Below are 144,179 nucleotides of genomic sequence, written 5' to 3'. Positions count from 1 at the left end.
AAAGTTCTGGACCTTCAGTCACTGAAAATGGAAAAACTTATCTACTCGTCATGGCCTGAGACCACAATCTTTTCCTTCTTTCCGGTATCTCCCTGCTGTGGACTATGAAATTCCACCAAACATATATATACATAATAATAGCTCTTAGCAGACTCATCATGCAACAAATTAAATTAAACCCACAAACAGAAAGGACTTGCATGGGACACGGTTGCTCGTCTAACAACAGTATAAAAACCCAATTGATGGGAATGAGCAGTTTCTAGGGACGGAATGTACCCGTTTTAATGCGACTCATTTTTAATTCATAAATTCAGTCCCTGTCAAGCTTCTATTCCCTAAAATGTTATTTATTCCTTAAAAAAAACAACGAGAAAGAAGGCTGACAATGGATCAGAAACTACGGACCAATCTCAAAAGTGGTTTATAAATAAAAGACTAAAACAGGGAGAGTAAATCGTCATAAATATTAAAAGTCAGAGCTTCGGTTGAAGTGAACGTGACAGAATTCATCGCAGTGTTTGCAGCAACATTTCATGATTAGAGATAATTTGCTCATCACTAATCGCCTGATTTCACCTCAACCTTTGAAAACACCAGGTTTTTATCTTTAGATGGAAAAAGTTTATTTTCCTGTGTGTGTGTGTGTATGTGTGTGTGTGTGTGTATGTGTGATCTCTCTCTCTCTGTGTGTGATTAATCCAGTCTTGCAGGTGTGGAGCTGAGGTGTCAATAATCTGAGGTGCAGCCTAATTAAAACAACAGTGCAGCTGCTGATCTCCACTCTGCACCAAGTCAGTCTTTTAACTTGACCACATTTGTCTTTATTTACTTGATGCATAACATGTTTTTGTGATTTCTGTTGTTGTTTTTTTCTGCCTCTGGTTGAGCAGAAACGGGTTGAACTATAACTATACTAACTATTGTCGTACTGGTACCACATATAACCCTCCCAATTGTGGTAGATTTACGAAAAACATACAATTACATTACTCCAAGGTAGATTCTTCAGCATTTCAGGCCTTCCTGACTTCACCCAGCGTCTGCGTCTTTCTTCATACTGGCCCCGGCTATGAACACGCGTTCGTCAGTGAACATCAGTGTTTACCATTACAAAAGAGCTGCACTCATATCAACACTCAGGTAAACACCGGACGGTTCACGTTCGTCACGACAAGTGTCTTTTTCATGTGACACAAAATGCACATTTGCATTTTGGTAACGCATTCGCACTCACGTCCTTTGTTGCATGGGTTCAGATATGATATAACATTCTCACTTACGTCACATGGCCACATGTCGGACATGTGAGCATAATTAAGCGCGAATGCTAGGGGCCAAAAAAACGGCTTTGTTCGAGAAACCTATTGTTATCCTTCAGATTATGATTATTATTCCGTGTCTTTGTGGTCATTTAACTCTTGCACGGAGTTCAGGTGTGGCGAAAATGCGATATCGGCATATGGCTCGGACACCAGGGCTCTATAGCACCCCCCTAAGGCGAAACATGGATGGAGCAAGCCGAGATTAAAGTTGCACCGAATTTCACGAAACTTGGTGGGAACTTGTTACAGCCCAAGACGAACAAAAAAGTCAATTGGGACCACGGCCTGAACTCAACAGGAAGTCGGCCATTTTGAATTTGGCGTCCATTTTGGCGATTTGCACGCTTTTTAAATGAACAAACTCATCTAAGCGCATTTATTGTATTGACATAACTGTAATCTGAACATATCCAAAGGCTTTTCTCTGTGCCCCGAATCTTTAAAATCTTTATAGAAACTTTATTTCCAAAATTGCCACAGACTGTGTCATTTTATCCATTTAGAAATCTAAAAAAATAGCCAAGTGTTGCCTCTACCATCAAGAAAAAGCTTGGTTTCGTGTTTAACTCAATCAAGAGTTATTGAATCTGGTCCCTAAAACTACAATTTTGTCAACAAGGCTGAAGTTCTTGATGTCTGCCATTACAAACAGTGATTGTAGCCCATAAACAGCAGTGCTATAAAGAAACTGTACGTCCTGGTCCATTGTGAACTTTCCGATCGTCTCATAATAATAAAAAGGACACGCTGTACTTTAGACCTAATTATTTTTTTATAAAGGTCTGCACATTTCTGAGGTTGTGTTGAGTGATGTTACCCTTTTGTCATCATTACAGAGTTTATTCCTTTAAAATTAAATCATTCTCTGCTCACATCAGCAGATTTATGAAGGAGGTAACTGGAAACAACCTGTACGAGTTCACTTAATGCACTTTGCATCAACAGTAGTTACGCAACGGTTTGTGCTATCGGAAAAATTCCTTTTTTTTTTATGCCTGTTTTTAGACATTGAGACAAAAAGTCGAACAAATGTTATTTTAAACATGTTTGATAGTGTTCAAATTTCACATTTAACACAGCAAAAACTGGCGGTTATGTACAACTACAGTGTTTTTCTTCAATTTAAATTGTTAAAACAGTATTTTATCATTCAGTAAATTGTAAATAACTGCCACATATTGAAGTTTATTCTGGAAAAATTGACAAAAGCACTTATTTACTGGAAATTTTCTGGCACTTTTATGATTAAAATAATAATAATAATAATAAAAATAATAAAAAATAAAGGTCCAGAGCTTTTTTATCTGGCTACTGATAAACTAACAAACATTCCAAGACAGTGTGTTAATCCCAGGCAACCCTTGACTTCACAGAAGACCTCTTTTGTTATCTTGTCAAATTTGTACTTTTCCTACTTATTATGCATTCTTGAGAGCTCAGGTCAACTCCAACCTGCATGAATTTTAAACTTCTCTCTCACTATATTAAGCAAAAAACCCCACCTCAAACTGACTTAAAATGGTTTTATTCAGTTTATTCTGAGCCAATCTGGTCCTATTTTTGTGGACAGGGATCCAGAATCCATGTGTCCTTGTTAATCTGGAGCGAGTGGCTGCACCTGTGCTGCTCTGCCACAGCTGAGGACAATCAGCCGGTGGCCGATATAAAGGCAGGCGGAGGTGGATCTGCTCAGTTGGTGTCTTGTCTCTGGGGGAAGTTGCATTGTGTTGTTTTGTGTAGGGGAAGCTGAATTGATATGATGGTTCATCAGTGGGGGTAGCTTAGTCATTTATTCTCAACACCACCACCACCTTTTTTACAAACCCAAGTGTTTGCCAATGTGCTTTACAACAGAACAACAGAAGCCTGAATGAACTCTCAACAACGTGTACGATTAAAAATGCCAACTCAATGGAATGAGCCAAACTCCCAAAGCTCCAAAAAACCTCCGAGTGAATTTGACAGGATGAAAATCCATCCTCTACTTCTGAAAAGCCTCATCCCAGCTGATTAAAGCCCAGTTCATCCATCGAGTGATCTGGTGTTTTCCTCTCCTCCATAAATGAAACCCACATACTGTATGATTGCAAGTGGTAAATACAGCTGCAACTTTAATATCCACTCATCCATGGATGTTTTCTGACCAGGATAATGAGCTCTTTTGCAAGCTAAGATATCATTATACAAGAGGGCGGTCATGCTGGGGATTTCCCTTCTGGGGTTTAGTTGTCCTCGGGTTTATCGGGTTCACTGAGGACGGGGAGACGGAATGTGAATCTGAACACAAACCGCAAAAGCGGCGTTGCGTTCCCACTATTTATTTCGCGTTTTTAGATGAGCTTCTTTGGGTGGAAATCTGCATGCACACGGTGACGCAAAAGTGTGTGAAATTTGATGTAGTATGCATGCCAGGTGGCTAGGTGGCACTGTGGAGCACTTGACATACAACGACATCGGGGGCGCAGGAGAGTTGAAACTTCCTTCTACTTCTCTCTAGTAGCAGCTAATGCTACTTGAATGGCTGTAATGCAAATGGATCTGACGTCAAAGCAGCTCAGAGCACACTTTAGCGTTTTCAACCCTTTAGACGGGAATGCAGACGGTGGAGCGTTTTTAAGATCTCCACTCTAGAGCGTGGGTTCATTTTTTTTTTTTTACGTTTTTAAGCCACAAAAACCGTCGTCGCCGTCTCAACGAAAGGCAAATCTGATGAAATATTTTGTCCGTTTAACCCAGGAGCGTTGTCGTGCAAAGCAGTCCTCAGCTTGGCGTTACGTCGCCGTTCATTTTGTTTACGCCACTTCCTCTACTCCAATTAACGTGGGATTTAAGGCAACAGTGAGAGTCACATCCACGTGAGGAAAAGGTGGACAAATATCTGCTCTTTAGTGAGAGTTATTCAAACGAAATGTGCCATTAGCGGTCAAGGTTCAATCCTTGACTCGCACGATGCTCACGCTGTTCTTTTATTCACATTGTTCGCGTCGCCGAGAAGGTGACAGTCTAATTGCAGCCATACGTGGCATCGAGTGAGAGAATACTTTACAGTCCCCCCCCCCCACCCCTCTCTTCTGTTTCTAAGCATATATTTAGTCTCGCTGCACACCGTGCTGAAATGAGGTGGAAAGAATCCTCCTGCATATCCAGCCGCAGCACGCTTTGATGCTAGAGTCGTCGACGTCATCAGCAGCGTCGAGCCTAACGTATTATAGAAAATAGGGGTGAGGGGAAAAAATCGATTCACATAGGAATCGAGATTCTAATCGTCCACAATTTTGAATCGATTCATAAACTTCAAAAATCGATTTTTGGATCAATTTCAAAAATTAATTAAAATTATTCCTTATGAGGTTTGCAAATATTTTCAACAGATCCTTGCTCAGGGTGATGCTGACTATTATGATGGTAAATTTAAAGTCATTCTGAGATACTTTTTGTTTTTTTGAAAAAACTCAGCTCACTGTCAAAGTGCATCAGGGCAAATGGATCATTTCATGAATTTCAAAAATTCACGAAAATTATTCCTTAAGAGATATACAAATATTTTCAACTGATCCTTGTTCAGGGCGATGCCGACTATTATGATGGTACATTTCAAGTAATTCCAAGATACTTTTTGTTTTTGAGAAGAAAGTCAGTTCACTGTCAAAGTGCATCAGGGCAAATGGATAATATCCTGAATTTCAAAAATGAATCTATTTTGAATCGAATCTTTTCCCTAAGAATTGAATCGTGAGCCACCCAAAGATTCACATCCCTAATAGAAAAACACTTTATTTTCTATTGCTGACTCAGTTTACATGTGCAAATAAATGTACAAGTTTCCAGTGCTGCAGCGATGATTTACATTTTTTTTCAAACACAAGTGACAAACAGGTTGTCCTGCACTCTTTTTCTGGGAGTTTGTGCCAGATATTTGGGTCATTAAAACTGAAACGAGCTTCCTCCATTCATTTATTTGCATTATTACATACATAAAACACACAACAGAATACAAAAGTGAAGTAGTTAAATGAGTAAAACGAGTAAAGTGCAGCAGTAAATGGGCGTCAGTATCTGTAATAAGTTGTACCTATGGGAAGCATCCTACATTTTTACCCTTACCTATTTTACAAATATTCAATAATAGAATAACCCAGAATGGAATAATAACTTAATATAAGTTAATTGGCCACTTCCCTCGCTTTTTATCATATGATGTCATACTTTAATCTGTATTATCCTGCACACTTTCTACATTTCTTAGTACGTTCTGTCCCTTCAATAATAATCCCGCTTCATTCTTAACGATCTATTAATACGCAAGTCTGACGTCTTTTTCATAATCGAAAAACCGTATTCGTTTCCATCCGTCTGATGGAGGAGAAAGTAATCGTCCTCCATTAGGTCTAATGTGCCATGTGAGTCACACGACTTCCAAAATCTGTCTGAATGTGTTGGTTCAAGTGTTTTTGAAGAGGTCACCAAAACTAGAAAAGTGCTCCGTAAATGCACTTCTGTTTGTTCCTTTTCTTTAAAGTTCACTTTCGTCACTGCTTTAAATGCCTTTCGTTGCATTCTTCAGTCCAACGCAGCTCCAGTAGAGATGAGTGATATTGGCTTACAAATCAACCCTGCTTAAATCTATGTCTGTAATTACGTCCGTCAGCCACTGGGGGGGTGTTCTGAGGCGGAAATTTTAAATTTGAACCTTTAGTTTAAATTTGGCAAGATGGTTAAAGTCAGAAGAGCTGTTTCTCAACATGAATATGCTCCATTTCGAATTTTAAAAGTCCCAGCCCCCTTTTCTTCATTCAGACTTCCCTCCGAAGCTCCGCCTCCGTAGCACAGGAACCAGCAACAAACATTAGCGCTGCATCGCTAACTTTCGGTACTTTTCGGTGACACTTGAAACTCTGCACAGAGGTCGGGTCTGGCGAAAAAATTCGATATTGGCATCTTTCCCAGACCCGTGTGTTGCTCAAGGGCTCTATAGCGCCCCCTAAAGTGAAATTGGAGGCAAAATTTGTTCCACCAAATTTCCCGAAACTTGGTGGGAAGATGTCGGAGCCCAAGAGGAACAAAAAAGTCGATTGGATCCATGGCCTCAACGCGACAGGAAGTCGGCCATTTTGAATTTTGCCGTCGTTTTTTTTTGGGCAATTTCCACCCTACGTAAATGAGCTAACTCGTCTGAGCGTGTTTGTTGTACTGGCATAAAAAAATAAGTCCATTTGTACGAGACGCATCAAAGATTAAAAGTTGTTTGAAAGGTTTTGCGGCTTCAAAATGGCGTGGCCATGGCAACCCTGGGAGTTTTGGCGAATTTTGGCCATTTGTCACGAAACATGAAGTGCCCTATGACTTTGGCATACATCAAGTTTCACCGAATTTTCCGAAACTTGGTGGGAAGATGTTACAGATCCTGATGAACAAAAAAGTCGATTGGAACCATGGTCTCAACTTAACAGGAAGTCGGCCATTTTGAATTTTAGTGTAAATGTCTGGCAATTTGCGCCCTACAGGGGAACTGTAATAATCCTTACTGTATTCATTTTCTTGTTCTTAAAAAAAGTTTTACTGATTTTCTTTCCAATTTAAAAACATCAACATACGTGAACATGCTTTATATGTTTTGTGGTTCTGTTGGGGCCGTAGACGAGTGCAGAGAGTTTCATCTCTGCAGTGACGTTACACTGACAAAGGGTTCAGATTAACAGATGTTCCTGTGAGAGCCGGCACAGTTTTACACATGGCTTTTATCTACATTTCAAATGCTTCGATTTTTGGGGATTAAATCTGACCTTTTTGCATAAATCCCATCCTGTCTCTGGCACTAATCCACTGTGTGGAAGCATAGCTCCTGTGGGAATTGAGCAATTATCATTACAATGGCACGCGGAGGAGGGAGGAGGTGAGCGAGCGCTCACTCTTCTGAAATCGTCAATTAAGGGAGGTGTCGCTCTGCATACTGTATGGTCTGTGATTCTTAATCAGAGGGAATGATTTCACACGAGTGCAATAAAAATGTTAACACTGTTCTTGTGCTAACATCCACTTATAATGAAGCAGTGGTTTTTATACCACGTACCACCATCATAACCAAGGTTAACACCTAAGCCTCAAAATGTCCTGAGGCTTTTTTTTGCTTATTTTAAACATAAAAGGTCCAGAAAATGTGTACTTTCCAGAATATTTGTCACCATCTTGTAGTTATTTGCATTTCACTGCATGTGAAGATAGATTAGACTATCTTCACATGCAGATAGATTGCATGTGAAGATAGATTACATGCAATCAAAGGTGCCATATGTAAGAATGTGGCCAATAACGGTTACTACATTAAAATTCAAAATACCGAGGCCTTTTAGGTTTCGTTTTCTGACGTAACTGGCAACCAGTGGTTGCTCGGCAGCTGAGACTCTACTGACTGCAATGATTGGTAGACGGCGGTAGGTGGCGCCACATGCCAAAACATGATTTCTAAACATGATTTGCAGTCTGCATAATATATTTTTTAATGCAAATATTTTGTCTGTACTGTTGTTGTTGGTGAGTTCAGTTTGTTATATGAACATTATTCCTGAGTCGGCCATTTTGAATTTGGCGTCCATTTTGGCAGCGTTTTATTGAGGAAAAACACTGCAAATGAATGTAAACACCAAATTTTGTGTGTTAAATTTGAACAGTATCAAACATTTAAAATTTTTCAACATTTTTTTGAGTTTTTTCCTCAGTCCAAAAAAAATTGCAGTTTTTTTCCATGACGGTGCTTTCAGAAGGATACAGTTCTGGTTCTGGAGCCTCAGAACCTTGGTGCTTTCTGGTGAAAACCAGCCCCCGTTGACAAGTTAAAGAGGAACCAAAGTGGGAGGATGTTACTCAGACGGAAGTAAACGCAACACCGGCAAAATATCCATACATCTTGTACTATTCCGGCACGACGTCAAAGGGCCATGTTGTTGGTCGTCCTTAAACCTCCGATTCTCTTAGATTGTTTTCACGGGCTAAAAAATATCTGCCGCTGCCTGGGACGGCTCAGAATTGTACGGTGTATAAATGAGCTGTTCAGAAAAACCAGAGCAAAAACGGATTTGGACACGTTTTTCACCTCCAGTTACGACGGCACACGGCGAGAGCGGGCTGTCACTGTCACTGTTACTGTCACTCACTCAGGTTTCATTTTTTTCAATCAGTCAAATTTGCCCGTCACAATGATCGTCTCCGAGGACCAAGCTGCTGCCTGTCAACTTGACTGAAAGCCGTCAGAGGCGGCGACGCGTGCGTCTGCCACTCAATTTGGCGGCGACAGTGAGTGGGTGACCCTCCCCCACCCCGCCGCCGCCGCCGCCCCCCAAACGCCACGGCCTCCGAGCTCATCATAAGTCAAACGGATTGAACATGAGCTGAAAGGAGTAGTCATCACTTGAGTGATAATGAGCTCCTCGGGAGAGCGTGCTGAATAATGCGGCGGCGGTTATGTCCGGGCGCTGCTGCAGACTCGATTCTCGGGAGGCGCGACGCGTTTGACGGACGTGCGTCGTCTTTTATCGTCCGTGTATGATTTCTCAAACCAAACCGACATTAGTGTCAGTTACTTTACATTACTGCACACAGTTCATCTTTCCTTTTCTTTTTTTCCCCCGTTGTTGCAAGAGGGGTGACGTCCACAGTGGCAGGTGCTCATGAGTGGGGTTACCTCCGTGGCATTATGTCGAACTAAAGAGGGATCAGAAAGCTGCCTGGTGGCTTTGAATTAATTAGTCTAATGAGTCTTTCTGGGTTTCCAGGGTTGAGAGTCTTTGATGGGCTCAGCACCTACAGAGCCGTGGCCTTTGACTCCACTTCAGTCTACACTGGCAGGTACAATTAGTCCCCAAAGCTACCGCAGCCCGGCTTATCCGCCGCTGTCCGCTAATGAGACGACTAATGGGTTTGCAACAAAGCAATATTTAGACTTTAAAGCGGAACCTAGACCGGAAGTTCCAATTATCGCTGTTTTTTTAGTGTGTATCTGCGTCATTACCTTGTTTACGAAGCCCTGAAGGTTCCAAACAAACAGTTCAGCCACTGCTGAGAACGCTGTGTTTTATTGTAATTTCGGGCTCAGCGGAAAACCCGGTCCGGTTACGTAAACACCGGTTCTCCTGAACAGCAGATCGTCCTGCTCCGGGCACATCCGGTTGCGTACATTGAACCGCAGAAGAAGAATAACGTCCGTTGTGGAGGTGTTTCACAAGCGACGTTGTCTTCTGACTCCGGGTCAAAGTCATAAAAGGGTCATTAAAATGATTCGTTCAAAAGATTTGTTCACCGATTTGTTCAGTGCTTAGCAGGAGCCCAGTGCCCTGCTACGTGACTCACTTCCTCCCTGAGTGCAGTACGTTCGTGCCACGGGTCATAGAGTGAGTGACGGCGCGGACGAGATTCATGTCCTCAGCCACAGTTCACTGTGTGTCGGTTCATTCCTCAGCCACAGTTCACCAGCTCTCTGTGTGTCAGTTCGTTCACAAGATTCACGTCCACAGCCACAGTTCACCAGTTCTGTGTGTCAGTTCGTTCACAAGATTCACGTCCACAGCCACAGTTCACCAGTTCTGTGTGTCAGTTCGTTCACCAGATTCACGTCCACAGCCACAGTTCACCAGCTCTCTGTGTGTCAGTTCGTTCACAAGATTCACGTCCACAGCCACAGTTCACCAGCTCTCTGTGTGTCAGTTCATTCACAAGATTCACGTCCACAGCCACAGTTCACCAGTTCTGTGTGTCAGTTCGTTCACCAGATTCACGTCCACAGCCACAGTTCACCAGCTCTCTGTGTGTCAGTTCGTTCACAAGATTCACGTCCACAGCCACAGTTCACCAGTTCTGTGTGTCCGTTCGTTCACAAGATTCACGTCCACAGCCACAGTTCACCAGTTCTGTGTCCGTTCGTTCACAAGATTCACGTCCACAGCCACAGTTCACCAGTTCTCTGTGTGTCAGTTCGTTCACAAGATTCACGTCCACAGCCACAGTTCACCAGTTCTCTGTGTGTCAGTTCGTTCACAAGATTCACGTCCACAGCCACAGTTCACCAGTTCTGTGTGTCAGTTCGTCCGTTCGCGAATCATGACTGAGTCAGTGACTGACAGCGCGAACGAATCGCAGCAGCACGGCAGACACAGTTCTTCTTACTAGTCACTCCCTTTCCGCTCGGCGTGCGTTGGCTGGCGTCGTTTGCCGAAGATTCACGAGTGAGTGACGGCGTCGGCGAACGACTTCACGAGTGTTTCACAGAACGCGGCAGTTCCACTCCCGGCCGCCGCCACGCTCGCTGCTGAGCTCAACTGAACTAAGAAAGGAACGAATCGGTCCATGAAGTGATCCCAGTCAGTTCGTTCACTCGAATGATTCGTACTTTCGAACGAATCACTCCTGACCGACACAACACTAGAACAATCGCCGCGGAGCCACGCCGAGAAACACTGAGGTTGTGTGGAGTTGACGGGATTAATCAGCACTGTGTGTGAACTCGTCTGACAATGGCTTGAAACTTGGGTGTCCTGGTTTGATGACTCATGAGCCTCATCAGTGTGAGTCAACCGTGATTATTTGTAATTACGTGCGGTTTCGATTTGAAAAGGCAAAAAAAAAAAAAAAGGGGGGGGCGGAGTAGCAGCGAAACTTCTCGATCCATCAAACGTTCTCCAGCTGTGCCCGGGGACCGTGAGGTGTTCTCACATCTGACAACAGTGCGACAAATATAGTTCCTCCCTGGTGTTTTTTCGATAAGGAGCAGCGGTGTCACTTGGTGTTAATTTCAAAAAATACATTCAAAGACTTTTCACCCATGACGGCAAGAAAATTATGGAGATGATAAAAACACCGCTGTGAAAATTCAGGGGACCGGAGTCTCTCAAACCACATTTAGATGTGATCTTGAGACGCATGTGGATTTTTTTTTTTTTCGTCCTCTCTGGTCATGTGCTGTTCTCTGACCTGCTGCAGTTACAGATGCTTGAGTAGTGTATTAATTATCTTGCTTTACCCATAACACCTGACCCCCAAAATGGATGTTTTTTTGGCTTAATTTGACCATGAGAACCAGAAAATGTCATGTAACCAAGTGCTTTTGCCCAAATGGCGCAGGTGAAATTTACCAAAAATAACCAATTTCACTCGTGCGTGATGCGTATACAACGATAAATTGCGATCTAGTGGCGGGATGCCGTCACTTTGCGGGTAACGCAATCGCCGTGCATTGTGGGAAATGTAGTTTATGGTCAAACGCACGCCTTAAAGCAGCATAGACCTATTTTAACACGGGTTTGACACGTGTGCTTTATACAGTCCGACTGGTTAGAAACACAGAAATGATATACGTGTACTTTACATGCACTCGTGTTGACGTTGGAGACTCCTCCAGGTTTGTACTTATCTATGAATACATTCATCGGCCCTTTTTGTGCAGTCGCTCTACATTTATTGTACATTTTTGTTATTATACTATGAAAAACTACTAAAAGAAACTCGAACCTCTACACTGGAAACTAAAGACACACACGTGGCTGTTTTTACCATCCAAAAACAAGTCCATCCTTTCTGAGACGATGTGATGTTTGCCAAGTGACGGCGTCTGACATTCTACGGTGGTGATTTTTGTTATGAAAGTGCGAAAATACTCATTCTCGGCTCCGACCGTCGGTGTGAAGAAGTCAGAAGTGCGATAACGCGTTTACCACAGCCATTGTTCTAAAAGGAAGGAGGGGGGGAAGAGCCGAGCCGAGTCATTTTCGTCACATCTCTGAAGCTAGAAAACGGTGTGTGTGTGAATATGTGGAGTTGATAGTGAACGAAATGCGTATTGCTTATGGGCTTTCTGCTGCAGCGTGCCACGGTGGTAAACAGGCGGAAACATGCCCGGGATGAAATGTCACGCCTTTTTCACAGAGTTGTCAATCAGAGCTCTGTCTCTCTTCTCTGTGCTGCCTCTTCGTATTTAGGTTCCCGATCGCTGCAGTCTGTGCGTCCCACAAACACAAATGCACCATCGTCCAACTTTGGGGATAAGAGGGGTCATCCATAAATCGATGGCAACAGGATTTTTTCAAATCCGTGGTTGGCGTAAGAACGACGACATGTACGGGGTCACAAAGTTACTTCGGGTCAGCAGAGGTTTGTCTCGGCGTTGAGCTCCATTAGCGTTAAACAAACGAGACAAATCACATTTGCCTCATTATGTGCAGCAGCAGCAGCAGCAGCTCGTGTAATCTGAAGGGAAACAGACAGTGGGAAATGATTTAAACGTAGACGATATCAGCAACCGATCAATGAATCGAGAAGCATGTCGTCTCTTTTCAGAGGCAGAGATGCTAACTTAGTAGATTTATTGTCAACTGTTTGTCGAATCCTCTGGAGATGATGATGATGATGATGATGCATATCTGCAGCCACGTTTTGCAGCCAATAAAACACTCGATGAGATGTGGGCCTCGTTTTTGACCCGGACCTTTTAGCAAAAGTCAGCTGTCGGGTAAATCAATATTATTATGAGTCTGTGGTTCAAATATCGCATGCTTTTACGCGCAGTGAGGCATAAAGAGCAGCTGGTTAAGGCCGGGAGAACATCATCACTTCAGGTTCAGGTGACTTCATTGTACGTGGATGTAATTGCCTCCATCAAGGAGGTTACGTTTTGTTCGTCTGTCCGTTAACAACAGAACTCCATCATCAGAGGCGATTCTAGAGTCTGTAGGGGACCTAAGCAAAAATTCCCGGGGGCCCTTCCTTCCAACCAGTGTTCATCACCATTATGTTATAAATAATCTGATAATCTAAAATGTATGAGTTAGGGAGGGCGTATTTTGTAGGCACCGAGCTGCCTTGGCAGAGGTCTGCGCTCTCCGAGTGCTTTTCTAGTTCGATTTGCAGCAGAAGAACTTGACAAAACCACAGACGAGAAGACTGACGTTGGACAGAGGCTTAGAACTCGAAGGCGAAAAGGAGTTATTGTCGAGGAAAAACTAATGTGGCTAAAAAGAGGCGATTTTAATGTTCTGACTCGACATGTTCCTGTCCCTCAAAGGCAGATTTCTGAACCACGGGACAAATTCGGATAAAGGATAAACCAGAAATCTACTGCTTTTCCTCTCGCCGCAAGAAATCCTTAATACAGAAAGTGCTGATGTGCTGGAGCTAATTCCATCCGACGTAAGGCGGTGTGGTGTGCACACCCTCGATGGTCCATCTCAGGCCATTCACACTCTCTTATTAACCTTGTCCCCAATCTGCATGTACAGTATGTGGCCACACAAACTCCACGTGTTCCCCATACTGAAGAGACCATATTGATATAACTTTAACATTTCCTATGGTTTGCACAAATAAATCTACAATCCAGAACTGGAGTGCTTTTCCAATTTGTCCACCCAAAACTGCCTTTGACTCCCATGTCTGACCTCTTGCTGTGGGGGACGTGCAGGAGACATTTTAAGATGTGTTTAAAAATAATAATGTTTTTTTTTTGTTTGTTTTTTCCTCCCCTCTACAGAAGAGGATGCCATCTGTCATAAAACTGAATCCCGTCCTGGAGGCATCAAGCAGTGAGAGTGTCTGCTACTTCAACCGCCTGAACAGCATGTTTTTGTTTCTTCATAAAGATTTTGAAAGCGGGTACAAAGTGTTCTAATGTGGAAACCACACAGGGACGTGGGTCTTTCATACATCACTGCAGATGACGGTCAAAGACAACGGTCGCCCCTCACAGCCAAATGGGAATAAGACGGCGTTACAACATTGCTGTACAGTGCTTTAATTATGGCTGAATCCGTGGCCGGTGTGGAGGCATTTTTAATTCGATGGACGTCCCTTTTTATTTACTGCGGTCGGGCTACGAGGACAAAGGCGTCCACTTCGTCTTCCTTACAACAAGCGCTCAAGCCACGAGAGTTGAAGGACAAGTCGTGCTTCGGCGACGTTGCCAGACTCGCACAACAGTCATCATTTTGGTGCTTTTCCACTCACTATATACAGTTCTAGCACGGCCAGTGGTGATGGAACCTTGACAGAGTACCAGGTACTGAAGGTGGATTTCCACTGGACGCGTTACAGCCGAGCGGTTCTGCATCGACCTCTGCCCAGCGGCAATCCCCACCGGGCGCGTTACAGCAGCGGTGTGGTGCCTTGGGAGCCAGCCGTATTCACTGAAGATCCCGCGATAATCTCGAATGGACGCGAGATCCCACGATAATCTCGAACTGACGCGAGTTCGCGAGATTCCACGATAATCTCAAACTGACGCGAGTTCGCACGATAATCTCGAACGGACGCGAGATCCTGCGATAATCTCGAACGGACGCGAGTTCGCAAGATCCCACGATAATCTCGAACGGACGCGAGTTCGGGAGGTCCCGCGATAATCTTGAACGGAGGCGAGTTTGCACGATAATCTTGAACGGTCGCGAGTTCGGGAGGTCCCACGATAATCTTGAACGGAGGCGAGTTCGCACGATAATCTCGAACGGACGCGAGTTCGCGAGATCCCGCTATAATCTCGAACGGACGCGAGTTCGCGCGATTATCTCGAATGGACGCGAGTTTGCGCGATTATCTCGAACGGACGCGAGTTTGCGCGATAATCTCGAACGGACGCGAGTTTGCGCGATAATCTCGAACGGACGCGAGTTTGCGCGATAATCTCGAACGGACGCGAGTTTGCGCGATAATCTCGAACGGACGCGAGTTCGGGAGGTCCCGCGATAATCTTGAACGGAGGCGAGTTTGCACGATAATCTTGAACGGTCGCGAGTTCGGGAGGTCCCACGATAATCTTGAACGGAGGCGAGTTCGCACGATAATCTCGAACGGACGCGAGTTTGCGAGATCCCGCTATAATCTCGAACGGACGCGAGTTCGCGCGATTATCTCGAACGGACGCGAGTTTGCGCGATAATCTCGAACGGACGCGAGTTTGCGCGATAATCTCGAACGGACGCGAGTTTGCGCGATAATCTCGAACGGACGCGAGTTTGCGCGATAATCTCGAACGGACGCGAGTTTGCGCGATAATCTCGAACGGACGCGAGTTCGCGCGATTATCTCCAACCGGCGCGAGTCCGCACGATAATCTCAAACGGACGCGAGTTCGCGAGATAATCTCGAACGGACGCGAGTTCTGGAGATTATCTCGAACGGACGCGAGTTCGCGAGATCCCGCGATAGACTGTGTGTATAAAGGAAACAACAACACAGCTTCTTTCATTCTCCGACATGGAAGAACTGTTGATCTGGTGTCATAAATGATTTCATGTTTCTCCACATCAACGATCAGTCTCTCGTCGTACATCATGACTCTCCGAGACACTCTGATTAATTGACTGTTGACCTGGCAGCACCGGTCACGACGTAATGTTGATGAATGATGAAGTTGTGACAGGCTGTATGACCTGCGTATTGCGTCTTATTTTGAAAGGGGGGCGGAAGTGTTTTACTTTGAGTCTGTGTCGGACTTCCTGTTCTGTGAGAACCGCTACCTATCGAAAGCGCTTTGCCACGGCGAGACGCTGCTGAGACGTTGGGCATCGCGTCTGGTGGAAATGCTCTCCTTGATTAGAATCTGCGCCTGACGTGCTGCAGTAACGCGTCCAGTGGAAATCCGTCTTAAGCGAGCTGAGGGGATACTCGTGACGTCAACAGCTGACTCGTCAGAGAGTCATGAGCGCGATGTCCGACGTAGGGATAAAGCCCAACAATGCCAAACTGCAGATCATGCATCGTGCGTTTAATCTCCCAACATTTGGCAAGGAAATCCCAATATTTATAACAGAGGAGTCTGTCGTACCATCGTGAGTCAGATAACCCTCTACAGACGCCGTCCTGTGTCTCGGACGTATAAAGAAAATGGCCGACTAATTGACTTTGAATAATTGACGTCGTCCCCCGCGGCTACTTGGTTATTGTCATGGAGGTCGAGTGAATGTTCAGGAGGAGCGCGATAAGGAGGACGGCGCCGTTTCATCACTGCTCGGTCTGAGGAAGTAGCCCGACGCTGATTATGATGACTTATGTCAACAATGCTCCAGAGTCTTTAGCAGCTTGGGGAGAAAAAAGAAATGTGGAAAGAAAATGAAGTAGAAAACGAGGCTGTAATTGTTGTATCCACTGTAATCCACTTTTTTGTAAAACTGAAAAGTGGATTTTCAGTAGGAGTGCTGGACGTCATCGAAATAGTCTTTTGTCATTTCTGTCGCTGAGTCAACAAGTAAGTGAGAGTGAGCACGTCAGCGATCCGCAACACCACCTAAAGCCATCTGGTAATGCCTCATGTAGCAGCACAGCACACAAACTTGACACAGAGTGGATTGGAAAGTTGAGAAGTGAAGTTTAAAACGTAGCTGTCAAAATATCCTAAAAAGCTTCGATGGAAAAAAAAAAAGAGTGTCGTACGCGGCAGGATGCAGCTTTTTAATAAAGGATATGACGTGGGCAAAGCACTTAAGGGTGAAAGCGAAAGAATGTCGTGTTTTTTCTGTGGTCAGACGGTTCGTAAGGTGTCGAACGTCCTAGGTCAAAATATCAAGCCGACTTTGCTAAGTGGTGGAAAAAATATATTCGGAGCCTTGACTCGACTCAAAGGAGCAGAATCAGGATTTTATGAAAGGATGCGTTTTGTTGACAAATGTTTTTCATAGCGTCTGAACACTGACGCCCTGAATGTCCTTTGACTTGAAGAATAGTCAACTTGGTTTGAAGGGAAGTTTATGGGCTAAATGAGTCCAATTCCAACTTCATTTACAGCGTCAAACATTTCCCTTAATGGTGTCAAACGCTAGTTTTAGGTCTTTACCGTAGGACGTGGTGATTATTTTGTAAATTTGTGTTCCCATTTTTGAGAGAAACTCAAACTATACTATGTCGTCGACCTAAATGTCATACTACACTATTTCGTCCAAAATCTGACCATTTTTTTTGAAAAAAAAATTGGGTCCAAAATTTGACAAAAATGTCATACTATACTATGTCGTCCAAAATCGGACATTTTTAAAAAGATTTTTTTTGGCCCAAAATGTGACCACTGTGATCGACAGCTGCAGATATTGTCTTATCGGATATCAGCAAACAGTTGGCTAAATAGGACGCTACGTCATTGACTTCCATACTGGTTCCCATGTTTATTTCACTTTGGAAGAGACTAAAGGATTTTGGTATCGGCCCAAACACTTCCCCAAAATTTGGTGGCAAAATGGTTGTGGCCAAATAGCCGTTACAGCTATTTGGTTGTGGGCAAATAGCATTGGAACTAGACCCACTGATCCTCTCACCCACCTGTACCGTACCAATGGAACGGTTGGGGCCAGTTGGGGCCGGTTATTTAGGTTCTTTTCCTAATGGAAACCCGTAAAAAATACTTGCAGGACTGTTCCACTCGGTGGAAACACGCCATTAAAGTCCGCGATCCTTCCTTAGGATCCTTCCAAGTCAGGTCCCACAGAGATGAGGCAAATCTCCTCCCTGGTATAGACAAGATGGAAGGTTCAGAAGGTTCAGATTCAGCCTCAGCCGTTCAATTCAATAAAATCGTAGGCCCAAACTTGACCAGTACCACAGACATTAGATTCTGCATTCTGACTCTACTGGTCCTGACGAGGTTGGTGTTTATGACGCATAGAAAAAAACAAAAATAAAGCCAAACGCTGCTGTGTGAGTGAGTCACTGCTGACCACATGGACCTCCGTGAAACCTTCACGTCGACATGGAGTGCGTTTTAAAAAAAAAACTGGATTGTGCTACATCGCAATTACCACAGTTAAGTGGAACACTAGATTAATTCATTCAAAGTGGCGTGAAGAGTGTCGGATCAACTCTGCCCTGAGAGAAGGAGCCCGCCACACACACACACACACACAAACCAAAGTGTTGCTTTCATTGCTGTTGCACATAATCGAATAATATTTCTTTATCCTGTCACATTTCGTCCGTCCTAAGCGGCGTTTGTTCTCCAAATCTGTCATTTCACACAGCGATGGCCGCTCGCGATTGATTCGACAGTGGCTCCTGGTCGTGGATCTGGACGTCTCGAGATAACCCAGCTGTTATTCACGCTATGTGTGTGTGACTAATGTGATATTTTCGAAGTAGACCCTGAGGTCGATCCCAGATTAACTGATGCAGAACTGGGTAAGATGTGTGCTAACTCCTAATGGAAACACTTTCTTTCATTCGTCTGCTACTTCTTTATCCTCCACATGAGGGTTACCCTGGGGGGGGGGGGGTGCTGGCACCAATCCCACCTGAAATGGGGCAAAAGGCGGGGGTTGCACCCTGGACAGGTTGCCAGTCCATCACAGGGCCAGATAGAGACTAAAGCCCAATTTATACTCCTGCGTAAAAGTGCTCTGCGTCGGTTACGCAGAGCCCGTCGGAGAGCCTCTGCGTCGTCTCCGACTGCACGAATATTTTTTAAGTGTCCGTCACTCTGTCAGGGGACAACGGAGACGGCAAGAGCTGCGATTGGTCCTCAGGACAGGCCGACCTAAGCTGCTCTGTGCCGGCTCACAGTGCGCACCGAGCTGATCACCGCCGACAACGTCGCTGCCAAACTATAAATACGTCACATCTCTATACACAAACCACATGTTTGGACTCCAAATGGCCAATATCTCGCCTCAAATTATCTTAAAACTGCGTTCCGTGACACAGAAAAGTGAGCAAAGGCCACTGTTTCAACAACAACAGTCTTTCTCTCTCGGACGCCATTGCTCACTGTAGCCAAAAGCACAACAACCTTGCGCAGCGACCCCTACTGATCAGGCGGGAAATTGCAAAAGGCAAAGAGCGCGAGGTGAAACCCTTGAGGTCGTGTTGAGCTGACCTGACCTCCACCCTGCTGTTTGATCACCTGCTGCTTCTGTCACAGCCTCTGTTCCTCCACATTGATTCCCACTGATGAGCGCGTTAACACTGCGGGAATTACTCCTGCGTGTGTATTCAGCTCACGTGACGCTGTAAATGAAGCCGTTGTTGCCGTATTGATTCCGTTTCTCTGATATTGTGCACACGCCCAGTCATGACCCAGCTCGTAGTGAGGGTAATTGACCGGTCAACAGTGTACACACTCTTTGCTGGTCCCAGTGGAAGACCTACTTTTTCATCTCATTTCACAGATGCTCAGTCAGGTGATAGCCCTTTTCTGTGAGTGTATTGATCCACTCATGTGTGTGTGTTGTTACATACTCATTTAGGGGAACTGCTCTTTTATGGCATGCGACCACTGGCTGTGACAGCTGTTGCCTCCCAAATACAGCCGAGACTGGTGTTTAGATATGAAAACACTCATCACAAAATCACCTGCAGTGTGCATGGAATAGAACAGAATTTGAAAGTTGAATATATTTAGATATTAAGCTTAGATTAATACTTTAGGGACCTTGCGGCCCCCAAGCAAGTGTAGCAGTTCCCTGACCTCCACTCCTAAGTCTTCACTGTTATTCGTTAAGCCACGGAATAATAAAAATAGTGTTTACATGTTCAGGGTCAGTCTAATGTGTCGTGTATGATGTTTCAAGGCTGTCGGTCAATGTATAGTGATGTTATAGGGAACTTCCTGTGATTACTTTTTTTAATGGTGGCACGATAAACGTGCTTGGGCGAGTTTACGTAGGGTGCAAATTGCCAAAATTCAAAAATGGCCGACTTCCTGTTGCGTTGAGGCCATGGTTTCAATTGACTTTTTTGTCCGTCTTGGGCTATAACACATTCCCACCAAGTTTGGGTGATTTCGGTGGAACTCAATTTTGGCTTTCCGGGTCCGGTCACTATGCCAATATTTCATTTTTCGCCAGACCTGACCTCCATGCAAAATTTTGGGTGTTTTCTTATGAAAGTTAACCCCCTAAAAACAACTTGAATATATTCCATATGTTGACTATCAACAGAGGAAGACATTTGTCTTCTCCTCTGGTCAAGACGTTTTTGAGAGTGTTGCTGAGACTTTTTAAATCCATTCATGACCATTGTTATGAGTGAAAACAGTATTTTAATTCAACATTTCCTGCATCTCAGATGACACACCGTGGTTATACTGTATCCGAATATAATCCATTTCTTGCATATTATTTATTTGAACACAAAACGTAATTTTGGTCCATTTCTTCAATCCACTCAAGAGCAAGTGAAGTACTTACAGGTGCCACTTAAAGATAGCAGCCGCCACTTGGAAAGACACGTTTGGCTGCTCATTTCCAACTGCACTGGGAAAGTGATGGAGGTCATGTTGAACAATTATTGAAGGCAACATCGCGCTTATTATCCTTCCATCAATTTTAGCGGTGGGTAATCGCAGCTGATATTAATCACAGATTTAATTAAGAGATTGGAGTGGCTGACGTGAGCACATATCACACCACGGAGTGCAGTATATCACAAATAGTCATTAAAAGTTTTTTTTATCCATCTCTTCATTACAGTTTGAGATTATTACTGATGTATTTTTTGTTTTGAATAATTTTGACTGGTTGTTTTTCATGTATTTGTCCAATTGTCCATTTCCCCCCCTTTACTCTTCCTGTAAACTGGGAGTGTTTTAACTTTGCTATGGGCATTAAGTTGAGGAAAATGTGGACACAATTATTACTAAAATGAATAGTTGTTGTCCTGAGGAGTGAGTAAATAGTGTCCCAACATATACTAAAGAGTTTCAAAGTGATTTATGATAAAAAACAGAAGCCGTTAAAGAGCACGGAGAATAAAACTAACAAAGAGCAATAAAAGCTAACGACGCTACAAAACACAAATAGTATAAAAAGTAGGTGAAACGACATTAAAGTCAAATGACCGGAAAGCATCGTGTTTATAAGATGGGAGAGCTTTTTTTTCCTGCTCCAGTCTCCTCAAGACGAGTCAAAAGATTTATCGTTCAAAAAAGTTTTGTAAAACAAAGTGCCGTAAATTGAAATATTTCAACGTATGCGTCAAACGCGCGTTGTCACAATATCACTTTGCATCACGTGCTGAAGATGCGACGTGTCTTCGTTTGTTCGGTGCCTCTTTGCCGAGTGGCTTTTTAGAAGATGAATAACTGCATGTGCTTTTAAATTCTTCAATACGGCTGAGAGGATCGTCACAAGTGGCACTTGAACTGATTGAAATTGATTTTGTTGCTAGAATTGACCGTTGTTTTGGTTAGCCATGTACGGACAGTAAATTGCTAGCATATGCTAGGTTCAAAGACGGCATGAGACGGTAAATCTCAAAATTGAAATGACGTACAGTAATTATCGCTAGTTAAACATTTCTTGTTGTTCTATTCTCCGCAATATCGCATACATTTGTGTCTTAAATGAGTCTAATTTAAATACAACGTCCACATTAGCACCAGGCGATGATTGTTAGCTTAAAGTTGTTGTTTTTTTTGTCTCTGACTGAGGACGTTTTTATAAGCAAGCAACAGTCAGATTTTATCTTATTTTTTCCGAAGGTGAATTATGTAATAAATCTAAAGCAACTGGCCATAAAATCCTCCTAATATGTCACAGAGACTCAGGAATAATGTTCATATAACAAACTGAACTCACCAACAACAACAGTACAGACAAAATATTTGCATTAAAAACATTTTTTTGCAGACTGCAAATCATGCTTATGTTTTGAAATCATGTTTTGGCATGTGGCGCCACCTACCGCCGTCTACCAATTATTGCAGTCAGTAGAGTCTCAGCTGCCGAGCAACCACGGGTTGCCAGTTACGTCAGAAAACGAAACCTAAAAGACCTCGGTATTTTGAATTTGAATGTAGTAACCGTTTTTGGCCACATTCTAACATATGGCGCCTTTTAAACAATACATTTAAAACACCAAAGAATAAAGTGCTGTTGTGAAACTGATGCATTTGATTTGTACTTTGTGCTCAGCCAAACTTTTAATTACTATATTGGTCCTCATGCAATTAGCATGGCGACGACGGCGCCACCAATCACACTAGTGTCTACTCATTATGTGTCATACCTTTTTTTTTTTTTTTTTATCGTCTATTTTCTTCTAAACGGAAAAATAATTTACAGAATTAACGACACGCTCTATTGCAATTAAGACTTTCTCTCGCTCTCGGGAGAACGTTTACTGACGTTTTTATATCAAGTGGGAAGTCATTTTTATTTTTTCTCATAGACTTAAGATGTGTTTATGCAGCTGTCAAAGTTGCCCCTTAAGTGTTGTTTCAATATGTTATTTCCCAGTTGGCTTCAGGAGGACACCGCACTCTGATTTGGACAAAAACTGTCTCAAAACCGGGAACTCCTTCTTTGAATGTGGTCCAGACAGCAGGTGAAGGCGGGTGCACTTTGTCATCAAATGGCCACCTTTTATCTAGTTTGGCATTGAACGCATCTGGAATAGGTCGGGTTGGGACGGATCCAAGGGGTGGAGGCTCCTCTGTTGCTCCGAGTTGGAAGGACACATTTGTCAGCTGCACTTGGAAGATCCCCAAGTCACAGAGCGGTGATATAATCATCCTTCAAGGCCTGAGTGAAGAGAATTGGCTGAATGACTGATGTGCCTTAAGTCTCTCATGTCAGTTTTTTAAACGGAGAGTATCTTCAATAGCAGCTGTTACCAAAGAGAATTTAAAAAAAAACAAACCGAGCCAGAAATCAGAATTTTAATTAGTGACCAGTCTCACCTACTGTGATTGTTATGCCTCATAAAGAATAACACACATGAGATATTCCCCCAGGAAATTACAGAGCAGACACTGAGAAGTCAGCAGGAGGCAGGCTTTCAAAAGCAGCCGCAGTTTTATTTGAAACGGAAGATCACGGTCGGTGCATTTCTACGGCGATTTACCGTTCATTCCCGCAGAACTCAACGTGGCGTCTGAAAACTGTGGGGAGGGGAAATGGCACATCAACAACCAGGAGTTGACTTTTGTAACGGCTCTAGCGCTCGTCTCTCCCCCCCCCTCGGCACACAGCTTGCGGCCTTTGTGTCTCGTGCGGCTTCTAACCGCACGCATTTCTACGCGGATAATGAGGTCTCCATCCCAACAATGGCGACATCACCACTGAGGCTGAAAGCAGCATTACTGATGTGGGCATCTGCATGAGAGACGCATCTTGGCCCCTTTTTTTCCCCTTCACAAACACGAGCTCACTTTTGTGTTCAACCCGCCCCAAAAAAAGAAAAAAATCTTCACAAAAAAAAAAAGAAGCTAATTAGTGTCGTCTTAATGCACCTGCGGGGGAGCAGGGTAACCTCGTTTTATTGTCACGGTAAAAGAGACGAGCACCAGGAACACAATGATATTACACAGCATTTTTAATATCATCAGATATTCTCAGAAGACCTGAAAGAGTCTGCTATTAGCGCCATGGGTGTCCCTTTTTTTCACTTGCCGTCCTCCTGGATGTCAAACTGCCTGTTGGGTTTGGTCGACTCCAGCATGAGTTCGTACAGTTGTCCTATCTGTTCCCCCTGGAAGTCCTTGAGACTCCCGTCTGACAGGTTGGCTCCAAACTTCATTGAGCTGAGTCTCTCGCCTACTGACTCCAGAACCTGGGTCTGCAGGGTGTCCTTGTATCTCTGCAGGGGGTGCAAAGACAGAAATAGCAGTTAGCAGCAGTTAGCACCTGGTAAACCCCTCTTATCTATCCCTCGTATTAGGGTGAATTCCAATTCCTTGCTTAACCCTCAATCTTAACCCTCAATCTCAAAAATGTGCGCTCCCTCTAGTGCAAGTGCTGTCCCGATTCTCAGAAAAATTAAGTTGAGGGCCAAGTTTAAGGGCTGTATCGCCCTCAATATTGAGATTTTCCGAGACCACCCTTGTGAGCAAGGGCTACCCAGAATGCATTGGGTGTTTTGACATAACAAAGATGGCGCCGAAAGCAGCGAAACGAGTACGCTACAAATGAAGTATTTTCTTTGTTAATAGAGATATAAAAATGATGAAAACCATTGTATTATCTTAGTTTAGGCCCATATTATGGATTACTGACGTCATTGTTGCGTAACATTTATTTTTATTTTACGATCTTTTGTCAATAGCCAGCTGGTGCGGACAATCGATGGTTTGCTATGGTTTACTTTTCAATAAGCGGTGGTGTGTGGTAACTGTCAGCTGAATATGTCCGTGGTTGTGGTATTTGTATGAGTATCATCTTATAACTAACTGACAACCTAATAACTTGACTGACAAACGGATCGTAATAAATAATCGTAAATGTCTTCTTCTTATTCTTTTTTGGAGTTGACAGACTGGACGCAGCTTTCGCGTTATTCTGCCCCCTACAGTCTGAAGACGTTACTGCATTTAAGGGGTGTCCCATTTCTAAGTGACAAAATAACCCTCAACACTTGGTTTTGAGGGACAGTTAAGATTAAGGGTTGAGCTTGAGGGTTAAGATAGGAATTGGAATTGGCCCTTAGACTTCTAAAAATAGAACCAGGAATTATTTATAAAAGATTAAAATGAGGTAAAATTTTCACCAAATTACATTACCTAAATTCCTATGGGCAAATGAAAGTCATTCCTGAAAAAAGTTAATAACATCAAAAATATTAGAGAAAGTGCGAGTAATGCAGAGTGTTGAGCTGTGAAAGGGGAGCAGCTAACGAGATGCATTCAATGACCTCAGTAAGACTCTTTTTGGTCCACAGGGTGTTCTGGTGGTTAAGATGCATTCAAGAAACTTCAGAAATGTTATCACGTTGCAAACACACATGCTGTCCTTGAACCAAATGGCTGCTATGTTTAATTGTACTTTCAGCTGTATAAAATACGTATTTCACGTCAGGATCTGCCAGGGTCAAGAAAGTTGTCTTTTGCCACAAATCTTATGCTCACGTTGTCTATTGCACTAATAGAAAAACATTGTCAGCTAAATTTCAGCCTTGTGTGATGAGTCAAAACCCGAGCGTCTCCAAAGGCACTTAAATACATTACTCTTCCCTCCGTCCAGGGCACACAGTCGGCAGTCTGGTGTTCTCCCATTCACCGAGCATCTAGAGTTTTTGGACCGCTCCTACTCTAAGCACTAACAAGTCATTTATCCGAGAGGCTTTTTCCTGCACATAATGTGATTACAGTGAACATTTGCCAAGAAGGAAACATCCTGCATAAAGTACGAGGTTACAAATCAAAGGAATACTCCAGTTTGTTTGCTTTGTATTTTACTTGTACTTAGAAATGCATACGAGTGGAATAAGTGTGTGTTCTCTGGATTCATAACTTGAACAATTTGTGCAGCGCCTGCGGGGCCAAAATGCTACATAGCATAATTATTGAGATTGTTTTCCTTTGTCCATAAACCAAAATCATTCCATTTTAATGATTTCTTTGTTTTTACGGAGCAAAGAAAACCAGGAAATATTCACAAAGTTTGATTTACTTAATTAAAGAAACGGTCAAACCGATGAATCGGTTCTCACAATAGCTGACGACTTTAATTTAGTAATCGATTAATAGGACGGTCGTTGCAGCTCTAATAATGTCACAGTATAGTGTATTATTCTTTGAATGTCAAGAAGTCCACCTCCATGTTCTGATGTAGAATGCAGTGGATGCACATCGATCTGTATTACATAAACTTGACTTGACCGAGCTGATGTATAATCACGTCACGACTGTTCACACCTGGAATTAAAATGCAGCCTGGATGCATCTCTGGTGACCATATAATTGGACGTGGGCTTCTGTGCCCTTAATTAAAATACATACCGACATTATGACTGTGTTTGCAAGAACAAAATTATGTTTTTAAACGAGTCTGAATCGTACAGATGAGTCTGTAATCGGCGCGTTTGCTCTCCTACTCTGCTACAAAAACTTTTTTTAAACCATTCTATTTAAAAGAAATCATAAACTGATCAGTGTTAATATCGTGGCAAATAAAATAGTCTACATGTGTTGATGGGAGTAAAAAATAAAGGCTGAAAAAAAGGCCTCTTAAAGCCAGGATTGATTGATCCTACTATGTCTTTGAGGATTTTCATACCAATACTGGTTCTGGTGCTGCTTGATGATAGTGATACTTATTTATACTACTGCTAAGTTACTTCCACGTGCCATTATTATTATTTTTTTGTACTTTCATGTTTCAAAGGCAAATCTAAAATTCCAAATGGGAAAAGAGCATACTACTACTCCTACTACTACTACTACTACTACTACTACGTCATGTGGATTAAATGGTGGACCCATGGAAATGGCTCAGGCACCAAAACGAAACTCTAAAATTTGTAGACTGTACAGGAACTGGTGCCACAGTTTAGGTTGAAAACGATTTTTAATACCGACAACACACAAATAAAAACTGCTGTAGGAGTCAAGACTAGATTGTTCGTCCTAACTTCAAGGGCATTCCCCTTGAGCTATTATGCAACATCACAGATGTAGTACATTTTAAGTAGACGGTATCAGCTAAGGTACCACTAAAAATGGTTTCATACCAAGCTATATCAAAGACAAGTCTGGCTTTTTGTTATTTCGCTTTGGCCAGATGACACAGAAGCAGACAGACAGACAGACGGAGCTTATTGTTTGGATTCTGGACGTGAAACACCTCTGTTGTTTTGGCCAAAATTAGTTTTCCTTCTAAAAATGCTTTCATTTGAAGTCCAGCCAAAGCAGCCACAGGAGCCACGCGTAACCTGGTTGGGACTCAGATGGACTCTGGGTTTCGATAACCGTGGCGTGCATAGTCCATTTAGTGAGGCGTAATGACATGTAATGGAAAAGACTGCACTCTCCCTCCCTCCGCTGGCGGCTCCGTAGCCACTGCAATGACAGCAAAGACTCCTCTCAGGATTTCAGCTGCAATCACCATCTACTTCATTATAGAAATTACCTGCAAATGGGTGATTTACCATCCCCCAGAAGTGTTTCATTGGGCTGGAAAACACTGGATTTCCCCCAATAGTGTGAAATTAAAAAAACAACTGATACATTTATGTTTTATTTTGGTATCTACAGAACAAGTTTCGAGTATACTGACTCTCCAATAGGGCATAAATGACAATACATGTATACTGACATTTTCAGGCTACGACCTGTCCAGGGTGTGACCCCGCCGATCGCCCTATGTCAGCTGAGATTGGCATATCTAATAAAAGCGATGAATTTTCAGGCTATATTTTGTATCTGCTGAGAATGAAGATCAAAGCAATTACTCGTATTCATCAGAATTATCTGATCTTATTCCTCTTCCTTTGCAGTGAAATTTGTCAAAAACACCCATAATTCTAAATATCAAATGTGCATTTTGACCTAAAATAGTGGCCTAGGGCTATCCTGTGCTGCAACTGATCAATTTTGATTGACCCCCAACCACATCGCGACAGTCCCAAACCCAAGATAAACGCGAGGGTTGCATCAGGAAAGGGTACACGGCTCCAAAAAACATCTGCCAAATCAAATATGTAGACCACTGAAGCTGAAGGCAATGCTCATTTAATCCAGATACTTCAGAGAATATCTCTGACACTCACTCACTCACTCGCTGGCTTCAACTGTGGCAAATGAGATGTTTTCTAACTTCCTGTACACATCAGGACAGATTACGAGCACCGTTAGATCTTTTGGTCAAACCGAATGCTACAGAAATGCTACGTATCAAAAGAGAAAGTTTGGTCGATGCCACAGAGGAACTGAAGTGGGATACCCGGCCCGAGTAGCAGACCTTACTTTTAACAAGTGCTAAATATTTATTTACAATTAAAAGATCGAGTGAACCAGAGGTTGGTAACCAGCGTAACATTGTCACTGAGATCCAATTGAGTCGTTGAGTCTTCTTCCTCCAATTTGTTCCCGGTCTTTTTGTGACATAACAGGAAAGAACAGCTAACAATATACCTGCTATTGTGAGATCTATTTGAGCACCCCCTCCTCCCCCCCTTTGCAGAAACAGGTTCAAAGTAATAGGAACGGGCCTGTGATCAACACTAAGCACGTGGAGATGGCTAGCAAAAGGTGTTTGGAGATGGAGGAACTCATAAACAGCTTTGCCGCGTGTCTCCGTAGGCAAAGGACGATGACGGCCTCCACACCTGGGTCCTGCTCAAGCAGCATGTACTTGAACATCTTGCCATACTTCCCCTGAAGCTCGTTAACAACATTGTCAGCCAAGGACTTGGCCTTGTCGATGTGCGGAACGTGTCCCTCGACGGTGAGCACTTTCATCGTTTCGGCAACCAGACGGGAGATGTGGATGGCTGTGTCCTGGTACGAGAGCTCCCCGACTGCGCTAGTGCTCTGAAAGACGTGAAAGACCGCCTTGGCGAGGAACAGTCTGGATTGCCTGGTTTTAGCCATCAAATCGCTTTCCGGAAAAATGTCTTGGTGAAATACTCCGATGAGAGGAAAGAGAAGATGACAAACTTGGTCGTGTAGGAACTTTCTATCTCCAGTAGATGGCAGTATCCTGGACGCAAGCTACCGCCTCTGAACCCCCACAAAAGGAACAAAGATAAAAGGATCACTGTGTGACATCACACCCAACTGCAGGGCAGGCGATGTGCACAAAGCGCGCTTTAGAATTGTAGAAGCTGGAAAGTTTTCAGTCCCAAATTTCCGCCGTACGTCAGCCGAGAATGGCACCAGCGACCCTCACGAGCAGAATAAAGCGTTTAAAAGATGATTGAGTGAGTGAGACTAAGGCCCACTTTACATTTCCCGCTGTCGGCGCTTACAACTTTCCTCTTTACTTGCTCATCTGTACGATCGTAGCCGGCCTCCCGCGTCCGCTGTTGCATTTTTACGTAGGCCATCTTGTTCCTGGATGACTCCAGCTTCTGCTGGATCTCGTCCTCCGACCAGATACTGATCAGGCACTGATCAAGTCCTGCGATATATGCTAATTAGCGCATGCTATATGCTAATCGTCTTAACCCTGGCCTGACGCGTTCTCTTTATACGCACTTTGAAGTTGTTGGGTGACCACTTCGCAGTTGTCGGGAGAAAATTTGAAGACACCGTGACTAAGACGGCGGGAATTGTCTTTGCGCGGGGTTCCCGCTGTCGCCAGTCCCACTGTCGCAAAAAACGTAATGTAAAGTGGGCTTAATATAAGTATCAATAGATAATCAAGATGTTGGATATTGGTACTGGACACGGAAAAGTGTTATCGAGCCATCACAACTCGGATTACCACCTTACTTGAACGAGAGTGCGCCACAACTCGAGCAAAACTCTTTTAAAATGTTATTGCCAATTGGGGAAAGTTTGTCTGCTGCAGCTATGAAATAAATCATTTAAAAATCACTAGATAATAGACGTTTTTCATGTGATGAACCTGGTTAACGCAGGTGTTCCTGATCACACTGATGATGAGACTGTTCTATAGCGGGTTGTTAGAGTCATTAGCGACACCTGTGTTTACCCGTTATTTCATGTCAAAATGACAGCGGTGGAAAAATATCTTCAAGTACTCACAGTCAATCGTTGGATAAAGCACTGTTACTGCATATATCGTCTTCTTCTTCTTGCCCTATGCCTTGTGTCCTCTTCTCTGGCTTTCAAGCCCACGTGTTAAATATGTAGTTTTGTTCATGTTCTTGCAGGAAAAGCACGTTTTACTGACCCAGGCTCAGTGCTGCCCCCTAAACCCTCACGTTCTGAACCCTCATGGATTTTGACGACATCACCTACTTAATGTAAGTGTGTGAGTGACTAACTAGTGACGGCCAAACAGGGCTTTGTGAAGCTCTGAACCCTTTTGGACCATTGCATCACTCCTCCAAGCTTCATTCATTGAGCACATGGGTGACATCTACTGGCACAGTGGTTGTTGTACAGCCTTGGAAAGGCACCTCTAAGTTTTGACAAAAGTAATGTTAGGGGAACCTTCTGGGAACCAAAAGAGAACGTTCTATAAAGGTTGAATGAGAGTTATGACAAAAGCAATGTTAGGGGAACGTTCTAGGAACCAAAAGAGAACGTTCTATAAAGGTTGAATGAAGGTAATGTTAGGGGAACATTCTGGGAACCAAAAGAGAAAGTTCTATAAATGTTGAATGGAGGTTATGACAAAAATAATGTTAGGGGAACGTTCTGGGAACCAAAAGAGAACGTTCCATAAAGGTTGATTGAAGATAGTGTTTGGAGAACATATGGGGACCAAAAGATAACGTTCTATAAATGTTGAATGGGGATTTTGATGAAAGGAATGTTAGGGGAAATGTTCTGGGAATCAAAAGAGAACATTCTATGAAGGTTATGGCAAAAGTAATGTTAGGGAAACACACTGGGAACCAAAAGAGAACGTTCTATAACGTTCTATGACGGTCATGGCAAAAGTAATGTCAGGAAAACTTACTGGGAACCAAAAGAGAACTTCTACGAAGGTCATGGCAAAAGTAATGTCAGGGAAACACACTGAGAACCAAAAGAGAACGTTCTATGAAGGTTTTGGAAAAAGTAATGTTATGAAAACGTTCTATAAAGGTTTGCATGAAGGTTATGACATAAGTAATGTTCTGGGAACCAAGAGAGAACGTTCTATAAAGGTTGAATGAAGGTTATTATGACAGAAGTAACGTTTAGGGGCACGTTCTGAGAACAGAATATGCAACCAAAGGCTAATGTTAGGAGAATGTTAGGAGAACGTTAGGGAAATGTTCCATAGCAACCATAGGACAATCTAGGGCAAACCTTCAGAGAACGTTCTAACCAGAAGTTGTTGACACTGTGACCAATGTTTGTTTTTTTTTACCTCCCACTCGGTCATGAAGCTCTTCACCTCCTCGGACGCTGCTCCTTTGTGTCTCCTGAACTCGTCTTTCACGTACTGGTCACCGAGGGCCCTTAAATCCAGCGGCAGGAACCGGTGAAGGACCAGGATCCTCTTGTACAAAGAGCGGACTTTGGAGACATGAGTCGAAGCCGCCATGAGGGAACAACAACAACAACAACAACAACAACAAATAAATATTAACGGAAAAAAGCAGCGACAAAACAAAACGGCATTTAAAGCTGTGACAGGACAGACGTGACGAGGACAGTTATTCAACGCATGTTCGTAATGTTTACACCGGAAGTTGCTCTTCTCCTCCTTCACGAGAGGCAAAAGAAGCGCATTACCGCCACCTACTGTACCGGAGCAGTATGACATCAGAAATGCCATCATAATCTCAGTGAATTTGCAGGATTTAAGAATGAAATCAGCAAATTAAGGAAGTAAAAACATTATACACAAACACAATAATGCTAAATAATAATAATAATATTTATTCATTCATATTTCTCCACTACATTCCCTATAACTATCTTTGATAGTCGTTACTACCAAATTAGACAAAAGACACTGGAGTTGTTCCCACCGTACTTGTTCTGGTTGCTTTTTCCAGTGTAGTAATATTTATAATATAAGTAATATTATATATGTATATGTATATATATATATAAAAAAAAAAGTGACTTCAACTTCTACCAAAGTCATTTTCTGGTAAGATACTTTTATTTTATACAAGACTGAAAGAAAAAAAGACTCAAAGGTGTATCTTTTACAGGCAGTGGTGCACAGTAGAGCTCTGACCAGTAGGGGGAGCTAAGTTTGTGTGCAATTTTGTTTTCTCTCATCTACAATCAAGGCCATGTCCTCATTTATCCTCATTAAAGTACTTTGCCCTGCTCAACCCCACAAACGTTTCATGCCAAGTTCAACCTGAGAAAATATTCAAGGGCATATTAGGAGGATTTTATGGCCACTTGCTTTAGATTTATTACATAATGCACCTTTAAATGCAGCTGTTGTATACATTTAAAGCTGATTATTCTATTTGAAAGCATTTAAGGTTCACACCAAGAAATAATCAAAGGAAAAAATGATTTATTTTCATTTTTTGTACTATTTTACTTATGATAACAATAACAACAATCAATATATATATATATATATATATATATATATATATATATATATATATATATATATATATATATATATATATATATAAATATATATATATAAATATATATATATATATATATATATATATATATATATATATATATATATATATATATATATATATATATATATATATATAAATATATATATATATATATATATATATATATATATATATATATATATATAAATATATATATATATATATATATATATATATATATAAATATATATATATATATATATTAATTAGACCCTACAGTATTTCAGATACAGGCCTCTACCAAACGGTTGAGACGTCTGTTCATAATACACCTGGTTTGCATAATTCATAAAGTACAACATTCAGAACAAGTCACATTAAGTGTTAGTGAGTTCAGCTTGATGCATTTTTCAATGAGATATAGTGACTTAAAGTGTGCTCGACCAAATGGTTGAGTAGTACCTTAAAGGGTTATTGTGTCTGTAGATGGGCTTTTAAAGTTGACCCCAGAGCTATTTTATCACTCTTTTAATTAACAACACAACCTGGACCCGTTTTACATTTGTGCGATGTTAATAAATGACATGCAGATGATTTGTTTTGTGCTTTTGTTGACTCTATTTTTATTGAATTTCATTCTCGAATTGTTGTACATAATGTTAAAAAAAAATGCAAATGCAGGAGAGTTCAACAGAGTGGAGTAGGGCATGGCAACAGACACATGAGGAATAAGGGCGGTGCTCACTGTAATTACAGCCTTGTCATTCCAGGGTTAGGAAGCACCTGTTTGCAAGAGAAGAGCCCGTTGACTTTCAAACAAAAGAAGCAGAAGTCGCTCTTCTCAATACTCGATCAGGTAATGATGGCAATTATGAATTCATCAGCATAAAAGAAAAGATTTCCTCTTGCACCTGGAGGAGCAGAATCAGTCGTCGTCCAACGCGTCCGACTTCCACAGGTCAACCATGCGCGGGGAGAAAACCTTTAATTTTTACTTTGCCGCCGGACTGATGGTTGGATTCCTGTCCGTTCAACTCCTGCTGTACACGAACGGTTCAGCAAAACAGTCCATTCAGTATCTGACTCACCTGAAGCCGTACGTCAGGGAAGAAGCTGGAATATCTCACGCAGGTAAGGCGCTCTGCTTCATTCTCCCATTTCAAACTAACATTAAAAGCTGCCAAGAGTAAACACTGGCAGCTATGAGTGGATACTGCACATTTATAGTTGTCTGAAGTCTAATCTAATCTAATCTAATCTGTTTTCTCAGTGTCATCCTGTAGTTCGCTGAGTCTTGGGACTTAAATCTCAAAGAATCTTTTGCAGGATTACTTACTACTTCATATATGCCTGAAATGGATATAATTACTCTATATCATTTATTTTTGTAATATTTGGTTTCTTTCTTACTAAAGTAACTGTATATATTCATTTCTGTTGAACCAGGTAGAACCCACTGAGATTGAAACCTCGTTCAGGAGATTAGAAAACGTCGGCGGCAAACGCCAAAGTCAATATTAGAGATGAAGGAAAGACGCCTTTACAAACAGTAAAGTCGTGTTTGTGTCAGTTGTGGTCGCAGCACCGTTTACTGGTTCCTCTTGTTTGTCTGATGATGAGCTGATTCAGATCTGCCATGGAGCAACAGTGACACCACACCATTGTTTCGTGGATTAAAAAACTTATTTTTGATCCTCAAACTCATTTGATTTTAGAGACTGTTGACGCTCCTGCCGTGCCCAAAGAAGAAATTCCTCTTGCGTATGATTTAATTACCCATGACGTTTTTGAAACTATTCACTTTGTTCAATTTTTAGATTCCTGCCATTGTGCACATTTGAATGACGCTGACAAGCCCTTGTCACACAGGTTTAGCCACAACCGTCTGCCTTCTTTCTTTTTTTTATACCACCGCCAACTTCAGAAATGCATCCGATTGCAAGGTTGCTGTCTTCATCATTCTGAGCCTGCATTACCGACACGGGAAGAGACGCCACGCATCAGAGTTGCAGTCCATATAACTTCATTTTGTTTAGTTTGCAGTGAACAGAAACGGTGCAACATTTGCACCCTTCATCTGACAACGGGCTCTGTCACCGTCACACATGACGGATGTAAAACAGACCACGTCTGTGTGTGCAGTGCAAAAAAATCTTGACGGGCAATCCTGTGATATCATCACGGATACCCAGAGAGGGTTGAAGTAAACTTCTGGGAATGAATCATACAGCGATTTCACATTTCATCACTGAAAATCTTTGTCCTATTTGCTCTCTAGACATTGTTAGACCTTGTTGGAAAGCATATAGAAATCATATTATCAGAATCTGTACGGGAGACTTGTTCCAGGTGTTTCCTAGGACTCCGTAACCTGAGGTTCATTTGTCACGCGGGGTCGTACCTATGTTCCCCGGGTCTTATGTTCCCCGATCGGGGAGCATCTGACCTTTTTTTAAAAAAGCCTGGGTGTGGAGCTCCAGGGTAAAGGGTTAGGGTTAGGGTAGGGGTAGGGTTAGGGTTAGGGTTAGGGTTAGGGTAAGGGTTAGGGTAAGGGTCCTTTTGGGTGAACAGCAGGAACATAGAACCCTTTTTTAGAGAAAGGGTCCTATCTTCCCCGGTCTCATACAAAGCGGAGAACATAGGACCCTTTGGGTGAACAGCGGGGAACATAGAACCCTTTTTTAGAGAAAGGGTCCTATGTTCCCCGGTCACATACAAAGCGGGGAACATAGGACCCGGGGAAAATAGATACGTTCCCTGTCACGCAAACCCTGTTGATATCCTGTGCTTGTTATACTTTCAGATGAGAAGAAAAACACATTGTCCGCTTCTCCGCGGTCCATCCGCATCTTGTGTTGGATCATGACGGGACCCCAGAATCTGAAAAGCAAAGCCATACACGTCAAAGCTACCTGGACCCGGCACTGTGACAAAGTGCTGTTCATGAGCTCCGTCGAGACGAACTTCCCCACCGTGGGGCTGAACGTGAGCGAGGGCAGGCAGAACCTCTACTGGAAAACCATCCGGGCTTTTCAGTACATCCACCGGCACCACTTTGACGACGCGGACTGGTTTGTGAAGGCGGACGATGACACGTTCATGGTCATAGAGAATCTCCGCTTCGCTTTGTCCAAGTATAACACAGAGGAGCCTCATTACCTGGGCAGAAGGTTTGCCCCTTTCGTCAAACAAGGCTACATGGCCGGAGGAGCGGGTTATGTCCTCAGCAAGGAATCGCTGAGAAGGTTTATTAAAGGTTTCGAGACCGGCAAGTGCACCCACTTCTCTGACATTGAAGACATGGCTCTGGGACAGTGTATGGAGACGATGAACGTGTCCACGGGAGACAGTAGGGACGAAAAGTTGAGACAGACGTTTTTCGTTTACTCACCAGATTACCATCTCGTCAGGCAACCTCCAAGACCTCTACCGTGGTTCCTGGTGTACGATCATTACCCTGTATCAGAGGTAAGTGACGCTGTGAACCTATCAGTCCGAATTTGACGTAATCTTTGATGGTTTCATGAAACGAAAGCGCAACAATGTCTTCATTATTAATGCTGGTTTGTAAATACTTCAATTTGTGGACACAGTTGATGTTTGTCAAAGTCAAGGATCCTACGTTATGCAGTGTCTCCATCATGGTACAGTTGCATTGCATTTCGACTGAGAACAGTACCTTTACTTGGTAGGTGCCCGTGCCCGATGGTCACATAGCATGACTTTGTACCGCTGCACCAACAACGGACAACAATGGAGGGCATCCAGTAGCTTATAGACTGCAGGAGTTGAAGAAACACCGGTGACTGTGATATCATGTCTAGCTCCACCTGAACCGTAGCATACCATTTTACTCTGGCACCCCAAGGGAAGGGTACCGAAAAATGGAACGGTTGAGCAATTTTGATCCTCTTCCTAATGGAAACACTAAAAAAATATGTACCGTACCGCAGCAAACGGTTCCACAAGTGTGTGGGTTAGGGTTCTACCAACAGTATACTTTTTCCAATTTTCATAACACAACATTAATTCCCTTAAATTCTGGGCCTGAGGAAGAAGAAGAAGTCTGAGTCTGGACAATTAGATTTGTTGATTTAGCAATCATATAAATATGTAGCGTCCAAAATGTTTTGGTATGCTAAGATTGCCCTTCACTGGAGATAAGGGGCCTAGCCCCCAATTCAAAAATGATCAATATTGTACATTGCCTTTCAGCAGTTTTTTTAAAAAAAAAACAGACCTTTATGGATGTCACCTGAGACTATAGGCGCCTATTGGACGAAATGTCGTTCATTTTTCTCTCGACTTCTCTCCCTCTCTCCAGGGTCCAGCTTGCTGCTCAGACTTCACCATCTCCTTCCATTACCTTACTCCGGACATGCAGTACATCTTGTACTATCTGACCTACAATCTGCGGCCGTACGGATACCAATACAGGTTCAATCCCGGTCAAAAAAACGTAGAGTGAAGAGCCACCGAGGTACGTGGAGGAGGGAGGTGGCTTTGCCTGCATGTTACAGAGCCAAGAGCAATAAAGTGTAGACACTGAATATGTTACCAATAATCGAAGATTTGTGGACGCTGTCCCCATCTTTCTTCAAGTACTCCTGTCAAGGTCAACTGTGTCGATGAAGCTGTTGTTTTTGTAAGAAATGAAGAATCATTTATATGATGCATATCCTGGGTCATTTCTTATCGGTCTTATGACTCGCGCACACTGTATTTTACTTCTTTTGGTTTTTTTTGTCCTTACAATGCGATGTGTTGAAGCTAAATCGCCAAAAAGCTCTGTAGACTTTTGATGAAACTCCTACACTCTGTTCTTATTGAACAGATTTTACACTTTGTGCTACTCTACAAGCATTGTTAAGCTAAGCGTACAACGTTGTTGTCAAGGCAAAGCAATGCAGATCTGTTGGTTATGTTTTAAAGGTGCATTATGTAATAAATCTAAAGCAACTGGCCATAAAATCCTCCTAATATGTCACAGAGACTCAGGAATAATGTTCATATAACAAACTGAACTCACCAACAACAACAACAGTACAGACAAAATATTTACATTATCATGTTTATGTTTTGAAATCATGTTTTGGCATGTGGCGCCACCTACCGCCGTCTACCAATCAGTGCAGTCAGTAGAGTCTCAGCTGCCGAGCAACCACGGGTTGACAGTTACGTCAGAAAACGAAACCTAAAAGACCTCTGTATTTTGAATTTGAATGTAGTAACCATTTTTGGCCACATTCTTACATATGGTGCCTTTAATTGACATAATTCAACTCATGTTTATGAACTATTGAAAGGGTCAAAGAGTGTTTTTAAAGAGTATTAATGGGGTTTTTGTGTGTATGTGTATGTGTGTGTGTGGTGTGTGTGTGTGGGGGGGGGGGGTTTCCTACTTGTTTTGTAAAAGTATGTGACGTTGTACAGACGTCTATGTTGTGTTGTTGTCATGCAATAAATAAAGTTTATTGTGGTTAAAAAAAAGAGAAGAAAAAATGGCTTCACAGATTGGAATCAGCTTCCCGGAAGGTCACACGGCGGATTAGTGGTTAGATCTGTTGCCTTGCAGCAAAAACTTAACATAATCTTGCTCCTCTTTGACTCTGGTTTTGTGCTTTATTTTTAAATTTTTTTTAAATTTTTTTTTAATGAATCCTAACAATTGGTTGATTTCTGATTTCCCTTTCCACAGGGGAGTTTGGAAAGGGCATCACATCATCAGGGTGTGTTTGTTTTAACTCCGCCCGACTCAATATGCTGAGTTATAATCAGAGATGTATAGGAAACACCTGTGTGCAAGAGAGGAGACCTTTTGCCTCTCTTGCACACAGGTGAGAAGGAATCCCTTGATCAGCATTTTAAAGTGAAGCTTCCTTAAGGCCTGTGCAGCAGAACGGTCACGTTCCCAAAACGTGGTCTGGAGAGACTGAACTGTTGACTTCCGCAGGTCAGTCATGCGCGGAGAGAAAACCATTAAATTCCAGTTCTCTGCTGGACTGATACTCGGATTCCTCTCCCTCCGCTTCCTGTTGCTGTACGTGAACGACTCGGCTCGCTCGTGCCCCGCGACTCGCCCGGGGCGTCGCGTCCAACGAGAAGCCGAAGGATATCGTCGTTATCGTTACAGAGGTAATGAAGTCGTTCCGTCGCCGCCCTTGTGTTTGAAACAGCTGCTGTGAGCGAGTTTAAATTCTGTGTCAACATTCACAGCCGTCGGTGTTTGCTCAGCGTTGATGAATCAGCTTTCGACATCCGGTACAAAGTGAACAATGGTGATCTGTTCTGGTCTAAGGTCAGCAATGGGTGGTAAATAAGGACTTTAAATATTTGAAGTCCTCTAAACAAATACACTTGAGTGTATGGGGAAACATGTTAGACACTGTTCAGCACGGATGGCTGATATTTTCTTAAGCCTTTTAACACAGAGCGTATCGCAGACGACACGGTCGCGCAATTACCGTGATTGCGCCAAAAAAAATGATTTTGGACATTGAGACAAAGACCCAAACTATAGTTATTTTAAATATGCAAAATCTGGTGTTTGTGTCCGACTACAGTGTTTTGTTTAGTATAAATCTGACTTTTTCTTAACTTTTTAACATGCAGTAAATTGTAAACAAATTGAGTTATTCCGGTAAAATTGGACCCTTTCTGGCCCTTTTATGGTTAAAAATGGACATTTTGAGACTCGGGTGTTTAAAGGGTTAAAATTGTATCACAATATTCCAATAATGATATGGGTGACCATATTTCACAAAAAAAAAACAAAAAACAAAACATATTTAGGTGGGGTTATCGTCCAGCTGCATCACAGATGTCATATGTCAGGTTTTAGTGTGTCTGTCGTACTAATCCATGGGTGTATAATATGAACTGGATAGAGCTCCGCCCCCCCTCTGCCTTGAAGACAATGTTTACATGGTGGCCACTGTGGGTACTGCAACAGAAAACCCCATGGAGCCCAAAAGCAACTTTCCCATTGACCGCAATAGTAAAAGAGACGCCTGTAAAAGTGTCCACAGGACACCTCGAGACATGGACACAGGCTTTTATAGATGTTTATATGGTAGTGACACTACTGCGCATGCTCTATGGGCCCCATAACCTGGAAATAAACTTAAAATAAAACTTTTTTGGCATATGCAATGGGTGAGCAGCTTCATAAGAATGAACGGAAGCAAGGGGGCGGTGCTCTATCCAGATCATATAATACATCCATGTACTAAACATACAAAATACTATAGCATACTATATTATGTAGCGTACTAAATTTTTAGCATGTATGGAACTTTGATGACATTTTTGGTTACTAGGACTCCGTAGTGAGTGATAGAACCTGAGGTTCATTTGATATCTTGTTATTCTTTCAGATGAGAAGAACAACACACCGTCCGCTTCTCCGCGGTCCGTTCGCATCTTGTGTTGGATCATGACTGGACCCCAGAATCTGAAAGGCAAAGCCGAGCACGTCAAAGCGACCTGGACCCGACACTGTGACAAAGTGCTGTTCATGAGCTCCGTCGAGACGGACTTCCCCACCGTGGGGCTGAACGTGAGCGAGGGCAGGCAGAACCTCTACTGGAAAACCATCCGGGCTTTTCAGTACGTCCACCGGCACCACTTTGACGACGCGGACTGGTTTGTGAAGGCGGACGATGACACGTTCATGGTCATAGAGAATCTCCGCTTCGCTTTGTCCAAGTATAACACACAGGAGCCTCATTACCTGGGCAGAAGGTTTGCCCCTTTCCTCAGACAAGGCTACATGGCTGGAGGAGCTGGTTACGTCCTCAGCAAGGAATCGCTGAGAAGGTTTATTAAAGGTTTCGAGACCGGCATGTGCACCCACTTCTCTGACATTGAAGACATGGCTCTGGGACAGTGTATGGAGACGATGAACGTGTCGACGGGAGACAGTAGGGACGAAAAGATGAGACAGACATTTTTTCCTTACCCACCAGATTACTATGTAATCAGACAACGTCCAAGACCTCGACCATGGTTCCTGCTGTACGATCATTACCCTGTATCGGAGGTAAGCGACGCTGTGCCTATCTATGATGGTTTCATGAAACGAGCTCAACGTCAACACGCGTCCTATAGATTAGTTTGAAACGAGTCGCTGTCACGCGTCATGAAATGTGGATGTTATTTCCTGCAGCAGCTTCTCACAGATAAAGGATGGAATTCGATGGCATTTTCTGAGGTGAAACGATGAGACTGTAATCTACTGGAACCTTGTGAGATAGGATGAGCCTTCGGTGGAGAGATCCAAGTGTGGAGCTTTCCTTTTAGTCCGAGTTGTAGATTAAATGTATTGGAGTGATAAGTGACAAGTATCTGCAGTGGTGAGCACAGACATTGGAAGGGCAGGGGGTGAAAATTAAAAGCTCACCTACTGTGCACCGGTGTGGGCGATGGTCCTCTTATGACCCCCCCTTTGTGACACTGCCCTCTAAGGACAGTAGGGAACTTCGTAACGGTCTTTTAGTTTGGAAGAGAACATGGGGAAACAAAGTTGAAAGCTTTTAAAACCAGACGTTTCCAGATGTCACCTGTTGGACGATGCCAACAGTGCAATGTCGCGTGCTTTATCATCTATTTTCCTCTCGACGGTGGGACATCATTTTTCAAAATTCACACACCTGAAACTACCGTTGTGTGTACACTCTTAGGAATAAGGGTTCCAAAAGGTTCCTTCTACAAGGGTGGAGGTTCTACCTGGAACCATTCCTGATCATTTTCTTCTGAAAAAACCCTTTTCCAAAAAAAGGGTTTTTCAATGGTTCTTGGTAACACTAATGGTTCCAGTAAGAACCATTTTGATCCAGAGAACCCTTTAAAACCCCTTTCCTGAATAAAGGATTTTAAAAGGGGTTCTTGGTGGAACCCTCCAAAAGGGTTCCAGATGGAACCTTTATAAGCCGAATAACGTTGCGTGCTTTATCATCTATTTTCCTCTCGACGGGGGACATAATTTTTCAAAATTCACACACCTGAAACTACCGTTGTGTGTACACTCTTAGAAATAAGGGTTCCAAAAGGGTCGTTCTACAAGGGTGGAGGTTCTACCTGGAACCATTTATGATAATTTTCTTCTGAAAAAACCCTTTTCCAAAAGAAAGGGTTTTTCAATGGTTCTTGGTAACACTAATGGTTCCAGTAAGAACCATTATGATCCAGAGAACCCTTTAAAACCCCTTTCCTGAATAAAGGATTTTAAAGGATTTTAAAGGGGTTCTTGGTGGAACCCTCCAAAAGGGTTCCAGATGGAACCTTTATAAGCCGAATAACTTTATATGGTTCTACTCAGCACTTTTATTTCTATGAGTGCATGTAGAAACTATATCAAACTGTGTTGTTTCTTCAACAGGCGATATCGCCCCCTGGAGGCGAATTGAAACACTGTAATTCCTGGTTAGACTCCCTTTAAGATTAGGTCCACACATTTGTACACAATCTACATTACATCTGTGTGAATCAGACTTAAAATCCACATTTGCAGCGTTCAGTTCAAGTTCAATTGAATCCTGCTAATCTGCTAATCTCCAATGCACCCTCCTCTCTCTCTCTCTCTCTCTCTCTCTCTCTCTCTCTCTCCAGGGTCCAGCTTGCTGCTCAGACTTCAGCGTCTCATTTCATTACCTTCCGCCTGACATGCAATATCTTATGTACTATCTGACCTACCATCTGCGGCCGTATGGATACAAATACAGGTTCAATCCTGGTTAAAAGGTTGTAAAAGTACAGTGTTTGCTTAACAAGGGGGAGGTGGCTTTGTCTGCATTGTGTAGGCAGTACAGCCACTAAAAGGTGTGTTTTTCATGACATTTTAAGATTGGTGCATATCCTGAGTTTCATTTCTTTGTGTCTTTATTTCCCCGCAATGATCTACGTCTATTCTGTGTGTTGAGGCTGACAATTTAAAGCTGTTAAAGTACATTTCACAATTCCGCTGCACTGCACTGAAAATGAAGTATTTGTATTGTATGACGATGTGCGGTAGCTGATGAATGTTTTGTAAAGTTCAGTTTCAGGACGTTGAAAAAATAAAGTAATTTGAGTATTATAATTGCAAACATGTCATTAATGATCTTGTTAGTCAGTGTCAGTGACCTGAAATTCCAGGTGCACATACACAGAACTGTTAAGGAAACAAATAACTGTTAAGACAATAACTGATTCCTAATCAACGAGGAAGCAGTGAAGACAGAGACAGTGAGCACCGACAGCGGAAACCCATCACCAAAACAGGAAGTGGAGTAACAAAAACCGAAAACCCTAGCTAAAAACCCCAACTTAACTAATATAAACGCCGCTTCGTGACACCTATATCGTGACGCCTATAAATTATATGTATATTATATATTATATATATATATATATATATATATATATCTTATTTCATTTCATTGAACTTGCTTCTGAGCAGTTGTCTTGTGTGTCTCTCTCTTTGCGCAAGGGATAAACCGATGCTTCAGCCAGTTGCTTTTTGATCCAACTTTATTTTTTCACATCAGACATCTCTACAACAGATGTTAAGAGGTTATTATCTGGTACATTGGGTTTGGATCTCCCGTTGTAATACCACCGTCTCCGTAATGTTCTCCAGTACTCGGAAGATATAACTCAGAACGAGTTTATCTCTTACAGTCCCATCTATGCTTTCTAATAGGCTGAGTTTTTTTAAATCCAGTAACCCCGTGGGGTTTGCTTGCGTTTCCAAGCCTTCCAGCGCCAATAGTCCCTTCTTCCGTCAAATTTTGGTAAGCTCAGTGTAGCGAATTTCACTGGGTCGGGCCTCCATCGAGCTGTCTTCCCTCCTGGTGTACGCGTTAAAACGACCATGTGGTTCTCCACTTCTCTGTCCCATGCTAGAGTCGACAAAGGTGCTGGTTCTTGCTAGTCTTGGGAAACTGGTGAGGGTTGGAGGCAGGGTAATGTTTGGCGCTTGCCCCATATTGACACTAGGAACAGTTGGTTGCTGCTGCGTACTGGTGTAGGCCAGGGGGAAAGTGGCATTAGGATCTTGTCCCATACTGAAGTCAACAAGTTGTTGGGGTTGTGGGGACAAGATGAGTGTAGGACCTTGTCCCATGAAGTTGACAGTTGTTTTGGAGGCTGTGGGGGGGCTGGCGTACTGACAGGGGCTTGCCCACGTATACACAGTGTCTCTGAGTTCATCGAGTTTTCGATCCAGTTTCCTACTTTCGACCGCTTGCTGTGTCCACGGCACCACTTTATCGCTACCTAATGGCTCAGCATGGTCGAAAGTCGGCGACCTCGACGAGGAATGAAGAGTGGGTTGAGGAGGCCAGCAGGTGGACGATTCGACGACTTGCCTTGAGTGTTTTGGCCCTCCATTCTTGGAGGGCCATAACGACAGCCAGAAGCTCTCAGTTCCCCACGTCGTAGTTCCTCTCGGCGGGGGAGAGGCGATGGAAGGCCACCAAAAGCGCTGCTTGAGGAACTGCAGGGTGCGAGCTACTCCAGGATGGCAAGAGAGTTTAGATGAGCGTGCCCACTGCAGAACCTCAGAGCGGACGGGGGTTGGGAGGACCACCTCCTGGATCGGGTTTGGTTCGCTGGGCCCTTCGAACCCTTGTCTCCACAGGGCATGAGGCCGCCCCCACGATGTAGGCAGGTGAGATGATGGGACCAGGATCCAGGCAAGGTGGATCAGGCGAGGATTTGCGGGAAAGTGCATCGGGTTTCACGTTCCTGGAGCCGGGGCGGAAGGTGAGGGTGAGGTGGAACCGCCCCAGGAGCCAGTGTAACTCGTTTGGGTGAGGGCCAGGAAATGGCTCCGTCTTTTGGGTTCGGGCTGGACAAGAGGCGAGGAGATGACCTGGTTGTCCACAGTAGAAACATGCCCCCCCGACTTCAATCTGCGCTGTCTCTCCGTGGGTATTAGGGCGAGACCGACCCAGCCGCATGGGCTCGGAATCGGCACCGAAAGGAAACAGGTGCAGTGAGGACGCGGGCTGATCATTAACGGGTGCAAGGTGGTGGGCGAAAAAAAGGGCGCTCCTGATTGCTCATCGGGAGCAGGTGGGGTGGAGCCGCGCAAAGGTGGAGACGATCACCAGCGTCTTCAGGGAAAGTAGGTCAACCATGCCAGAGAGAGAGAGAGAGAGAGAGAGAGAGAGAGAGAGAGAGAGAGAGAGAGAGCACGGAGAAGCAGAGGAAAACACCAATAAAACAATACTGCAAGAAGGTGAGGTGAGAGTGGGATCGCGTCACAGGGAACCTATAGAGTGAGAGTTTTCTTTTTCTTTTGTTATATTCTGAGAATTAAAAGTTAACCAATACTCGTGTTTGTGTAGTCATAGGAAAGAGTTAGTTGACCATGTGATTTCCCCCAAAAAATTATGTTGACGCTTTGTGTCAAAAAGGGAGGAAATGTGGGAAATAACTAGTTTCCTTTTTGTCTTCTGTAGTGTTCTTAGTGTAAGGTGGGAAAGGCCTTGGTTTCCGTGTTTTAAGGTAACAATTAACCAAGAGTCAAGCTGTGAATAAATGCCGGGCGATCGTAAAACCAGGGATCGACGTGAGAGTGCACATGATAACACCTGTGGGTCATAAACAAAGTAACTTTGATGCTTTTATTGTGTTTGTGAGATACTTTGAGGTGACTGTATATATGGTGGAGCTGTTCGGAGGAAAGGCAGAGAACATTATAGACCATCGCCATGCATGCAGTAAAGATTCGATTCACTCAACGCCGATGACTCTAGAAATTTCTTCCGCTCTTCTTGATCTTGATCAGGTAAAAAAAAAAAAAAAAAAAAAAACAGCAATTAGGAAGTTTAAAAAAAAACTTCCCTGTTGCATCAGCGGAGCAGAATCAGTCACATACAACTCATCCGACTTCCACAGGTCGACCATGCATCGGCGGAAAACCTTTGATTTTTACTTTGCCACCGGACTGATGGTTGGATTCCTGTCCGTTCACCTCCTGTTGTACACGGACGGTTCAGCAAAACGGTCCATTCAGTATCTGACTCACCTGAAGCAGCGCGTCAGGGAAGAAGCTGATATATCTCACACAGGTAAGGCGTTCTGCTTCGTTCTCCTGTGTGATTATTATCCTTATCCTGTTTTAAACTAACATTAAAATCTGCCGAGAGTAACTGCATTTCGTTGTTTTTGTACTCTGCACAATGACAGTGTGCAGAGTACACACATTAGTAGTGGTTATAATTACTTTATATCATTTATTTTTGTCATATTTGGTACTTTCTTACTAAAGTAACTGTATATATTCATTTCTATTGAACCAGGTAGAACCTTTAAGCCCAAAGCCTATGTTGTAGGTCTCTGCTTAAATATTGTGGGGGTTTTTTGGACCGCGATGTTACTGTTAAATCTATTAAATCGTCATTCACAACCTGGGACAATAGAAAAAAATAAATAAATATAATATATATATTTATATTTATTTATATATGTGCTTAGATATACTGTATGTGAACGGCTGTTGTGTCCCTGCACACCATGTTTACATTGCAAAGAAATTCCCATTGCATTTGATTTAATTACCCATGGTATTTATTGACTTCAATTCATTACTGATTCATTACTGCCATTGTGTAATAAGTCTTCACGACTCCCCGCCGCAGTCCCTTTTATGACTTTGACCCGGAGTCAGAAGACACTGTCGCTCGTGAAACACCTCCACAACGGACATTATTCTTCTTCTGCGGTTCAATGTACGCAACCGGATGTGCCCGGACTAGTGCCCGGAGCAGGACGATCTGCTGTTCAGGAGAACCGATGTTTACGATACTATTACGGGATTTTCAGAGATCTCGCTGAGCCCGAGATTACAATAAAACACAGCGTTCTCAGCAATGGCTGAACTGTTTGTTTCGAACCTTCAGGGCTTCATAAACAAGGTAATGACGCAGATACACACTAAAAAAACAGCGTTAATGGGAACTTCCGGTCTAGGTCGTTTTTAAGTAATAAACAAACACTCTGTGACGCTCTGTCACCGTCACACATGACGGATGTAAAACAGACCGATCACGCTGAGAAACGCAGAGTGAGCTGAGGCAAACTTCTGGGAATTATTCACACAGAGAGTTCACAGTTCATAACTGAAAATATTTGTTCTTTTCTTGTATTTCCGTTCTAGACATTGTTGCATAGAAATGCGTAGAAATCACATTATCAGAATGATTTCTCCATGGCTGGGCGCTTTTGTGACATTTGTGGTTTCTAGGACTCCGTAGTGAGTCATAGAACCTGAGGTTCATTTGATATCTTCTTATACTTTCAGATGAGAAGAACAACACACCGTCCGCTCCTCCGCGGTCCGTTCGCATCTTGTGTTGGATCATGACTGGACCCCAGAATCTGAAAGGCAAAGCCGAGCACGTCAAAGCGACTTGGACCCGACACTGTGACAAAGTGCTGTTCATGAGCTCCGTCGAGACGGACTTCCCCACCGTGGGGCTGAACGTGAGCGAGGGCAGGCAGAACCTCTACTGGAAAACCATCCGGGCTTTTCAGTACGTCCACCGGCACCACTTTGACGACGCGGACTGGTTTGTGAAGGCGGACGACGACGCGTTCATGGTCATAGAGAATCTCCGCTTCGCTTTGTCCAAGTATGACACAGAGGAGCCTCATTACCTGGGCAGAAGGTTTGCCCCTTTCGTCAAACAAGGCTACATGGCCGGAGGAGCGGGTTATGTCCTCAGCAAGGAATCGCTGAGAAGGTTTATTAAAGGTTTTGAGACCGGCATGTGCACCCACTTCTCCCACATTGAAGACATGGCTCTGGGACAGTGTATGGAGAAGATGAACGTGTCCACGGGAGACAGTAGGGACGAAAAGATGAGACAGACATTTTTTCCTTACCCACCAGATTACTATGTAATCCGACAAAATCCAAGACCTCGACCATGGTACCTGCTGTACGATCATTACCCTGTATCAGAGGTAAGCGACTCTGTGCACTGACACTGAATTTAATGTAATCTTTAATGGTTTCATGAAACGACTACAATGTCAACATGCGTCCTATAGATTACACATAAAAGAATAGAGAGATGAACCAGTTGTGTTTGCTTAAAACAAGTCGCTGTCACGCGTCGTAGACTGTTGATGTTTTTTCCTGCAGCGGCTTCTCACAGACTGATAAAGGATGGAATATTTGGAAGAGAACATGGGGAAACAAAGTTGCAAGCTTTAAAATGTTAAGATGTTTCCAGGTGTCACCTTTTGGACGATGCTATTTTCCTCTCGACGGGGGACATCAATTTCAAAATTCCCACACCTGAAACTACCGTTTGTAACCAAGAAGTGCTGAGGAAAATGTGATCCTACACTGTTAGAAATAAGGGTTCCAAAAGGGTTCTTTTACAAGGGTGGAGGTTCTACCTGGAACCATTTGCTTCTGAAAAACCTGAAGAAAGGGTCAAGGGTTCTTGGTAACACTAATGGTTCCAGTAAGAACCATTTTGATCCAGAGAACCCTTTAAAACCCCTTTCCTGAATAAAGGACTTTAAAAGGGTTCCAGGTGGAACCTTTATAAAAAGGTTCCACCTGGAACCAAAAAGGGTTCTTCCATGAGGACAAGCTGAAGAACTATATACGGTTCTACTCAGCACTTTTATTTCTATGTAGAAACTATATCAAAACTGTGTTGTTTCTGCAACAGGCGATATCGCCCCCTGGAGGCGAATTGAAACACTGTAACTTCCTGGTTAGACTCCCTTTAAGATTAGGGCTTTACATTTTGTACACAATCTACATTAACACATTAGTGTGAATCAGACTTAAACTCCACATTTACAGCTTTCAGTTCAAGTTCAATTGTATCCTGCTAATCTGCTAATCTCCAATGCACCCTCCTCTCTCTCTCTCTCTCTCTCTCTTCAGGGTCCAGCTTGCTGCTCAGACTTCAGCGTCTCCTTTCATTACCTTCCGCCTGACATGCAATATCTTATGTACTATCTGACCTACCATCTGCGGCCGTATGGATACAAATACAGGTTCAATCCTGGTTAAAAGGTTGTAAAAGTACAGTGTTTGCTTAACAAGGGGGAGGTGGCTTTGTCTGCATTGTGTAGGCAGTACAGCCACTAAAAGGTGTGTTTTTCATGACATTTTAAGATTGGTGCATATCCTGAGTTTCATTTCTTTGTGTCTTTATTTCCCCACAGTGATCTGTGTCTAATCTGTGTGTTGATGCTGACAATGAAAACTTCCTCGTACTGCACTGAAAAGGAAGTATTTGTATTGTATGACGATGTGCGGCAGCTGATGAATGTTTCGTCAAGTTCAGTTTAAGGACGTCGCAATAATGCAGTAATTCATGTATTATAATTACAAACATGTCGGTCGGTTTCAGTGACTTGAAATTCCTCCTGCGTCGATGACAAGCAGAGAAACTGTTGCTGCCAACGTGATGACACACACTGTGTGATTTAATAATGATCATCTCAAAGATAATAAAAAGGTGGATTGTTTGTTTATTAGTATGCCAAGTCTCAAACCCATCATTGCAATGGTCATTGGTTTTTGTCCTGTCATGCTACGTCCTCTGCAGGTGAAATGCCTGGGTCATACTTTCTGCAGTCCATGTCTGCAGAGCTCTGCTATGCATTTGTTTTTCGGAGTGTCAGCTTCAGTTTAGCATTCCACACATGCAAAGATTCCTTGCCAGGAGTTTGCCCCAAATCTGTGCGTCTCGCTAAATCTCCAGACATGGTTACCATCTCCTACACTGTCTTTTTTGTCCAAAACGAGACAACACCACCAAACTGTAGGGGTTGCTCAGACGTTCCGCAGACACCAGAGTGCAGAAAGTATGACCCCCCGGGTCTCACTGCTCCAAAATGAATAGACAGATAATGTGTGCATTAGTTCAGAACTGGAGCAGCTGCACAGTGAAAGTAGCCAAAGAGACAATGGAGGAGCTCCGCGTCAGCTCTCCATCCTCTTCTTCTTCCGCAGCAGTCAGAGTCCTGCGAGCTCCGTTCAAACACCTGCGTCCTCAAGTCCACTCTGTTCCTTTGTGATGCAAAAGGGAAGCGTGTTCCCTTTGCACACACCACACGTCTGCTACGTGTAGATGCAGGAATCCCTGCAGTTGGCTTCGGACTCAAAGTTGTTTCCATTACCCTCGCAGCTGCCGTACCAGAACTGGGCGCAGGCGTTGGCCTCGGGGTCGTAGTACCACCGGACCACGTACTCCCGACAGGGACCTGGATCCAGAGACTGACTGCAGCCTTCAGCTGAAACGACAGGAAGGAAACAGAGTCAACTGATTCGCTTTTATTTTCTTCCCGGCTTTGCTAAAACACAAAACACAAAGTGGCCTGAACTCATTTCTTGATTCCATCACAATTTTGGGAAGATCATAAACACGCTGTTGACGCTTTTCCACTGCTTTTCCATTAAGGATAGTTTTAGGGCCAATTCCAATTCCAATCTTAACCCTCAAGCTCAACCCTTATTCTTAACTGTCCCTCAAAACCAAGTGTTGAGGGTTATTTTGTCACTTAGAAATGGGACACCCCTTAAATGCAGATACGTCTTCAGACTGTAGGGGGCAGAATAACGAGAAAAAGCTGCGTCCAGTCGTCAACTCCAAAAAAAGAAGAAGAAGAAGAACACATTTACGTCAGGATTATTTATTAAGATCCGTTTGTCGGTCAAGTTATTAGGTTAGTTATAAGATGATACTCATACAAATACCACAACCACGGACCTATTCAGCTGACAGTTACCACACACCACGACTTATTGAAAAGTAAACCATAGCAAACGATTGATTGTCCGCACCGGCCGGCTATTGACAAAAGATCGTAAAATGACGTCAGTAATCCATAATATGGGCCTAAACTAAGATAATACAATGGTTTTCATCATTTTTATATCTCTATTAACAAAGAAAATACTTAATTTGTAGCGTACTTGTTTCGCTGCTTTCGGCGCCATCTTTGTTATGTCAAAACACGCAATGCATTCTGGGTAGCCATTGCTCCCAAGGTTGGTCTCAGAAAATCTCAATATTTAGGGCGATACAGCCCTTAAACTTGGCCCTCAACTTTTTCTGAGATTCGGGACAGCACTTGCACTAGAGGGAGAGCACATTTTTTAGATTGAGGGTTAAACAAGGAATTGGAATTCACCCTAAGTACCTGCGCCAGTGAGGTTCCAAGCAAACTGACCCGATAACTAACTTACGCAATCTGAGTTCTGTAAATAGAATTTTTCCAGGAAATGTTTACCAAATTCCAGTTCATTAAAAGGCTTAAATACTTCCCATCTGCCTACGCTGTCATTATCTAATTGATCAGTCACACAGTGTCTGTATGTGTAACTGCCCAAACCTGATAAACTACGTGGTTTACATTTTTAAGCATTTCAAAGGTGCCTAAAATTCTGGTTCCATGTTAAACAACAAAACAACTGTGTAAATGTGTAAACCACTGAACATCTGTGAGAGAACCTGTGTTTTTAACTCAGGGAGACACACGAGCTGCTGCTTTGTGTCCAAAATAAACAACACATTTGAAAATAGTGTTAACAGGCGAGTCACGTGCATGCCATGTCATGTCATGTCATGTCATGCAACTGCTCAAACTTGATAAACTACACGAAACCAGGAAGTGCTGCTTCTTTTTGCGGTTCCTTGCCCATCTCGTCCTGCACGCACACACGGTCACAAGCAAATTAAATCATAGTTTTCTGTTTCCTTTGGTGCATGGCGTGAGCGGTTAACAAACAATCAGTTTCCTGCAGGAAATTATTATTATTATTATTTCAAAAAAGGTGCGGTAGAGATTTGTAATACTCCTGTATGAATGTTCTGTGTTCTTTCAAACCAGTTTGACGTGCACACATTTCATGCTCTATAAAAACACGATCCGCTCAGTCGTCGCCTGTGTTATACGATAGCTCAGTGGCAGAGCGAGACGCCGTCTTTCGACTTAAAGGTCGTGGGCCTTTGTGATTTTCCCCACTTAACCCCACATTTCTGTGAATGACCTGGGTGTGAATGGGTGAATACAGGCAAAACTGTTGTGTAAAGCAGCTTTACATGATCATCGAGACTACAAAAGCGATGTGTAAATACATACAGACCATGTAGACTATTGTCGATCGCATCCACTTGTGGCTGTGCGTCATCTGCTTACTTACCTGGCACCGATGAGTCCGTCGGGGGTGGAGGGCTCACCGGAGCCTGTGTGCTCTGTGCCTCATGCAGCCAGCCAGATGGATTCTGGGTACCCGATGTAGAGATCGTCACAACGCCCTGCTTCTCTCTGGCACCGGGTGAGGGTAATGTGATGTTTGATCGCCTGCTCCAGGGCTCCAGCAGCGGTGTGGTGTCAACCAGGTCCTCTTCAGGCCACCTGGACTCAGGGGACTGTAGATTCGGGGATGTTACTGCATCCATTGTGACTTCACGCTGGAAAGAAGAGGATGAGCTTAGAGGAGTGATACTTTACGTTTGTGTAGTAGGTAGAGCACAGTCCTTAGCTCCAATTGGCTTCCACGTAACTTAATTTGCTTCTCCAAAGACAGGTTCAGACCTTCAGACTTAAACATAAGCAGCCTTACCGGTGTGTCTTCATCCTCTACGATCTCTTTGGAGACGCTGTCCCCTGGAACGTCTGGGTGTGTTTCCATAGCTCGATAGACAGAGTTTGGTAGAAAGGTTGTTGTGTCATCCTGCCCACAAATCCGACTCAGTATTGTGCCTTCCAGAGCTGCATCGGGGGGAAAAAATGAAAATCACGGTTAGAGATATTCAAAAGGTCATAACATTGTTCATGTGAAAAAATATCGACCCTCCATGACATGACCCATTTTCGTTTACTGAAACCAGAGGATACCATATTTGGAAGAGAGGGTGGAGCCTCAGAAGAAGCTCACTGATAGTGTGATGACAAGAAGGTCAACAACCTGTCAGTCTTTATGGTCTGTTTAACTTTAAATGGGATCATCCATTCATCTTCAATCACTTTAGCCACCACAGAGGGTCGTGGGGGGTCCTGGTGCCAGTCCCAGCTGACATAGGGCAACAGGCAGGGTATACCGTGGACGTGTCACCAGTTCTTCACAGGACCACATAGAGACAAGCAACCACCCAGTCTCACACAAACACCTACTGTCTATTTAGAGTGTCCAATTTGCTTAATCCCCAAATCTGTATGTTGGTGGACTGTGGAAGGAAACGGGAGAACCCAGAGAAAACCCATGCACATTCCAACCAGATGCAAACCTGGGTCTTCTTGCTGCAAAGGCAAGAGAAGCAACCACTACACCAACCATGTGGCCAAAACAGGATCACGTTGTACCAAAGAAGACCAGAAACTAGTGACTGAGACCAATAACTCCTCAGGAAAATGACTACTGATGTTATAAAACAGGTAAAAAGTTGACCAATGACAATTTTTTAGAAATCAGAGCAGCCAATGGCAGATTATTGGTTGGCCCATAATGATGATTCTGTCTATTGGCTCCCAGAAAGTGTAAATCTTTGAGGCTAAAATGCTCCCTAAAGCAGTTTGAGGAGTGCCTATTTTCAAATGACCATATCTTATGATGCAGTAAAGGCCCATTATGACTATGAGTAAAAATGTTGACCAGCTTCTCAAAGCATATCACCATTCAGCTATTGGCACGCCCAATACAGGATTGTTTTATCTAGAGCAAATACAATTATCTTATTAAAAAAAGAGTAAAGTATTTACTTACTGGGAAGTGTCCTGAAGTCATCTGCAAGGTAAACATGCTCCTCAGCAGGTTCAGATGCAATAACATTAATCTCTTCCTGGAAGTCATCGTACAGGAGGTCGGTCCTGTTAATGACTCCCACAACGATCATCTCAACCCCCTGATCGTGTGCATCGAAGGCCGTGTCTTGAAAATGCTTGAGGTCCTGGGGGTCAGCCTGCCCATTTGTTAAAACCAAGGCCACTTTCCTCACGCCGGGCCGCGAGGCTTGGAACAGCTCGTTAGCTTGATGGATGGCACTGCCGGTGAAGGTGCCTTCACCCAGGTATGGCATCGTCCGAATGGCAGCCGCGATTTCATCTTGGCTTAGCGTTTGCTGCAGACTGACCACCACCACGTTTACCTGGCTGTAGAGGACCACGCCTATTCGGGTAGTCTCTCGGCTTACCGACAGCTGGTCGATAACAGCACTGACAAAGTCCTTCACCAGCTCAAAGTTGTCTGGTCCCACACTCTCAGAGCTATCTATGACAAACACCAGCTCCAGAGGTGTCTCTCTGCACTTCAGACCACAACCTGGCCAACAAACAAAACCAATGGAAACACAGGAAAAAAGTGTCTTTGCGTTACTATTTTAAGTTCTCTTAACTATGTTCCAACACATTTTATATCTGTTTTATATTCTATGACGATTCTATAAAGTGATTACTATGGGAAAACGTTAAATATGCTTTACCACAGATTTCCCTTATTATTCTGATGACCTCCTCTCTCTGTGAACAGTAAAAAAAGGATGGGAAAATGAGATTAATCACATTTTCAAATATATATCTAATTGTCACATGTTTCAATTCCTGTACTCACTGTCAGCCCTGGGTCACCCTTCCCTCCAGGTCTGCCCTGTAATTAAACTCAGATTAGGCTTGATGCTTTTATTGCAATTCGACAGAGTTCCTTGATTTACAAGGGACCAATATAATTGTGTTGTTTTAAATGTATTATGATAAGTTGAAGGAACAAATTGTCTCTTTCATGTCTAAAAGAAAGACCCGAGTTAGTTCTTTGTTTTCTCTTTTATTTGGTGTCGGAAATTGTCATATAAACCTAAAAAAATGGGACATAATGTCTTACCTTTGGTCCAGTAGAACCAGGTTCTCCATAGACTCCATTGTCCCCTTTCTTCCCCCGTCCTCCAGGGATGCCTCTGTCACCCTGTGTGTGGACATTGATCATCTCAGACAGAATATGAGAAAACCTGCTAAAGTTAGCACATGTAGTAGCTGTATTATCTGTACCTTCTCCCCTGGGAGGCCGTCTCCTGGCAACCCCCGAGGGCCCATTGGCCCTTGAAATCCAGATTCACCCTGTCAATAAATACAAGAAATTGGTAAGAGAGACACAGGTATCATCAGCATAGAAATGTATCTTAACATCCTGTCCACTGGGTGAAACACCATTGATTGATCTCAGGAATGTATGAGTTTCCATTGGCTATACTGACACTTCACTGGCATTGTCAAGTGTTTTTGCTTGCCCACCTTTGGTCCCTGGATGCCCTCTCCTGGAAGCCCAAGGAGGCCTGGGGGACCTGGCTGTCCAATAGAACCCTTAGAATGCAATGCATTACAGCAAATGTCAGGGTGCAGGGACAGTATCTTTGTCATATGTAGAGGAAATGACAACACAAATTGTTTCCCTTTTTACTATCACTGACCTTTGGTCCATAAAGTCCAATTCCAGGAGGACCCAGTGGGCCTGGCAGCCCCCGTAGCCCCCTGTCACCCTGACACACAGCGCAAACAGAACAAACTCAGATTAAAATACAATATGTTGTATATACAGTAAATCCTCTTGCTGCTCAACAAGTTTTATTTTCGCTTCAGGCAAAGTAGCAGCACTAGGTGCACAAAAGGCATGGATGTATATCAGCTGCCTTGGCGGAGGTCTGCGCTCCGAGTGCCTGTCCGGGGTTTTTACCGTTTCAGCATTTCTTCCAATGTCTGAAATTGGCTCATGTGGAGGATAAAGCGGTAGACAATGAGTGAATAAGCACAGCGCTGTTGTCTCACCTTAGATCCAGGTAAGCCATTCCCTTCAGGTCCTGTATCTCCTTGCTCTCCTGGTAAGCCAGGAAGACCCTGATGATCAACAACAAGAGGCTCATTTATAATATTTTGGATCTTATACTGGAGACAAGAATAATTCCTATTCATTCTTACTGGTGGTCCTGGTACACCGTCTCCCCCTATCCCTGGTTGTCCCATAGGCCCAGGATTGCCTTTAGTACCCTAAAAAAGTTAACACAAAGGCAGTACACGTTCTGTTACAACATTGCACTTTGCAGGATATTTCTTGATAGTCTAAATGTAGTAATATACATGTATTGCATTACATATTTGAAGTTGTGTAATGTTTGTTTTACCTTTGGCCCAATAATTCCAATTCCAGGTTCTCCCATAGGTCCATACGGTCCCATATTCCCAGGATCTCCCTGTTATGTGGACAATTGGGCAACAACTCAACTTAGAAATATTCACATAAAAGGGTAAACTCTTGCAACGTAAGATGTACAGTTTATAGTTTTTAGAGTATGAATCAGGTCTTATGGAACACGTCACCTTTGATCCAGGAAGGCCTTGTCCAGCAGGTCCAGGTTGGCCCGTCATTCCTTGGCTCCCAGGTTCCCCCTGAACAATCGAGTTATTAAAACATAATTTCATTTAATCAGTCTTGTTTCAGCAATAGCTCACAGGAGATCTGGATCGCCCACCTCCAGCAAACATGAACATACTTTATTTGGTCACGTTTATTCAACAAACCTTAGCTCCAGCAGGGCCAATCAGGCCAGGAGGCCCTGAAAGTCCTCTTGGCCCACGATCACCTCTATCTCCCTGTTGAAGCACACATACATATTGTCAACACCTCTGTTTAATGTTAAATGTACATCAATTACATGTCTTGGTTGTATTTGCCATTATAACAGAGCTGCACTGAAATATAAATAGTATTTCTGTCTATTTTAGAGAGAAAGTAGACCAGGCTTCTGCAGGGAAAGCAGGGGTCAGATGAAGTTGAAGTCCATTGCACAAGCAAAGACAGAAATTGCAAACAGCAATTAGGATACCCCTACAAGAAGTTGGAACTATATGAAAGGGCTGCACTGTTGGGAATTAAATATTACCTTTTCTCCGGGGATACCATTCCCAGGTGTCCCCTCGAGGCCTCGCAGACCTGGAAACCCCATCTCTCCCTGAAATGAAACACATGAACAGACACAAAATGACACTGTCTATTGCCTCACAAGGAAGTGAGTGTTAATAAGTGTTCTGAATACTGAGTTTGTTCCAATTGTGGACAGCATAACAGCTAAAGGCTGCTTCACCTTATTTTGTTTGAAATCTGGGCTCAACTGTCTGACCTGACTCTGCAGATCTCAGAGCCCTACAAGGTGTATATTCTTTTAATAATTTGTCATGAATGTATTCTGGACTTGAACCATTTAGTGATTTGCAGACTACCAGCAGAACTTCTGCAGAAAGTCCATTCTATAAGTGACAGTAAGCTAGTGGAACCCTTGCTAACTAACCTTAGGCCCGGGAAGTCCATCCTCACCAGGAATGCCAGGTATCCCAGCGGTCCCATTAGGTCCTGGCTCTCCCTGGACAAACCACACACACATAAAGTCAAAGTCCCCTTTAAACATGTTGTATTCTAGATGTTGATCAGAGTTCTCCTACCTTTGGTCCTGTGTTACCAAGACCCCGCTCTCCTGGAGGTCCAGGGTCTCCAGGGAAACCCTGGTCACCCTGAAAAACCACACAAACCACTGTATCAAAAAATTAAGATTTAAACAAATACTGTACAATGATGAAGTGTTTCAGAAATAGTATTACAGATACTTCATTTGTAAAAAAGATGATTTCTTAAATTACTCAGTCTTGCTTTGAAGTAATGATTCCATTACACAATTACTGGACATGTTTCATGAATTAACACATAACTTGATGCTTGTTTAGCATATCAACAATTTCTTTCCTTAGCTACTAACCTTTGGTCCAACTATACCCAATCCAGGAGGTCCCCTAGGACCGGAAGGCCCAGCAGGCCCTTGGTCCCCCTAAAATAAGAAAGAAAAATTTGAATTTACTAACTACTACTGGAAAAAATAAGAGAAACAATTTCCTATCTTCCAGATTTGCATTGCCTTCTCTCCTTGGTTGCTTGGCCCTGGAAACCCAACCAAACCTGGCAGACCAGGAGCTCCTGTGTTCCCCTGGGGGTCAGACAGATAGGTGAGAAGTCAAAGAGGTCACTCTTTACAGGATGACAGGTTTGCAGTATACATGAGTCTACGACCTCAGCCACAGTTATGTTTGAACCATACCTTATCACCTTTGTACCCCAACCCTGGAGGTCCGCGGCCGCCCTTAGGCCCCTCATAGCCCCTGTCACCCTGTCAGAAACACAGACAAGTCAAACGACAACAGTCTGCAGTTACAGTTTCAGTTAGGTAGATGAAGGAATCATTTCTAGTTGTTTTACAACAAGCGTGTTCTGCGGCTTACCTTTGGTCCTGGCAGACCCTCACCAGGAAACCCCGGAGATCCTTGAATCCCTGGTGGCCCCGATGAACCCTAAACCCATCACCACATATTTGTATGCATTTATTTATTCTTTGTATATTTTATTTGGGTTCGTATAGATACATGTCTTATGAGGGAGACTCATAAGGCAAAGAAGCGACCAGGGTGGTCCCTGTAGTTCCACTCACTGTCATCCCTGGTTCGCCCACACCGATGGGTCCAGATTGTCCTGGTCTCCCCTGGTTTCCTCTGTCCCCCTGTAAAAAAAAAGAAGAGAGAGTCATGATGTGTGGGGAGTCCCACAAGGCTCAGATGTGGGCCCTTTTCTTTTATCTCTTATTTCTTAAAAGACAGAGGGCATATTCCACCCAACTGTTGCTTAGGTCTCTTGATGACAGAAAGGCGTGGCTGGCTCTTAACCTTTTACAATTTAATGAAAAGAAGAAAGATGTGATGGTTTTAGGGGTAACACTGGGACTCCTCACATAGATCTGGGTCCCTTGGCCCAGTTTACCAAGCCAACCATCACTAATTTAAATGGATTTAGATGTTAAGCTTGACAGTCAGATCAGGGCTGTCGTAAAATCAAGCATTTTGTCAATTGACAAAAGCCTCATTCCACTGGCTTTTATATATTCTGTCTCTTATTTATTATGCTGTAGATCCACTGTGGTTGTTTTAAAGTGCTACAAATAAAGTTGGATTGGGTTGGATGTGGCATGATCAGATCGGAGTGCACCTGTCACGCCATACATTCCCTTGAACCAGCTCTCCTTCTTTATTGCACTTGTTGTTATTTGATATCTTATTTCCTTGTATGGGAGGGCCTTTCTGTGTAGAATTTGCATACTCTCCCCATGTGGATGTGGCTTCTCCCCGAGTACTCCGGCTTCCTCCCACACTCCAAAAACACGTAGATTGGGCATGAGGTCAGCTGGATATTGTAACTGGCCATATGAGTTAATGGTTGTTCTGAATTCCCTCTTGTGTTTTTGTATTATTATTATTATTGTCTCTGGTCTTTTTGCTTTGTCTTTTCATACACTTAATATTTTTATACTCAATTCAGTTCTACTTTGTATCATATCATCAAGGTATCTCGTCTCACCTTGGGACCAGGGAACCCAAGCCCTGTATCCCCTTGAGGTCCAGGTGCACCCATTGGTCCTCGCTCTCCCTGTAAATAAAAAAGTTAGATAAAGTGAAAAAAAAAAAAAAAAACATGCTTCAATGGCTTTAAAGTGTAAACCATTTTATAGTATGTTCTTACTTTAGAGCCTGATGGCCCCTCTGGACCTTGGTCTCCAGGTGCACCCATGGCTCCCTGAACAGTAACAAAACAAGATCAGGTAAATGCTGGTACTGAATAATTGTTACACACAAAAGGAGAGATGTTTTGGGAATGCTTTTATGTGTATACATGTAATGTCTTAACACTGATACTCAGGGTCTGATCCTCATTCCTGGCATGCTCTGGGAAGGATGTGATGTCTCTTACATGACTTAACTTTGTTTAAACTTGCCAAAACAATGAGCACCGTGTGCTCATCTCTGTGATCCGTCAAACCTGCTCAAGTAATTGTATTCAGAGAGGGAGTGGTTGCCACTGAAGATGTTCCATTTTCTTCATCACTGCAGCATCATCATCATCATTGTGGTTGAGCATGAACTAACCCTTGCGATAACGAATGTCCCATATGTGCCTATGACATATGACACCTCTACCTCTGAATTGGTTTGGTGTTCTGAAACTTCTGACACACTGCCACCTGGTGATGAATACCATGACTGTGTCATACACGTGTTGTAGCCTATAGTGTCATATTATTACTAAATTAATCGTCAACCGTTTTGATTATCGATTAATCGGTTGAAAGCGTTTTTCATTATTAAAACAAGGTTTCTGATCGTTTTGGCTTGTTAAATGTGAATATTGTCTTTGTTTCTTTGCTCCACATAACAAAACTGAATAATTTTGGTTTGTGGCCAAAAACAAGACATTCGAGAACATCGTTATTTTCCGGTTTGACAAACACCGATCAACTTTTTTTTTTATATATATTTTCTGAGATTTTATGGACCAAACGATTCATTAATTAATCGTATAAATAATCGACAGATTAATCGATGATGAAAATAATCGTTAGTTGCAGCTCTAGTTTGCATGTTCTCCCCATGTGTGCGTGGGTTTCTTCCTACAGTCCAAAAACATTGCAATATGGGGATCAGGCAAATTGGGCACTCTAAATTAACCGAGGTTGTTAGGGCCAATTCTAATTCCTATCTTAACCCTCAAGCTCAACCCTTAATCTTAACTGTCCCTCAAAACTAAGTGTTGAGGGTTATTTTGTCACTTAGAAATGGGACACCCCTTAAATGCGGATACGTCTTCAGACTGTAGGGGGCAGAATAACGCGAAAGCTGCGTCCAGTTTGTCAACTTCAAAAAAGAAGAAGAAGAAGAAGAAGAACACATTTACGTCAGGATTAAACTTGGCCCTCAACTTAATTTTTCTGAGAATAGGGACAGTACTTGCACTAGTGGGAGGGTGCATTTTTGAGATTGAGGGTTCAGCAAGGAATTGTGATACGAGTGGTGCACAGGTCCGATGTCTACCCTCAGTTGTGAGTCTTGAAGCCTGGCTTGTCATGACCAGTCAACTTCATTTAAAGGACCACTGGCAGTGAAGCTGCATTTCATGGGAAATGGACACAAAGCCTCATGGGAGCCTGATAGTGTGGCTGCTGTTGTTTTACTGATGCTGCAGGGGGCAACGCGCACACATTTAAGGAGAGAGGGAACGGACAACGCGGGCCCAAATCCTAATCCTCTGGGACAACAAATGGACTACAATCATTGCATTCCCAGCAAAAGAAAGGCTACATTAGGAACAGGGATGAGACCTAATCCACCGCTCACATTCCACAAGTGCAGAGCAGGAGACGGACTCAGGGTGTGTGTGTGTGTGTGTGTGTGTGTGTGTGTGTGTGTGTGTGTGTGTGTGTGTGTGTGTGTGTGTGTGTGTGTGTGTGACTGCTTCATTACAGACATGAGGGCTACATCGGAAGTTGTAGAATTCAACCACACACACATATGAAGTTATGAAGGTAATAGTATGTGTGTGAGAGTGCTTGTCTTTATGGGTTAGGGTTAGGTCCAATAAACTTAAAAACCTATCTTTGTGAGGACATTTTGACCCTGTAGGGACTTTTTCTCTGGGCCCCACAACTCTTTGAGTGTTAACCTGGTTTTAGGGTAAGAGTAAGGCATGTAGTTGTGATGGTTAAGGTAAAGGGCTAGGGAATGCATTATGCCAATGATGTGTCCTCGCTAAGACATAACAATAAATGTGTGTGTGTGTGAGACACAGAATATCGGCATATGGCCTAACCATGTAAATATGCTCTGTATAATGCAAAACGTGAAACGCTGTACCTTCTCTCCTCTGGTACCTCCGGGGCCAGGCAGTCCATCAGTTCCCTATATGGTGAAGGCAAAACCTTAAAACAACATCACTACATTTACATGGTCATAGCGACGGTAAATGAAAACCAAACCTACTTTTTCTCCCTTTTTTCCAGAGGCACCACATTCACCCTGTTCTCCCTAGAAAAAACGAAAAAACGGCCAGTTGACAGTCATCTGAACACGTTTGTATCAAGATATTCATGGCACTCGCATGTCATAATACTATCTTAGATATTACACATTCGTAACTTTCCTAACTGCAGTGCTGACACGGGTACTTACCTTTTCCCCTCTGCTGCCAGGTTTACCCTTTAGAAAGAAAAAAGATTGAATGAACCAGACTTTTCCAAACTTCAGACAGGCATAATGTCAATTTCAGCGTAACGGTAATGGCGATGGAACGCAGTGACCGAAAGTTGGTTTGGCGTGAATCAACTTTACGTCATAAGGTAGGAGCTGAATTCACTCTATGGCAAGTGTAATTGAGCCTTTTACAGGTTGCTCTGACATATTTAAAGTTATTCAAACAAATCAAAAGGAATAGGTTCGGTATTATCTGCCAAATATTAGCCCCACGGTTGGAATCAAGTGAGTTTAGGTTACGAGTTAGGAGCTGCAATCACTTTATGACCGCTTGATGAACCAGGAAATAGAACATTTAATGCTCACCTCAAGGCCCTCCATTCCTGGACGTCCATTCATACCGGGTTCCCCCTACAGTGACCGAGCCCAGACAAAACAGTACTTCAAACAACAGCGCATGGATTATTTCAGTTTCCAGTGCTGGATTATGGAGACAATAGCGACTTACATGAGATCCCTTTGGACCAAGCGCTCCATCAGACCCTTGTTCCCCTGGTGTCCCCTAGATGAAAGTAAAGGGAGACAGATTAATGCAGATTATTTGGGGCCCCTCTCTTTCAGTTTGGGCTCAGTGTGTATGCATAGGCAAAGGTGAGGCAGGGTATTCTTGCTGTGACTCGTCTGAATCTAACCTAAACTACCACCACGGATTCTCAGATCAACGCAGACGGTGTGTTTGCTCAACGCTTAAGGCCACATTATACTTCTCCGACTGCGTATGCGTTATCCGTCTGCGTCACCACGTAGACGCCTCGAGCATTTATACTTCTGCGTCGTGGTGACGGACACTCGCTGCAATTTCCCGCCCGATCAGTAGGGGTCGCTGCGCAAGGTTGATGTGCTTCTGGCTACAGTGAGCAATGGCGTCCGAGAAAGAAAGAGAGCGAAAGACTGTTGTTGTTGAAACAGTGGCCGTTTCTCACTTTTCTGTGTGACGGAACGCAGTTTTAAGATAATTTGAGGCGAGAAATTGGCCATTTAGGGTCTAAACATGTGTTGTGTGTGTATAGATATGACGTATGTATAGTTCGGCAGCGGCGTTATCGGCGGGGATCAGCTCCGCCTCTGTCAGGACGCCCGGAGCGCACTGAGAGCCGGCACAGAGCAGCTTCGCTCGGCCTGTCCTGAGGACCAATCGCAGCTCTTGCCGTCTCCGTAGTCCCTTGACGGAGTGACGGACACTTAAAAAATATTTCGTGCAGACGGAGACGACGCAGAGGCTCTTCGACAGTCTCTGCGTCGACGCAGAGTCTCTACGTAGCCTACGCAGAGCACTTTACGCAGAAGTATAAATTGGGCTTTAAGCGTTGACCTTTTGAGTTGTGCTGCCAGTCAAAACAACCCTTTCAGAGGGTCCTCTCAACACCTGCTACACTTGCATTGTGGGAAAATGCTTCATGTCTGTTCCCTGAGATGCTTTTGGTGGAGGTCAGATACACCTGTTGGCAGAAGCTTGAAATTCCAGTTTGGAAGCTCACTCCCCACACCAAAGTCCATTGAGAAAATCATCAATTTAACATCATGGCACACAGGATCCTGTCATCAGTTAGCTCAAATGTGCTCTTTTATGACCTTGGGTACAGAGACCTGCACTATATTGACTTGAATAAGATGCTGAAACAGAGTAAATCATATTGACAGCACAGAATGATGCAGAGCAATATGAAATATCTCACTGGATATCCAGGGTAACCCCTCTCCCCCTTCTCGCACAGGCAGGACTTTGGGTGTGGACACTGAAATGAAGCAAATATGAGCCAAAGTCAACAATGTGCTTATTTGACATAGATCATATCTTTGATCAAGTATGACTTACCCGAGTTCTCACTATGGTGTTCTAGAAGAAACGGGGAAAAAAAGACAAAATAACACAACAGTTACAAAAACACTTATACTGTTTCTATAGCGTGAAAATATCGTGGAACGGTAATAATAAAAGTGATGCGGTAAGAGTGAGTCAGCATTGACGGTCACCTGGACCCTGCACCCAAAGAAGGCAGCTAAATAGAATTCAGCCCTTTTTCATGTTGTTTTTAACAGACGAGAGAAGAACTTTTGTCATTTCGCTGGAGCAAAAGAAAAGGACGTACGACACAGTGGACGCACAACGAGGCTCTTTTGACACAAAACGACCAAGTGTGGCTTTCCGGGAATTCTCTTCCCCAGGTCAATGAGTTCCTGGTAGTAAAAGTTCCTGGAAATGTTGGTTTATGTGCCTACAATTGGATATAGTTGACTCAAAACTCTGGCCTCATTCATTCCTGGCATTAACATCTGCCCAGGACAAAATATGTGATTTCTGCCACTAGGGTTAGGGTTAGAGTTAGGGTTCTCGCAATCAAAACAAGAAGACCTAGTTTGATGATGCCATGAAGCACAACATGATGTACTCATGTTATCTGTTTGGTTGCATGGTTGCTGTATCATCTCAGTATTTTTTTTTTTTTGTGAATTTGTTCTTCCCCACCCAGCTCGATCGCACACAAACTGACCAGTTCGCTGAAGAGTCGCTCGTCCAGCTGACTGTCACTGAGGCCGAGGACGTGCTGCTGCGGTGGAGCGCTGGCGATGGAGCGCAGCTTCGTACTCATAGGTCCGTCCTTGGTCGGTCTGGACAGCCTGATGACAAACACCGTGATGCTGTGTCGCTTGGCCTCGGCGGCGGCTCTCACGGCGCTCGGGCTGCGAGGGTGGTCCATTCCGTCCGTCATCAGCAGCGCCACCCTCAGGCTGCCGGGCGACGTCTCGCGGCTGAACACCTGCGTGGCGTTGGTGATGGCATAGGCGGAGTAGGTACCTTGGCCGATGAAGCTCATGGCCGCCACGCGGCTCTGGAACACGTCCACGTCCTGCCAGTCCTTGAAGTTGTGCTCCAGCGAAACGGTGCTGCTGTACTGCAGAGCGGCCAAGCGAAGACGCAGACGCCAGCCAGCCGAGTGGAGCTGTCCAAGCTTGGTACTAAACCGCAAGAGGAACTCCTTCTGTCGCTCAAACAGCTGAGCTTTGGCTTTCTCCGAACTGTCCACGATGAACATGATCTCCACTGGGCAGATCAGGGCTGGAACAACAAACAACGCGGCAGCACAACTGTTAGCACCAGCTGTGGATCGAGGGGTTTCAACATAGAATACACTCGTACTTACTTTTGGCTTCACTCTTGATGACATAGTTGTCCTCTCTTTGTCCTTTCTTTCTTCTGCTTTGGCACGTGGTTGAGTTTGTCAGCGTCAAAATAACAACGAGCACCTTCAGCCCAAACTGTGACCGCAGCATGGTCATCTTCAGTCCGGTAACACAGCCTGTCCAAATGTGGAGAATCAGTGGTAAATCACACACACATACTGTATGTGAAATGACTACACTCAGCCATGTGTAGCAGAGTCTGCAGTGATTTCAATTTGACACCAGAGGGTGATGACTGCAGGAACCAGGCACAGCAACACTCGCCTTGCAGGATGCAGGATCCAGTCCTTAATGTCATCCAAAATTTGACAAAAACGTCATGCTATACTATGTCCTGCAAAATTTGACAATTTCTTTGAAAAAAATGTTTGGTCCAAAATTTGACAAAAACGTCATACTATACTATGTCGTCCAAAATTTGACAATTAAAAAAAAAAAATAATAATAATCTGTCCAAAATTTGACAAAAATGTCAAACTATACTATGTCGTCCAAAATGTGACAATTTTTTGGAAATTAATTTTTTGGTCCAAAAGTTGATAAAATTGTCAAACTATACTATGTTGTCCGACAATTTTTTGAAAAAAAAAAATTGTCCAAAATTTGACAAAAATGTCATACTGTCGTCCAAAATTTGATAATTAAAAAAAAAAAAAAAAATCTGTCCAAAATTTTACTAAAATGTCATACTATACTATGTCGTCCAAAATTTGACAATTAAAAAAAAAAAAAAAAAATCTGTCTAAAATTTGACAAAAACGTCAAACTATACTATGTTATCCAAAATTTGACAATTTTTTGGAAAAACATTTTTCAGTCCAAAAGTTGACAAAAATGTCATACTATACTAGTCGTCCAAAATTTTTATATTTTTTAAAAAAAATTTTTTTTTCAAAATTTGACAAAAATGTCATACTATACTATGTCGTCCAAAATTTGACAATTTTTTGTGGAAAAAAAAAATTGTCCAAAATTTGACAAAAATGTCATACTATACTGTCGTCCAAATTCTGACGATTTATTGTGAATTTTTTTTTTTCCAAAATTTTCCAAAAATGTCATACTATACTATGTCGTCCAAAAGTGTTTCCAAAATTTTTTTTTCACAAAAAAAAGTAATCTCCAAACTACAGGTGCTTGTTAAAATACAGTTTTCAGTCCACAAATGTATTGATTTATTTATTTACTTAAATAATGTATAATATACTACTACTCAATTAGTATATCACTAACCCATGATCTAGCTATACTGTATGTCTCTATCTATCTCTCTATCAAAATACACACACATCTTTCTATCCAAAATTAATCCATATTATCCCTGAATTAACACTTACTACTACTACTAATTATAATAATAACAATAGTAATCTTGCAAATGTTAAAGTTAATTGAAAGGAAAGACAGTTTTAGGAGTCTTTTATTCATCTCTACAGTGATAACAACTAATGATAATACTGCATATAATTATTATATGCAGTATCACGTAGAAGACGAGTGACATACCTGAGTGCTGAGTTGATGCTGCTTCCTCTGTCAAACAGTAGCACTGATGGTCCCAGCAGCAGCAGCAGCAGCAGCACTGTCGGGAGGAACAAGACACACTTCTCCCTTCACAATAAAGGTTAGTGGCCGAAAAAGATGCCATGTGTGGTTCTTTCAGTCACAGATTGAGTTTGTCTCATATTTGTCGTTTGCTGATGTCACCAGGAGTAGGACGACATTTATGAGTGTGATTTGTTTTGTCTTTTTATCAACAAAAGATTTCCTGCTTTTATTTTGAAAGTGACACATGTCAGTATGGAGCATCTCAAATCTGTCATCACATCACAGTGCATATGAAAGTCCTTCATTAAGTGATTATAGGTGATTTTAACCTACAGTTAAAGTCAAATTAAAGGTCCAGTGTTTTAAATTGTCAGGAAATGTTATATTCCACCCATAATCATGTTTGTATAACTGTTTAATATCTTCAAAATAAAACTTGCTTGCTGTCAAATAAGCCTTAAATATCAAAAGCTGAAGTGACAAAAAATATATGCATATATTTTATTTATTTTTTGCTGTTAAACCAACTGTTCAGTAGTGGGTGTGCGGTATTAGCTTAAAATCAGATAACAATATTCCATAATTTTATCGCCGTAATGATATTGGTGACCATAATTCACAAAAAAAACCACATGGATCATCATTATTTGACATTAGGGGCGAAGGAACGTTAAGAAGTGGGTCGTTTTTAGACTGATATATGGTCCAATCAGGCAGGGAGAGAGAAAGAAAAGCAAAATATTTAGGATGTTCTAAATCTAATCCTCTTGGCAGTTTGGGAATACTAGGCCGTGAGTATCTCTACCTGGAGGATGTTGGTATGAGAAACTTAACTTATTAGCTGCTGCCATAATTCATGCAGACAGCAGCAGCGAAGGCCTCACGCCCGCTCCTCACATAAATCACGCGGAAATGCCTGAGACGAAAACGTACTAATCATCCCACAACCTTAAGGAAAACGCACCTTGGAAGAACCCCGCCTGTCAAATTACCACGGCCGAGAGTAAACACTGCGCGTGTCGTTTAAGCCGTTTGTATCGCTCGTAAATGTCCACAGTGAATCATGTTGTCAAAAAATGGTCTCGAATGTCATCCGTACGAGAAAATACAGATATACTGTATGTTTAGCTGTTTTTGTTGTTATTAAAACTTCCTAAAACTGCATAAATCTTTCTGTTGTTTTAGGCCCCTAGGGGGCAGTAGAGAAGCCCTAAAAACAAACCGCGATATCATTTCTATGTGTTCGTTATCATTGGTCACACAACAAAATGTTCAAACCTGCACTTAAGTTCACACACAAGTTCTCTGCTTGTTCTACAGCAGAGGTCTAACACTCGTGTCCGACAGCTATTCTGTGTTTTTCCAGAGCTTTTATTTTGAAATGCTGTGAAATATGGTTGCCAAGACAATATTAATGGCAATTATTGCGATAGAATTATGGAATATTGTGATATAATTTTAAGCTAACATCACCCACCCCTACTAAACAGTTGCTTTTCTCCAAATGTTAATATTTTTTAAAAATGTATACATTTAAAATAATAATGATACATTAAATAATATATATATTAAAAAAATATATACATATATTTAAAATATATATTCATATATTTTAAATATATATATATATATTTTAAAAATATATATTTAAAAAATATATATATATTAAAAAAACATATATATATATATTCTTTGAACAATCCATTTAAAAAAATGTAAATAAATAATTTAAAAATATATATATTTTTTTAAATATATATTTTAAAATATATAATTTAAAATATATATATATATATATGTATATTTTTTTTAAATGTAGAATTTTTTTTGGATCACGTTTGAGACGCCTGCTCTACCGAGTCACTTCATATCGTAGATTGTGTATGAAGGCTTCACTCTGCGTCCACCGTGCATATTGAGTGACCGTGAATGGGATGTGTGTAGTTCTGCTGCTGCTCGTGCTGGTTGTTGTTGCACAGTGTCTGCAGACAGCGCTGTGTTAAACCAACACAGCCGCACAACGACAACACCAGAAGCAGCAGGCTGTGAGTCTACAGAGCGCTTCCTGCCGCAGTCCGGTTCAGGCACTTTCTGGACACGAAAGCAACCGTTGGTGGCCAGAGTAAATGTGCCACAATCCCAAAAACACTGGTCAATGTTGGGAATGCTCAATATTGGCAGTTATATTGGACCTCGGTTAATAGTCGAGGACCGGCTACTATGCAGCTTCGGGCCCCATAGACATCAAAGTCTCAAAGTTTCACGTCATTGCACGATGTATATCTTTCTCTATGTGCAAGAAGCAGCAGCAGCTATGGATTTAATTTATGTTTGGTTTTGAGTGTGAATATCTCGGGTAAACTGCAGAATTACCTGAAGGGCATGTTCTGACATCATTAGCACTGTGTCAAAAAAACACGGGAGGCTCCCGGCAAAAGCTGAACTTTGCTGAAATGCTGCCACAGAAGGAGTTGCCGTCACACTTTTTATCGATACGGCCTCGTATTCCGTAACACTGTAATCGTGGCGTTTGCGTCAAATATTTATATTTGTTATGCACCGTCACCATCAAAAACCCCTTTATGAGTCGTCGGAGATCTTTGGACTTTAAAGCGGACCTAGACCAGAAGATCCAATTAACGCTGTTTTTTAGTGTGTATCTGCGTCATTACCTTGTTTAAGAAGCCCTGAAGGTTCTAAACAAACAGTTCAGCCACTGCTGATCTCTGAAAAAACCCGGTCCGGTTACGTAAAGACCGGTTCTCCTGAACAGCAGATCCTCCTGCTCCGGGCACTAGTCCGGGCACATCCGGTTGCGTGCATTGAACCGCAGAAGAAGAAGAATGTCCGTTGTGGAGGTGTTTCACGAGCGACAGTGTTTTCTGACTCCGGGTCAAAGTCATAAAAGGGACTGCGGCGGGGAGTCGTGAAGAAGCTATTTTTAAACATTGTTAAAACAATGTTTTGATAATGAGTAGCAGTGCATCCACCGTTCCAGAGGGGGGAGCTGCGCTTCTGAGAGCCGGTTTGCTGAATATGTCACTTCCGGGTACTGGCCAATCACAAGACAGTTGGGAAGCCTCTACGCTGGCTGGCCAATCACAACACACACTGTGTTATCTGGGTGCGAGAGTTGAGTCTGAAATATCTCGGCTGGGGAACAGCGTCAGAAAAGAGGATTTCTATCGGCTCGTTTACAGCAACTAGGAGGTTTTTGACCATAAAAACAAGTTAATGTATGTAATTAGACCTCCATAACTAACATATATGTGCAACAGGACCACTCTATGTGAGCTTTAAAGATTTGGTGGCAGCCAAAGCAGCACATCTTAGATCCACAGTTTCTGGTCGGTAACAGTGTCAGCAGGTACACGCTGCATCCGCTAGTCCACCCCGAGCCCAAACCCCACTGACTTCTTCACTAACCATTGACCAATTTCCTCTCTCCTTTTGTCGTTTGTAGTTGTCTCGGTCCATGTAGCTTGTAGAGTTCCCAGGTGCCCAAGCACAGAAATTATCATTTTCAGCTCCATTTTGTGCAGAATCTAGCCACCAGCAAGTAGAATGTTAAAAACATCCGGAGAACCTCAATGTCATAGTGTCAGTGCGTAATCTTCGCCGGTGTTGAACACTTTCAACTCAAGCGTTGGAGCGAATGACACGAGTAAGTACAATGTGACTAATTTGCTATGACACTAGCAGTAACCTACACTGCTTCTGTTTAATCAATCAACCTACACTTGCAGCCAGGTACCTGTCCACCAATCCACCCCCAGCTCGCATTTTCTCCCATATTTCTTCACATCACTTTGATGGCAGAGTCGCATCTAAACTGTCTTTTTCTTCTTTCCTTGACAGAGTTTCAAGGAAAACCCATGCATGCGTTCAAACTCTTTGACTGAGCTGAACTCAAGGTCACACTTTTTGAAAGGAAAGCCAAGGCTGCAGAGAAAGTCCCAGGGCAGGTATGGAGCCTTGTTGAACTTGGCATGCTTGGGATCATTTGTTAAAGCTCCCCGTGGCACTTCAGACTTTGGCAGGCCTGACAGCCTCATATATTGTTCGAGGCATGTTGGCTCCCATTGCATCAACAGGAGCCGCTATATTCACGGGCCAGCATCGGTGCAGGGGAAAATTCATTGTCCACCTTGGTATGTGGATAATATGAACTGATAACCTCTTGAGGTGTGGCCTTAAAACCTGGTGACATTTACAAGATCCACCGCTCAGCCGGGCAGTTATTGTGGTCATTTCAGGGTTAACGGGCAAGAGAGAATGGCATCGTAAAAACCCAAGCCCTGCAGAAGAAAAGGCTCAAAGTAGTTAGGTTTTTTGATGTGTGGTTGCATGTGGTATTGCAATGGTTTCTGTGATCCAGTCCGGAACCAGGGCACTCAAAAATGATCTTTGGAGGCCGTCTCTGTTTACTCCTGACACCAGACAAATAAAATAAACTCCTGTGCCCACTATAAAAAAATATTTATACACACATTAATGCATTGATATTGATATTAACAATGTGATTAAAATAGTTTAATTACAACATGGAAAAGGAACAATACAATAAATAACAGGGGCATATGAAACTGCAGCATTTGCTGTAATAACTCAACCTGTGACGTTAAGAAAGGTTTGACTGCAGGGAGCTGAAGTTCACAAACTGCTCACTCTCCTGCACCAAAGTCCACAGAGAAAATCAGTGTTTTTAGTGACATGGGAGATGTTGGTCCAACTGCTGCCTCGTGTGGAATGTATGTGTCACTTCAGTCAATCCAAACGAATAACTGAAAATACCAAAGTCACAAGATATCACATTTTAGACTGGTTTGGGATGGGACGAAGGCAGCAGTCGGATCAACAACAACTCCTGTGTGATGGGATGTAAAATCATTGGTTTGGCGCAGGTGGAGATTTACATTAATATGACTGGTGATGACAAATTGATTTGGCTGAGACAGGAGTGTGAAGTTGAAACAGGTGGATGATAGGAGAAACACGTTTTTGTTGGCCAGGACCTACCAACATCAAGAGGATCATGAGGGGAATTTAATATGACAGTTTCAGGAGTGTCAGTCTATAAAAACCTGCAGTGAAACCTGCCCGAGTCTGCCTGTGGAGCCGTTCACTCATCTAAAGAATTCCACTCGAGGTCCCACTGGTTCAGGTTTATCGAGTGGTTCACTAAATCCATCCATCCATACATGATCTACCGCTTTATCCTCCACCACAAATTTGTGCTCATGTTTTATACATACCTTATCCATTTCCCTGACATTGTGCCAAAGCCTTTGTGCAGCTTCCTTGTCAAATTTATGGACGACGTCCAAGTGAGCTTCTATAAGAACAAGGTGAGGCGATGAAGATTTGCAAAACAAACAAATAAATTAATCACAGTCACAATCGTGCTCAAGGATGGGCTGTATTTCCGCTAACTTTTCTGTTATTTCTGATTACATTCTGTTGAGATGATGAATGCATGCGTCCATGTATAGTATGAAATAGCATAGTAGGACATTATAGTATGACGTTTTTGTCAAATTTTGGACGACATAGTATAGTATGACGTTTTTGTCAAATTTTGGACCAAATTAGTTTTTTTCAATAAATGGTCAGATTTTGAACGAAAGAGTGTAGTATGACATTGAGGTCGACGACAAAGTATAGTATGACGTTTTGTCACATTTTGGGATGAAAAAAAAATTCAAAAAAATGATCCGATTTTGGACGACATAGTATAGTATGACGTTTTTGTCAAATTTTGGACCAAAAACTGTTTTTTTCAATAAATGGTCAGATTTTGGACGAAATAGTGTAGTATGACATTGAGGTCGACGACATAGTATAGTATGACGTTTTGTCACATTTTGGGATTAAAAAAACATACAAAAAAAAAAATTCTGATTTTGGACGACATAGTATAGTATGAGGTTTTTGTCAATTTTTGGACCAAAATTGTTTTTTTCAATAAATGGTCAGATTTTGAACGAAAGAGTGTAGTATGACATTTAGGTCGACGACATAGTATAGTATGACGTTTTGTCACATTTTGGGATTAAAAAAACATTTTAAAAAAAAATTCTGATTTTGGACGGCATAGTATAGTATGACGTTTTTGTCAAATTTTGGACCAAAATTGTTTTTTTCAATAAATGGTCAGATTTTGGACGAAATAGTGTAGTATGACATTGAGGTCGACGACATAGTATAGTATGACGTTTTGTAAAATTTTGGGATTAAAAAAACATTAAAAAAAAAATTCTGATTTTGGACGACATAGTATAGTATGAGGTTTTTGTCAATTTTTGGACCAAAATTGTTTTTTTCAATAAATGGTCAGATTTTGAACGAAATAGTGTAGTATGACATTGAGGTCGACGACATAGTATAGTATGACGTTTTGTCACATTTTGGGATTAAAAAAACATACAAAAAAAAATAATTCTGATTTTGGACGACATAGTATAGTATGAAATTTTTGTCAAATTTTGGACCAAAATTGTTTTTTTCAATAAATGGTCAGATTTTGAACGAAAGAGTGTAGTATGACATTGAGGTCGACGACAAAGTATAGTATGACGTTTTGTCACATTTTGGGATAAAAAAAGAAACTTCAAAAAAATTATCCGATTTTGGATGACATAGTATAGTATGAGGTTTTTGTCAATTTTTGGACCAAAATTGTTTTTTTCAATAAATGGTCAGATTTTGGACTAAATAGTGTAGTATGACATTAAGGTCGACGACATAGTATAGTATGACGTTTTGTCACATTTTGGGATGAAAAAAACATTTAAAAAAAAATATCTGATTTTGGACGACATAGTATAGTATGACGTTTTTGTCAAATTTTGGACCAAAATTGTTTTTTTCAATAAATGGTCAGATTTTGGACGAAATAGTGTAGTATGACATTGAGGTCGACGACATAGTATAGTATGACGTTTTGTCACATTTTGGGATAAAAAAGAAATTAAAAAAAATTATCCGATTTTGGACGACATAGTATAGTATGACGTTTTTGTAAAATTTTGGACCAAAATTGTTTTTTTCAATAAATGGTAAGATTTTGGACGAAATAGTGTAGTATGACATTGATGTCGACGACATAGTATAGTATGACGTTTTGTCACATTTTGGGATGAAAAAAACATTTAAAAAAAAAAATCTGATTTTGGACGACATAGTATAGTATGACGTTTTTGTCAAATTTTGGACCAAAATTGTTTTTTTCAATAAATGGTCAGATTTTGGACGAAATAGTGTAGTATGACATTGAGGTCGACGACATAGTATAGTATGACGTTTTGTCACATTTTGGGATAAAAAAACATTTAAAAAAAAAATTCCGATTTTGGACGACATAGTATAGTATGACGTTTTTGTCAAATTTTGGACCAAAATAGTTTTTTTCAATAAATGGTCAGATTTTGGACGAAATAGTGTAGTATGACATTGAGGTCGACGACATAGTATAGTATGACGTTTTGTCACATTTTGGGATAAGAAAATTAAATTAAAAAAAATTATCCGATTTTGGACGACATAGTATAGTATGAGGTTTTTGTCAATTTTTGGACCAAAATTGTTTTTTTCAATAAATGGTCAGATTTTGGACTAAATAGTGTAGTATGACATTTAGGTCGACGACATAGTATAGTATGACGTTTTGTCACATTTTGGGATGAAAAAAACATTTAAAAAAAAAATCTGATTTTGGACGACATAGTATAGTATGACGTTTTTGTCAAATTTTGGACCAAAATTGTTTTTTTCAATAAATGGTCAGATTTTGGACGAAATAGTGTAGTATGACATTGAGGTCGACGACATAGTATAGTATGACGTTTTGTCACATTTTGGGATAAAAAAGAAATTCAAAAAAATTATCGGATTTTGGACGACATAGTATAGTATGACGTTTTTGTCAAATTTTGGACCAAAATTGTTTTTTTCAATAAATGTTCAGATTTTGGACATAATAGTGTAGTATGACATTGAGGTAGACGACATAGTATAGTATGACGTTTTGTCACATTTTGGGGTAAAAAAAACATTTAAAAAAAAAATTCTGATTTTGGACGACATAGTATAGTATGACGTTTTTGTCAAATTTTGGACCAAAATTGTTTTTTTCAATAAATGGTCAGATTTTGGACGAAATAGTGTAGTATGACATTGAGGTCGACGACATAGTATAGTATGACGTTTTGTCACATTTTGGGATAAGAAAATTAAATTAAAAAAAATTATCCGATTTTGGACGACATAGTATAGTATGACGTTTTTGTCAAATTTTGGACCAAAATTGTTTTTTTCAATAAATGGTAAGATTTTGGACGAAATAGTGTAGTATGACATTGATGTCGACGACATAGTATAGTATGACGTTTTGTCACATTTTGGGATGAAAAAAAAATTCAAAAAAATTATCTGATTTTGGACGACATAGTATAGTATGACGTTTTTGTCAAATTTTGGACCAAAATTGTTTTTTTCAATAAATGGTCAGATTTTGGACGAAATAGTGTAGTATGACATTGAGGTCGACGACATAGTATAGTATGACGTTTTGTCACTTTTTGGGATTAAAAAAACATTTAAAAAAAAAATCAGATTTTGGACGACATAGTATAGTATGACGTTTTTGTCAAATTTTGGACCAAAATTGTTTTTTTCAATAAATGGTCAGATTTTGGACAAAATAGTGTAGTATGACATTGAGATCGACGACATAGTATAGTATGACGTTTTGTCACATTTTGGGATAAAAAAATTAAATAAAAAAAAATTATCCGATTTTGGACGACATAGTATAGTATGACGTTTTTGTCAAATTTTGGACCAAAATTGTTTTTTTCAATAAATGGTCAGATTTTGGACGAAATAGTGTAGTATGACATTGAGGTCGACGACATAGTATAGTATGACGTTTTGTCACTTTTTGGGATTAAAAAAACATTTAAAAAAATAAAATCAGATTTTGGACGACATAGTATAGTATGACGTTTGTGTCAAATTTTGGACCAAAATTGTTTTTTTCAATAAATGGTCAGATTTTGGACGAAATAGTGTAGTATGACATTGAGGTCGACGACATAGTATAGTATGACGTTTTGTCACATTTTGGGATAAAAAAGAAATTCAAAAAAATTATCGGATTTTGGACGACATAGTATAGTATGACGTTTTTGTCAAATTTTGGACCAAAATTGTTTTTTTCAATAAATGTTCAGATTTTGGACATAATAGTGTAGTATGACATTGAGGTAGACGACATAGTATAGTATGACGTTTTGTCACATTTTGGGATAAAAAAAACATTTAAAAAAAAAATTCTGATTTTGGACGACATAGTATAGTATGACGTTTTTGTCAAATTTTGGACCAAAATTGTTTTTTTCAATAAATGGTCAGATTTTGGACGAAATAGTGTAGTATGACATTGAGGTCGACGACATAGTATAGTATGACGTTTTGTCACAATTTGGGAAAAAAAAACATTTAAAAAAAAAATTCCGATTTTGGACGACATAGTATAGTATGACGTTTTTGTCAAATTTTGGACCAAAATAGTTTTTTTCAATAAATGGTCAGATTTTGGACGAAATAGTGTAGTATGACATTGAGGTCGACGACATAGTATAGTATGACGTTTTGTCACATTTTGGGATTAAAAAAACATACAAAAAAAAAAATTCTGATTTTGGACGACATAGTATAGTATGAGGTTTTTGTCAATTTTTGGACCAAAATTGTTTTTTTCAATAAATGGTCAGATTTTGAACGAAAGAGTGTAGTATGACATTTAGGTCGACGACATAGTATAGTATGACGTTTTGTCACATTTTGGGATTAAAAAAACATTTTAAAAAAAAATTCTGATTTTGGACGGCATAGTATAGTATGACGTTTTTGTCAAATTTTGGACCAAAATTGTTTTTTTCAATAAATGGTCAGATTTTGGACGAAATAGTGTAGTATGACATTGAGGTCGACGACATAGTATAGTATGACGTTTTGTAAAATTTTGGGATTAAAAAAACATTAAAAAAAAAATTCTGATTTTGGACGACATAGTATAGTATGAGGTTTTTGTCAATTTTTGGACCAAAATTGTTTTTTTCAATAAATGGTCAGATTTTGAACGAAATAGTGTAGTATGACATTGAGGTCGACGACATAGTATAGTATGACGTTTTGTCACATTTTGGGATTAAAAAAACATACAAAAAAAAATAATTCTGATTTTGGACGACATAGTATAGTATGAAATTTTTGTCAAATTTTGGACCAAAATTGTTTTTTTCAATAAATGGTCAGATTTTGAACGAAAGAGTGTAGTATGACATTGAGGTCGACGACAAAGTATAGTATGACGTTTTGTCACATTTTGGGATAAAAAAAGAAACTTCAAAAAAATTATCCGATTTTGGATGACATAGTATAGTATGAGGTTTTTGTCAATTTTTGGACCAAAATTGTTTTTTTCAATAAATGGTCAGATTTTGGACTAAATAGTGTAGTATGACATTAAGGTCGACGACATAGTATAGTATGACGTTTTGTCACATTTTGGGATGAAAAAAACATTTAAAAAAAAATATCTGATTTTGGACGACATAGTATAGTATGACGTTTTTGTCAAATTTTGGACCAAAATTGTTTTTTTCAATAAATGGTCAGATTTTGGACGAAATAGTGTAGTATGACATTGAGGTCGACGACATAGTATAGTATGACGTTTTGTCACATTTTGGGATAAAAAAGAAATTAAAAAAAATTATCCGATTTTGGACGACATAGTATAGTATGACGTTTTTGTAAAATTTTGGACCAAAATTGTTTTTTTCAATAAATGGTAAGATTTTGGACGAAATAGTGTAGTATGACATTGATGTCGACGACATAGTATAGTATGACGTTTTGTCACATTTTGGGATGAAAAAAACATTTAAAAAAAAAAATCTGATTTTGGACGACATAGTATAGTATGACGTTTTTGTCAAATTTTGGACCAAAATTGTTTTTTTCAATAAATGGTCAGATTTTGGACGAAATAGTGTAGTATGACATTGAGGTCGACGACATAGTATAGTATGACGTTTTGTCACATTTTGGGATAAAAAAACATTTAAAAAAAAAATTCCGATTTTGGACGACATAGTATATAGTATGACGTTTTTGTCAAATTTTGGACCAAAATAGTTTTTTTCAATAAATGGTCAGATTTTGGACGAAATAGTGTAGTATGACATTGAGGTCGACGACATAGTATAGTATGACGTTTTGTCACATTTTGGGATAAGAAAATTAAATTAAAAAAAATTATCCGATTTTGGACGACATAGTATAGTATGAGGTTTTTGTCAATTTTTGGACCAAAATTGTTTTTTTCAATAAATGGTCAGATTTTGGACTAAATAGTGTAGTATGACATTTAGGTCGACGACATAGTATAGTATGACGTTTTGTCACATTTTGGGATGAAAAAAACATTTAAAAAAAAAATCTGATTTTGGACGACATAGTATAGTATGACGTTTTTGTCAAATTTTGGACCAAAATTGTTTTTTTCAATAAATGGTCAGATTTTGGACGAAATAGTGTAGTATGACATTGAGGTCGACGACATAGTATAGTATGACGTTTTGTCACATTTTGGGATAAAAAAGAAATTCAAAAAAATTATCGGATTTTGGACGACATAGTATAGTATGACGTTTTTGTCAAATTTTGGACCAAAATTGTTTTTTTCAATAAATGTTCAGATTTTGGACATAATAGTGTAGTATGACATTGAGGTAGACGACATAGTATAGTATGACGTTTTGTCACATTTTGGGGTAAAAAAAACATTTAAAAAAAAAATTCTGATTTTGGACGACATAGTATAGTATGACGTTTTTGTCAAATTTTGGACCAAAATTGTTTTTTTCAATAAATGGTCAGATTTTGGACGAAATAGTGTAGTATGACATTGAGGTCGACGACATAGTATAGTATGACGTTTTGTCACATTTTGGGATAAGAAAATTAAATTAAAAAAAATTATCCGATTTTGGACGACATAGTATAGTATGACGTTTTTGTCAAATTTTGGACCAAAATTGTTTTTTTCAATAAATGGTAAGATTTTGGACGAAATAGTGTAGTATGACATTGATGTCGACGACATAGTATAGTATGACGTTTTGTCACATTTTGGGATGAAAAAAAAATTCAAAAAAATTATCTGATTTTGGACGACATAGTATAGTATGACGTTTTTGTCAAATTTTGGACCAAAATTGTTTTTTTCAATAAATGGTCAGATTTTGGACGAAATAGTGTAGTATGACATTGAGGTCGACGACATAGTATAGTACGACGTTTTGTCACTTTTTGGGATTAAAAAAACATTTAAAAAAAAAAATCAGATTTTGGACGACATAGTATAGTATGACGTTTTTGTCAAATTTTGGACCAAAATTGTTTTTTTCAATAAATGGTCAGATTTTGGACAAAATAGTGTAGTATGACATTGAGATCGACGACATAGTATAGTATGACGTTTTGTCACATTTTGGGATAAAAAAATTAAATAAAAAAAAATTATCCGATTTTGGACGACATAGTATAGTATGACGTTTTTGTCAAATTTTGGACCAAAATTGTTTTTTTCAATAAATGGTCAGATTTTGGACGAAATAGTGTAGTATGACATTGAGGTCGACGACATAGTATAGTATGACGTTTTGTCACTTTTTGGGATTAAAAAAACATTTAAAAAAATAAAATCAGATTTTGGACGACATAGTATAGTATGACGTTTGTGTCAAATTTTGGACCAAAATTGTTTTTTTCAATAAATGGTCAGATTTTGGACGAAATAGTGTAGTATGACATTGAGGTCGACGACATAGTATAGTATGACGTTTTGTCACATTTTGGGATAAAAAAGAAATTCAAAAAAATTATCGGATTTTGGACGACATAGTATAGTATGACGTTTTTGTCAAATTTTGGACCAAAATTGTTTTTTTCAATAAATGTTCAGATTTTGGACATAATAGTGTAGTATGACATTGAGGTAGACGACATAGTATAGTATGACGTTTTGTCACATTTTGGGATAAAAAAAACATTTAAAAAAAAAATTCTGATTTTGGACGACATAGTATAGTATGACGTTTTTGTCAAATTTTGGACCAAAATTGTTTTTTTCAATAAATGGTCAGATTTTGGACGAAATAGTGTAGTATGACATTGAGGTCGACGACATAGTATAGTATGACGTTTTGTCACAATTTGGGAAAAAAAAACATTTAAAAAAAAAATTCCGATTTTGGACGACATAGTATAGTATGACGTTTTTGTCAAATTTTGGACCAAAATAGTTTTTTTCAATAAATGGTCAGATTTTGGACGAAATAGTGTAGTATGACATTGAGGTCGACGACATAGTATAGTATGACGTTTTGTCACATTTTGGGATAAAAAAATTAAATTAAAAAAAATTATCCGATTTTGGATGACATAGTATAGTATGACGTTTTGTAAAATTTTGGACCAAAATTGTTTTTTTCAATAAATGGTAAGATTTTGGACGAAATAGTGTAGTATGACATTGATGTCGACGACATAGTATAGTATGACGTTTTGTCACATTTTGGGATGAAAAAAACATTTAAAAAAAAAAATCTGATTTTGGACGACATAGTATAGTATGACGTTTTTGTCAAATTTTGGACCAAAATTGTTTTTTTCAATAAATGGTCAGATTTTGGACGAAATAGTGTAGTATGACATTGAGGTCGACGACATAGTATAGTATGACGTTTTGTCACTTTTTGGGATTAAAAAAACATTTAAAAAAAAAAATCAGATTTTGGACGACATAGTATAGTATGACGTTTTTGTCAAATTTTGGACCAAAATTGTTTTTTTCAATAAATGGTCAGATTTTGGACAAAATAGTGTAGTATGACATTGAGGTCGACGACATAGTATAGTATGACGTTTTGTCACATTTTGGGATAAAAAAATTAAATAAAAAAAAATTATCCGATTTTGGACGACATAGTATAGTATGACGTTTTTGTCAAATTTTGGACCAAAATTGTTTTTTTCAATAAATGGTCAGATTTTGGACGAAATAGTGTAGTATGACATTGAGGTCGACGACATAGTATAGTATGACGTTTTGTCACATTTTGGGATTAAAAAAACATACAAAAAAAAAAAATTCTGATTTTGGACGACATAGTATAGTGTGAGGTTTTTGTCAAATTTTGGACCAAAATTGTTTTTTTCAATAAATGGTCAGATTTTGGCCGAAATAGTGTAGTATGACATTGAGGTAGACGACATAGTATAGTATGACGTTTTGTCACATTTTGGGATGAAAAAAACATTTAAAAAAAAAATTCTGATTTTGGACGACATAGTATAGTATGACGTTTTTGTCAAATCTTGGACCAAAATTGTTTTTTTCAATAAATGGTCAGATTTTGGACGAAATAGTGTAGTATGACATTGAGGTCGACGACATAGTATAGTATGACGTTTTGTCACATTTTGGGATTAAAAAAACATACAAAAAAAAAAAATTCTGATTTTGGACGACATAGTATAGTGTGAGGTTTTTGTCAAATTTTGGACCAAAATTGTTTTTTTCAATAAATGGTCAGATTTTGAACGAAAGAGTGTAGTATGACATTGAGGTCGACGACAAAGTATAGTATGACGTTTTGTCACATTTTGGGATAAAAAAAGAAACTTCAAAAAAATTATCGGATTTTGGATGACATAGTATAGTATGAGGTTTTTGTCAATTTTTGGACCAAAATTGTTTTTTTCAATAAATGGTCAGATTTTGGACTAAATAGTGTAGTATGACATTTAGGTCGACGACATAGTATAGTATGACGTTTTGTCACATTTTGGGATGAAAAAAACATTTTAAAAAAAAAATCTGATTTTGGACGACATAGTATAGTATGACGTTTTTGTCAAATTTTGGACCAAAATTGTTTTTTTCAATAAATGGTCAGATTTTGGACGAAATAGTGTAGTATGACATTGAGGTCGACGACATAGTATAGTATGACGTTTTGTCACTTTTTGGGATTAAAAAAACATTTAAAAAAATAAAATCAGATTTTGGACGACATAGTATAGTATGACGTTTGTGTCAAATTTTGGACCAAAATTGTTTTTTTCAATAAATGGTCAGATTTTGGACGAAATAGTGTAGTATGACATTGAGGTCGACGACATAGTATAGTATGACGTTTTGTCACATTTTGGGATAAAAAAGAAATTCAAAAAAATTATCGGATTTTGGACGACATAGTATAGTATGACGTTTTTGTCAAATTTTGGACCAAAATTGTTTTTTTCAATAAATGTTCAGATTTTGGACATAATAGTGTAGTATGACATTGAGGTAGACGACATAGTATAGTATGACGTTTTTGTCAAATTTTGGACCAAAATTGTTTTTTTCAATAAATGGTCAGATTTTGGACGAAATAGTGTAGTATGACATTGAGGTCGACGACATAGTATAGTATGACGTTTTGTCACTTTTTGGGATTAAAAAAACATTTAAAAAAAAAATCAGATTTTGGACGACATAGTATAGTATGACGTTTTTGTCAAATTTTGGACCAAAATAGTTTTTTTCAATAAATGGTCAGATTTTGGCCGAAATAGTGTAGTATGACATTGAGGTAGACGACATAGTATAGTATGACGTTTTGTCACATTTTGGGATGAAAAAAACATTTAAAAAAAAAATTCTGATTTTGGACGACATAGTATAGTATGACGTTTTTGTCAAATCTTGGACCAAAATTGTTTTTTTCAATAAATGGTCAGATTTTGGACGAAATAGTGTAGTATGACATTGAGGTCGACGACATAGTATAGTATGACGTTTTGTAAAATTTTGGGATTAAAAAAACATTAAAAAAAAAATTCTGATTTTGGACGACATAGTATAGTATGAGGTTTTTGTCAATTTTTGGACCAAAATTGTTTTTTTCAATAAATGGTCAGATTTTGAACGAAATAGTGTAGTATGACATTGAGGTCGACGACATAGTATAGTATGACGTTTTGTCACATTTTGGGATTAAAAAAACATACAAAAAAAAAAATTCTGATTTTGGACGACATAGTATAGTGTGAGGTTTTTGTCAAATTTTGGACCAAAATTGTTTTTTTCAATAAATGGTCAGATTTTGAACGAAAGAGTGTAGTATGACATTGAGGTCGACGACAAAGTATAGTATGACGTTTTGTCACATTTTGGGATAAAAAAAGAAACTTCAAAAAAATTATCGGATTTTGGATGACATAGTATAGTATGAGGTTTTTGTCAATTTTTGGACCAAAATTGTTTTTTTCAATAAATGGTCAGATTTTGGACTAAATAGTGTAGTATGACATTTAGGTCGACGACATAGTATAGTATGACGTTTTGTCACATTTTGGGATGAAAAAAACATTTAAAAAAAAAAATCTGATTTTGGACGACATAGTATAGTATGACGTTTTTGTCAAATTTTGGACCAAAATTGTTTTTTTCAATAAATGGTCAGATTTTGGACGAAATAGTGTAGTATGACATTGAGGTCGACGACATAGTATAGTATGACGTTTTTGTCAAATCTTGGACCAAAATTGTTTTTTTCAATAAATGGTAAGATTTTGGACGAAATAGTGTAGTATGACATTGATGTCGACGACATAGTATAGTATGACGTTTTGTCACATTTTGGGATGAAAAAAAAATTCAAAAAAATTATCTGATTTTGGACGACATAGTATAGTATGACGTTTTTGTCAAATTTTGGACCAAAATTGTTTTTTTCAATAAATGGTCAGATTTTGGACGAAATAGTGTAGTATGACATTGAGGTCGACGACATAGTATAGTATGACGTTTTGTAAAATTTTGGGATTAAAAAAACATTAAAAAAAAAATTCTGATGTTGGACGACATAGTATAGTATGAGGTTTTTGTCAATTTTTGGACCAAAATTGTTTTTTTCAATAAATGGTCAGATTTTGGACTAAATAGTGTAGTATGACATTTAGGTCGACGACATAGTATAGTATGACGTTTTGTCACATTTTGGGATGAAAAAAACATTTAAAAAAAAAAATCTGATTTTGGACGACATAGTATAGTATGACGTTTTTGTCAAATTTTGGACCAAAATTGTTTTTTTCAATAAATGGTCAGATTTTGGACAAAATAGTGTAGTATGACATTGAGGTCGACGACATAGTATAGTATGACGTTTTGTCACATTTTGGGATAAAAAAGAAATTCAAAAAAATTATCAGATTTTGGACGACATAGTATAGTATGACGTTTTTGTCAAATTTTGGACCAAAATTGTTTTTTTCAATAAATGTTCAGATTTTGGACATAATAGTGTAGTATGACATTGAGGTAGGCGACATAGTATAGTATGACGTTTTGTCACATTTTGGGATAAAAAAAACATTTAAAAAAAAAATTCTGATTTTGGACGACATAGTATAGTATGACGTTTTTGTCAAATTTTGGACCAAAATAGTTTTTTTCAATAAATGGTCAGATTTTGGACGAAATAGTGTAGTATGACATTGAGGTCGACGACATAGTATAGTATGACGTTTTGTCACATTTTGGGATAAGAAAATTAAATAAAAAAAAATTATCCGATTTTGGACGACATAGTATAGTATGACGTTTTTGTAAAATTTTGGACCAAAATTGTTTTTTTCAATAAATGGTAAGATTTTGGACGAAATAGTGTAGTATGACATTGATGTCGACGACATAGTATAGTATGACGTTTTGTCACATTTTGGGATGAAAAAAAAATTCAAAAAAATTATCTGATTTTGGACGACATAGTATAGTATGACGTTTTTGTCAAATTTTGGACCAAAATTGTTTTTTTCAATAAATGGTCAGATTTTGGACGAAATAGTGTAGTATGACATTGAGGTCGACGACATAGTATAGTATGACGTTTTGTCACTTTTTGGGATTAAAAAAACATTTAAAAAAAAAAATCAGATTTTGGACGACATAGTATAGTATGACGTTTTTGTCAAATTTTGGACCAAAATTGTTTTTTTCAATAAATGGTCAGATTTTGGACGAAATAGTGTAGTATGACATTGAGGTAGACGACATAGTATAGTATGACGTTTTGTCACATTTTGGGATGAAAAAAACATTTAAAAAAAAAATTCTGATTTTGGACGACATAGTATAGTATGACGTTTTTGTCAAATCTTGGACCAAAATTGTTTTTTTCAATAAATGGTCAGATTTTGGACGAAATAGTGTAGTATGACATTGAGGTCGACGACATAGTATAGTATGACATTTTGTCACATTTTGGGATAAAAAAATTAAATTAAAAAAAATTATCCGATTTTGGACCACATAGTATAGTATGACGTTTTTGTCAAATTTTGGACCAAAATTGTTTTTTTCAATAAATGGTCAGATTTTGGACTAAATAGTGTAGTGTGACATTGAGGTCGACGACATAGTATAGTATGACATTTTGTCACATTTTGGGATAAAAAAATTTTATTTAAAAAAATTATCCGATTTTGGACGACATAGTATAGTATGACGTTTTGTCACATTTTGAGATAAAAAAATTAAAGTTAAAAAAATTATCCGATTTTGGACGACATAGTATAGTATGACGTTTTTGTCAAATTTTGGACCAAAATTGTTTTTTTCAATAAATGGTCAGATTTTGGACGAAATAGTGTAGTATGACATTGAGGTCGACGACATAGTATAGTATGACGTTTTGTCACATTTTGAGATAAAAAAAACATAAAAAAAAAAAATTCTGATTTTGGACGACATAGTATAGTATGACGTTTTTGTCAAATCTTGGACCAAAATTGTTTTTTTCAATAAATGGTCAGATTTTGGACGAAATAGTGTAGTATGACATTTAGGTCGACGACATAGTATAGTATGATGTTTTGTCACATTTTGGGTTAAAAAAACATTTAAAAAAAAAATTCTGATTTTGGACGACATAGTATAGTATGACGTTTTTGTCAAATCTTTGACCAAAATTGTTTTTTTCAATAAATGGTCAGATTTTGGACGAAATAGTGTAGTATGACATTGAGGTAGACGACAAAGTATAGTGTAACGTTTTGTCACATTTTGGGTTTTTTCCGATGACATTCGAAAGCATATCATCATTTGTTGTATCTGAACGCAAAGGGTGACTTGCGAATTTGGACATAAGCTGTCCTAACCAGGGATTGAACCAGAGACCTTCAGATCATTAGTCTGACGCTCTCCCAACTGAGCTAACCAGCACTTTCATGATTGGTTTGGTGTGACTATTTGTCAAATTTTGGACGACATAGTATCGTATGACGTTTTTGTCAAATTTTGGACCAAAATTGTTTTTTTCAATAAATGGTCAGATTTTTGACTAAATAGTGTAGTATGACATTGAGGTCGACGACATAGTATAGTATGACGTTTTGTCACATTTTGGGATAAAAAAATTAAATTAAAAAAAATTATCCGATTTTGGACAACATAGTATAGTATGACGTTTTTGTCAAATTCTAGACCAAAATTGTTTTTTACAATAAATGGTCAGATTTTTGACGAAATAGTGTAGTATGACATTGAGGTCGACGACAGAGTATAGTATGACGTTTTGTCACATTTTGGGATAAAAAAAACATTTAAAAAAAAAATTCCGATTTTGGACGACATAGTATAGTATGACGTTTTTGTCAAATTTTAGACCAAAATTGTTTTTTTCAATAAATGGTCAGATTTTGTACGAAATAGTGTAGTATGACATTGAGGTCGACGACATAGTATAGTATGACGTTTTGTCACATTTTGGGATAAAAAAATTAAATAAAAAAAAATTATCCGATTTTGGACGACATAGTATAGTATGACGTTTTTGTCAAATTTTAGACCAAAATTGTTTTTTACAATAAATGGTCAGATTTTTGACGAAATAGTGTAGTATGACATTGAGGTCGACGACATAGTATAGTATGACGTTTTGTCACATTTTGGGATAAAAAAATTAAATTAAAAAAAATTATCCGATTTTGGACGACATAGTATAGTATGACGTTTTTGTCAAATTTTGGACCAACATTTTTTTTTCAAATAAATGGTCAGATTTTGGACTAAATAGTGTAGTATGACATTTAGGTCGACGACATAGTATAGTATGACGTTTTGTCACATTTTGGGATAAAAAAAACATTTTAAAAAAAAATTCCGATTTTGGACGACATAGTATAGTATGACGTTTTTGTCAAATTTTAGACCAAAATTGTTTTTTTCAATAAATGGTCAGATTTTGTACGAAATAGTGTAGTATGACATTGAGGTCGACGACATAGTATAGTATGACGTTTAGGTCACATTTTGGGATAAAAAAATTAAATAAAAAAAAATTATCCGATTTTGGACGACATAGTATAGTATGACGTTTTTGTCAAATTTTGGACCAAAATTTTTTTTTTCAATAAATGGTCAGATTTTGGACGAAATAGTGTAGTATGATATTGAGGTCGACGACATAGTATAGTATGACGTTTTTGTCACATTTTGGGATAAAAAAATTAAATTAAAAAAAATTATCCGATTTTGGACGACATAGTATAGTATGATGTTTTTGTCAAATTTTAGACCAAAATTGTTTTTTTCAATAAATGGTCAGATTTTGTACGAAATAGTGTAGTATGACATTGAGGTCGACGACATAGTATAGTATGACGTTTTGTCACATTTTGGGATAAAAAAATTAAATAAAAAAAAATTATCCGATTTTGGACGACATAGTATAGTATGACGTTTTTGTCAAATTTTGGACCAAAATTGTTTTTTTCAATAAATGGTCAGATTTTGGACGAAATAGTGTAGTATGATATTGAGGTCGACGACATAGTATAGTATGACGTTTTTGTCACATTTTGGGATAAAAAAATTAAATTAAAAAAAATTATCCGATTTTGGACGACATAGTATAGTATGACGTTTTTGTCAAATTTTAGACCAAAATTGTTTTTTCCAATAAATGGTCAGATTTTGGACGAAATAGTGTAGTATGACATTTAGGTCGATGACATAGTATAGTATGACGTTTGTCACATTTTGGGATAAAAAAATTAAATTAAAAAAAATTATCCGATTTTGGACGACATAGTATAGTATGATGTTTTTGTCAAATTTTAGACCAAAATTGTTTTTTTCAATAAATGGTCAGATTTTGGACGAAATAGTGTAGTATGACATTGAGGTCGACGACATAGTATAGTATGACGTTTTGTCACATTTTGGGATAAAAAAAAAATTATCCGATTTTGGACGACATAGTATATAGTATGAGGTTTTTGTCAAATTTTGGACCAAAATTGTTTTTTTTAAATAAATGGTCAGATTTTGGACGAAATAGTGTAGTATGACATTTAGGTCGACGACATAGTATAGTATGACGTTTTGTCACATTTTGGGATAAAAAAAAAATTATCCGATTTTGGACGACATAGTATAGTATGAGGTTTTTGTCAAATTTTGGACCAAAATTGTTTTTTTCAATAAATGGTCAGATTTTGGACGAAATAGTGTAGTATGATATTGAGGTCGACGACATAGTATAGTATGACGTTTTTGTCACATTTTGGGATAAAAAAATTAAATTAAAAAAAATTATCCGATTTTGGACGACATAGTATAGTATGATGTTTTTGTCAAATTTTAGACCAAAATTGTTTTTTTCAATAAATGGTCAGATTTTGTACGAAATAGTGTAGTATGACATTGAGGTCGACGACATAGTATAGTATGACGTTTTGTCACATTTTGGGATAAAAAAATTAAATAAAAAAAAATTATCCGATTTTGGACGACATAGTATAGTATGAGGTTTTTGTCAAATTTTGGACCAAAATTGTTTTTTTCAATAAATGGTCAGATTTTGGACGAAATAGTGTAGTATGATATTGAGGTCGACGACATAGTATAGTATGACGTTTTTGTCACATTTTGGGATAAAAAAATTAAATTAAAAAAAATTATCCGATTTTGGACGACATAGTATAGTATGATGTTTTTGTCAAATTTTAGACCAAAATTGTTTTTTTCAATAAATGGTCAGATTTTGGACGAAATAGTGTAGTATGACATTGAGGTCGATGACATAGTATAGTATGACGTTTTGTCACATTTTGGGATAAAAAAATTAAATTAAAAAAAATTATCCGATTTTGGACGACATAGTATAGTATGATGTTTTTGTCAAATTTTAGACCAAAATTGTTTTTTTCAATAAATGGTCAGATTTTGGACGAAATAGTGTAGTATGACATTGAGGTCGACGACATAGTATAGTATGACGTTTTGTCACATTTTGGGATAAAAAAAAAATTATCCGATTTTGGACGACATAGTATATAGTATGAGGTTTTTGTCAAATTTTGGACCAAAATTGTTTTTTTTTAATAAATGGTCAGATTTTGGACGAAATAGTGTAGTATGACATTTAGGTCGACGACATAGTATAGTATGACGTTTTGTCACATTTTGGGATAAAAAAAAAATTATCCGATTTTGGACGACATAGTATAGTATGAGGTTTTTGTCAAATATTGGACCAAAATTGTTTTTTTTAATAAATGGTCAGATTTTGGACGAAATAGTGTAGTATGACATTGAGGTCAACGACATAGTATAGTATGACGTTTTGTCACATTTTGGGCTAAAATTAAAATTTCAAAAAAATTATCAGATGTTGGACGACATAGTATAGTATGACGTTTTTGTCAAATTTTGGACCAACATTTTTTTTTCAAATAAATGGTCAGATTTTGGACTAAATAGTGTAGTATGACATTGAGGTCGACGACATAGTATAGTATGACGTTTTTGTCAAATTTTAGACCAAAATTGTTTTTTTCAATAAATGGTCAGACATTGGACTAAATAGTGTAGTATGACATTTAGGTCGACGACATAGTATAGTATGACGTTTTGTCACATTTTGGGATAAAAAAATTTAATTAAAAAAAATTATCCGATTTTGGACGACATAGTATAGTATGAGGTTTTTGTCAAATATTGGACCAAAATTGTTTTTTTTAATAAATGGTCAGATTTTGGACGAAATAGTGTAGTATGACATTGAGGTCAACGACATAGTATAGTATGACGTTTTGTCACATTTTGGGCTAAAATTAAAATTTCAAAAAAATTATCAGATGTTGGACGACATAGTATAGTATGACGTTTTTGTCAAATTTTGGACCAACATTTTTTTTTCAAATAAATGGTCAGATTTTGGACTAAATAGTGTAGTATGACATTGAGGTCGACGACATAGTATAGTATGACGTTTTTGTCAAATTTTAGACCAAAATTGTTTTTTTCAATAAATGGTCAGACATTGGACTAAATAGTGTAGTATGACATTGAGGTCGACGACATAGTATAGTATGACGTTTTGTCACATTTTGGGCTAAAATTAAAATTTCAAAAAAATGATCAGATGTTGGACGACATAGTATAGTATGACGTTTTTGTCAAATTTTGGACCAACATTTTTTTTTCAAATTAATGGTCAGATTTTGGACTATATAGTGTAGTATGACATTTAGGTCGACGACATAGTATGACGTTTTGTCACATTTTGGGATAAAAAAATTAAATTAAAAAAAATTATCCGATTTTGGACGACATAGTATAGTATGAGGTTTTTGTCAAATTTTGGACCAAAATTGTTTTTTTTTAATAAATGGTCAGATTTTGGACGAAATAGTGTAGTATGACATATAGGTCGACGACATAGTATAGTATGACGTTTTGTCACATTTTGGGATAAAAAAAAAATTATCCGATTTTGGACGACATAGTATAGTATGAGGTTTTTGTCAAATATTGGACCAAAATTGTTTTTTTAATAAATGGTCAGATTTTGGACGAAATAGTGTAGTATGACATTGAGGTCGACGACATAGTATAGTATGACGTTTTGTCACATTTTGGGCTAAAATTAAAATTTCAAAAAAATTATCAGATGTTGGACGACATAGTATAGTATGACGTTTTTGTCAAATTTTGGACCAACATTTTTTTTTCAAATAAATGGTCAGATTTTGGACTAAATAGTGTAGTATGACATTGAGGTCGACGACATAGTATAGTATGACGTTTTGTCACATTTTGGGATAAAAAAAACATTTAAAAAAAAATTACCGATTTTAGACGACATAGTATAATATGACATTTTTGTCAAATTTTGGACCAAAATTGTTTTTTTCAATAAATGGTCAGATTTTGGACGAAATAGTGTAGTATGACATTGAGGTCGACGACATAGTATAGTATGACGTTTTGTCACATTTTGGGATAAAAAAATTTAATTAAAAAAAATTATCCGATTTTGGACGACATAGTATAGTATGACGTTTTTGTCAAATTTTAGACCAAAATTGTATTTTCAATAAATGGTCAGATTTTGGACGAAATAGTGTAGTATGACATTGAGGTCGACGACATAGTATAGTATGACGTTTTGTCACATTTTGGGATAAAATTAAAATTTCAAAAAAATTATCAGATGTTGGACGACATAGTATAGTACGACGTTTTTGTCAAATTTTGGACCAAAATTGTTTTTTTCAATAAATGGTCAGATTTTGGACGAAATAGTGTAGTATGACATTTAGGTCGACGACATAGTATAGTATGACGTTTTGTCACATTTTGGGATAAAAAAATTAAATTAAAAAAAATTATCCGATTTTGGACGACATAGTATAGTATGACGTTTTTGTCAAATTTTGGACCAAAATTGTTTTTTTCAATAAATGGTCAGATTTTGGACGAAATAGTGTAGTATGACATTTAGGTCGACGACATAGTATAGTATGACGTTTTGTCACATTTTGGGATAAAAACATTTAATTTAAAAAAATTATCCATTTTTGGACGACATAGTATAGTATGACGTTTTTGTCAAATTTTGGACCAACATTTTTTTCAAATAAATGGTCAGATTTTGGACTAAATAGTGTAGTATGACATTTAGGTCGACGACATAGTATAGTATGACGTTTTGTCACATTTTGGGATAAAAAAAATATTTTAAAAAAAAATTCAGATTTTGGACGACATAGTATAGTATGACGTTTTTGTCAAATTTTGGACCAAAATTGTTTTTTTCAATAAATGGTCAGATTTTGGACGAAATAGTGTAGTTTGACATTGAGGTCGACGACATAGTATAGTATGACGTTTTGTCACATTTTGGGATAAAAAAAACATTTAAAAAAAAATTATCCGATTTTTGGACGACATAGTATAGTATGACGTTTTTGTCAAATTTTGGACCAAAATTGTTTTTTTCAATAAATGGTCAGATTTTGGACGAAATAGTGTAGTATGACATTTAGGTCGACGACATAGTATAGTATGACGTTTTGTCACATTTTGGGATAAAAAAAACATTTAAAAAAAAAATTCAGATTTTGGACAACATAGTATAGTATGACGTTTTTGTCAAATTTTAGACCAAAATTGTTTTTTTCAATAAATGGTCAGATTTTGTACGAAATAGTGTAGTATGACATTGAGGTCGACGACATAGTATAGTATGACGTTTTGTCACATTTTGGGATAAAAAAATTAAATTAAAAAAATTATCCGATTTTTGGACGACATAGTATAGTATGACGTTTTTGTCAAATTTTAGACCAAAATTGTTTTTTTCAATAAATGGTCAGATTTTGGACGAAATAGTGTAGTATGACATTTAGGTCGACGACATAGTATAGTATGACGTTTTGTCACATTTTGGGCTAAAATTAAAATTTCAAAAAAATTATCAGATGTTGGACGACATAGTATAGTATGACGTTTTTGTCAAATTTTGGACCAACATTTTTTTTTCAAATAAATGGTCAGATTTTGGACTAAATAGTGTAGTATGACATTTAGGTCGACGACATAGTATAGTATGACGTTTTGTCACATTTTGGGATAAAAAAAACATTTTAAAAAAAAATTCCGATTTTGGACGACATAGTATAGTATGACGTTTTTGTCAAATTTTGGACCAAAATTGTTTTTTTCAATAAATGGTCAGATTTTGTATGAAATAGTGTAGTATGACATTGAGGTCGACGACATAGTATAGTATGACGTTCTGTCACATTTTGGGATAAAAAAATTAAATTAAAAAAAATTATCCGATTTTGGACGACATAGTATAGTATGACGTTTTTGTCAAATTTTAGACCAAAATTGTTTTTTTCAATAAATGGTCAGATTTTGGACGAAATAGTGTAGTATGACATTTAGGTCGACGACATAGTATAGTATGACGTTTTGTCACATTTTGGGATAAAAAAATTAAATAAAAAAAAACTTATCCGATTTTGGACGACATAGTATAGTATGACGTTTTTGTCAAATTTTGGACCAACATTTTTTTTTCAAATAAATGGTCAGATTTTGGACTAAATAGTGTAGTATGACATTTAGGTCGACGACATAGTATAGTATGACGTTTTTGTCAAATTTTAGACCAAAATTGTTTTTTTCAATAAATGGTCAGATTTTGTACGAAATAGTGTAGTATGACATTGAGGTCGACGACATAGTATAGTATGACGTTTTGTCACATTTTGGGCTAAAATTAAAATTTCAAAAAAATTATCAGATGTTGGACGACATAGTATAGTATGACGTTTTTGTCAAATTTTGGACCAACATTTTTTTTTCAAATAAATGGTCAGATTTTGGACTAAATAGTGTAGTATGACATTTAGGTCGACGACATAGTATAGTATGACGTTTTGTCACATTTTGGGATAAAAAAAACATTTAAAAAAAAAATTCCAATTTTGGACGACATAGTATAGTATGACGTTTTTGTCAAATTTTGGACCAAAATTGTTTTTTTCAGTAAATGGTCAGATTTTGGACGAAATAGTCTAGTATGACATTGAGGTCGACGACATAGTATAGTATGACGTTTTGTCACATTTTGGGATAAAAAAATTAAATTAAAAAAATTATCCGATTTTGGACGACATAGTATATAGTATGACGCTTTTGTCAAATTTTAGACCAAAATTGTTTTTTTTTAATAAATGGTCAGATTTTGGACGAAATAGTGTAGTATGACATTTAGGTCGACGACATAGTATAGTATGATGTTTTGTCACATTTTGGGATAAAAAAAAAATTATCCGATTTTGGACGACATAGTATAGTATGAGGTTTTTGTCAAATATTGGACCAAAATTGTTTTTTTTAATAAATGGTCAGATTTTGGACAAAATAGTGTAGTATGACATTGAGGTCGACGACATAGTATAGTATGACGTTTTGTCACATTTTGGGCTAAAATTAAAATTTTGAATAAATTATCAGATGTTGGACGACATAGTATAGTTTGACGTTTTTGTCAAATTTTGGACCAGCATTTTTATTTCAAATAAATGGTCAGATTTTGGACTAAATAGTGTAGTATGACATTTAGGTCGACGACATAGTATAGTATGACGTTTTGTCACATTTTGGGATAAAAAAAACATTTTAAAAAAAAATTCCGATTTTGGACGACATAGTATAGTATGACGTTTTTGTCAAATTTTGGACCAAAATTGTTTTTTTCAATAAATGGTCAGATTTTGTATGAAATAGTGTAGTATGACATTGAGGTCGACGACATAGTATAGTATGACGTTCTGTCACATTTTGGGATAAAAAAATTAAATTAAAAAAAATTATCCGATTTTGGACGACATAGTATAGTATGACGTTTTTGTCAAATTTTAGACCAAAATTGTTTTTTTCAATAAATGGTCAGATTTTGGACGAAATAGTGTAGTATGACATTTAGGTCGACGACATAGTATAGTATGACGTTTTGTCACATTTTGGGATAAAAAAATTAAATTAAAAAAAACTTATCCGATTTTGGACGACATAGTATAGTATGACGTTTTTGTCAAATTTTGGACCAACATTTTTTTTTCAAATAAATGGTCAGATTTTGGACTAAATAGTGTAGTATGACATTTAGGTCGACGACATAGTATAGTATGACGTTTTGTCAAATTTTGGACCAAAATTGATTTTTTTCAATAAATGGTCAGATTTTGGACGAAATAGTGTAGTATGACATTTAGGTCGACGACATAGTATAGTATGACGTTTTTGTCAAATTTTAGACCAAAATTGTTTTTTTCAATAAATGGTCAGATTTTGTACGAAATAGTGTAGTATGACATTGAGGTCGACGACATAGTATAGTATGACGTTTTGTCACATTTTGGGCTAAAATTAAAATTTCAAAAAAATTATCAGATGTTGGACGACATAGTATAGTATGACGTTTTTGTCAAATTTTGGACCAACATTTTTTTTTCAAATAAATGGTCAGATTTTGGACTAAATAGTGTAGTATGACATTTAGGTCGACGACATAGTATAGTATGACGTTTTGTCACATTTTGGGATAAAAAAAACATTTAAAAAAAAAATTCCAATTTTGGACGACATAGTATAGTATGACGTTTTTGTCAAATTTTGGACCAAAATTGTTTTTTTCAGTAAATGGTCAGATTTTGGACGAAATAGTCTAGTATGACATTGAGGTCGACGACATAGTATAGTATGACGTTTTGTCACATTTTGGGATAAAAAAATTAAATTAAAAAAATTATCCGATTTTGGACGACATAGTATATAGTATGACGCTTTTGTCAAATTTTAGACCAAAATTGTTTTTTTTTAATAAATGGTCAGATTTTGGACGAAATAGTGTAGTATGACATTTAGGTCGACGACATAGTATTGTATGATGTTTTGTCACATTTTGGGATAAAAAAAAAATTATCCGATTTTGGACGACATAGTATAGTATGAGGTTTTTGTCAAATATTGGACCAAAATTGTTTTTTTTAATAAATGGTCAGATTTTGGACAAAATAGTGTAGTATGACATTGAGGTCGACGACATAGTATAGTATGACGTTTTGTCACATTTTGGGCTAAAATTAAAATTTTGAATAAATTATCAGATGTTGGACGACATAGTATAGTTTGACGTTTTTGTCAAATTTTGGACCAACATTTTTATTTCAAATAAATGGTCAGATTTTGGACTAAATAGTGTAGTATGACATTGAGGTCGACGACATAGTATAGTATGACGTTTTGTCACATTTTGGGATAAAAAAAACATTTAAAAAAAAAAATTCCGATTTTGGACGACATAGTATAGTATCACGTTTTTGTCAAATTTTGGACCAAAATTGTTTTTTTCAATAAATGGTCAGATTTTGGACGAAATAGTGTAGTATGACATTGAGGTCGACGACATAGTATAGTAAGACGTTTTGTCACATTTTGGGATAAAAAAATTAAATTTAAAAAAATTATCCGATTTTGGACGACATAGTATAGTATGACGTTTTTGTCAAATTTTGGACCAACATTTTTTTTTTCAAATAAATGGTCAGATTTTGGACTAAATAGTGTAGTATGACATTTAGGTCGACGACATAGTATAGTATGACGTTTTGTCACATTTTGGGATAAAAAAAACATTTAAAAAAAAATTATCCGATTTTTGGACGACATAGTATAGTATGACGTTTTTGTCAAATTTTAGACCAAAATTGTTTTTTTCAATAAATGGTCAGATTTTGGACGAAATAGTGTAGTTTGACATTGAGGTCGACGACATAGTATAGTATGACGTTTTGTCACATTTTGGGATAAAAAAATTAAATTAAAAAAAATGATCCGATTTTGGACGACATAGTATAGTATGACGTTTTTGTCAAATTTTAGACCAAAATTGTTTTTTTCAATAAATGGTCAGATTTTGGACGAAATAGTGTAGTATGACATTTAGGTCGACGACATAGTATAGTATGACGTTTTGTCACATTTTGGGATAAAAAAATTTAATTAAAAAAAATTATCCGATTTTGGACGACATAGTATAGTATGACGTTTTTGTCAAATTTTAGACCAAAATTGTTTTTTTCAATAAATGGTCAGATTTTGGACGAAATAGTGTAGTATGACATTGAGGTCGACGACATAGTGTAGTATGACGTTTTGTCACATTTTGGGCTAAAATTAAAATTTCAAAAAAATTATCAGATGTTGGACGACATAGTATAGTATGACGTTTTTGTCAAATTTTCGACCAAAATTGTTTTTTTCAATAAATGGTCAGATTTTGTACGAAATAGTGTAGTATGACATTGAGGTCGACGACATAGTATAGTATGACGTTTTGTCACATTTTGGGATAAAAAAATTAAATTAAAAAAAATTATCCAATTTTGGACGACATAGTATAGTATGACGTTTTTGTCAAATTTTAGACCAAAATTGTTTTTTTCAATAAATGGTCAGATTTTGGACTAAATAGTGTAGTATGACATTGAGGTCGACGACATAGTATAGTATGACGTTTTGTCACATTTTGGGCTTAAATTAAAATTTCAAAAAAATTATCAGATGTTGGACGACATAGTATAGTATGACGTTTTTGTCAAATTTTGGACCAACATTTTTTAAATACATAAAGTGATTTTTTCTAAATCTTTTCTCAGTAATAGAAAAAAAATATAAACACACAACTCAGTTTCAGTGAGTTATTTTTTTCTCCCCAACCCTAGATTTAATTTGTATTGAATTTAACTTTTTTTTTTTTTCTTCCAATTTTTGTTTTCGGGAACTATAATAATAACCTCGACAAACTCATGGGTATTGTATTTAATTTCTGAATTAGTGAATTAGCCTCCTGAATATCACACACTGGATCAGTTCAATTATTTGGAGTCAAATTGATAAAAAAAGAAAATGATAGGAGAAAATGAACACGTGTGTGTGCGTGTGTGACAGAAAACCAATTTGTCTCCATGACGTTGTGTGTGTGTGTGTGTGTGTGAGAGTGATGGAGTGATAGTGTCAGTGGCTGGAAGCACATGCTGACACATTAACAGCAGTGTCTCAACTTGCTGGACACGGCAGCTGCGTCCCTTCAGGCGACTCCTCTCCCACCCGTCAGTGTGGCAGTTATGTGCTTAAAGCTCTTCAGCAGTCGTTCACATTGACCCACCAACCCCCCCAATAATGATATACACCTCTATACAGTTTACTATAAAGCTCTAATTTACTCCAATATCCGCCTTGATCGCATCACACGTCTCTGTTCCGAGGTGACTGGTGTTAATCATTATGCGCATTGAGATTTTGACAAATTAAAATCCTCTGTGGTCATGTTACAGAATATTGATTTATTTGATTTGAGATCCAGTGAAATTAACGTCATAATCATATTAAAAATTAAAATTAAAAAAAAAAATTCTCAGAATTCCTGGCTTTTTTCCTCAGAATTTTGACTTTTTCCTCAAAATTCTGGCTTTAATCTCAGAATTCTTGACCTTTTCCTCAGATTTCTGGCTTTAATCTCAGAATTTTTGACTTAAATCTCTGAATTCTCACTTAAATCTCTGAATTCTCACTTAAATCTCTGAATTCTCACTTAAATCTCAAAATTCTTGACTTTTATATCGGAATTCTTGACTTTTATATCGGAATTCTTGAGCTTTTCCTCAGATTTCTGGCTTTTATCGCAGAATTATTGACTTAAATCACATAATTCTCACTTAAATCTCAAAATTCTGGACTTTTAAACCTTTTCCTCAGAATTCTTGAATTTTTTATCATTATTCTTGACTTTAATCTCAGAATTCTTGACTTTTTCTTCAAAATTCTGACTTTGATCCCAGAATTATTGACCTTTTCCTCAGATTTCTGGCTTTAATCTCAGAATTATTGACGTAAATCTCAAAATTATTGACTTTTAAACTTTTTCCTCAGAATTCTTGAGTTTTTATAATTATTCTTGACTTTAATCTCAGAATTCTTGACCCTTTTCCTCAAAATTCTGACTTTGATCCCAGAATTCTTAACCTTTTCCTCAAAATTCTGACTCTGATCCCAGAATTCTTGACCTTTTCCTCAGATTTCTGGCTTTAATCTCAGAATTATTGAATTTTTCTCACAATTCACGCTATTTTTTTTTTACATATAAAAAAATAAATACCTTAAGACCTACTTTTCTTATGATGGGCAAAACTGAGTAAAATATGACAGTTGCGATATAAACTATGAACAATACGATATAAAACTACGATCAAACCCCTATTTTGCTATAATGTGTAACTGTGATGTATTGAAGTATGTACAAAAAAATTGGGGTAATACACCTCTTCCTTCTCAATTGCAGACTTGAAATATTATTTACGCATATCATGTATACTTAATTAAATAAAAATACATATATATTGTTTTATTGCTTATTATTAAATCAAACCATCATGTTTTTCTAAACGTTTTAGTATTCTACTAAGGCTGAATTTCCATTACAAAATTTAAATATTATTTTTAATTATTAAAATATTATTTTATTGACCACAATTAACTTATATTATATTATTATTACATAAAAGAAACTTGTAAATCAAGAGAGAAATTGAGCAATTTCCTGCACTGCCTTTTCCAGCTTTCCTGGCAGCATGTTTTCTTACACTGCCCCCTGCTGTCCATTAAGCTCATATTCACATATATGGGCATTATGCTGGACATTAAAACAAATACCAATGTTATTTCTGCTTTACCCTCAACATTTTAGAGAACCAGAAGAAGAAAACATTCCACTCTGTTGTTTTAATGTTTTTTTTTTATTTTTTTATAATAATAGATATTTGTGAACATTCATCCATACAACAGAAGAAAAAAAAACAACTTCAGTACGCACATCTAATGTCTTAGTGCTTATCCACTGGACGCCACTTCAAAAGGGTAGTGCTGTGGGAAGTCGTGGACGACCTTCAGGGCTTCGTTGTAAAGCTCCAAATCTGTGGGACGGGATGGGAGGATGGGGGGGGTAGTGTGAGTGACAACACGGACCACACAGCTGCTGTGTTTAGTGATATGAAATGATACGAAAGTCAAACCTACCAAAGGAAATGCCTCGGTCCTCTCGCATGAGGTTGTACGCCGTGGCCATGATCACTCCTTTGTTGGTGACCATACCGATCACCTCCACCACGCCGCTCAGCTCCTCCTCCAGCTGGAAAACAATGTAAATAAAGTGGATTTTAGAAGAATAGTTGAGGATTTTTTTTAAATTGGGGCTGTTTTTAACCCACTTTCAAACTTCTGGTCTGGTCCAAATGTGACAAATATGCAAACAAATATAAGACAATGGCAATTTAAGTCACAAATGAGCAATCCTTCTGCCTTACTCCTGCCCCTACTGTTCATGCGAGTCAATTTTTCAGTTGCGTTAAAGGCGCCATATGTAAGAATGTGGTCAATAAATAAAAAATGTAATAAACAATCCAATTCTGTGATTATGCCAAATGGCAACAAAAACATGTCTGCTTATTATTATAATATTAGACCTGAAACAATTAATCGACTACTAAACTAATTATCAACTATTTTGATCATCGATTAATCAGTTTTATGCCTTTTACATGATTAAAACAAGATTTCTACTTGTTTCAGCTTCTTAAATGTGCATATGTTCTTTGTTTCTTTGCTACATATAAGAAAGAAATGATAAAAGCCAATCATTTTGGTTTGTGGAAAAAACAAGACATTTGAGAACATCGTCTTTTCCAGGTTTGACAAACACTGATCAAATTTTTTTTAACGTTTTTCTGATATTTTATGGACCAAACGATTACTTGATTAATTGTGAAAATAATCGTCATATTAATCAATTACGAAAATAGAGTGCAAATTGTGTCTTAAAAGTAGTGCTGGGCACTAGGTTAACGCACGACACGTTTCCATGACGACTGACCAGAAATAGACACGCGTGCGATGTCATGTTTACGTGCCGCGACAGTCCAGGCACCATTGACCAGTTAGCTCCGTTAGCTGCATACGCTCCTTTAGCGTCGTTGGTGCACCTACAGTCGAACTGGAGTGGTCTGTTTATTAAACGAAAAGAAAATAACAAATAACCAGCGTACCTGTGTACTGCGTATGTGCGCCTCTGTTTTTAAAGTTTTGCGTTACTTTAGAGACTCATTTTAACAATCCAGAGTCACGCAAAACATGACGTCACATGCATCATTTTCCAGTCAGTCGTCATTAAAACGCGTTGTGCGTTAACGCCGTTAACCGCCGCTATCACGTTAACGCACGCAGCACTACTTAACCTCTTCTTCCCTGACCCTCCTTTTGGAGTCCCTGCTCGAAAATGACATGCCCAAACTAAATAGAGTAAACCTATGCAGTTACAAGCTCTATGTGGATTACCTTGGTATCAAAATAAAGATAACACTTGTGAGATTCCACCAGATGTGTAAGTTTCACAGTAGATGTCACTGTCTCAGAGTAAATGTACATGGAACACAGCATAAATGAAGGATTTTTTTTTCTCACCTAAAAAAATATTGTGTTTTAAAGCAAATATCACCTTAAAAATATCCCTTAATATACCTTAATATAATCTCACTTTTGGCTCAGCTTGGCACCATCTGTGCCATTTGAGATTTCTTAGGTACCAAATTATTAAAAACTAATAAAATTTTATTTATATGTCACTACAGGTCTAAAAAGTACTTGTTTTCAATGTGTGCGCTGTGACGGGTTTTTTCCGCTCCTGCTGTTTGATCAATCGGTGTTTTAACTGTGTTTCGTGAACATAAGAATGATTTATATGAGCTTCTAGCTGAGTTTCTGACCTTTCTGTGGGTATGCAGCATGTCTGTGTTTGTTGAAGTTAGATATGGTTTTATGACGCTTTTGTCGCTGCGTCTGACGCTGCCCCAGATCCCGGGGGCAACCGTGAAGAAGAGGTTAAAAGTCTTAAAAGTGTCAAGTACAGTGACAATATGTTATCTATATCTTATATATCATTACATAGGAATGTCCACAAAGGACAAACTAACCATTTTAGCCTTTTGTTGCTTATTTTAACGATAACATGGTCTATATAGCTTTAATTTGATGTACTTAGCAAAAGTGTACGATTTTGGAGCGATCTTGCCTACTACAGCTTTAATTAGTCATGGAGGCACGGGGCGAAACATGACGACGTCAGTCTGGAGATTTACTGATAACAAAAGATGTCAACATGAACTCACGGGGTCGTTGAGCTCCACTGTGGCGACCTTTCCTTCTCCATCCAACAGCGTGAATGTCTTCCCTGTTGGGTGAACCTGACAACACACAACAAACACTTCACGTTACTGACATTACAATGCAAGAACAACGACATGTATTGTTGTTTTTAACTTGAGCTCTAACCTTTTCCACCTGCCCAACGAAGCACACCGGTCTGTTGATGTGCTGCGACAGCATGGAGCAGTTTATCCTCGGTTTCGGGACGTCTATGATTCCTGCCATGTTGTCACTGTCTCTGGTTATGTTTGATACTGAACTCGGGGACAAAGCGGCAGAGCGCGGGAAACGTTCCCGTTGCGTACTTTTGTTTCTCCCGGCAGCGCGAGCGGGCGGAGAACCTATACTGACACCGAAAACGCCGCCTCGCTAGCACACGAGGAGCCCAAATCAAACGCCTCTCAGTTTCTCTCGCGACATATCCGCTGTGCTCCAGTACAACGATTCCCCGGAAACACTAACCATCGCATTGCGCCCGGTGTAACTCGTAGCGGAACCAAATGCGATGTGTGTAGTTTCTCCACGGACACGACATTATGTTAAAATGGCATTGACGTCAACTTGAGACCACAATAACATGGATGATATTACGCGGTGGACATTTACATGAGGGAATATCATGAATGTATTATACAATCTGGAAAGAACTCATTTCATTCAGCTGCTCGAGAAAGTAGGGGTTTCTGACTTCCGGGTTTATTTCCGGTTGGATGCGCAGTAGTGTTACTCCCATAATGCCTCTCGGTTATGTGAACGAGCCCTCCGCGTTCTCGACATGACTGTAGTACAGTAGGGTTAGCAGCGACACTAACGCCTCAATATTGGGCGTAAAATAACTGAATAAATTCAAAACTAACAGGGACGAAGACCTCTTTGAAGCAGGAAACGATTTCACATCAGTCATGTGAACTTAATGAAACGGAGCTCCATTAGCGACGTCATCGCTTCGTCACCTTCCGTCACCTTCTGAGGACAATAGTTTCGTTTCGGCCCAAAGAGAAGACAAAAAAGGTACGAAAGTCTCTGGTTACCACCCCAGAAATATTAATTTACTTAAAATTAACTATTCATTCGTGCTGTAGATTTTAAATAGCTTAAAATACCCGGGTGCCTCTCCCTTAATACATTATGCTAAGTCATAGTTAGTTGTTTTAGTCCCTTGAGATTTCGTTGTATCCATAACAATGACAACAAAGTGAATCTACAGGCAGTATTTAATGGTATATGTCCAGCACAGGCCTGCAATAATTCACTGTTAATAATCAGTTAATCCAGAAAGTAGTGGACAGATGTCAAGTTTACACATCGTCTAATGCACTGACCTGCTTTGTTTGTTTGGCTCCAGCTTGCCAAGATTCTCCAGCTTTTATTGACTTTGTTAACAGGTGTTGGTAACATGATGACGTCACATTTAAATAAAAGACTGGTTTGTTGCACAAACACTCTTTATTCAGGTATTCAATGAGGAATATGTAATGTTATATTACTCTCAGGGCCCCAGTGTGTGTACATAATGCAGTAGATATGTTATTTTTTACTATTGTTTACTTGTTTTTATAGTATTTTATTGCTTACATTAACTTAATTTAAGCATGTGAAGCATATTTTTTATATATAGATGACCTTAGATACCATCGTTTATTTTATTATCTTGTTATTACTCAAACCGATTATTTGCAGCCCCAGTTTGTATTTCCAGTGTAGCTCACTGTTTTCACACTCGAGTCATATTCATAGTCATCATCACCACTAATGCTTACATTTCTCTCAAATTTCTCTTTTGTTGACAGAGTCTCATCATGTTCAGTTTCCTCGGCCTCCGAAAAGACTCGAAGAAATCCCCATCGGACAAGGACGCAGATGGAGGCTTTGTCATCGTCGGTGAGTGCACTTTTAATCCGAGAATTTACATAATGCTGAAATGATGGATCTGTCATGCGCCAGGCCTCGTGATCATCCTTCAGTGTGTGAAGTGTCATAAATTTCACAACTTCCTATATAAAACAGTCATGCTGCATCTTATGAGGAACGCCATGAACTAACTCATTTCAGCTTCTTCAGTGCTTAGTGTCATCAGTTTAGGGACTCGAGTATGTCGTCGTTTTGAGGTTTGGGAAACGGTGATTGACATTTGTCACTAATTATATGTACTATAACTCATTCATAAAGCAAAACAATAATGATCATATTAATCAATAATGAAATAAATCATTCGTTGCAGCATTAATGTGCATGGAAGTCTAAAAGGACTGTAATTTCCCCATTAAATGCTGTTATTTGATATGACTATTATTGTTTTTAAAAAGCCCAAGCTGTTTTTTTCAAATAAAATCTAATACTGTACGTCAGTGCCAGAGAAATGCAGTAATATTTTCTCGCTCTGATGGCTTTTATTGGACGAGCTGGAGGAGCTGAACACAGATGGTCAGGAGATGCTCGGGTGTTTTTGGCAGAAGAGAGCGACAGTCGGAGCCAGGTTTTCGTCTCTCAGACGGAGGCGACCGACTGAGCTCACAGACGTTCGCTGAAAACTCCCCGCTGACCGTCCGGTCCTGTTCTCCTCGCAAAGATACGACCACAGAGGCACTTCGGTGCCAGTGAATTCAAACAGTCAGGAGTGATAAGTAATGAGGCACAGATGGGCTGGTTATGATTTCAGTTCTGTTTTTGTTCTTCTTTGGCAGAGGGATGAGGAAATGTTCATTTTAAAAAACAAGTTATTATTATAATAATAGAGTTATAGAGTTATTCTTAGCCCTTAATTCTATTGCTGCATTTCCACAACAGGAGATTTTGGCATCCAATTATTTCACCTGCTTGCCTCAATAGTCGTAATAAACCGTGTTGTCTCAACAGGCGAGACGTTTGAGGAGCAGAGGAGGAAGATGCAGACCATGAACATTGCACAACCGTCGACTAATGTCGTAGTGCAGCCATCAAGGGTGAGTGAACTGATGCACACGCGGGGGATTTTATTTCATGAAATGACATTTAAAGGAGGAAACCTGCTGCAAGATAAATGGTTCAAGATAAGATACGATGGCAGAGTTCGTGCAGAGCAATCGCCCGTTTGCTGTGATGTCGGCGCCGAGGGGTCAAGACTGAGCCGTTCACATTCAGCACAGTGGCTCTAAAATGGAGTTCTGTTCTTTCGTTTACGTCATCGGCCTTAATACTGTAGTGTTAATTGCGTAGTTTTTTAATTAAAGCTCCCATGTGTGGAGCTTGTGTTGCCAAAACATTGGTCTTGTTGCCATGCCGCCTTCTCAAGGAGGAGTACAGCAGATAAGTGAATCAAACGCACTAAAGGCCTGGCGTAACTTAGCTTACATACGTACATAACAGTTCGGTACGACGTAGTACCACTATAACCAGCACCAACCGTTCCATTTTTTGGCACCTTTCCCTTGGGGTAACAGAGAAATGGCACGATTGGGCGACAGAAAAGCGTCCGTCCATTGCAGCTGGTGTTTCTTCAGTGTCCACTGCCTACTCTCATACAGAGTTTATTCTCCACTGTCGTCTTATGTGTCGCGTTCATTGTCGTCGCGCTACGTATCTCGCTGACACGCAGTGTCAAAACGCAAGCCTGACTGAGGGCTTTCCTGTTCCAAACCGTAGCGCACTGCACTAAACCCAACTGTGCCATGATGGAAACACACCCATTTGTTAGCACTTTGGTTGATGTACGCCCTCTGCTGGTACAAAACTGAAAAACACCACATGCGAGGTCAAGGGAAAAAATACAACAATTAAAAATGCAATTTTAATCAGTCAAATTATGAATAGAAAATCACAAACTAAATGATAATCATGTGTGTGTGTGTGTGTGTGCGTGTGTGCGCGCGCATACACCCTTTATGGTCCATATGGCATTTTAGGGTTACCACATGTCCCAAAATTAGTGAGCGGCTCATCCCTCAAGTTTAAATAACACGGTGCAAAAGGAAGCAGTGAGATGCAGTAACACTGTAGTCAATCCGCACACACACACACACACACACACACACACACACACACACACACACATGCACGCACGCACACACAACCTCGACTGATCTAAGCCAGTGATTCTTAAATTATCCTCGTTTGGCAGATAATACATTTTCGAGTCCCTCCTTCATGCAACCCACACAAACACGCTCTCACAGATAGTTCTGTTTGTCCGAGGAACATGTTTTAGCTTGATACAGCATGTTGGCGAGACTAGAGACTCACTGCACGATAGCCGAGTTGCAATCCACTCAAAAAAATCAACAGGTTTCCCCTGATGTTGTGATTTAATCATTGCACAACCAGTGGTCAAAACCCTCACGACAGCTTTTTGTTTTAATCATACCGAGTGTAAATTTAATTGACGAGTCTTGTTTTGATAGAAACTGTGTCGGAGAGCAGAGGAGGAGAAACCAAGAGCTTGTTTTGGACTGTGTTGCTGCACTACACCCTCCCTGTACTCCAGTCCCAAAGGGGAAACCTCTGCCGCTTAATTGCAAATGATCACCATTTCCTCCAACAACATCTTTTCTGCATTTAGTCTCACATTTGCCTTTAATTACGCGACGTCTCGGCGCAAAACAAAGTCTCAAATCTGCCTCTCTGGGTGAATTTTCTTATCCAGGCCTTTCACAATTACCCTCACCCACGTTACATTGGCGCCGTGTAGGTGTTGGTTATATATATATATATGTGTGTAGTATATTGACTTGGAGTTATTCACCGGCAAACATTGGTGCGCTCCATTTATGTTCGAAATCGGAACTGGGAGTAACACGAGTTGACCTCGGTATCTCAGGCCAATGTGTACAACTGATTTACCCTGAAACAAATAAAATGCAAGGTAGTTTTGTGGTGTTTCCCCATTGATGCAAGTGACAGCCATCTCAGAGCCCCATGTTGGGCCGTGTGAGGTTGCTCCTAGTTTGTAGGGTTGGAAAATCCGACCTAAGATTGGATTCCAGTTGAACAAGGACACAGAGCTAACAGGAAATGAGGCGTCACAGCTAAACTTCATTCACAAGCCCTTAAGAATTGGGTGCTGGGAATTAGGTGATAAAGTGATGATAGGGTTATGCTGCGTCTACAGTTGGGTAAGACTAGTTTACTTCCTGTTCCTGTGCTCTTAGTTCCTGATGAACTGGAAAAGAGCACAGATCTCTCTGTGTGCGATGCCTCTCATTGTGTGATACAAGTAATATGATAGCGTCCCTTGTTCCCAGGACTCTCTGTCCTCTCCGTTGTCTCAAAGTATGACAGTGTCACACTTGTTTGCATGGCACACATTTCCACATCGAGTTCAAACTACGCATTTCCTATTTCCTATCCCTAGATTTTACTTAAAAAGTCTTCTGACAAAAAACGTGTTTGCGAGAACATCCAATGTCATGCCTGTCAGCTGTTGGAACAAACAACTCTGTACACATGTTTAAAGGTTCTCGGTCATTCAGGTCGTCGTCATCATCAGTAGTTAGCCGTAGGCGACTCGAAAGACTCCAGTTGCCTGCAGCGAAAACTCTCCACACACACACACACACACACACACACACACACACACACACACACACACACACACACAGCACAGTGTGTCAGCAGTACTTTGATGTGGGTGACCGCAGCCACAGTGTACAGTGTGGTGACCGTCATTTTCCAAGATGAGTTCAGGACTTGACAGCGTTACAGCTTTGTTTTTCGGTGACGTGCGCTAATTAGGAACAGCATGCTGGAATGTGCATGTTACGTGTTGCACACACACACACACACACACACAGAGCAAATCTAAAACAAAACATGGACTTTTTACCGTCCAAGAAAAAAACATGATTATGGACTTGAGTTCAAGTCTGTGTTGTACAGCTGATTTTTGAAAATCGATTACTCAGTCAATTATTTTCTCGATTAATCGAGCTACCGTTTGGTCCATAAAATGTCAGAAAATGAAACAAATGAACACAAATCAGTGTTTGTCAAACCTGGAAATGATGATGTTCTCAAATGTCTTGTTTTGTCCACAAACTAAATTGATTTCCTCCGCCAAGGAGGTTATGTTTTAGCCGGAGTTTGTCTGTCTGTTTGCAACATAACTCGAAAAATTACATACGTATTTGGATGATATTATCAGGAAATGTCCGCAATAGGACCAGGAACCAGTGATTCAATTTAGGCCGTGATCCGTAGATGCTATCACTGGTTACAACACTCGCTGTCTGACCCAGGCGCGGCGGCAGGGTGTATTTTGTAGGCACTGAGCTGCCGTTGCGGAGGTCTGAGCTTTCCGAGTGCTTTTCCAGTTCTTTAATGATTTCTTTGTTATTTTGAGCAAAGAAACGAATAATACATTCACATTTTAGAGGCTAAAAAATCATGAAAAAACCTTCAAACTGTTGAATCGATTTTCAAAATAGTTGACGATCCATTTAGTAATCGAGTAATTGTCACAATAAGAGTATCTGTGAGGACATTACAACATGTTTATGATGTAAAATGAATCTGTAAATTAAAAAAAAATACACAAATAACTTGTATTAATTGTGTCATTAATTGCGTGTAATAGACTACACACAGATTAATGCTGTGATTCTGTTTCACCCGACAGCCGTCTTATCCAGCTGTACCTGGCAACAGAGAGCTCCACACACTTTTACCCTCCACAGGGCCGGCAGCAGCGTGGCCGGGGGCAGTGGGGCCCTCAGCAGCTGCAGATGCTGCCGCCGCTCTCCCAGATGTCCTCGGGGACATCCCCTTCACGCTGGCTCCTCACGTCCTCACCATGCAAGCCGGGTTCTCCCTCATCCCGGACGTGCTGCTGTCCCGGGACATTAACTACAACCTGGCTAATTTTCAGTACGACTTCACTTTGGAGAACTCGGTGCTCCATAACGCCTAGTTTCTTTGTTGTTGTTGTTGTTTTATTTATGTGAATATCTGTGAGGGAACTTAGCAGCTTGTTGGTAAAACGAGAGAAGACGGGCCGAGCGGCAAGAGTGATTGTGTAGGATTACGAGGAAGACACAGGAACACAGTAGAACCACATTGGAGTGCATTTCTCTCGTTAACTCCGGATTATTGTAGTTTCATTTCAAACTTGACCCATGGAAATTAAAGGAGGCGGGGGGAAATCTCACCGTGTCGAAACGATGAGTTGTAACTTAATGGCTTTGCTGGGAACAGAGAGGACCTTTTTGTTTGAACTGTTCCTTGTGTGAAAACACTACACTTTGTAAATAATGACATTGTTTAAATGCCTTGGCTTGACAACATTGCACTCGCAGTAAGATGACGCCAAAAAAAACATGCTTGAATTGCTAAATGTCCCATTAATACTGTAAATATGAAGTTGAACTAAGACACAAGTCAATACTTCTATATACAGTAGGTCTTTAACTCTGGGTAATAATGCTAACCTATTAGCAATTACCAATTATAGTTCTGCTACCCCGGGCTGCTTCATATGACACTGACATGTAGCACTGATTTGGCGTGAGGAGGTACGAAAATCACAAATTCACCTTTGCACTTTTATTTCTTTTCATTTCGACCATCTGCTTTTATGAAGGGGACATTGTGTTTAAATGCCATGCCACAGCCAGCCACCAGGGGGGTGAGTGAGCATGTCGTTTATACTTCGCTACATAGCGCTAGTAACGTTGAATGTGTTTTGTAGCCATCACCTCTACAATATAATCACATTTGTCACATTGTTATTGTTTTATTTGAATTCATTTTTTTTTTGCGTTACAGCAGCGTGAGTAGAGTCTCATAAACAGTCGTGACATCAGCGCGCGGAAGCCGGATACAGTCGCTATTTTAACCCTGTTTTTCCACGTAGTAAACTGGAATTATCCCATATGGGTTGATATTTTACGGCAAACTGTTCTATGGTTCCTGGGAAGACAAAAACAAAGCCCACTTGATTAGCGCTTATTTAAAGATGTGGCACCTGGACGGTGAAGCAATAGCCACTCGGACTCATGTCCGGTCTTGTGACTCATTTGTTTATATCGGAACTGCAGCATGTGGAAGTGGTCGGATTAAGAATGAAGTGAAACTGTACTTCTTTCTTCTTTTTTTTTACTAACGACAGCTTTATTGCCATAGTTTAATCCGATGCTATTATATGCAATCGCAATGTGGCTTGCATCTATTATTCCCTGTTTACGTGAAGTTCTCAGACGCCAGGTCACGGTAAAGCACACTGGTAAAAATGTGTCAAAGACATGACAATGTAAAATATATAGTTATTTTCACCGTTCATTCACATGAAGCTTTTGCTTTGAGTGTTGTTCTCATATATCTTGACGTTTACTTCCTTGGTTTGAATTGCGTTTCTTAGCGTAGCACATGGCGTTGGTTGGACTGATAACTTTACAGTGTGTTTTCTTTTTTGTTTCCTTCGAGAAGATATAGAACGTATACACTGCATCTGTGGAGTCACGATTTTTGCCCAGGATTACTTGTAATGGCGCTTTTGCACAGCAGCCATTTTGAGCGCTCACTGCAGGAAAACCACACGTGTAAATGGCCCGAAATGAGTCGTCGTTAGCTTCCTGAAATGTGTCAAAATGGCTGCTGTGCAAAAGGGGGCTTCGTTTGTACCTCTGATTCTTTGTACTTGGTCTCTTAAAAAACAACCTAACTGTGCCTTGAACATGCAGTCCATGTACTGTAGCCTGTGTAAATGCACCTGTCCATTTCACTTGTTGAACACGTTTTTCATGAAGCTCCCTATCGATGCTGGTTATGACTGTGTATCGCATTACATTGAGTTAGAAGTTATGGATATCATTAAAAGAAAATGTTGAATTAACCTCTCTCATCTTATCTTCTTACAGTAACATGAACAATGCCGCTAAGGGAATAACCTTTATTTTTTTGTAGCATTTCTGCAGTAAAATTGCTTGAAATAGCATGTTTTTTGTCACCTTTGTAAGGATTTTTTTAAGATTAATATATTGCTGTAGGAAATTGGGTATCTCTTTACTGAACGTTGAGGTGAATTTCCCTTTATTTTTTTTGCAAAAGTGCAGTAAGAAATGCTTGAGACTTGATATAAAGGTTATTAAAGAAACTAAATATCACAGACTCTTCAGTTTGACCAATTTAAAGATAACATTATATGGAAACAGGGGTCTCAAACTCTGATTACCTGTGGGCCACTGAGTGTCTAGTCTGCTCAGTCTAGGGTCAGTCAATTTTTTACTTTTTATTTTTTAAATAAGCCCAACTTTTTTGGGAAAAGCAACTGTTACGGTGGACGATATGAGCTCAAAATGATATCTCAACATGCCGTATTGGTTCCTTTTGTATTTTTTAACCTATATTATTCCTGTACAGCACTTTTTTCGACTGTTTTTGTCTTAAAGTACTTATTTCTATGCCCTGCTTGTCTTTTGTTTCTATGGATTATTTCAAAATAAAAGTTTTAATATGCCACAATATTGAGTTCACAATTAAAAAAAAAAAACATATTGATGCAAAATGCAAAATGAATCTATTTATGAATAAAAAAAAACATACATAACTCGTTATAACTTCATATTGTTTGGAGGGCCGCAACTTAAACTGTAATGAAATGCCTTTTTCCGGTTCCTTTCCCGCACCACAAACGCACCGCTACCGTAACTCCGCGAACCCATGCGCACTACTTATTTTAAAAGTAGCTTCTGCCAATGCAGTTGCGCAGTTGTGGTTTGGTTCCACCTCGAAGTCCAGCCTCCTGTCAATAGTTGTGTGGTTGTTTGAGTTGTCAACAACTGCAGTTTGGGAAACTGTGATACTAAAGAAGAAGAAGAAGAAGAAAGAAGAAGAGGGGGGGAGGAGGTGAGGTGAGAAGTTGCGAGAAAAAGAAAGTAACGCGATATTATTGGCAGAAAAGTAAACGACTCCACAGGTGTGTTTTGTCGCGGTGTTAGAGCAGGAGTCACGTCGGTAACAGTATTAAAATAATAATACAGTTCTTGTGTCGTACCAATAGCTTTAAAATATATATTATCACATAAGTTAATGGAGTCGTAGTGGTGGACCATGTCGGCATCACCAGCAGCAGCAGCAGTCAGCTCATCCCAGCAGCAGCAGCGGGTTAAACCCAGCCGCTCCCCCACCGCCTGCTGCACGTCTTCTTCTTCTTCTTCTTCCACCAACAACAACAACACAGTCCGGTCGCAGCCCATCCGAGCCACGGTGCCGTACCAGCTTTTGTGTGGAAACCACCAGCACAGCCCAACCCGTTTCGCTGCTGCTGCTGCTGCTGCTTCCTCCTCCTCCTCCTCAGTAGCCGGGAGCAACGCAGGACCGACGACGTCCCGTTGCTCCAGTCCCGCCAACCCGAGTGGAAGCGGCTCGGACGGCAGGCTGGTCCGCAGGCAAAGACTCTCCCAGCCGGACGGCAGAGGCTCGCCCGAACGCTCCCCGACCTCCAAAGGTAATAACGTCATTTTTAAAGTTGTCCTGTAAATGCAGCCATCATCGTTCGGATAGCTTGACATGCTAAGTGCCTATCCTGTCTCCTTTTGCCGAGAGCGTCACGCGAAAGTAGCTTAAGAAAACGGTCAACTTAACGGTTGACGTGATTAAAAGTACGCGATGCCTGCGTTTTGGAGATTGGACACTTGTACGTTTTGAAAGACTAAACACTACTCTTCCATTCGGCGTTACGTATAGTCCATCATCTATAATTATGCATACATAAAACTTTAACTTTCATCATTTTGCCCACCATTGGCCAATAGGCGTCACATCGTGTTTTGGTGCGAGAAGCTAGTAGAAATAACACGCGAAGGTTCACGGAGTATGACATCTTTTGCTCAAATGCGCAACGATTCGAATATTTTTATGTATGCCGAATTAAAAAGGATGACCGTTATTATTACACCACCGCCTCCAGTGTCCGTCAAACGTGCACTTATATAACAATGTTAGCCAGACAAAATGAGATTGACACATTTTCTTTAGCTAATTCGATTTAGCGACCCATTATCTCTGTAGCCTCGCTTGCACTGCCCATAAAGAGGCATATGCTAGGCTATTTTGGCTAGCTCTCTGATTGGGTCATAACACCCATAACGTTTGATGCTACAATCATCGAGCACGTTAATATAATCGTTGTGTTTCCACATTATTATCATTATTATTACCACCTGTATAGCTGTGTACCAGCAAATAAGCCTTTGTATAGTGTGTTATTAGCGTGTTTACAGCTGCGTTTTAAATGGGATGGTTTTGGCATTAGCATAACAGAACAGCCTCATTACGCTGTCATTACCCCGACACACTTAAACACGGATATGGATGCCTGTGTAGTGATGATGCAGCTACTCTGTCGTGGATTAACAGGGGGGCTCTCGTTGGCGAACTGTTTTGCCCGGATTTCCCTCACCATTCCTTGCACTCACTGAGAGACGACGATGATGATGAACAATTTCCTCACACAGAGGGTGTTTTGACATCCTCGAAAAGGAAAGAAATAACGTCGTCAGCTGATAATGCCACGGCTCCTATGGCAACACTGGGGCCTAGCAGTCTGAGAGACATAAACAGAGCCCTCTGGGCAGGCAGTCCAGGCCAGCCTCTGCAACTGCATGCATTCAAATAATAATAATACTACTACATGGCAAACAAGGACACAACAACGCCCCTGACAACAAAGATGATCGCCGTGTCGCTGAGAAGCACCACACAATCTGTTTTTGCAGTGAAAAGTCTGGTGTTTAAAGGTGCATTATGTAATAAATCTAAAGCAACTGGCCATAACATCCTCCTAATATGTCACAGAGACTCAGGAATAATGTTCATATAACAAACTGAACTCACCAACAACAACAACAACAGTACAGACAAAATATTTGCATTAAAAAAATATATTTTGCAGACTGCAAATCATGTTTATGTTTTGAAAACCGTGTTTTGGCATGTGGCGCCACCTACCGCCGTCAACCAATCGTTGCAGTCAGTGGAGTGTCTGCTGCCGAGCAACCACGGGTTGCCAGTTACGTCAGAAAACGAAACCTAAAAGACCTCGGTGTTTTGAATTTGAATGCAGTAACCGTTTTTGGCCACATTCTTACATATGGCACCTTTAATGTTTCGTCATAATTTTTCACAGCACACATTTTGACAGGTCACAGTAGGACAGTAGAGAAACCACACGTGTGAATAGAATAAATGATGACTAAGTTGTCTTTAGTGTATTGATAGTGTGAAGGTTGGCTCACCTCGCATGTGTCAAACTCAAGGCCCGAGGGCCAGATGTGGCCCGCCACGCCATTGTATGTGATTAATTGGTCTTAAAAATCTGTGTTAAAATAGTTGCTGCTTTAAGGCATGTGTTGACCATTAAATATATTTCCCACAATGCACGGCAATTGCGTTAACCGCAAAGTGACGGTGCCGCCACTAGCAGCATTTAGTTACAATTATTCTGTATGACAGTTACATCTGGCCCTTTGAGGGAAACCATTATGCGGATGTGGCCCTCAGTGAAAATGAGTTTGACAGCCCAGGCTCACCTGGTTCTTGCAGTAGAACCTGTGTACTAAAGACCAATATGTTGAAATGTGTGTTTTGGGCTAAAAAAATATGGTCTTGGTGACTTTGACTTGTCTTTTTGAGACAAGGGTTCTTAGAAAGATGAGGAAAACCACTATAGAAAGGCTATAGAAACTTAAATGACTGCTCTTTTACAAGTTTAGTGTGCAGCAATGCACCTACACTCTTAGAAATAAGGGTTCCAAAAGGGTCCTTTTGGAATAAGGGCTAGAACCATTTGCTTCTGCTTTCTTCCCAAAGAAAGGGTTTTTCAAGGGTTCTTGGTAACACTAATGTTTCCAGTAAGAACCATTTTGATCTAGAGAACCCTTTAAAACCCCTTTCCTGAATAAAGGGTTTTAAAAGGGTTCTTGGTGGAACCCTCCAAAAGGGAGCCAAAAAGGGTTCTCCTATGAGGACAAGCTGAAGAACCTTACATGGTTCTACTTAGCACTTTTATTTCTAAGACTGTAGCTTCCTCTGTGTATTGGTGAAGGTTGGCTCACCTGGTAAGACCACGGTTGTGTTGAAATGTGTGCTTTGGGCAGAAAAAGTATGGTTTCTGTCTTTTTGACACAAAGGGTTCTCAGAGAGAAGGAAGGAAAACCACGATAGAAAGGCTAAAGAAACGTAGAAAGCTGCTCTTTTACAAGTTCAGTGAGCAGAAATGCATCTGGGAATGACACGTGCAGCCATAAGGTGAATGTTACACAACCATTTCAGGTTCCACTGCTGTCAGCCAAGTGTTGTAGTACGTCGCAGAATTTAACTGTCTCCTCCAAACTGATATACTTTTTGTAGCACAAGTTCATTTATTTCCACTTATGCAGACACATACATACATTTTTATTTACATTTAAGCCATTACTTCTCTGCTCAGGATCTTATTATTATTATTATTAATATTATTATTATCTTATTATTAGTCATTGATTTTTGTGACATTTACTGTAATTATGAGTCCGCAAATAGATCTGTATGATGAGTGAAAAGGCTTACCGTAACAGTGCCACTTCTTAATGAGGCTGTCATTACATCATATGACGAACGAGCGGTAAATCTCTGTAAATTATTGGCAGGGTTGCAAACTATGGGACACAAAAGCAAAAAAAAAATAATAATCCTGAGCAGCAGGAGAGAGGAAATATATATATTTAAACACAGCGGCCGGGACCAGAACCCATGAGTGATTCATCGTCGATTCATCTCTGTTGTCTTTTTATTTACAGAGTAGCGGTGAGAAAGAGACGAAGGTGCAAACCAGAGAAGGTGTAGATGAAGGGTTTAGATTGGAATTACCCCCCCATGGGTGCGTGTGAATGATGTATAGTGTGTGTGTGTGTAAAAACACGTTGAGTGGTAAAGAGTACAAAGGTCCTTTATAAATCCACTCCTTACAGCAATTTAACAGTGACTTTCTTTATATAGAAGTATTGGGAATAATGTATGACCCCCCTACCGAGAGTGTACTGTATCTCCTGGTAGTTTTTGTGACGCTCAGATGATTGGAATCACTCTGGATGTTCTTGTTATGACTCGAAATGTTTTAAATTAAGAGTGCGAGCGACTGAAACTAATACAGCAACGTAGTGAATTACTCGTGGATCACGCAAAAGCCTACAGCTCTGCAGATTTATTGGAAATGCCGTCGCATTGCAACTGAACGCTGGCCTTCGCCGACCGTATCTGCTTTAATGATTTTTCCGATGTTTGTTTGTCAGAGGCTTGTATATCTGACAACAGATGTTCTACTGGAAATTCAAACATGTTGTTTATTACGCCGCCCCAGGGCTGCTGCTGCTGCTGCTGCTGCTGTTGCTGCTGCTGCTGTTTCACTTAAAGTAACAAATCATATTTTGCTTCCGTGGAATTTATTAAAACATTTCAAGCTTGACTGTACCGTTTGAGAACAAGAACAAGGATCTCGTTTACCGTCGGACGCAAAACTAGCAGCAATACACATGTAGTCGCCGCTATCGTCCTCAGATAGGTGTCGGGACTTTGCATTGCCTGTATTTAGTCATTTCTCGACTTAAAACTGGAACAAGCGCGGCACAGCTGCTGCTGGTTTATTTTGATCGACCTCTTATTTTGACGTTAAATTGGCCCAGTGGTGATTCTGGAATCACATGATGATATTTGTATGATTGAGTGATTTAATACTATGTGTGTTAAAGGTATTGTTCCTGTCATGTGACTATTTGGTACCCTTATTGAGTCACTTAACACAGTTTGTGTAATCCCTGCTTTACGGGTTCCTGTAATCCTGTAGATTTACAGCAAAAAAAAAAACCTGCCGTCCAGTTTGTACAATAGAATTCTCTATTGTTGGGGACAAAAGTTGCTAAATCGTCAGATTACAGCATGCACAGGGTTGACGGGCGTTGTACCATCGCCCACAGAACGCTGCCATATGAGGGCACCCGTATAACCTCCAGTCACACCCTTGTGCTTATTTGCATGTGCAAATAAAATACCTGCACCCTTGTGTGTGTGTTTTTTCAAAGACGCTATCAGCAATGCTAACTTTCCGTCTGTTGCTGCAGCATTCCCCTTCTTCCTGTTGACCTCACCTAATGAACACGTTGATGTCAAACGGCCCAATTTATTATATAGATTGTGACCATTTCTAACGGTTTCTTAGTATATAGAGCCATTAAATACAGGTTTTTTAGTAAGATTTTCCTTTAAAGTTTAGTGTTAGGTACTTGTTAAAGTCACCTGCTGAGATTGAGTTTCTTTTACACGGACAGTGGCCATTTTACCATCTCGTGTTTTTTTTTCTTTTCCCAGTTTGTGCAGCTGAAAGGACAAAGACACAGGACGTGTGCAGTTCCGGAGCCGTTGCGTGGACTCCCTCTTTGGGCGCGATCACTGGGCCCTACCTCGCTGGACAGTGGCCTCTTGACCTCCACGTGCTCTACCCGTCTTGTATGAAAGATAAATCTACACAGGTAAGCACACACCCACACTCAGGTGTCTTAAAAGGCATACCGATCGATTATTGACTTACTGAGCTTCTGCAGAGACTCCTGCTTCAACACTGATTCTTTTACACATCTTAGAAATAAAAGTGCTAAGTGGAACCATGTAAGGTTCTTCAGCTTGTCCTCATAGGAGAACATAGGTTCCACCTGGAACCCTTTTGCAGGGTTTCTCCAAGAACCCTTTTAAAACCCTTAAAAGGGGTTTTTAAAGGGTTCTCTGGATCAAAATGGTTCTTACTGGAACCATTGGTGTTACCAAGAACCCTTTCTTCGGGAATGGGTTTTTCAGAAGCAAATGGTTCCAGGTAGAACCTCAGCCCTTGTAGAAGGACCCTTTTGGAACCCTTATTTCTAAGAGCGTATTAACAACCTTTGGAAATAAAGTAAGAAGAGGCAAGGTTGTGGTTGTTTGTTCATATGCAAAGAGGAGGGATAGTGATAATGTTGGACAGGATGTTGAAGATTGAGGAAAAGACTACGACCACAGAGACGGGCTGTGGATGTTAGGGAAAGATGGAGGCTGACGAACCGCTGTGGCAAAAAGTAGAAGCCGTAAGAAGAAGAAGTAATAACAAGATCTTGGGCATAGCGATCATAGTTTTATTCAAAGACATTTTATTCTGTTCTGAACCATTTCCTTTTACGCGTATAAATATGTTTACACTTCAAATATGTTGGCAAAGAAGTTTAAATCTAGACCTATAACATCAAGCATCAAGTTTCTCTCAATCTGCACTGACTTCTGGACAGTTATTCTTTTGTTTATTATGCAAATGTAACCTTTAGGCTCAATATGAAAATAACTTTTCTGAATTCACCCTGGGTGACATTTACATTTTTGGTAAGTCTGGTTGTTTTGTGGTTCGGCTCGTGCCGTGCACCTGCTGACAACCTCCGGTTTGAGAAAAAAAACATCTGCAGAGAGAATGAGAAAATCTCACTTTGACTTCTTGTCAGTCTGGAGTACGGGTTTTAAAAAAAATGAGTGAAATCTTAGTTTTTGAGAAAGTTGCAGAGATATAGCCAGGTTAGCTTAGCTGCTGCTAGCATAGCACACCTGTGTTGACCACCTGCTGCTTTGCATACAGTAATAAATATAAGATTTCTGCTGCACATTGAAACATGTTTGGCTGTAGCTTCTCCTCTCGGTGTTCAGTTTCATCATCTGCAGCCCGAGTAAGGAATCCATGAGTCACCGCTGTCAGTCTCTGTAGGTCACGCATCGACCACTGGAGTCGTCTGCTGAGGACGATACAAACGCATCCACTAGATTTAAAATTGTTGACTGCTGCAGCTCCGACTGTAAAGCGCTGCGATCGTTTTCATTTCGCAAGCTGCAGTTCTTGTGTGTGTGTTTGGCTGAGAACTCATGTCCCCACCTTCCTGCCTGCCCTGTGATCCTCTCATGCTGTTCAACCTCAGATGTCCCCGCTTTCACACTCTGCGCTCTCTACATCCTGTTTCTTCCGGGTTGTGTGACATTTACCGCCTACGCATCTCTGGAGCTTCAAAAGCCAGATGACCTCTTTGCTCTGGGTTTATTATTAATTCTTAAAGTGGCACGGACATGAAATGTACTGCTGCTGCTGTTGGATAGATTTTTGTATACTTATGTCCACCTGGTTACTTTATTAAAGCCTCTATCATACTTTAAATGTGCAGGTATACCCAAAATATGGGCACCTGAATTAACTCACTAAAATAGGTGATTAACACCTTTCTTATTGCCGTTCAGTTCCTCCTTCCATTGATTTTTTAATTCATCTGAATGATGAAATAAAATATATTGCATTCTCTCCCAATGCCCACATACAGTCATGGGTATTTACGTGGCACCTTGAATGTGTCTCATAGCAATGTACTGGAAAAATAAGAGAAGAAATTAATGCTGCGAGCCGTCGTGCTGCCAGCAGGTGGCGCTTTGCCCTTGACTTACTTTCCATGTGCTGATGATTTCACGTATAAAGTTTTGAGCCGATCAGTCAATGTATGGCGAAGTTACAGGGCACTTCCTGTTTCGTGCGCAAATGGTTTCGAAATTCGCCAATATTCGGATTGTTGTCCTTTGCCCCGCCATTTTGAATTTTCAGAACTTTCCATCTTTGATGTGTAGGGTACAAACTCGCGGTATTCTCAGATTATCGTGCCCAGACGAGTTTGTTCATTCATGAAACGTGCAGATCGTACCCGACTTCCTGTTGCTGTGACACGTTTCCACCAAGTTTCGTGAAATTTGGTGCAACTTAGCGTCTGGCTTTATCCTACCGGGTTTCACCTTTGGGGTCATTTTTTGCACCACTTTTACATATTCCCCTAACTATGAAATGTTTTGCCAATTTTGTGTGGCAATTTCCGACAAATTGCGATCCTTTCGGAAGGTCCTCGCACCACCGTGTGAGTGCTCAGGCCATACTTAGACGGGAATACAGATTATTTTATATTCCCACTGGTCAAAAACATGTTTAAACCCATGTTAAATTACAGTTCTTTTTGTCCACTTTTGATCAGTTCTCCCAGATAACAGGTCTGAAAGACTCTTTTTTTTGCTGTTATTGTGATGTTGCCACCTGGTATTGTATGATAATAGTGTAGAGATGTAACTGCGACGTTGTTTTCAGACTCCTGGATGTTGGAGTGACGAATCGGGAGAGGAGAAGAGCACCCACCAACGCTCTGCGTCCTGGGGCAGCGCTGACCATCTCAAAGAGGCATGTCACTACCATGATCACTAACACACACACACACACACACACGTGTCAGGAGGTCGTAAGGTTCTTGAGATCTGAAAAAGGCACTTCTGATCCTGTGCTACTGTGTCACATGAAAAGTCCTCCTCTTTAGGCTCAGGTTGAGCTCCAGAGTCACAGTGCATCTTAAATTCCTCATCGAGACATTTGCCTTTGAAGCATCTTTTTTTTTTGCACTTCCCACAGTCTCGGTAGAAGAGGAAGGGATCTCTCTGGCCTTGTTCAGACCTGGTGTTCTGAAAGAATGTATACAGAGTGTTCAGATGAAGACGCACAAGCATGCCTTACATGCAGCCTCAGATCTGATTACAGAAACCATGTTTAGATGTGATGTGGGACGCATTTCTTGTCATCCTTACACCAATCGGGGGGCCCGCGTGCTGATTCGCAGCCCTGTCGCGATGATTAAAATCTTATTTCGCTAGTACCGTGTCGGTTCAATTAGTTTCCCTCTCGTCTTTTCGTCCGCACACACTAATTTGTTGACAAAAGACGCGTCTGTCAGACAGGTTCATGCAGTCAAACTGGTTAAAAATCATCACATTGAGGATACATTTTAACGCCAGCTTTGTCGCTATTCTCTCGCCGTCGCTAACATAAAGCAATCGCTCTGAATGTGACACAAACGCGCTTATTGTTGTCCCGTGTTCACATTTCCTCGTGACACGACGCTATTTTTTGCGAAATGTCACGTCGCAAACGTCGGTTTACTGCCACAACGCACACTCACATCCACCGTCGGCTCCACCCTGCTGATACTCAGCAGCAGCAGCAGGGACGTGCCAGATAACGCTATCTCACTCTTAACTACCCACTTCCTCCCCCTTTTGCAATGGCTATAACCTGCTGCAATTTATGGTCAAGCCGAAGCCCGGAGCTGGCTCCTCTCCGCCTCTCCTGCAGCAAAGAGAACAATAAGGGCAGGGCAGGGCAGAGCAGAGCAGGGCAGGGGTGGATGACAGGTCAGCCCACCAGACCACTGTGTGTGCACACAGGCATGTTACTGAGTTACAGGAGATGACACAGATTCCAAAGATGTCAATCGACAAAAGTGCAGGGGGGGGGGGTGGGGGTGCAAGAGAGGAGGGAACACAGTCCTGCAGAGTCGTGCAGGGGTTAACCCTGTATATGAGCCACATTCGTCTTATCCTGATCCGTATCCTAGTGACAGTTCGGTGTCATTCTGTGTCTTTAGAAAAGAAAACTTTCCTGCCACTCATGAATGTGGGTTAGGCTCGTATTAAATATTGATGGATCGTTTAGCCAGCCTATCCCCACCGTGGCTTCAAAGTATGTGTAATGCCATTGTTTGGCTTGTGATCCATATTTAAAAAAAAAAAAAATTCCACTCAGACTCGGTTAATGACTGCAATTTAATGTATTTATAGTCTCTTAACTGTCTCTCTGTGTTGTACTGTAGTTTTCTATGGTTAATGTGGACGACATATCCAGAGCCTGTAAACCCTGCTTTTCAAACTGTCTCAATGTGACCCAAGTAAAACTTCTAATGCAGAAAACTGGCCCCTTTGGCTAATGCAATGCATTGCAACTGCTCAGATTTGTTTTCTGCACAAGAATTGTGGTCCTTAATCCTAAGACTTAGCATGTAGTTTAAGACTTAGCACTGTCAGACAAATGTAATGCAATATACGGCACATTATTTGCACGATTAAATAGTGCAATAAAGTGAAAGTAGCATGTAGGTAATTAAATAGAACTTGGCTCACTTCTCTTCAATGAAAAGCTAATAAAAGAGAACACATTTGTGCATAACGTAGCAGCTCATTTACAGCCACATCTGTAAGACCTAATATCAATCAATCTTTATTTGTATAGCCCACAGTTTACAAAACATAGTTTGTCTCACGGGACTTCACAGGGTTGGTAACATCCTTATCTTTATCCGTACAGATACGTATAGCTGGGTGTCATCTGCATAGCAATGGAAATTTATGTTATGTTTCCTGATAATGTTGCCTAGTGACAGCACGTACAGGGTAAAAAAGAATCGGGCCGAGCACGGAACCCTGAGGAAGTCCGCAGTTAACTTTAGTGAGAATGGAGGATTCCTCGTTTCCACTAACAAATTCAAATCTGTCAGATAAAAAGGACTTGAACCAGACAAGTGCCCATCCTTTAATGCCGACATCTTGTTCTAGTCTATGTAGCAGGATCTCATGATCTATAGTGTCACTGAGATCCAGCAGGACCAGTATGGAAGCCAGTCCTTTTTCAGAGGCCATAAGAATATCGTCTTAATACGTCTTATCCGTATCCTTATCCTTCTGATATATTTGGTAAAGGAATAATTTTGTATGCGTGTCATTTAAAACACATAAATCTGCTTCAGGTCAGGCTCAGGTCATCCTCAGCTTCTCACTTCTAACCCTTTATTGTATTGCATTGTCACGTATTTGTACTTTTTATAATGTATTTTTAACACAGAAGCTCATTAGCAATAGCTGTGAACTCCTTGTGCAGCGCTTTGACTGAAGGCCCAGTGAGGACTGTAACTGTGAAGAGAACCCGTGTCACTATTGTGTGTTTGAACATGTTCTGGAGAGGCCTTAGGAATTCCTGTTTCTCTCTCTCTCTCTGCCAGACGCGCCACTGTATTTCACACACACACACACGATCAACTATTATTAGCTTTAGCAGGTTAACGTTTACATATCATATCGAAACACTTAACGCTCGAGTCCTTCCTGTGTTTTATGGGAACGTCTAGAATTAAATGACGTCTTCCTGTATCTCACATGAGTGACTTTTCAAATATGCCGGGCCTTTTCTGTCCAGTGCCGGTAAAGGGAGAATATTGGGAGTCAGTTTGCGACATATTTGAAAGTCTGGGGTGCCTCAGGTGAACGATAAAAAGGTGAAAATTGATGATGTAAATGAAGAGCACTTAGGACACGGTCTTCAGGTTTCCTCCCTGAAGCCAATTGGTTGCAAAAGTTGAGCCGACCATTCTTTTGATTCATAGTGTCAGCAAACATTGTCCAAATTATGTTCCCATTTAGCAAATAGAAGCAAATAAAGCATAACACACGAGTGGACACCAATGTGATTGACAGCTGATATTGTCCAATGGGAGCCCGGTTGTTAGCGACACCATTGAACTTCAAACCTAAAGAGTTCAGATTCTTACGGGTGACATCGTGGCCAAACAATTTATCGATTACTAAATGAATCGTCAACTATTTTGGTCATTGATTAATCGGTTTGAACTCTTTTTGTATGATTTAAACAACATTTCTGATTGTGTTAGCCTCTTAAATGTGAATATTTCCTTTGTTTCTTTGCTCCACATAAACAAAGAAATCATTAAAACTGAATCATTTTGGTTTGCGGACAAAACAAAACAAGACGTTCGAGAACATCGTGATTTCCAGGTTTTGACGAACACCGATCAACGTTTTTTTAAAACATCGATTAATCGTGAAAATAATCGACAGATTAATCAATTACGAAAATAATCGTTAGCTGCAGCTCTAGTTTCTCGTCATATTTGCTTCTTGCACTGGGTTGAGGAACAGGACAGGTTTGCTCAGTCCACACGAACCCTTTACAGGGTCTCAACAAGTCAAATTTAAGACTTTTTAAGACATTTTAAGACCATAATGAATACAATTTAAGACCAATTTCAAATCCATACTGGCAAAAAAGTACAAAATTGGAGCCACAAATGGTTGATCTTGCAATTCTGCTTAGCTGGGGCTTTCATTAAGTTTTCTCCACTGTAATGCTAAGCTGTAACACACCGCGGCGCGCGCACAGCACACTAGCTAGGTGGTGCTCGATAAATTCTCACCGGGGAACACAGGTGGCCTACTTTAGTTCCGTGTTGTAGTTATCGTTGTTATCGCATCCTCAAAAACAGAAACATTTCAGTGAGAGACTGAAGTTAATGCACGTTTTAAATAAAAGTAACGTTAATAGATTTTTGAGACCTTTCAAAATTGTATTTAAGACCTTTTATGAGATTTTAGGAGACATTTTAAGGCCTTAAATTCAAATTATTGGATTTAAGACCCCGCGGATACCTTGTTTTATTGTCCACTTATTTGCCAGTGCAGGAAAATGCGGAAGCTGGAGTGAAGTTTGACTTTCAGTCACTTGATTCCATTAACTTTTACCGATTTTGCATCGCAACCTTCCCACATCCCTCAGACACCATTCTGTGTAGAGCTGGTATAATACGACTTAACGTAGTAATACCTTCCTGCTCGTCTGACTGTGTCATCTTTATGTCTGGCCCTGGTCCACCTCTCCTGGTTTCCTCCCTCCTCCTCCTCCTCCTCCTTCTCCTCTTCTATGATTCTGGCAGATTGCAAAGCTCCGGCAGCAGCTCCAGCGGCGCAGTAAAAAAGGAGGCCGTCGCAGTAAAGACAAGGAGCGAGTGTCCTCCCTCCATTTCAGCGCCATCACCTACACTGCCCTCACCAGCACCACCAACCACACCTCCACAGCCAGCCACGTTCAGGTAGAAACCATTGCCTCGGAAATGTCATTACACGGCCATAATATACGTAACGAGAACTGCTCGATGTGTAGAAGAGAGCATGGATCTGGATGCCAAAAAAAATGGGAGTCGTGACGGAGCGTGACTCATGATTCATGACGTTTCTCGCCTAAATATAGAAAGTCTTTATTGAAATTTAGTCCGTAAAGATATTACTGAATATTAATAACCGTTGCATGGTAATGAGTGCTTTCTTTATAGCATTATATTTATGACTCATCATCCCTCCTGCGGTTTTCAGTACTAAATTTTGTGTTATCTGTGTATCTGGCCTACTTCACTGATTCTAAACTTGATTTACCACGGTTCTATTTTTAGGGAGTTCTGTTCCTGCCTCTTGCTGCTTACACGACATCCTGTTCAGTCACACACTCTTAGAAATAAGGGTTCCAAAGGCGTCCTTCTACGAGGGCTGAGGTTCTACCTGGAACCATTTGCTTCTGAAAAACCCTTTTGCGGAAGAAAGGGTTTTTTAAGGGTTCTTGGTAACACTGATGGTTCCAGTGAGAACCATTTTGATCCAGAGAACCCTTTAAAACCCATTTCCTGAATTAAAAAAAGGGTTCTTGGTGGAACCCTCAAAAATATGGTTCTACTTAGCACTTTTATTTCTAAGAGTGTAGTGTGTAGTCCACACCCTTATAGTTCATATACACTTCAGTGAAAAGCTGGACTAGATAATGTTTTAGTTCTATTGATCTCCCTGAAGTTGTACTATGTTATTCCCTCGCACACCAGGGTGGGAGTTTTTCTATAAAAACATCTTATTTTACTTATTTACAACGGAACTGCTTCATTCCACGTCCTCAACGCTGCAGAGAATAGCATTCATGCAGCGGTGGAGAGTTAAATCACTCTCTAAGAGGAACCTCTCAGGGGCTGAAATGTTGGTATTTATCACGTGTCAAACCTTTCAAACGAGGCTCAATTCATAGCCATTTTAATTAGGAAATGTCCTTATTTTTTGAAGGAAAAGCACTTTTTTCCCACCATAAATATAACATTAAATGAATCAGAAATACACTCTGTACATAGGTGTATAGAGGCCCATTTCCAGTGTTCTAATGGTACATTGTGTTTGCTAATGGCGTTAGAAGGCTATTGGATGATTAGAAAACCCTTGAAAACCCTTGTGCAATGATGTTAGCACAGCTGAAAACAGTTTTGCTGGTTCTTTGACCAAAGGGCAAAATTATTATTTGGAATAAAAATCATTATTTCTAATCTTGTCAATGTCTTGGCTATATTTTCTATTCATTTTGCAACTCTTTTGATGAATAAAAGTGTGACTTTTAATGCAAAACTTGGGAAAAATTGTATAGGTGAGCCCAAACTTTTGAACGGTAGTGTATAGATGACTCTAAACAGCTCGCTAATAGCTGCAGCTGTTTGTGCTCATTTCAGCAAAGTCTGAGCATCTGTGGCTGTATATACCCCTATAAAAAGCCAGTGTGTGTGCATGTGTTTGTGTGCATTCCAGCACTTTTCCATGTCGAAGTCGGCTCAGATGCCGCTGTCCAACATCACTGTGCCAAAGCCCTCCATCTCCAGGGTGCCCAGCAGCATGGAGGGCATCAACCACGAGCTGGAGAAAGTCTTCATCAAAGACAACGGCGAGAAGGAGGAGCTCAAGGTAGGTTTCTCCATCGTGTCGTCGTCGCACCCAGCGTTTCTCTTTCCAGTCTTTTTCACCCACGCGCCCGTTCTGCCCTCAGTCTCTGGAGGTCCCCGACGGCCGACGAGCACCCTTCCCGCCTCAGCAGCGCAGCAGCAGCAGCCGGAGCGTGGACACCCAGACTCCCTCGGCCCCCGGTCGGTCCAGCAGCTGCTCCAGCCTGTCGCCCTGCCCCTCGCCAGCCTGCCCGCCGGGGTCACATGACGGCAGCCCGTACTCCACAGAGGACCTGCTGTATGACCGGGACAAAGGTAAAAAAAAAAGAAGGTTGTTTTCTGGCCCTCAGGGTCGTCTGGGTTTATGTCATCAGGAATGCGTTAAATCAAATTAAAAAGAGAGCCTTAGTTTTAACTACACTTTCATTTGTTAGTTTTTTTTACATTTATAGATGACATTTGTCAAAGCAGGTAACACGACTCACTCAGCCTGATTCAGAGTGGACTGAAACGATCGGGTTACAAATCCACAAACAGTCTATGGCATCGATTCTGAAGGTCTTCCTCACTTCACTTTCTGTTATCATCATCATCATCATCATCATCATCATCATCATCATCATCATCATCAGTGCTTGTTTCCATCATTTCACACACAGCGAGTCAAATAAAAGCTGCACTGGAGAAAATATTCTTTCTTTGGAAACTTCTCCATTTCAAGGGCTGGGAAACTGTTCAGGCTGATGTGGTTGCCAGGCCTGAACGTTAAAGTGAAGCATTTTTCAAAAACTGAAAACACAGTCGTGTGGAAGTAACATGGAGCTGCAGCGAACCGTTATTTTAGTTTGGTCTATAAAACGTCAGAAAATGTTGATCAGTGTTTCTCAAACGTCTCGTTTTTGTCCCAAAAAACAAAAAGGTATTCCGTTTTAATCATTTCCTTGTTTATATGGAGCAAAGAAACCAGAAAATATTCACATTTAAGAAGCTGAAACAATCAAAAAACTTGTTTTAATTCCTTAAAAAATTAGTGAAGACCAAGCAACCCTGCTACAGAAGGTGATTTATTGGGGGTTTTGTCTTAAGTTTGCCTTTGTGTGATCACATTATCTTATACAAACTGTACTGTTTGATGCCATAATTTGCCTTAACACACTATGCATTGTATCAATTTTTGAATCGAGAATCATAGGGATCGAATCGGTTGAATCGAGAATCGATTTTGAATTGAATCGAGACCCTAAGAATCGGAATCGAATCATGAGCCACCCAAAGATTCACATCCCTAGAGATTTACTCCTTTCCCATTTCAAATGGAGGACTTTGTCTCTGGTTTTCCTTTTCTCCCCCCCTCCTGTGAGTCGTGCTGGTTACACTTCAGGTGCTAAAACCATGCTGGAAAACGATCATCAGAGACTAAACACCGACATAAAAGCAGCAGATGGAGCAATGACAGTGTTCACACTGGTGCCACATGTTCATATAACTGCAAATCAGGGCTCAAACCTCCTGAGTCATTTGACCCACGGTGCTGATTTTTTTTATCTTTTCCCACTGCAAACAAAAGCCAGATGTACGTGTGTGGCAGTCAGTGGGTTTCGATGACGTGCGGGTTGCGACATCTGCACCATTTTCTACGGTTGTTGACTCGTCTGCATCTCTGTTCACAGACAGCGGGAGCAGCTCGCCGCTGCCCAAGTTCGCCTCGTCGCCCAAACCCAACAACAGCTACATGTTCAAGCGAGAGCCGCCAGAGGGCTGCGAGAAGATTAAAGCGTTTGAGGAAATGAGGTGTGGACTCTCGTTCCTCGCGTTACGCATCATATCCTCCTCTTCCGCAGACCGCGTGTGTGTGATTCTCGTTTGTGTTTCCCCGCAGCTCCAGGCAGTCCACGTCGGCGTCGGTCCCGCTCTTCTCCTGCCCGGACAAAAACAAGGTCAACTTCATCTCGACGGGTTCTGCGTTCTGCCCCGTCAGGCTCCCCGGCTCCCTGCAGCTCATCCCGGCCTCGGAGCGCGAGGACGACGCCGGCGGCGGCGACGGCGACGACGCGGAGCCTCGGGGGGGCGCGTCGCTCTACGCCGCTCCCTCTCAGGTCTCGGCGAGCACCAGCACAGAAGACCACCCCGCCGAGGAGCCCGGCTCGCCCTCAGAGACTGCAGACAGCCAGACAGACGACAGCCCGGCCGTCAGCTAGACCTGAGCGGAGCTGGACTCCGGCTCTGGGATCCACGCTAGCCAAACGCCGACCCATCACCACTAACTGTCCCCACCAACACCTCCTCCCTCCCTCTGCTCTGCCAGGGGGAGTCTCCGTGCTGACCCCACCCTCCCCTTCCTTCACTATCTCTGCATGACATAGCAACAGTGTCTCCAGTAACCACCACCGCCGCCGCTAACCGCCGCCAAGGGGAAGAACCTGATGGTTAAAAGGTGATCACAGTCAGAGAGAGAGAGGGGGGAGGGATAGAGGGGTGGGTGGAGGCATGCATTCTAAACTGGTAGTCCGATTAAATTATGTGTCGTGTTCCGTTTCAACAATCACAGTATGAATAAGCTCTATACATATATGAATATATATATGTATGTGTATATATAGATACATATGCTTATAAACATACATATATTACGTCAGGATTCTCCTTAGGCTTCTTTGGGGCTGAGGTGCTGATTTTACTTCTTTATAAAATTATTATAATAATAATAATAACGTTTTTTTTTTCTTTTTTCTCGTCTCTCGCAGCAAACTCACGCGAATCAGTTTAACTTAACCTCGAGTAAATCCGTATCGTATCTTGCACTGTGCGCCACGCAATTACGGAAGAGGATTAGAGCCACACAGGAAAAAACAGGTTTGAATTCTGACTTTATTCTCAGAATTTATGACTTTAAAGCTTAATTCTGACTTTATTTTTCGGAATTCTGACTTTAAAACTTAATTCTGACTTTATTCTCAGAATTCTTACTTTATTCTCAGAATTCTGACTTTAAAGCTTAATTCTGACTTTATTTTCTGAATTCTGACTTTATTCTTAGAATTCTGACTTTATTCTCTCAGAATAAAGTCACAATTCTGACTTTATTTTCTGAATCCTGACTTTGAAACTGAATTCTGACTTTATTCTTAGAATTCTGTCTCTAAAACTGAATTCTGACTAAAACTTAATTCTGACTTTATTCTCAGAACTCTGACTTTATTCTCAGAACTCAAATGTTTTTTTCCTGTGTGGCACTAATCCTCTTCCGTACAAAATAACCACCGCTTCTAAAATAAGAAATATCAGTTTACTGACGCTGCCACAACCGTCTGATAGCGTGACAGTGTTTGTCTGTTTTACTCACTCATTGTTCCAGCTGGACTTCAGTCAGTCACTGAGTCATTTTCATCTCGCTCGCTCATCCCTCTGAAGTCCTTTTTTAAGTCTTAAAGCCTCCTCTTCGTCGTCTGTGACTGAGGTCCTGGTGTTGGAGCAGCCGAGTTTTTGTCACAGCAGGTTTAAAAAATGCACTAACCAAAACCCCGGGTATGATTGATTTTTCTTCCTTTTTTTATTTTAAGAGGCCGATCACAGAGATGGAAAACACTAGAAAACGTGTTGCCAGAAAGAAATATAAATATTCTTTCCCTATGCACCTGGCACACCCTGCAAAACACACAGTCGGTCAGTTTTTTGCTTCAGTTTTTCAGCACAAGGTGTGAACACAAAGGCTTTTACAACCCAAAATATATCAAAAAAAGGCCCAGGGGCAGTTGTGCCATTTTTATTTTGAATGAACACATATTGTCAATTTTCTTTCAATAATAGTAATAATAATGCTTTGCCCAAGTCTGATCATAGGGAAAACCCTGTATATGTATGTACACACACATCCTCAGATTAACCACACTGAACTGAAATGACTCTCTGGTTTCCCGTTGTGGCTAATCTGTGTGTATGTGTGTGTATATACATACATATGTATAAAATGCGCGTGTGTAGGTATGTATATATGTATATACTGTATTATAAGAAAGACATATGCTTGTTTAAAAAAGAAAAAAAAAATTATCCAAAACTGTGCATTTGCTGTGTTGCGTACTGAACAGGAGGAAACAGCTGTTTTATAGAGATTGGATTATGTTTACCCTATCCAGGTCACGTGATTCAAACCCTATTATAATAATAATAATAATAATAATGATGATAATTGGGACAAAGACATAAACAACAACAACAACGAAATGGCCACAAATTGTCCGCATCTGGCCTCGCTTTCAGGTATCTCACAATCAGAGTCTATACTCAGGTAATCTGGAATGTATGTCCATACAGAGATCTGCGGATTATCTGCAGATTCCCCTTCCCATTAATTCCCAGTTTCCCCTTCATTTCAGCAGAATCACGGTCTTTGAGCTGAAGCCGCGGCTGTAGAGGCAGGTGGCGGGATAACTGTACAGACCACACACACTGTGACCGATGGACTCGAGTGTCGACAGGTGGTTTAATCCGCGGTATCGTCGCCATGTGTGAAAACGCAAACAGAAGCCGCGCAGTGTGTGTGTGTGTGTGTGTGTGTGTGTGTGTGTGTGTGTGTGCAGATACTGGAGATGGACTTGTACAAACGTTCCTCTGAGTTACAAAAAAACCCCCAAAAATAGCAGCTTTCCTCTTTATTTAATCCAGTATCTCTAAAGATTGGAGGAAAATATGCACCCAGCACTCCCCCTAGTGGCCAACTGGCAAACATGACTTCCTGTGCAGTACACCGAGTACAAAAATAGGCAGCACATCATGTCACATGAAGTGTGTGTATTATTCATATAAAAGTGCATTTTTATTTCAGTATACACACACAACCGAATTTTAGAAACAAGTGTTTGAGTTCTGACTTTAAACTCTGAATTTATTCTCAGTATTCTGACTTTAAAACTTAATTCTGACTTTATTCTCAGAATTCTGACATTAAAACTTAATTCTGACTTTATTCTCAGAATTCTGACTTTAAAACTTAATTCTGACTTTATTCTCAGAATTCTGACATTAAAACTTAATTCTGACTTTATTCTCAGAATTCTGACATTAAAACTTAATTCTGACTTTAAAACTTAATTCTGACATTAAAACTTAATTCTGACTTTATTCTCAGAATTCTGACTTTAAAACTTAATTCTGACTTTATTCTCAGAATTCTGACTTTAAAACTTAATTCTGACTTTATTCTCAGAATTCTGACTTTAAAACTTAATTCTGACTTTAAAACTTAATTCTGACTTTATTCTCAGAATTCTGACTTTATTCTCAGAATTCTGACTTTAAAACTTAATTCTGACTTGTAAACTTAATTCTGACTTTATTCTCAGAATTGTGACATTAAAACTTAATTCTGACAACACAGCACGTCATGTCACATGAAGTGTTTGTCTGCGTGTATTATTCATATAAAAGTACATTTTTATCTTAGTATACACACAACCGAATTTTAGAAACACTTCTGGATTGTGTTTGTCTGCTTGGCACAAAATGGCGGCCAACTAAGTACATTCTAAGTCGATTGAAGCCACTTTTCAAAACTTGGTAAATTCCCCCAAAAAAGTACACGTAGAACCTTTTCAATTTGAATTTAAGACGAACGTTTGTCCAACTTCTATCTCCGACTGTTCTGTTGATATTCCGATAATTACCATTCCATTTAAAAAAAAAAACGCCCATTCCATGAGATTTTAGCACCAAACGGACTCACGATGAATCATTCCAAGAAAAAAAAAAAGAAAAGAAAATCTCTCTCAGCCTTTTAGTTGCGATTGCTGTCGGACAGAAAGCGTGTTTGGTTGCAGACACAGCAGCACAGATTAAAGGCTCACAGCTTCACCTTCCCTCACGTACGTTAATCTGTGCGTAGCGCCGTCCTGTAAAGCCGTTCACGTTGTTAAAAAAAACGATCCATACGTTTTTGTTTTTTTTTGATTTGCAAGAGTGAAACATAATCCGCATTTGTTTTTAATATCTGGTGTGCTTGTGGAATCCCTGCGTACAGTACATGTTCCATTTATACTTTGCATTTGTGGCTATTTTAATTTTAAATTTTTTAAGAAAAAAAAAAAGAGGCTCAAAATGCAGTGTTGTGGTTTCTAAAGATGTTTAAGCACCTTATCAAGACTTATAGCTTTCCCAATGTCCTACATATACTCGGCACTGGTAAACTAGTTGTGTGCAATAATAGGGGGAACAAAAAAAAATAAGGTAATATTGTCCGTCCTCTGGGATGCTGTTTTGTTTTTTTGTTTTTTAATTTTTTTGACTAGAGCGTCTCACCTTGCATTCCTTTGGTTTTGGAGCATGGGTGCTGGATCAGCAAGTAGTTCTTTGCTAAAGCCATCAACCAAAACAAAACCAGCACTGAGGGCGACCAGAGCACATCACTGGCAGGTCAGAGTGTCCCATAGACTCACGACATGATACTCCTTGTGTGTAATCTGCATTTTCAACGTTCATGCACAATGGCAATAAAACAAACATTGGTTGTTTTGTCCACTCGTTTTCGTGTGTGTGTGTGTCCATGAGTTACGGTGGGAGACGACGTCCCGGCGTCTTCGTGATGGACACAGTCCATGTTGTGCTAAACCTTTATTTACTTTAAAATAATTATAACCGTGTCCTCCTTCATAGGCACAATGTGGCGTGAAGATGGAGTCACTGCTGTCAAAAATGAAAGAAATAAGCCCTGTGACACTGAGCTTTAAAACACACTAGTTTCAGCATGATGGTCTATGGATATTTACTAGACCATGCACCAGTCGTAAAAATGAAAAAACAATCATTTTTATTAAAAAAATGAAAGACAAAGACCTGCGACACTGAGCTTTAAATTCACTAGTTTCAGCATGATGGTCTATGGATATTCAGTAGACCACTCACCAGTCATAAAAATGAGAAAACAATCATTTTTATTAAAAAAATGAAAGACAAAGACCTGCGACACTGAGCTTTAAATTCACTAGTTTCAGCATGATGATCTATGGATATTTACTAGACCATGCACCTGTCGTAATAAAATGAGTAAACATACTATTTGAAAACATTCAAGATAAAGACCTGCGACACTGAGCTTTAAATGCACTAGTTTGAGCATGGTGGTCTATGGATATTCAGTAGACCACTCACCAGTCGTAAAAATGAGAAAACAATCATTTTTATTAAAAAAATGAAAGACAAAGACCTGCGACACTGAGCTTTAAAACACACTAGTTTCAGTCTGATGGTCTACGGATATTCAGTAGACCATGCATCGGTCGTAAAAATTAGTAGACATAATATTTGAAAACATTCAAGATAAAGCCCTGTAACACTGAGCTTTAAATGCACTAGTTTCAGCCTGATGGTCTACGGATATTTAGTAGACCACTCACCTGTCGTATAAAAAATTAGAAGACAAATATTTGAAAAAAATGAAACAAAGCCCTGTAACACTGAGCTTTAAATTCACTAGTTTCAGCATGATGGTCTATGGATATTTACTAGATTAAGCACTTGTAAAAATGAGAAAACAAATATTTTGAAAAAAAAATGAAAGACAAAGCCCTGCGACACTGAGCTTTAAACGCGCTAGTTTCAGTCTGATGGTCTACAGATATTCAGTAGACCATGCACCTGTCTTAAGAATGAGAAAACGTAAGTATTTGAAAGCAAATGACAGACAAAGACCTGTAACACTGAGCTTTAAAACACTAGTTTCAGCATGACGGTCTACGGATATTCAGTAGACCATGCACCTGTTGTTAAAATGAGAAAACATACATATTTGAAAAAATGAAAGATAAAGCCATGTCACACTGAGCTTTAAGACACACTCATTTCAGCCTGACGGTCTATGGATATTTAGTAGATTCACCTGTTAAAATTAGAAAACATTAGTATTTAAAAAAAAATAAAGATAAAGCCCTGCGACACTGAGCATTAAAACATACACGTTTCAGCTTGATGGTCTACGGATATTGAGTAGACCATACACCTCTCTCGTAGAAATTAGAAAATGAGCGTTTATTTGAGAAATCTTTATTTATTTGGCAAAAAAAATTAATGATTTCACCTTTTTCCACCCAACTTTGACAGACCAAATGAATCAAGCACAGCATTCAACCAGTGAAACTCCCTTTTCTGTGTAGAAGTGTAAGTAAATAAGTGTAAATAAGTGACTTTCAGAGTAGCTCATGTTTCAAATCACCAAACCTCAGACGAGATGCACTTTTATGAACACGCCACCGTGTCCAAAATCTACATAATCTGCTAAACTGACTTGAGAGAAATAGACGGTAAAAGTATACGACCTCATATTATACACAACACGTGTAATTTTGTGAGTAAAACTTCACAATATAACGAACAGGCATCAGTTATCAACCTGATATTCTTTTTATACGTAAAATATTCATATAGTAAATGTAACATCATTTATCTCAAATTCCACTATATTTCAATTGTTCTTTGAAATATTATATATAGTGGCCAAAACTCCAGAAGGAATAAAGTTAAATTCAGTCTAATCAGACTATTTTAACCTAATTCTAATACTTAGTTATTCCCATTCTTCTCTTTATACATTTTTTTCTCCCATATTCAGATGGATTTCTAGTAAATACTTGAATAAAAGAGAATAATCCATCTATATGATGAGAAAAGTGTCTGACGTGAAGAACCGTGTAACTCCAGCAGGTGGCAGTACATCACCACACATCCTCAAACTAAAATGTCTCTAAATGTACCTGGAGAAATGTAGAAACGGGGTAAACCAAGTGTTTATTATTGAAATAATACACACAGAACTGTACTTTGTTGTACTTTTTCATATTGACAGTGATCTGCTGAATCACACTGACACTAAAAATGACTCTTATGTTTTAATTCATTTGGAACAGGAAATAGAATCATTTAAAAAAAATAAATAAAAAAAGGGTCTCAGGAGGCTGATGTTCCTAACAAGAAGACAGCTGTTGCTCCGGCTGCTTAATCGGCTTTGTGTGACCAACTCGATTCTCGGAGCTAATCTCAACCTCGCAGCACATCATCTGAACTGGACACAACAAACAACAACAACAACAACAACAACAACAACAACAAAAAAGGTAGGACTCTCCTTTAAAATCAAATTACAGAGCAGAAAGCCTCTTGTAATCCTCCTGTCTTCTTGGAAATGCCGTGGTTTCTTTATTCACGTGCAAAAAAAACCGCTAATCCCTGTTTTTTTTTGAAAGACAAAAAGATAATGAAGCACATCAAAGCTGCCTCCACACACACACACACACACACACACACACACACACACACACACACACACGAAGACTCAGGGGTTCTTTTTGCTTTGCCCTTCACTCTGAATGAATCATAACCAATCAAGTCTTTAAATTAGCAGGTAGTTAATTCTCTCTCTCGTCCGGCCGATCGGTCGACCTGACTCAGAGATTAAACACACATATACTCGCACTCTGCTCCTCTAACTCGTGTCAATATCAGGGTTTTAGATTAGATTATTTTTTTCAAACGCGGGTGAAGTTTGACCACGACATAATCAGTGGTTTACTCCCAGTCTAGTCCAGAATAAACCTAGATTATACCCCGGAGTATGAATTAGCCTACAGGCCAGACTATACCATTCTTGTGTAGAAGAGGTTTTGATTGCATTTACACATGAAATGACTTCATTTTAATCCACCACATCAATATCACCCTAAGAAAAATGTGAAATGTCAAAGATTTTTGAGTAATTATCTTGTTTTTGGATAAATGTGTGAAATTTTTTACTAAAGTAGTTGATGAGACTTTGTGTTAACTGTCAAAATAAGAAGATTATTAAAAATCTCTGCTGTTCACCTTGATTGAAATCCTTTGACTTTGGAACATTCACGTGTTCACAAAGATGAAGTTAATGGTTTATTTTGGTAGGAAGTTTGTTATTTTCCCCCAACTTTGGCACAATTGGACACATAGGTCAAAGGTCACTGACCTCACGGCTAGATTTTTTGGGTCCTAGAGCAATAATTGATGCACACATGAATGTATTATGAGAGGAAAATATACCATTTATGACATTTACACATTCAAAAAGAGTCAGTTTCAATGTATTTTAAACCTTAATGAGTGGATGAGACGTAGTTTCATCATTGTCTGCTGATTAAATGAGACAATAATTTTGGCAATAGTTGTATTAAAAGGGATAATTCAGGTTTTTGTCATTTTTTGAAGCACACTATCACTGAAAACAATGATTTTAGTCACTTAACAAAAGGATCATCTGATTAAAATCCATCTCAAATATCTCTTTCTCTATCTTTTCCAACAGGAATCTGCTCAGTTGTAAACCACTCACTCTTCTGCACCAAAATCTATGGAGAAAATGTGCATTTTTGGCTCTAGGTTCTACCCTTTTAAAACCCTTTATTCAGGAAACTGGTTTTAAAGGGTTCTCTGGATCAAAATGGTTCTTACTGGAACCATTAGTGTTACCAAGAACCCTTGAAAAACCCTTTCTTCGGGAAAAGGGTTTTTCAGAAGCAAATGGTTCCAGGTAGAACCTCAGCCCTTGTAGAAGAACCCTTTTGGAACCCTTATTCATAAGCGTGTTGTGGGAACATGGACACCGTCGTCTTCATGGACGTCGACTCTCAGAGCTGTGATGTAAAGCAGAACCTATAGAAACTACAGCTAAGTTTGATCCCCGTCCCTCAGTATATTTTAATGAGCCCATCTCCCCTCTCCCCCCCGCGTGGCCGTGGCTCTTTGAACCGACTCTAAATGTGTCAAATCTGTCAAATATCCCGCACAATGGCGAACGCGGAGGCTTTTGTGAAGGTGGAGGAGCCGGCGGCCAAGCTCGTCATCTCGGGAGACGGCAGACAGTCGAGTGGACGGACCGTCACATTCAGCTCTTTTGTTGTGCGTCCGTCTCTCGGGTCCATTGTGGACGACGTCTGGACAGGCTGGTCCCACCTCGAGAATCCATCCGTCCTCGCTGCCTTGTATGCATGTCAGCTTTCCCCTTTCTCCCTGGGAGGGATTTCATTGTGGCACCACCCCCCCTCCTTCCTCCTCCTCCTCCTCACACTTCCCCTTTTCAATTCAGACGCCTTGAATGCTACACTGATCAAGGAAAAAAAATAATCAACTGCTTCCTTTGTTTTCTGCAGCCACTTCGAGAGGAGGGAAAAATAAACTTATGGAAATGAAGCCTTATCGTGTGCGATTCAGACGCACGGGTGTGACGTGATTTGCCTTCCAGTGGCGTGGAGCTGTCCAGTGCTGAACTCCCCCCCGCTGTGAGCTCAGGCCCGCAGCCAGCTGACCGAGCTCCAGCACATTCTAAAGCTCAAGTGCTGCTGCTGCTGCTGCTGCTGCTGCTGCTGCCGCCGTTTCTTCACTTCCTACACATCCACTCCTCTCCTGCTGAGTTACAGTGCAGCGACGTGTGGAGCAAACACTCATCCATTTCTTTTAAGGGGCAGAATAGTGTCGCGTTGGCAGTTTCCTCCTCCTCCTCCTCCTCCTCACTGTCCTTTATTCACTTTTCTGTCATCAACGACACGACGCCTAATGTTTGTGCCGCTGCTGCGGGAATCAATCGATCTGTTCTCATTAAAGCGGAGGAAAGAAGACGGCGGCGTGGCTTTAAAGTCGTCGTGATGATGGTGAAAACAACACCATCTGTGCTTATGTCGGTGTCTCACACATGCGTTAAAAACACACATTTACAGTCTGTACGTAAAAAAAAAATAGGTTCAAATTAATGTTTTGACAAATTGTCTCATGATGTCCTAAATAGTTCTTAAACCCTTTAACACCCGAGCCTCAAAATGTCAGAGTGTTAGGACCACGATGTTGAAATGATTGTTGCAGGAAACTGAGTTTGTTCAGAAGAAAGAATCACAAACACAGACATGGATGGAAATCATCTCTTTAGTGGAGGAGGAAACGACTGCTAGTGTTCGACTGTAAGGAAAACACTGGTTATTATTATGATTAATAATAATAATCATAATAATAATAATAATAATAATAATAATACTACATTAGATAATGACGAAAAATAAACTTTATTCTCGTAAAATTATGACTTTTTACATGCAATATGACTTTAATACTCCAACTTTATTCCCATATTACTTTTCTCGTAAAATTGGCTTTTTTTAAAATTACGACTTTCCTCGTAAAAAAAACTACGACTTCCCTCATAAAATGATGAATTTTTAAATTTTTAAGACTTTTCCTCATAAAAATTACAACTTTTCCTCATAAAATTATGAAATTTTTAGTATTACGACTTTTCTCGTAAAATTGCAACTTTTCCTCGTAAAGTTATGACTTTTAATATTATGACTTTTCCCTCATAAAATTATGTATTTTTTAATATTACTTCCTTCCACTTAAAATTGGGACTTTTCCTCATAAATTATGACTTTTTTTATGACTTTTCTCGTAAAACTACGACTTCTCCTCGTAAAATTATGACTTTTTGCTCACAATATTAGGACTTTTTTTTATATTACAACTTTATTCTCGAAAAATATTGTTTTATTTTTATTATTATATTATTAGTTTGGCCCTAATGCTCCATCATACAAACAAAAAGTGCCTTTGAGGAATTTACAGTCTGTCCAGCAAGTGACACCTTCTGTCCTTAGACCTTCTGTCCTTAGACCCTCTGTCCTAAGACCTTCTGTCCTTAGACCCTCACATTGAGTGAGTTAAGACTCCATAAAAACATTTGTACAGGGGAAAAATGTGAGCAAACCTCAGGAAGAGCCACAGAGGAGGAACACTTCTGTCTCTCTCACAGGACGGACAGACATACAGACAGACAGACAGACGTCACATAACAAGTTCATCACAGACAAATATCATTCACAAAGAAAGGAAATGGAAGATGATACAGACACCAGGAGCATTTGTGTCTTTGAATATCATCGTCTGTTGACGCGTAAATAAGAAAATCAGAAAATGGAAACTCACACATATCTGTGGTTTGATAGAAACCCACAATGTGTGTGTGTTTGTGTGTGTGCGTGTGTGTACACACACTCCACTGTAATAACTCATCTCAGCCTCTCTATCGTCTGCAAACTCACATCTATTATTTAATCATCAGAAGTTATTCTTGAGAAAATGTTGAAAACAATGAAAACGGTGAGGGAGGTGTGTGTGTGTGTGTGTGTGTGTGTGTGTGATCACATCCTAGCTTTGTATAAATGTGAAAGACGTAGAATAGCTAATACATATGCTGATTTGGCATTTTATAAATACAATTAAATGGAATCTGTGGGAAACGTAATTTTCTGCTTCAGCAAAACTCTGAAGTTTAAAAAACAACAACAAAATAATAATAATTTAAATTAACTCAGGCATTGGGTGAGTGAACGGACTTTAAATGAGGTGAGTTTCTATTTGTGTCTTAAGCTTGTTGAAAAAGGTAAAGACATTAAAGGGATAGTGTTTGAAACCAAGAGCAAATATGAACTCAAATGATTTCCATTCATTCATTCATTCATGGACGTAACAATTACTGATTATCAAGGTTTTGCATGACATCAAATAGCAATTCAAAGTGAATTTTACTGCTAAAACAAATATAACCCTGAACTACACACAAACAACACTCCCTCGGTCAGGTCTGATAGTATTTCATGACAGACAATTTTCACATGAAGGAATGTTACATCATTTCTGTTCACAAAGACCAAAACAGGCAGAATAATAACAAAAGTTACACACTGAAGCTTTAATAAAAATGTTATTTCTCGTAAAATTACGACTTTATTCTCATAAAAAGCACGACTTGTCTCACAAAATTACGGATTTTCAAGTAAAATTACGACTTCTCTTCGTCTCACAAAATTATGACATTATTCTCATAATATTGCGACTTTTCTCAAAAATACATGACTTTATTCTCGTAAGAATTACGAATTGTCCCTTAAAAATTACGACTTCTCTCGTAAAATTACCATTTTCTCCATTATTATTTTCTCTTCAGTTTGGCCCTGATGCTCCGTCGTACAAACACATAGTGACACCTTCTGTCCTTAGACCTTCTGTCAATTAGACCACAGAAAAGTTACACACTACAGCTTTAATAAAAATGCTTTGCTGCTTTGGACCGTAAACCAGTTTTCCAGTTAACTGCACAGGCTCAGACTGACTGACTTTATTTTCGTTATTTCTCGTAAAATTAGGACTTTTCTCAAAAAAGTACTCAATTTACTATTAATTTTCTCAATAAATTAGATTTTCAAGTAAAATTACGTCTTTTCTTGTAAAGTTACAACTTTACTCTCAAAATTATAACTATTCTCATAATATTACGACTTCTAATATTACGTCTCAAAAAAGTACGACTTTATTCTCGTAAAAAATCAACTCGTCTCGAAAAATAACAAATTTTCCTGGAAAAATTCTGACTTCTCTCGTAAAAATTAACATTTTCTCCATTATTTTCTCTTCAGTTTGGACCTTCTGTCCTTAGACCTTCTGTCCTGAGACCTTCTGTCCTGAGACCTTCTGTCCTTAGACCCTCTGTCCTTAGACCATAGAAAAGTTACACACTGCAGCTTGTCCTTGGACCTTCTGTCCTTAGACCATAGAAAAGTTACACACTGCAGCTTGTCCTTAGACCCTCTGTCCTTAGACCTTCTGTCCTTGGACCTTCTGTCCTTGGACCCTCTGTCCTTAGACCTTAGAAAAGTTACACACTGCAGCTTGTCCTTAGACCCTCTGTCCTTAGACCTTCTGTCCTTGGACCTTCTGTCCTTGGACCCTCTGTCCTTGGACCCTCTGTCCTTAGACCTTAGAAAAGTTACACACTGCAGCTTGTCCTTAGACCCTCTGTCCTTAGACCTTCTGTCCTTGGACCTTCTGTCCTTGGACCCTCTGTCCTTAGAAAAGTTACACACTGCAGCTTGTCCTTAGACCCTCTGTCCTAAGACCATAGAAAAGTTACACACTGAAGCTTTAATAAAATTGCAGACTGTTGTTTTGGACAGTAAATCATTTCTCCAGTTCAGTTCACAGGTTCAGGGTTGTGTTCTCTCTGTGTAACAGTCAGTGTAGGTTGAGCCTCTTTGCAGAGGGAGTGCGTTTGGGTGACGACCCTGAGAAAGAGAAAGTGAGAGGGTTCATTTAAATGAAGCTGCTCCACGGAGCGAAGATCACACACGTGTCGGACACATGGACGGCGGCGGGAGATAAAGATGAGAAAGAGGAAGGAAGAAATGACAGCGCACACCTCGCTGATATCACCGTCCGTGCACAGAGCTGGAGGTGAGAGATAGAAAGTGCTGGAGCAAAGAAGAACGACCTCAGTGTGTTTTACACACAGGCCGAGCGGCGACATCTGTGTTTTTCCTCAGTGGGTTTTAGAAAATCAGCATCAGCTGCCGAGCAACCACGGGTTGCCAGTTACGTCAGAAAACGAAAACCTAAAAGACCTCGGTATTTTGAATTTGAATGCAGTAACCATTTTTGGCCACATTCTTACATATGGCGCCTTTAAATACTGAATTGTTCCGTTGTTAGAAATTCACCACCAACGTTGCGCCTTGTGTAATTTCTCCTACTACAAAAAAGGCCTCAGATCAGTGACTTGAGGAGATGAAAACAGCTCTTAGTCAAAGACTGAACGAGTTGTTTTGGGTTCTTCAGGCTGATGTGGACCCCCCGTCTCCTCAGGAGCCAATCAGGAGCTCTATTTTTAGAGGTCGGGAGCTGCGGCGCCGTTTGGGCAGCAGATGGTATTTTAGACTGAGTGGGGTGCAATTTACAGTAAACAGATTTTTTATCCTTGGCAGGTCATGGAGAGAGAGAGAGAGCTGCGACGGTGTGCGCCGATTTAATAAGAGCGCTTGAGCAAAATGAGACGGGACGTGAGTGAAGTCAGACGGTGCTGAACCTCAGCAGGACTCCGACGCCGGCCCTGAGGCCACAGACGCTGGTTTGCTCAGGCAGATTGTGAGCGTCTGTGAGCGGATTGAAAAACTACAAGCCGTCATGTTTTCAACGAGCGAAGACAAAAGGAGGCGATTTTCCAAAACGGACAGAAACTTTAATGGGTTTTAACATGAATCCTGATCTCGATAAGAGGTTTTAAAATCAGTTTACCTGCTTGATGATGACAAAGGAGTGTGATACCGTAATGACGCCTTGGTTTCTTGGTATCGATGTATTAAACCTTGGAGTTTAAAAGGTCTTTTATGGTCAGTTTCCTGTTTTATTTTGTAGTTCTTCCTCTAGTTTAGTTTTTACTTCCTCATTTTCAGTCCTGCTCTGATGTGATGTGAGTCACCTGTGTTCAATTTTCTCTGCCTCCCAAGTGCAGCATTTCCTAACATTTCCACACGAGTATCCACTTTTTAAAAGACGGCAAACTACCGTGACCCAAATTACAATATCAATCGTGACCGGTGCAAATTTGTGGATAATTCAGCAACTAAATTTCAGCCATATCTGAAACAACTAATATCATTTCCAAGAGATGTTTGGTAAATGAATTACAGCTTCTTTTATGCATGTTATTGACACATATACACTACTGTTCAAAAGTTTGGGGTCACTTAGAAATGTACTTATTTTTGAAGGAAAAGCACTTTTTTTTCAATGAATACAGAAATACACTCTATACATTGTTAATGTGGTAAACGACTGTTCTAGCTGCAAACGTCTGGTTTTTAATGGAATATGTACATAGGTGTATAGAGGCCTATTTCCAGTGTTCTAATGGTACATTGTGTTTGCTAATGGCGTTAGAAGGATATTAGATGATTAGAAAACCCTTGAAAACCATTGTGCAATGATGTGAGCACAGCTGAAAACAGTTTCGCTGGTTCTTTGATCAAAGAACCCACTATTGGTTGAATAAAAATCATTATTTCTAATCTTGTCAATGTCTTGACTACATTTTCTATTCATTTTGCAACTCTTTTGATGAATAAAAGTGTGACTTTTAATGGAAAACACATGGTGTAGTAGTGTATACATAAATGTTAACTCGTTTGGGGGAAAAACTAAACTCTAAATTAGTTTGGGGACCCAAAACAAATTTCCCGTGACCCATCCGTGGGTCCCGACCCAGCCTTTTGGGAATGACTTGCCTTAGTGTATTTATTCTCAACCGTCTCCTTACAGAAGCACAAGGTGATGCTTTTGTCTCTTAAAAGTCTGGATTATTGGATTAACTCTCTCACCTTAAATGTCATAAATTAACTGTGGACTTGAATGAACACTGTGACACTGCACAAGCTTACTGAAGCCGTGCCACAGTGAATATCCACGCTGTATAATCGAGCTAAAGGTGGTCCAACAAACTTATATTTTTTGGCAGGTCAGTGCATTTTCCCCATTCTTTCCATGGCAGAATTTTTGAAAAATTGGACCTTTTTAATTTTTTTTTTCCCCCCTTCCACTTGCCTCTAGGCCGCCGTCCAGTTCATCATCGCCAGTGTCCAGCGCGCCTTTGTTTAGTCAGAGCCAGCTGTCGCAGACGCATGCCAACACACGACTATTTGTGATAAATTAGCTCAGTCAGTCAATTATGAAGTGAGGGGGGGGGTCGACTACTGAGATAAAGCCTGGCAAGAGCAGTCGTAGGTTAAAGGATGCGGCTTTTGTTTCCGTGTGCGCGCACCGACGCGTCTGACCAATGAGAACACGTGTCGTCCATGACGTGACATTAAAACGGTTTCTTTGTGTTTACAAAGTGACCGACAAAGTTGTTCTCTCTTTCTCGGCGTTGGCTGCATCCAACTAGATCTCGAGTTGCATTGTGGGTGATTATTTTTTGTCAGAACGATCCAGCAGACGTATATATTTATGCTCTCTCTCGCATGTTTGTGCGGTGAGTAGGAAAGAGCTCACAGAAGGAAACCTCAAACAGTTCTTTCTAAGGAGACACGTTTTTTTGGAAATTTCCATTTCCATTGATTGTGTTCCAGCAGGTTTCTTCCTTGTGCCAGTGTTTCCTGGTGTTTGATCCAGTCTTTCCCCCCGTTTTCTAACTGCTGATTTTGTACCGTTGCCTCTGTTCTGTGCACTGATTTTGTTTTTCTCTGCTCACTCACTCACTTCATGCCTACTGCTTTATCCCCAACATGAGAGTCACAGTCGAACCGGGATCTGGGCCATGTTTTTTACGTTTTCCTAGGTTTGATTTTCCTCCATGTTGCATCTTGTTTCTCATAAAGCTACAGTTCTGTGAACTGTATGATCAGAGAAGATGATGTGTTTTGGGGGTTACCAAATACATTTGCTGAAACTTTGCACACTTTCTTTTTCGACCCTTTAACACAGAGTGTATCGCAGGTGCCAACGTTTGCACAAGCGCACTTTTTGCATTGCCGTAAATTACGCGACGGTTTGGAATCATTATTGGAAAAACTCCAACGTTTTCTGAAAGCTGAGCAGTTTGTTTTTGGATATTGAGACAAAGACTCAAACAAACGTTATTTTAACCATGTTTTATACTGTTCAAATGTCACATTTAACACGCAAAATCTGGTGTTTGTGTACTATGAC

The 144,179-nt window shown here is 39.8% G+C and overlaps 8 protein-coding genes across 8 annotated transcripts; 5 read left to right on the top strand and 3 right to left on the bottom strand.

Annotated features, from left to right (window-relative positions):
- Positions 1–23,074: 23,074 nt before the first annotated feature.
- On the bottom strand, positions 23,075–31,282 carry sdhaf3 (succinate dehydrogenase complex assembly factor 3). The gene is made up of 2 exons (XM_083899888.1): positions 30,986–31,282; positions 23,075–23,858 (listed from the first exon to the last, which is right to left on the bottom strand). The coding sequence occupies exons 1-2, from the start codon at positions 31,160–31,162 to the stop codon at positions 23,664–23,666; spliced, it is 372 nt and encodes a 123-aa protein (XP_083756014.1). The 5' UTR covers positions 31,163–31,282; the 3' UTR covers positions 23,075–23,663.
- Positions 31,283–35,027: 3,745 nt separating this feature from the next.
- LOC310935651 (glycoprotein-N-acetylgalactosamine 3-beta-galactosyltransferase 1-like) lies at positions 35,028–36,633 on the top strand (the record flags this gene model as incomplete). The annotated part of the gene is made up of 2 exons (XM_083899585.1): positions 35,028–35,633; positions 36,490–36,633. The coding sequence occupies 2 exons, from the start codon at positions 35,028–35,030 to the stop codon at positions 36,631–36,633; spliced, it is 750 nt and encodes a 249-aa protein (XP_083755711.1).
- Positions 36,634–38,125: 1,492 nt separating this feature from the next.
- On the top strand, positions 38,126–41,903 carry LOC310935650 (glycoprotein-N-acetylgalactosamine 3-beta-galactosyltransferase 1-like; the record flags this gene model as incomplete). Its single annotated transcript, XM_083899584.1, has 3 exons — positions 38,126–38,300; positions 39,542–40,206; positions 41,775–41,903. The coding sequence occupies 3 exons, from the start codon at positions 38,126–38,128 to the stop codon at positions 41,901–41,903; spliced, it is 969 nt and encodes a 322-aa protein (XP_083755710.1).
- Positions 41,904–45,057: 3,154 nt separating this feature from the next.
- LOC310935649 (glycoprotein-N-acetylgalactosamine 3-beta-galactosyltransferase 1-like) lies at positions 45,058–48,192 on the top strand (the record flags this gene model as incomplete). The annotated part of the gene is made up of 3 exons (XM_083899583.1): positions 45,058–45,223; positions 46,456–47,120; positions 48,064–48,192. The coding sequence occupies 3 exons, from the start codon at positions 45,058–45,060 to the stop codon at positions 48,190–48,192; spliced, it is 960 nt and encodes a 319-aa protein (XP_083755709.1).
- Positions 48,193–49,248: 1,056 nt separating this feature from the next.
- Positions 49,249–64,568, bottom strand: col28a1a (collagen, type XXVIII, alpha 1a; the record flags this gene model as incomplete). The annotated part of the gene is made up of 33 exons (XM_083899582.1): positions 49,249–49,421; positions 51,334–51,604; positions 51,757–51,905; positions 52,897–53,451; positions 53,612–53,648; positions 53,740–53,775; positions 54,007–54,087; positions 54,171–54,239; positions 54,414–54,482; positions 54,590–54,658; positions 54,945–55,013; positions 55,095–55,163; positions 55,298–55,366; positions 55,494–55,562; positions 55,695–55,766; positions 56,057–56,125; positions 56,462–56,533; positions 56,613–56,681; positions 56,924–56,992; positions 57,080–57,148; positions 57,260–57,328; positions 57,441–57,509; positions 57,647–57,715; positions 58,567–58,635; positions 58,729–58,782; positions 60,894–60,938; positions 61,020–61,064; positions 61,596–61,640; positions 61,738–61,791; positions 62,966–63,025; positions 63,106–63,126; positions 63,782–64,347; positions 64,433–64,568. The coding sequence occupies 33 exons, from the start codon at positions 64,566–64,568 to the stop codon at positions 49,249–49,251; spliced, it is 3,507 nt and encodes a 1,168-aa protein (XP_083755708.1).
- Positions 64,569–98,879: 34,311 nt separating this feature from the next.
- On the bottom strand, positions 98,880–101,504 carry rpa3 (replication protein A3). Its single transcript, XM_083899673.1, has 4 exons — positions 101,395–101,504; positions 101,232–101,306; positions 99,088–99,199; positions 98,880–98,984 (listed from the first exon to the last, which is right to left on the bottom strand). Exons 1-4 carry the CDS (start codon positions 101,491–101,493, stop codon positions 98,902–98,904), a joined length of 369 nt encoding a protein of 122 aa, XP_083755799.1. The 5' UTR covers positions 101,494–101,504; the 3' UTR covers positions 98,880–98,901.
- Positions 101,505–101,921: 417 nt separating this feature from the next.
- On the top strand, positions 101,922–109,993 carry umad1 (UBAP1-MVB12-associated (UMA) domain containing 1). Its single transcript, XM_083900317.1, has 4 exons — positions 101,922–102,279; positions 103,059–103,149; positions 104,125–104,210; positions 107,858–109,993. Exons 2-4 carry the CDS (start codon positions 103,068–103,070, stop codon positions 108,146–108,148), a joined length of 459 nt encoding a protein of 152 aa, XP_083756443.1. The 5' UTR covers positions 101,922–102,279; positions 103,059–103,067; the 3' UTR covers positions 108,149–109,993.
- Positions 109,994–111,285: 1,292 nt separating this feature from the next.
- Positions 111,286–127,907, top strand: glcci1a (glucocorticoid induced 1a; the record flags this gene model as incomplete). Its single annotated transcript, XM_083900045.1, has 8 exons — positions 111,286–111,682; positions 116,578–116,738; positions 119,390–119,479; positions 123,846–124,001; positions 125,521–125,673; positions 125,756–125,966; positions 127,322–127,442; positions 127,531–127,907. The coding sequence occupies 8 exons, from the start codon at positions 111,286–111,288 to the stop codon at positions 127,847–127,849; spliced, it is 1,608 nt and encodes a 535-aa protein (XP_083756171.1). The 3' UTR covers positions 127,850–127,907.
- Positions 127,908–144,179: the final 16,272 nt, after the last annotated feature.

The sequence above is a fragment of the Microchirus variegatus genome (genome assembly GCF_963457635.1).
Source record: "Microchirus variegatus genome assembly, chromosome: 13".
Lineage (NCBI taxonomy): Eukaryota > Metazoa > Chordata > Actinopteri > Pleuronectiformes > Soleidae > Microchirus > Microchirus variegatus.
The sequence above is the reverse complement of the archived record's forward strand: the minus strand, read 5'-3'. Positions and strand labels throughout refer to the sequence as shown.

Excerpts from the sequence above, each read along its gene's own strand:
- umad1 (XM_083900317.1), top strand. The coding sequence starts at position 103,068 with ATGTTCAGTTTCCTCGGCCTCCGAAAAGACTCGAAGAAATCCCCATCG. Across the intron at positions 103,150-104,124 it reads TGGAGGCTTTGTCATCGTCG|GCGAGACGTTTGAGGAGCAG; the intron begins GTGAGTGCACTT and ends TTGTCTCAACAG. Across the intron at positions 104,211-107,857 it reads TCGTAGTGCAGCCATCAAGG|CCGTCTTATCCAGCTGTACC; the intron begins GTGAGTGAACTG and ends TTCACCCGACAG.
- sdhaf3 (XM_083899888.1), bottom strand. The coding sequence starts at position 31,162 with ATGGCGGCTTCGACTCATGTCTCCAAAGTCCGCTCTTTGTACAAGAGG. Across the intron at positions 23,859-30,985 it reads GCTTCATGACCGAGTGGGAG|AGATACAAGGACACCCTGCA; the intron begins GTAAAAAAAAAC and ends CACCCCCTGCAG.
- rpa3 (XM_083899673.1), bottom strand. The coding sequence starts at position 101,493 with ATGGCAGGAATCATAGACGTCCCGAAACCGAGGATAAACTGCTCCATG. Across the intron at positions 101,307-101,394 it reads TCGTTGGGCAGGTGGAAAAG|GTTCACCCAACAGGGAAGAC; the intron begins GTTAGAGCTCAA and ends GTGTGTTGTCAG. Across the intron at positions 99,200-101,231 it reads CAGTGGAGCTCAACGACCCC|CTGGAGGAGGAGCTGAGCGG; the intron begins GTGAGTTCATGT and ends ATTGTTTTCCAG.